The sequence below is a fragment of the Dioscorea cayenensis genome, chromosome 15 (genome assembly GCF_009730915.1).
Source record: "Dioscorea cayenensis subsp. rotundata cultivar TDr96_F1 chromosome 15, TDr96_F1_v2_PseudoChromosome.rev07_lg8_w22 25.fasta, whole genome shotgun sequence".
Taxonomy (NCBI): Eukaryota; Viridiplantae; Streptophyta; class Magnoliopsida; order Dioscoreales; family Dioscoreaceae; genus Dioscorea; species Dioscorea cayenensis.
Window position 1 is genome coordinate 1,799,757 of NC_052485.1, and position 138,036 is coordinate 1,937,792.

Consider the following 138,036-nt stretch of genomic DNA (forward strand, 5'->3'; position numbering starts at 1 on the left):
TACTGTATAAAAGCAATACTAAATAAAAAAACTCGATTGATACTCTTAGCCAACAACTTTCAAATCTATTTATATTCTCGCAAATTAACTGCGTAATGGGCCATGTGTTCATGCATTTTGACTAATGTTTTGGTTGGTTGATAAGGATTACCAAATTTAAAATAAAAAACCATACATAAAGTATTTAAGAGAAACTTTAAAATAGGGATGTAAATGGGAGGGGAATCCCCGTTCCTTGTCGGGACCAGCCCTGGCGAGGCGGGGCAGGAGCGGAGATACCCGATTTTTGATTATATATATATATATATATATTAAAAATAACTCATATAATTAATTATTTATTTATTTAAAAAATTTAATATGAATATAAGATTATAAGGACCAAATATTTGGGTTTAAAAAAAATACATTTTTGGTATTATTAATAATGTTTTAGACTTTTAGACTTTTAGTAAAACTAGTGTTACTCTAACTCTCGTGTGATGTATGAATATAATTATATGAAAGTTTTTTAAAAAAATTTAATGAAATTTTTTTATTTTCTATAAAAATTAAGATTAGGTAAAATAAACTATTTATCAACTTTAAAAATATATTATTATATATTATGAGATAAAATAATAAAAGTAGTTTAAAACAATATAATTTAGTGTTATGTTATAAATATTTTAATATAATTATTAAAATAATATTAGTAAAATTTTTATGAGAAATTGACAACGGTCAAATATGTCTTCTACTTTAATATATAAATATATATATATATAGATACATAGTATTTATTAGAATTTTATGTAATAAAAATAATGACGGGGCAGGGAGATTCCCTGACCCGTGGGGGAGTGAGTGGGGTGACTTTCTCCGTGGGGAATTTAGAGGCGTGGAATCTCCGCCCGATGGGAAGCGGGGATGGAGACGGGGATCCTACTCCGCCCCGCCCTACCCCGCCCTCACTTGCAACCCCTACTTGATATAAAAATATATATATATATATATATATATATATTTATATGCAATTTGGGTTTGACATATCAAGTCATAGTAAAGTTGATATATAATAGGTGAATTCCACGCTAGTAACACATAACATTTTAAGTACTAACAAAATATTTTATAATTAGATTATAGAAATCAACCAAGCTTCGTAGAAGGTGCCCAAACTCAACATCTATAGTCAATGCTGGTAACGAATAATTGATAAATAATAAGAATTTAATGTTGCATACACATGCACACCCAATAGAAGAACACCCATTATTATGCCCTCAAAAAGTTAATAACCACCAATAGACAATAATAACAAGATTTACACCGAAACTTATAGAAAGAAAACTCATAAGACACTCACAAACATACTGTTTAATAAAATAATTGAAAGATAACAACAAATACACAAACAAACAAACCTATGCCAACATTAATATTTAAAAAACTCAAGTCACATGAACAACTAGTGATAATATAGTAGTTATGGAATCTTCATCTCCCATTTTAAAATGATCGATTTTTGAAGAAAACTTTGATTGATTATGTGGTCGAAAGCATCTCTATTCTTCTTCCCTTTGATAAGTTTCACTTATAATTCTCTTTTAATGTTCTCAATCTATCATATCTCCTTTTTCTTTTTCTTTTTCTTTTTCTTTCTTCAAGAAGCTGACACTATATAGTCATACTAACTTTAATGTGAAAAATAATAATTAAAAGTAATTTTTGGTTATGATTAACTCTCAACAATTGTAAGAGTAGTGTTATAGTTAAAAATTAAATCATTCAGTTTTATTATCAATCAAGAATAAAGTTAAACATCTAAACTCCAAAACTCCATAGTCCTATGTCTATATAGTACAAGCAAGGGAATTACCAAAGAAAAAAAAAGTTATGGGGTTCTTAATTTATTTTCAACCTGTTTTTGTAGGGTTGATCAATCAAAAATAATAACTCATAAATTAAATTTTAATTATTTATGATTACAAAAGATCAGGGATTCATGTTTTCATTAGGGGCAAGCCCTAAAGTTAATTATCCCAGTCTCTAGAAACTCTAATTAAAAATAAATCAACAAAAAACATAGAATTGATTTTCTTGATTTCAAAAAGTGCATACATGAGTGCATGAATTGGATTGAGAGTACAAGGATAAGAAACTCTAGTTTACGCAATATTACTTTCTTAAGTTTTTTTCCATTTTCACATGATTTGAACCTATTCGACTTTGAGGATAGGGACCATGACGATTCGATTCCTCCCGACTCTTTGGCCGAGAAACATGCTAGACGTCTCTTTTGACTTTGCTAATTTTGATCATGTTTGTTATTTGGATCTTAAGTCACAATCTCTCCATTTTCATGAATCATGAACTTGAGTTGTTTGATTCAAACTTTTTAAAAGATTTGAAGTTTCATACTCATGAAGTTTCACAAGGAGAGCAGTCCACAACTGTTTTGTAGTTCACAACAGTAAGTGGTCTTCAAGTGGAGTTTCCACTCTATCAAGTGAGTCTCAAGAGGCAGTGGGGCCGGGGGCTCTCACAAGAAGAATTGTCTACCATTGCTTTGTACTCTACAAGAATTGGTGGTCTTTAAGTGGAGTGTGAGTCTTAGAGGTAGTGGGATAGCTCTCACAGTGAGAGCAGGCTATCACTAATTTGGACTCCATAAAAATTGGTAGCTTTCAAGTAGAGTTTTTACTCTCTCAAGTGAGCCTCAAGAGGTAGTGAGGAGGTTCTCACAAAAAGAGTAGTCTACCATTGCTTTGGACTTCATAAGAGATGTTTTTCTCCAAGAGTCGATTTTCACTCTATCAAGTGAGTCTTAAGAGTCAATGGGGAGGCTCTCACAAAAAGAACAGTGCTCCACAAAAGTTGATGGTCTTCAAGAGAAGCTTCCATTCTCTCAAGTGAATTTTAAGGGGTGCAGTTGGAGGCTCTCACAAGGAGAGTGGTCTACCACTAACTGCAAAAGAGTTAGTAATCTTCGAATGGAGCTTCCATTCTCTCAAATGAGTCTCAATAGAAAAATTCTCACAAGAAAAATAATCTATCCTTGCCCTCACAAAAAGAACAATACTCCAGAGGAGTTCATGGTATTCAACAGAATTTTTACATTTTTTTGATACTTTCCTCTAAATTTTTGTAAATGTTTGCAGATAAATCCTTGAATATTTAATTTTCACATTTTACACAATTTTGTGAGTAAACCCTACCTTTCTTTTTCCCCCTATTTTGTGAATAAGTCCAAAGATTTAGCCTTTTCATATTTTTCCCTCACATTTATAAATAAAAACTTTCACATATATCTTTTCCCCCTTTTTTAATCAAATTTCTAGATCAATTTCTATCATGTTTCATCTATGCGTAACCAAGCAATAATTCTAAATAATCAACGGTTTGAAAATTTTCTAATAAAATTTAATAGAATCTCATAATCTCATATATTAGCTTTCCATCTAAATAAAATTTCTCAAAGCTTAAAATAAATCAAGGGATTCATGATATCCAAATTTCTCAAATCACAATCACAAAATAGTAGGCATTGCAAATTTATTATGGTTCTAAAATTTAGAGGATCTATCTTAAAAGCAAACACATTTTCATTCTAAACCTCAGATTTATCGGTAGATGAAAATCTATGATGATAAGATGTTTAATTCTTGCGTGTTCAGCAATCTCTCTTCTCAAACCGTCAACCTTCTCATCTCTAGCTTTGGATTTTTTTTATTTTTTCTTCGATGTCTTTCTCTCGTTTTTTTTTAATAAAATGAATGAATCACAATATTATTAAAAGAAAAGAAAAAAGAGGTAGAAAGATATAAAAAGAAAACACCAAAAAAAGAGGAAAAAACGGAGGGAGCAAAATAGAAAAGGACAGTTGGACTAGCGAAGACTACCATTTGGAATAATTAACCTGAGCTGCTTGGGGAGAGTAGACTACTCCAGAGCTATATTATGATCTGCATAGTTGAGAGTCTTTATCTATGAAAAAAAAAGTATATTAGCAATGTCTTTCTCTCAAGTTTTTTCCATCATTTTTATCATTGTTTTTACTGTTGATTATTATTTCTTTATTTGTGTTGTTTTTTTTATTGCCCAAGATTGGAACAACCAATAAAAATTAGCAATTATTCTTTTATTTTTTTTTTATAAACCGGAATTTTCTTGTATCTTCTTTATTATCAGGATTGTTTTTAATTTCTTTTTTAATTTTCTTTTAAATTTGACTCTTCTTTTTTTAATACTTTTATATAAACAAAGGTATACGGAAAGCAAAGGTCTCTTATTTATCATAAACCAGAAACGCAGATACATAGTTAAAGGATCACTCCTCAGTGCAACATTACAAGATTACAAGCGCTAGCTACATCAAGAGATCAAAGTCCTTCAGTAAAAGCCACTCCAGTGTCTTTGAGCCAAGTTCCTCCCTGGATAAGCCCAGCCACAGTAAACGACTTAGCAACATTAGCATCAGTAATCACATGATAACCAGGCCAATTAACCCTGCCACCAGTACCAGCCCCAGGCCCCTTATTCATATACTCCCCATAAAACAGAGTCTTTAGTGCAAACTGTCCATCCCACTCCAACCACCCTTTAGGATCAATATGTGAATCTATATATGACTGCATGAACACAGTCCTAGAATACTCCTTCCATGGCCGACCAAGATATGATTTTATAGCACCTGCTGCAAGCTTTAAGTCAGAACTGGGAACTATTTGGCAGTTCTGTATGGAAGTGCCAGTGTTCTGGTTGGGGTCTATCCTCCCTTGAGCTGTCACAAGGTTTTGCTGGTTGTCCAGGGGACGCCGTGCAACGAGTTTGCAATTCTGGAAAACGACTGCGGCGTCACCGAAGATGAAGTCGACTGTGCCGGATATAGTGCTGTCACGGTAGAATTGACGCAGTGAGTGCGTATAAAGCGTGTCTTGATAGCCCTCGATGTTGCACCTGTTGATCACTGATCGGTCGGCTCCAACCCGGAGAGCCACCGCCTGGTGCTTTATAGCTCCGGCAGTGTTCTCTATCTTTAGATCCTGGAGAATCAGTCCATCACCAACCGCAGCTGCATTTCGTTGACGCACAGAAAAAGTTTTATTAAATTATTATTTTTAAAAAGAAAAAGATATATATATATATATATATAGATAAATTAAATCTCACCCAACGTGGCACTGTTGAAGGTGGTGGTTCCGTCAACGAAGTTGAGACTACCGGTGATGACAGTGGCGTCCATACCATCACCAACGATCATGACGTTCTTCTTCTTCTTCTCAAGCCTAACAGTCTCCTTATAAATACCTTTCTTCACATAAATAACATACCTTGTGTTGCCATTATCAGGGACAGAATTCAACGCGTCTTGCACCGTCTTGAACTTCCCACTCCCGTCTTTGGCCACAACAACATTCGCTTTGCACATCCATCGCCGTGCCAGCTTCGAGTAGCTTTCGATCACGCTTTGAGATCCAGGACGGGAACTCGACCACTTGAGTGATAACATCGTCGTCATCGTCGTCACTGGTCGCCAACAAGGCCAGTGACGCGCTCGTGGATTTCATCAAGGACTTGAGTTGAGTTTCCATGGAGAGTTTCACGTAACCATTTAGCCCATCAAGGCAAGTGTCATAATTAGTCAGAACAGCACTGAGCCATGTGCGCGCATCTGTGTGCTCGCTTTTAGTGATAGCTCGGACCGAGCTGAGCACACGGTCACGAGAGAGGTCGAGGAGTTGCAAGCAATCCTCGAGCTCTGCCTGCTGTTTTGGCTCGTTGATGCGGCGGTGTAAGTTTGTGGCAGTGCTGATGGTGGTGCTGAGCTGTGTTAAGGATGTGTGAAGGATTTTAAGCAAGGGATCATCACTTAGAGTGGTGGGAAAGGATGTTGAGATAGAGGTGATGGTAAGTAAGGAGAGCACTGTGATTATAAGATGGCTGCATGGGTTGGTTGGTGCCATGAAGCTTGAGTTTCTGTGTTTGTGGTTGTGGTTTCTTGGTTTGAGACTTATTTATAGATGAAAAAAATTGGAAGATGATGATTCTCGTTGACGGTGGATTTGAATATAAAATATTTGAGTGTTTATATGAAATTTGGATGACAGTGGCTTTGGGGGGAGTGAAGGGGTTGGTGATGGACCTTTTGCTTCGGCTTTCTTTAATTTTTTCCTGGGCTTGCACATGTTTTTCCGGGTGCCGCCATGGCCATGGCCATGGCTTTGTTTTTTATTACATGACAAATGATATTTTATAGGGTATTGACATTATCTTAAATGGCAAAGTAGATCTCAACTTAGGGGCATAATTATCATCAATTGCTTCCAACTACCACTTGTTTTTTTTTCTATTTTTTTAGAAAAATGGATAAAATTAAGTTTATTGAACAAAACCACTTATTTTTTTTTTGATCTTGTCGAAGGTTTATGGTTTATTGACTTTTTTTTTTAATTTTTTTAACAAAATGGATTGTGAAATTTGCTTATGATAATGTGATTATGTAAAGAACTTTCTTCGTTTTTGCTTGTTGATCTAATTATACTCACTAAAATTTAATTATTAAATTTGTGAATATAATAACTACGGTATAGAATCAAAACTAAATAAGAAAAGACTCATATTTAGAACGACCTACTCTCAACTCTATTTATATTTTTACGAGCTGACTGACTAACAGATCTTGTATTAATGTATTTTAGTTGGTTAACAATGATTAACAAATATGAAATCAAAACCATAAATAGGATATCTAAAAAAACTTAAAATGTACTAATTATTAGTAACATATATATACAATTTTGTGTTTAACAAGTCAATTAGTAGTAAAGTTGATATCTAATTGGTGAAATCCTCTAATAACAAGCATAGCATTGTAAGTACTAACAAAGTATTTTATAATCAGATTATAAATTTATAATAATCAACTAAGCCTCACCAATGCTTATATATAACTGATGATTGATAATTAATAAGAACTAAATAACTATGTTGCATGCATAAATGCATGTGCACACTCCCAAAGAGAAGAACACCTAGACTATTGTGCTTTCATTAGTGCATGGTAGGGTTTTGAATGAAAATTGGGCTTTTAAAATAATCCTCTTTTAAATGCAATACCAAATGAAGTTCTAATTAAAGACAGTAAAAGCTCATACATCCGATCTGGATATAGCTAGATCAAACTGAAAACAAGGTGAACGAGTGACTTAGCTCATCTCTAATCATATCCTAAATCTTAAATTTGGGGTCACGGTTGGCTCCAACCTACCTCTTTTTCTACCTCAAATTTAGGAGTGGGAAGGTGGGTCAAATTTGGGATCCAACTATTGTGACCCTAAAATTGAGGTCCCATATATTTTATAATTTTTTATTTAATATTTTTTTATTATTATTGTAACTAATAAAAATTATAAGTTATTAATTTATATAATTAATACTTTAATATAATTATAAATTTTATGTGCAATTAATTATTTAATAATAAAATTTTTTTAATTAAATTGTAATCAACTGTGTGTTTATAAATTATTTATCAAACTAATTAAAAATTTATAATTAAATTTCTAAATAAATTAAATCATAAATTAAATAATATTTTAAATAATTTTTATTAGTAATATATTATATTATAAATAATATTTAATTAAATCATTGTTAAAAATAATTAATTTCAAGTATTTTGTAATTAAATAGTAATAATAATATTCAAGTATAATTAATGCATGTGATTTATCCATTTTTTTTAAAAAAAATGAGATGTGTAAAAAAATAAATTTTTTTTGGAACTTGTGGTTGGAGTATAATTTATTGTAGCAAAATCAAATTTGAGATTTGGGATAAAAATTTGAGATTGTGGGTTAGAGATGGCCTTAGACCTCCAATATTTTTATGTTTACTAAATATCTTTCAAAATATATTTTCTTAAAATTTACAATCACAATACATAATAAGGCTTCGAAAAATCATTAATATAATGTGCATGCAAATAAGCTGAAAACATTAAGCAAAAATTAAAAAAACTAGTTTAAGTTTGTGCAAGGTTAGTTTAATTGGAGCAAATATTAATTTATAGTTAAAAATATATTAAAATTATTAACGGAACACTGATGAAAACATACATTTAAATAATATAAAATTTTTGAAGAATCAACCCATAGTCCCATACCGACTCACTTCAAATTTTTTTAACAAAAAGCCACAAACTAGCATTGCACCACAATAGGGTGTCAAAAGACAGATATGTATGAAGGTGCACTAGTTATAGTGGCTTAACGACCCCCTAGGAATTTATTAACTTAGCCAAACATCACATGAGCAATTAGATTTTTACTATATACACGTCCACAAGATATTTCAGGAACCAAACCAAGTTAATAAATCTCCCATACCTTACAATTCTGGAGAGGAGAAAAACGACATTGTCACACCCACCCCTTCTACCGAGGTAAATGTGGCACCCATCAGTTAAAATTCCCTTTTAACTGAAACCCGATAACTCGCTTTTAAACAAAAAGCGGACTCTACAAATCACAATTTATAATTTTTCACCAAGTACAGGTTCAAATACATAAATACAATAAATATAATTATTCTAATTTTGCAGTACAACCGCTACTGAGGTCATGACACCAATAACAAGAAAGAAAGAAATGAGGGACCCACTGCAGCTCCCTGGGATCGAACCCTCGACTCGCTCTAAAACCCGATCGTGTAATCTAGGTTCCTCGCTCTCTGCAGTCTACAGAGACATTCAATGGCTTCGTGAGTGGCTTAATAATTCCAAATACTTAAATATAGTGTATATAAAGTATATAAATACCAACTCGCTTAAATAATTTTTCCAACTTTTCCAAAAATACTGGAATTCTAGCAAAAATACATTTTTAAAGAACTTTTGAAACATAAATTCATCATAAATCAATCGTCAAAAATAATCGATAATATAAAAACCATTCTCAAATCCATAGCCCCGAAAACTCTCCCCGACTTAGCCAGTCAGCGACTCAGGTTGGGAGCCGTCAGGTCTTCGTACCCTTGAGCGTTGTCCCATCGGTCCCGCATGTGGTGACCCCGGGATCCCGATGTATCATCCAATCAGGGCTCTACGCTCCCACCTGATCTGGACCAATCAACACTCAAGTCCACCACGCCACCTCTAAAGGCTAGCCCGTGGGGACCCACTCATCGCAGAGTCGGGCCTTAGCCCGTCGTCACCATCCAAAACAACATGTAGATGCAAAGAATAATACAAACTGTATAAATCATATCACATGGTCCTTATCCAGGACATTCACGGTACGATACATGCATAATATCAGTAAAATCCAAATACAAAAATACCATTCCTATGCCGAGAATGAAAAACCGATCCCACAAATATTGTCGGTAAAACATTTTAATACACGCACATGATTTCACAAATCATTCCAAGTCAAAAGCATATATAACCATCCAAAAAATAAATTCATGAACCGAATAATTAAATCACATATACATGTATTTTTATACTATTTATAAATACGTATAATTATACGAAATTGATGTATCAATACGATTGTCGGGGAACATCAACGGCAAATAAATATACGTGATACCTCAACATTATACGACAATTAAACATGATAAAAAAGAAATACTTAAACAATTATTTTTCAAAATACTAGCCATTAAATAATTATTTCAAAAATAATAATAATTAATCAATTATTTAAAAATAATAGCCACTACCAACTCACTCGGTGTCCTTGGGTTCCTTGCTAGACTCGAACTCCCTCCCAAGACCGAACAACACCTAATGAATAATATAATAAAAATAAATAATATATTTAAACTCAAAAAGAAAAATATAAAAAAATAATAATCAACTCTCTATTGGGCCCACTCACTCCAATCGGTTAAAAATCCGACCTCGCATAATCCAACTGGCTTTCAATTGCACTTAAACCAACTCAATTTAGACTAAACACAGTTAAACCAATCTGAACCAATCTCAATTCCATTGAACCAAGCTCAATTGCACTGAACCAAGCTTAATTGCACTGAACCAAACTCAATCAAACTGAACCAGCTTGAACCAACTCAATTCTTATTCAAAATCCATTGAACCAACTTGGTTCAGTCCAAAACCCTTAACCCAAATCAACTGAACCAAACCCAAACCATCTCAACTTGATTTGATCAAGCCCAACTCAACCAAATCAATTCAACCAATTCAATTCCAACTTGGTTTGATCCAACCAAATCAACTTGGCTAACTCAACCCATTTCAATCTAACCATCATCATTAATACCTTAATCATCATCATCACCAATTTAATTAACCAAACCAAACCCTAATCTCGATGCATCAAGAATTCCTAGAATCTCATCTCCATTTTCAAGTAATTTCATCACTCAATCATGAGGGTTTTTCTAGCACAAATTTCATCTCAAAACAACACCCTCATCATTCTCATTAATATTTCTTCAAATTCATCAACATTTTCATCAAATCCAACCATAAATACATATATATATCATACATGCATACACTGCTAAAAACAATACAGAGAAGCTTCTTACCAAGCTCAAAGTCATCCCTCCCAGACCTCCCTCCGACGATCTCCAAGTCCCTCTCCTTAAAACCTCAAATTTCTTCCCATTTCTTCATTTTTAACCCCTCGGGTTCATCAGCAAAGAAACGGTGGAGAAGAAGATGTAACAACACTCAAGCTCTAGATTTTTCTCCAAATTTAACTTTCAGCCGAAATTTACATTTAGTCCCTCAAAAACATAATTCCTTACAAAAACAGTCACTGAAAAAAACTCATGAATGGTCCCTGAATTACAAAAATAGTATTCTCAAAAGATCCTTTTAAATTATCCAATGGTCCTTGGATTATAATACAACATTTCAAAAAGATCCCTTCCATCTTACCTTTCAGTCCTTGGTTTTCAGAAACATTTCATATCAATCCTTTTTCTATTACTCTTTAACCCAAAATCTTTTATAAACTTTTACACTTAAGTCCTCGTTACGCTACATTGGGGTTTCTCAACAATATTACTCTGTAGAAAAATCTTACTGCAACTATAGTAATACCCTGAATATATTTTCCAACAGTTAATCACATATTCAGGGTATTACAGACATCCTCTTGAATAGTATCACTACAGTATCTATAATATATGCACAGTAATGTAATAATATTACTAACCCAAAAATTCAACTCTAGGTCATTTTTTTTTGGTTTTTCTCATGATGGCCTCTCGTCGTTTTTCGTTTGCCCTTCCCCACGGATAAAATAAAAAATATACATAAATATTAAAAAATAAAACACATGACATAGGCATTTGTGTCTTCAACCTAGTTTTTTAAGCAAAGTTTAGAACACATGTTATTAGCCTAGCTAGTCTAAGACGGCCATATATATATTATTCATGCAAACACCATTATTTTAATCTCCATGAAACAATCATGAATCCAATAAAGTTATCCACATGATACAGAAGAGCTTTAGTTGCTTAGCACATGGTTAAGAAATAAATAAGAGTTTTTCTTAAGGGAAAATGAACTACATGCTAGATATTTTATTAAAAGAAATAAATAGGAGTCAAGAACACATCATATGAACACATGGTTTCAAAATAACTAAGTTAAAGCAATTTGATGCCTTTGAGAGGCTTGAACTCTAATTCCTTTATAGCTTAAGCTTTGAAGCTTGGCTACAAACTTGGCCTGCAGTTAAGACTGAAAAACCGAACTCCAACCCGCACCCTTAGTATAGGAGAAGATATATATATATATATAAACATTATAAAGTGTAGAGGAAATTGAAGGGTTTACCAGCCTTAATTTCTGAGCTTGGTGCTATAAATATTCCTTCAGGTGGTTGCATTAATATAAAAACACATGAAGAACTTCTAAAGCTTTCAGCAATTAGAAACAAGATGCACTCACTGGTGTGAATGGTGAATTAATAAGAAAACAAAAGCATGATGATAGTGTTTAGGCCCTGCTTAAGCCTTAATGGTGCTTGGTTTATAATGCCACCGAGCAAGTGGGAATTAAGTAGCAACTTGCGTAATTGCCTACATCCACATGCTGCTCAAGGTTTTTTCTTCTTTAAAAAAATTCATTTCCAGCCCTTCACATGACAATTGTTTTTTATAAAAAAATTTGAATGAACCATGGAATGTATTAAAATAACAACCTTACGGCTATAAAAGAAGTTATATTCCATCTCTCCAAAGACTATGACAGTAAAAATTTATTAGTTTAGTATGATTTTTTGTAAATTTTATGAGCATGCACATAATGAGTTTTTATTGTATGATGTGATGTTTGGCCGTGTTAATAAATCTTTCGAGAGTCGATAAATCATTATAATTTGTGTATTTTTATATTTATTTATTTTTTGATAAACTCTTGGTTTATTAAAAAAAATTATAAAATAATAAATATGATTAATACAAAATAAAAAAAACATTAGAAAAGCTGGTCCGCGAACCAAAACCAAAACAAATAAAAAAACAATTAAAAAAAACCACAAACAAAGCCCAAACAAGGTGGAAACAGATAGATATCTAACATCTAAACATTCGTACATGAGTAAATCATAATTTATTTAAAAAAATAAATCCAGAACATGAGAATAGAAGCACCGCCACCAATAGTGATGACAAGTGGATACTAGTACGTAAGAGAACAGATAAAATAAATATAGGGAAAGAGAAAAATTTAAAGAACAAAGTACACATAAATAATAAAACGATGTCAACTCCCCTAAAATGAGCATGGGAAAATCATCCATTTTTAGTAGTGAATCAGAGTCTACCTTTATTTATTGGATTAATGTATATGTTATTTGATATTTTTCTTTGCTATTAAATATCAATAATTTTTTATTTTGAATGAAATATAAATAAATCATGCATCTAAAATATATATAACACCGGAGGTGAAAAATAACGAACAAACAACAAACAGACAGCGACGATGTTTCTTCATGCTCACTGTAATAAATTATTAAAAAACACATTACCACAATGTCCAGACATTTCTCTGACTCCGGCAGACAGTGGCTAAACTTAATTTAGTCATGACATGTGCCATAATTTGTCATGGCATGTGTCATAATTTTCATTGTTCCGATTAGATTCCATCTGCTCCCTCTGAAATTGAGATTTCAATATTGGCAAATAATGGCACTATTAGCTATTTCCTATTTTAAGAATAGTGATGTTGAAAGTGTGATGTTAATTTGAGGAAGTGGAGTTGCGTGTCAAAAGACTCAAAACCACTACTTTTGTCTCAGTACTCCACCAAAATAGGAACATCGTCTGTAATTAAACAGGAATAAGTATACCTTGATGATAAGGCATTATAATTCATACATCCAGCAAACCATGTTGCCATTTCATTAATTTCTTTTTATAAATTGAGTGATCACTCTCCTTGATATTTTTGTTATATCATACAGTGCACATGTTGCTTTCTTTGTTCAAATTGGAACATATTGTGTTCAGAAGTACATGCTGTGATTCACGGGACATGATATGAGTTCTTGTTTTAAGAATTTTTCACATGCGAGAAAGGACAGTCCGGATGCTAGTTTTAAAACCATACTAGATAAACATGAATAGATTAAAAGAAAAACCAAATCATGTACAAAAATACTAAATTTAATCACCAAAAGGTGGCTAAAACAACTTGCGTGATGTGTTGTTATTCATAGATCGAATCTGTCAGTCATCTTTTCATTCATTGCCCATTCATTCGAGAAGTGTGGGATTATTTTAGTAGGCTTCTCAATCTGCCAGAGCCACCTCTGTTTATAAGCCACATCTAGTGCTCTTGGAGACTGCTTTTGAAGCATTCTAGTAGAGATATGATTGGCTTAGTTGTGAAGACTTTGGTGTGAAATATTTGTCTTATTAAAAATGATTGTATTTTTAACGCCAATATCTTGCCTGCACATACTATTATATTGAAAATTGATTTTCATACTTTTATCGTGGTGCTATATATGCACTTGCAGACGATGTAAGAGGGAAGCTAGAAGATCCCATTTCTATCGTCCGACGCAGCCTAAAGTTTTTAAGACAGTGGATGAAATTGTCCAAGGGGACCTAGCGGGCTAAAAAAGCTCAGGAGCTGACCACGGGCTAGTTTTCCTAGATATATTGGGCTTTGAGGAAACTCGTTGTTCCTCTTGTTTATCTGTTTTTATTTTGGGCAGTTGCCGTATCACATCTAGTGGTGTTGTAGGTGTGTTGTATTTCTTATTTATTATTTTCACTATTTTGTTTTTGTTTATTTTTAGTTTAAATTGAAGTAGTTTATCCACATTCATAAAAAATATAAAAAACAAAAAGTGGTTAAAAAAATAATCACGAAAACAAAGGAAAAAAAAATAATACATGTTTGTTTTCTCTCTATTTTGGGCAATATGTTCTTTTACTTCAAGGGTAAACCGAACTTTGTACCTCAATTATATTTGTGCTTTTTGTTTCTTTTAATGAAATATAATTTATATATTAAAAAAAAACAAAACAAAATACACAAGGTACCACTCAACAAAAAAGAGATAAAGACCACAACAAATTCTAATAGTATGTTCATAACTGTTATGAATTAGAAAAATAATTAATAATTTCAAGACTTTATTTAATGGTAGATACAGAGCTTTCCAATTTTCTTCTTTTTACGTCTAAATCATCTAATAACTAAGAAAAACATATGTGATTAATTTTAATTAAAATTAATAAAAATAAATTAGAATAATTGTCGAAGATGTGTTGTTTGACTCCAATCAAATATTCTAGAAGATAAGTATCTTTCACATGGGGAGTTCAGAATTAGAATAGTTCTCTAAAATGACTAAAGATTGGCTCTAAAAGTGAGAGTCTAATATACAGCAAGCCCTATGACCATAATAATTTAATATCTTGGAGGTGAAAGAGCACTGCAAAGGTTGAAGGTCACATGTTTTCTCGGCAGACAAAACGGACAAATTGCCATAAATAAACCACTGCAACCATATCTAGTAAATTTGTATAATGTTATGATTTTACAAACCAGTAACTTAAAATAATGACTTTCCGGTAACAGAGAGAGCATCACAGGGAATTGACGATACACGTGCCATTCCATGGTTTTTTTATATATATAAAAAACCAATCTATTGACGATACAAGTGGTATATAGGTCACTCACAGTAGTGATCATGAAAGTAATTGGTTGTTGTGCCCAAGGGATGAAGAAAGAAGGGCTCACAAATAAGCCTTCAATAATTAAGGCATGGGCATAATGTTTCACGTGGTGCCGGACAATAAGATGAGATAAAACTGTCATTTTGCCATTTGGTCTCACACTCACCTTCATTATGAGATGCTCACGAGTGGGTGCATGCATTTACACAGTTGAAATGCATTTATTTATTTATTTTTTTTAAAAGATGAATAAATTACTTTAATTAAAAAAAATACAACAATCATCAACAAACACAGAGTGGAACAAACATAAAAGATTAGTGGTATCAAATGCTTAGAGACCCAAGACATAGAACCTACGAGACATTGAATGTAATAAAAGTACATTAGATACAGAAAAGAGCAAAAAAAAGGACATAAAACTAAAGAACAGAGTGAGAAAGAAAAATTATCTTCAAAACCACCAAAAGAGTCCTAACTTGTGCTCTGATCATGAACCTCCTCTGCCAGTAGAGTCACACCAATTTTCTCCACCGAGAGTTTAAGAACTCCAGACTTCTTATGATAGTAGAGATATCATCTCCACACTTTTCTCTAGGGCTTTTAATTTTTTTTAATAAATAAATCATTAATTCATTGTAAAATGAAACAATCCAAAATAAATTAAAAAAAATAAATAGCAGAGGAAAAAACTCAGTTCACCACAAGTGAAGCATAAAATAAAAAAAACAAAAAAGAACGAAACAACCAAACAGGGAACAAAGGGTGCATCCAATCACCAACAGAGAATGCTCAACGGGGCTTTGATTTCTTTTCTGATTTCTTTTCATTTTAGCATAATCACATAGCATGTTTCATGTCAGATCCTGTGAACATATAATAAATAAAAACATAGACATACCAAATCAGAGGAAATGGAGGCATGTCTTCCACCAACTCTGCTATATCTAATATGACAACTAAAAACGTGGCTACAACCATCTGAGTTTCCCTGATTATCAAAACAGAGTTTGGTGTATCTCACATAGTTGAGAAGATTGTATTTAGACATAAGAAAGTGGATTCCATTATTAATGCTTTCTCTTAAACTCTTGATCTTCTTGAATACAGTGCTATTATAGAATTGTTCGTTTGACTTTGTTCTTGAGGTTTTTTTCAATGGTTTGACTCATAAAACACAGGACAGACAACTAACTTTTTTAGTTGGTGGTCTCTTGCTTTCCTCTTGTCAACATCTAAGAACATCTAAGAAGGATGATTGAGGATGGACTTGGAATGGAGGAGGTTCTCTCTTGAAGCCCAAAGACAATCCAAACATCTCCATAAAGGTATGGTTTCTATGCACAAAGGAATTTTATATTTTTTTTGTTGTCATTGATGATCATTTTACTCTTGTTCTGAAGCATTTGTTGGTTTGAAGAGAGATCACTCCCATGGCAAAAATAAAGGGGTTCTTTAAAGGGATTAAGTATTTTTCCCAAATCTTTGGTAATGTTCTTCAAAGGATTCTTATGTTGGAGAGTTACAGAACATTTGTCACATTTCAATCATTTTTATCCTCTGTTTTCTTGCAGTTGCTAAAGAACATGAGATGGAGATTGGGCACCCAACAAATGTTAGACATGTTGCTCATGTGGGTTGGGACAATGCATCAGTGCATGCTCCAAGCTGGGTATGGTTTTCATTCAGTAAAAAGAAAGAAAAATAAAAAGAAATCTCTCTTTGATGTTCATCTTCTTCATTTTGACAATCTTTTTGTCTTTGTATATTTTATCACAGATGAATGAGTTCAAGCCATCATCTGATTTCTCTTCAACAACTGTTGGGAAACTTTGCTGGTGCTTCTAGAGAATCCTCATGGGCTTCTGAAGGTATGATCATTTCTATATCAAAATATAATCTTGAAATATTGCTAAACTGCAAACAGAGCTTCACTTTAGTTTTCTGCATTTTGGAATGTTTCAGATTTTGATCAACCAAGAGGACTTCAACAACTTTCATTGATGTTCAAGGGTGATAATTCTAAGCCAGAAATCCCAAGACCTCCTAAGATGAGAAAGAGGAAGAAGACCAAATTCTCATTTCCTTCATCATCAACAAGATCCTCATCAAAGCCATGAACAAAAAGTTCAGTTTTCATTTTGAGAGAAACTGTTTCTAGTTTAAATTCCCCCAAGTAAACTCTCTTTTGTTCATTTATTATTCATTCATTCATTCAATGAATCAACAAATGTATTTCAATGTCTTCATAGCCTCAATTTGTCCATTTAAGCACTAGTTCATAGTTTATACTGAAGTTAGTTACAAGACCAGGAGGTCACTTGTCCTGCACGTGCTAAGATGAAAAAGTGGTTACTGACCGTTGCTTCCCAACCACCAAAACGGTTGGGATCCGTTGGAGGAGAATTCAGGAGACCAAGTCTCCTCCCATTCAAATGCAACACCATTCATCATCCCAAATGAAACCATGAAAGTATTAAAACCAAAAACATTCACCAATTCCCACTGGAATTCCTGAATTCCCAAAAACAACCATATGTATCAGAAGCCATTAATCTTTCTCCTAAACACCACCATCACCACTTAAATAAAACAGAACATAAAGCTAGAGAAGAAGCTCAATAACAATGCAACTTAACAGAGTTCTTCTCTTCACCCTCCTGTTAATCTCCGATGCCTTCGCACAAGACTACGACGATGATGCAGCATCGCCACCACTTCCGGCCCTCGACAACTGTGACGGTATCTTCTTGACATACACATTCATCTCAAGAGCCAAAGAGTTCCCACATGTCAAGAATGCATCAGCTCAGGCTTACGCATTCAAGTCCATGGCCAAAATTATGAACACAATGAACACTGACCTTAAGGCATGGAAGATGTTCATAGGCTTTCAGCACGATGAGATTTTGGTTTCGGTTGACGGTGCAGTGTTGACAGAGGGCAGTGACTTCCCGGCAAAGGTCGGGAATGGGACTTCCTTGTCGGGGTTCCCTCAAACTGATCTCCTTAACTCCATTGATACTGCCGGTGATATCAATCAGATTCAGGTGAAGATTGATCTAACAGGGACTCAGTTTGGGGTTAAACCACCAGGTGTGCCATTGCCCAAGACTATCAAGCTCCAAAACGATGGATTCAAGTGCCCCAATCCCACCCAGAAAGGTTAGCTCAATCTTGATATACATATTGTTTGTAATAAAGTTAAGTGATGATATATAAAATAGGAATCTGTTTAATTAATTGATTTACAGGGAGCAACATGTATGTGTGTTGTGTGAAGGATCCAAAATTCAAGAAGAAGAAGAAGGAAGAGAAAAACAAGTTCCTACCCAGGCAATACGGTGATCTAAACATAGTCTACGATGTGCTCCAAGCGTACGAGAACAACTACTTAGCTCAAGTGACAATAGACAATGATAATCCTCTTGGTCGTCTTGACAACTGGAACATAACATGGGAATGGATGCGCAACGAGTTCATCAACACCATGAGAGGTGCATACACCTTCAAAAAAGACTCTTCAGACTGCATCTACGGTGTCCAAGGTCAGTACTACAAAAACCTCGACTTCACTCCAGTCATGAACTGCGAAAAAAAGCCGGTAATCACCGACCTCCCACCGGAGATGGAAAACGATGACAAACTCGGCAAACTACCATTTTGCTGCAAAAACGGCACACTTTTACCACCAACCATGAATGAAACCAAATCACACGCCATATTCCAACTCCAAGTCTTCAAAATGCCTCCAGACTTAAACAGAACAGCACTATTCCCACCTCAACACTGGAAAATCAACGGCTTTCTTAATCCACAGTACACATGCGGACCTCCAAAGAGAGTCAGCCCTTCAACATTCCCTGACCCAAGTGGCCTCATGGCGAGCACATACGCAGTAGCAAGTTGGCAGGTGGTTTGCAACATAACTAGACCCAAACTCAAAAGCTCACGTTGCTGCGTCTCTTTCTCAGCATTCTACAACGACTCCATCGTGCCATGCAACACATGCGCGTGTGGTTGTGACGAGGACGCAACATGCGACACAAACGCTCCGCCATTGCTCCTCCCTTCCGAAGCTCTCCTCGTCCCGTTCCAGAACCGCACAGCCAAAGCCAAAGCTTGGGCTAAGCTCAAGCACAGAGACATACCCAAACGTCTACCATGCGGTGACAACTGCGGCGTTAGCATTAACTGGCATGTGTCCTCTGATTACCGCAAAGGTTGGACAGCAAGGATCACAATATTCAACTGGGCTGATTACACGTTCAAAGATTGGTTTACTTCTGTGAGAATGGACAAGGCTTTTGATGGATTTGAGAAAGTTTACTCTTTTAATGGCACTAAGTTACCGAAGCTTAAGAATACTGTGTTTTTTCAAGGATTGATTGGGTTGAACTATTTGATGCCAATATCTGATGGGAAGAATCCGGATGTTGATCCCAGAGTGCCTGGAAAAGTTCAGTCAGTGATGTCTTTCTCTAAGAAGCATACACCGGATATTGATGTCATTCATGGGGATGGGTTTCCAACAAGGGTGTATTTTAATGGTGAGGAGTGTTCTCTTCCCACTGAGATGCCTTCTGGAGATGGACGGAGATATATGGTTAGTGTTTTGTGTCTGGTTTTGATTGCAGTGATGGTGGTGTTTGTTTTGATAGGAATGTGAAAAGGACAACTAGTGTTTTTAATATGTAATTGGTAGGGGAATTTTGTTTGTTGTGAGTATTCGTAGTGCAATGTTAGTTGTTAAATTTGCAGATCAGGATACCCACTTTTGAGTTTGGGGGAAGGGAAAAAAAAAAGGTACAGAACTTGGAAGATTGCAGTGACAGAATGGATGGATGGGCTGGTTTGTAATTTTTTGAGTTTTAGAGGGTGTACAAAGGTGTATTCTTCCCCCAAAAAATAAAATAAAAAAAATAAACAAAAAATAACATTTTTTTTTAACAAATATGTCTGCACAATGGAGAGTCGAACTCATGATTTCACCCATGCTCAAGATTTCACTCATGCGCAAAGGACTTACTGCAAATAGGCCGTTAATAGTACTGCATTTTTCATAGCGCATGGCCCATGCTTTTATGTTCTACCAAAAAAAAAAAGAAAAGAAAGGGTCTGCTTTCATCTCCCAGATAATGATCAGGATTTGCTGATTAATTTCTATTAATAATTGACAAGGAGTACAGGAAATGCATATTCACAAAGAGACCACTCATAATAAAAGAAAATAAACATTTTGAACATTGGCCCAATTGTAAATATTGCAAGCATGTGTAAATCCCTCTGCATGTTGAATAGTGTTAAATGTTACAAAATACAAATGATCAATACAACAACAATTGTCAAACAGAAATTATGTCTCAAGGCTTCAGTTTATGAAAATCCCTCCATTGCCAGATAGTAGAGGCAACAATCCGGTTTGGTCCCAAGGACTAAATAAACTCACCGGCTGTTCTTTGCCTGTTTATCAAAACAGGAGGATTAATGATATGCATCAATGTTTCAAACAATCACATTGGAGTAGGATGAACATCTGAAACTACAAGAGAAGCATACATACAAAAGAACACACCCAAAGCTTACTAAAACAAAGTGAACGAGCACATTACCTTTCTTAAATATTTCCTGTGGAGTTTCAATGCACCGCTGCAAGCTTTCTTTGCATCCAAATTTCCATTTACATCATTCAAAATCTGAGAAGCAAAATTTTTTTTATAAGATTGAAACTATTAAAGCATGATAACATCATTAATCAATGAGAAAGATAACTATTATAATGGTGATGGTGATACAAGAAATGAAGCAGCATAGTTCACAAATAACTGGTGATCATATACGAACAGTTTCATTCATATGGAAAAACAAGAATGCAGATAAATCAAAAGCAGAAAACAACAATTTCAGGACATATCTGTGTTGGTCGTAAAAAAATCATATATTGTGAATGTAATAGTTCTTCTCGACAGTCAATATTCTCAGATAGACTTCTAACAGTGTCAGAAACATAATCCAAACATAAAGAAATAAGGCTTATACTATGCAAATTTTGATGATATCATGTAAGTAGCTCACTTAGAATTTCTTTTTTTTCCCCCTTAAAAAAAAAAAGTTTGTCAGTGAATGCATCTGTTGACTCAATTACTGTTTAGATTAATTAATCAACAGCCTTGGAAATCATACTATTTTGGTTATTACCTTTACAACATCATCCAGGCCCCGTGCTTCTTGCAACAGTTTCGCACTTTGTTCTTTAAGCACACTGGCAACAAGGAAAACAGTAATTGGGAGTGGGCCTTGGGAGTGTTTGGCCCCATTCTTCAAATTTTCTCTCTCATACTTCCCAAATTGACGTATCGATTTTGCTTTTCCTTTCGAACCATCATTCCTTTCACCAGTAAAACCTGGTTCTTCATATATGGAGAAGATGTCAGGATCATACTCGAGAGCCCACATCATCTGTAGTTTGAAAATACAAGTTCAGGTTTACATAGAATGGAAGCCCAGACAATAAAAACCATAAGGACCAGGTGACTCAGCGCAATTTCAGGACAATCTACTAAAATTTGCAAGACAGCAGAATGGCTTTTTTTTTTTTTTCATGATCTTAAACTTTTATGTATTTCTGATACAATCCTGGTCTTCCAATCATTTCTACAATGCATTCAACAATCTTTAAGAACATAAATCCAATTCTTGTGACTTTGTCAGCAAAGATTAAGACATGTAATAATATATTCAAATTTCACTTCGAGCAATAATGATGGTCTGTATTAAACTATAAGCAACCATAGAGACGACATGACATCCTATTCTAACTTGGCTTGGTTATCCTGTTGTGAACCTGTTAGCAAAGGCATAATAACAGCTACGGATAGAATATATAGCTTAGAATTAGGTAGATGTATTACCTCCCACAAGTACAAGGAATCTCCAAAAGAAAGCTCCCTCCGGAAAAGCACCATAAACATACGGAACGCAAAGAGATAATCACCTCCTCCTAACGTTTCTATGTCAATTTAAAAAAAAAAAATCAGTAATTTCTTCAGAATAAAAAGTTATAGGTAGGCAGAACAAAATATCCAAAATCTTATCCAATGAATGAATATTCTGAAATCTTAAAATTTATGCATAGTAGTAATCTCGGTTCATGGCTTGTCTACATTTATTCAAAAAAAGTAATCTGTGGACCAATGCATTATTAGTTTAGAAAGGAGAAAGAAAAATAATAGAATGTTGGTTGATTTAGTTTGGCTTCTATTACAAATCCCTTCTGGACTGCAGAGGGGCATATCCACCATTTTAGTAGTTGAATAACCTGGCAGTTAATACATTATACTTGAGGCAGTCTGAATGTTTTATCTGATTAACATAAAAGACCAAAAACTAAACTTTTAAAACATACCCAAATGTTGATGAAGCTTTGGATCAAGGACTTGGGTTATTGATGCTAGACTTTGAAGCTGATTCTCCACCCCAACAGAACTCTCTGTGCATCTGAAATTTCCTCGCTTTAAAATTTCAAATAACAATATGTATTAAGGTCAAGTGAAGTATAACAAATAAATCAATCAAGCAATTACATGGAGAGAATCAGAAATGACAGAAATACCATCCATCTTAGCAGAACCTAAATGATAGATGTACACTCAAAATTCAAGTGAATGACGATAGACAAGACATAGGATCCCATTGTTCCTTTAAAACATATCAACCTTTAAAAGATAATGGATGCAGATTGTTTACTGTCATTAAGTGAAAATAATCACTACACACTACCTAATACCTTGCAGATTCTTCATAATTACAAGATTTCTACACGTCAATATTCTTAAGAAATCTCCATGCAAGTAATAGTGGAAAAAAACCAGATTGTGTTATACTACTGGAACAAGACATCATCATCACCAATCTCACTTACAGAGGGCAGCCTGCTAGGGTATTGATAATAATATGCGGTATGAAAACCAATACTTTATCATATGCACTAACATGTTGAGTCAAATAACTAACACAAGGCTGGATGGCAAGCTAGCACTATACAAATATCAAGCAACTTCATACATGGCCTTACCAGTCTACGCATCAGGCGCTCAAAACACCAAAATGCATCAGCTTCATCTTCAAGAAGTATTATCATTGGGGAGCAAAGGTCACTCATTCCTAATCGCAACACCATAAGATATGTATCTCAGAAAATTTTGCAACAATTTCACAAAGCAGCACCCAGAATCACTAATGATGACCAGAAGAAAGAGATTCTGCTAAAACCTATAAACAACTATTTTCTCTCAAAATTAACATATGAAATCTCCACATACCTTGGCAATAACCAACATCTTTGTCAATCCAAGCATATACGGCCAAAATATCCCAAAGCTTTGACAAATTTTCTTGCTTCTCATAAAATACCAGTGTCCTGTCAGTTCTAAGCACATCAAGACCTAGCAAGCAAAATTTATCGTCAGATGTCCATATATTAGGGTATATAAGCATGGCAGAAAGTAGACATCACTACCAAAATATAATCCTTGGTTCAGCACCTTTAAGGGAAATTTGTTACAAGACAAAGCAAATCACAAGATTGAATTATTAGAATTATTATGATCGCAAATGGGTAAAGTAGTTAATAAACAAGAACCATTATGATTGCCAAAGTGTTGAGCAGTCTATAGTTAAAAGAAGGAATACGCTAGATTTCAAGGAAGGAGCAGTAGATAATATAAAGGGAAAAGGCTGGAAGCATCATTATTGGATGTTACGCATTATGGAGATTCAATTGTTACTAATCTAGGCTTGAAGTTTCTTTACCAGGCAAGAGACTGGGATAACTTTTTGAGATGTGGCATCCGAAGGTGATGAAACTCGACAGATATAAGGATGGTTATCCAATATAATAAAAATAAAATAAGGTCTAGTATGAGATTCTACTGGAATAGTTGAGAGAAAGGGAAAGTAGATATATCAAATTCCTACCAATTTGATGTAGAGTGAGCTTCCACTGGATTATTTTCTTGTCCAAAATAACATTATTTCTTGCTTCTTCCCTGAACATGGCAGTAGTTTCTTGAGCTTTACCCTGATCGGCTTCAAGAAGCACTAGAGGATCATTAATAGGTTCTCCGTCTTCAGTGATTATTGGAGCTGTTATAATTCTACCACTTCCAACAAGGGAATCCATTTCACGGCACTCTTCTTTGCATCTGGCATATTGTACTCTGCAGATGCACATTTGTCGAGCACGAAAACATATAAACAGAAAATTTGACCAAAACCATGGCGTAAAATATAAGTTCACGATAATCCAAGCATAACTTCAACATAAAAATGAATCAGCAATTAGAAACAAATGCCATCTGAGAGTGTAGATTCGTGAAGTTTTTTTAGAGAACTTGAATGGTAAGGATGACCACAGGCAGATCAATGAAGAAAACATACCTCCTTTGTTGTCTAAGTTGGTCTCGCTCATCAAAAGTGCTTCTCGGATCAAAACATCCAAGTAAAAACTCCCAGACTTCACCTCTAATTGAAGGATGGACACCCTGACAAAATAGATTGAAAATAAACTTACAAGAAGCAAAGAGTGTAGGAACTTCCATTAGTCATATCATCACAAACAGAAACTTAAAATCATCAATTTTACTGGTTTGGCAAACTAATAAAGTTTCTTTTTACGCATGTCCAACTCTGTCTATCAATGTAAGGTCCATCCTTTAAATCGTTTTAGGGAAAGGTAATGACTTAATATAGTTTTGAATCATGGCTCAAGGGTTCCCCAAGATAGAAGCTACTTTTCAACATTAAGCTACAAGTTTCATCACCAGATTGAACATTCATCCTCTTGATCACATAAATATCTCATACAATCACACGTAAAAATAGCACATAAAAAAAGTTTCTTAAAAGTATGCCAATTGTGTATCTCAGTCTAAGCCTATCAATCACCAAACAATGCAGCATTATCAACAATTAATGCCAAATAATCCATTTATGACATCAGGGATTCAAATTTTACTAATTGAAGAAATTATTTACTCACCCCACGCTGAATTCTGCTGAGCGTCTGGCTAATGTCCAAGCAGCCATCAGGACTAAAAGCAGCATGCCACCTGCGTGGGCTGAGAGTTTTTCCAGCCTGCACATAACAAGCAAGTTGACAAACTCAATCAACAAGCAAATTAACACACGCGCGCGCGCGCACACACACACATATATAATCAGTATATAAAACAAAACTTACTAAAGATACAGATTACGTAAGAAAAGGACCTCAAGTCAGGCAAACAGAAACAAATCATACGATATTTCCAAACTTCCACAAAAAGGCATCAAAAATATGAATTTTATTGAAGTTCAGACATTTCAATAACCAACAAATCCCATAAATTTTTTTTTTTTTTTTAAAAAGGAACTTTGCAGCTCTTTCTTCATTTTCATCTTCTGTTAACATAGTTTTTTCGCAAATGAAGACATATAAATTTTCCTTCTAATTTGACTATATATCCATGCAATTATCAACCTTATATGAAGCCAATAGCACAAATAAAGATTAAACTACAGTTTCCACAAACACAGCTCAAATCCATTAGAATCAAATACTTCAAGATCATAGCTAAGAAACCAAAAGATAGAACCTTGATCTTGAACCGGGTCTTAGTGACATCGCTGCAATCTGGACGAACAGCGTAGAAAGAGTCGGCCGGCTCCCCGGAATCCCTCCACATCCCAAACTCAAGCACAAAATTCCCCAATATATATAAAAAAAATCACAAAAAAATGGAGAAAAAAAACTCCCCCACTGCACCGATCAGGATCTCTCCATCTCCACGAAACAATAAAAAAAAAATTCTTCAATTAATTCGAGGAAAAATGGATGGAATCCATCTCGCGGCGGGGAGGGAAAGGAGGGATTTTGAGGGCGGGGAAGGGTATTTTAGTAACAATGACAGGTTGGAACTGTTCTTTGCCTTTCGTTGTTATGATAATAAATTAATAATTAAAGTTAATAACTAAAAAATTAAGTGTTCTTTAATTAGAGGTTTGGACAACAAGACCAGTTCTTGTTGTCCTCAGCGACCTTAATAAAGTCTCCTCTTTTACTTTTCAAAGAATAGAAAAACTTTTTGAAAAAAAGTGGATAAACCACAATCATTCCATTAAAAAATCATGACAAACAAAGTACAATAGAAGTCCATTAGCTGTGGAATCCAACAAAAAGGAGGAACAACGGGCAACGGGCCTCCTCCTGACTCGCAAAGAAACAAATAGAACTACCCCACTACATCATCTAGAGCCTCCTGCCGATCATGTGGCACCACCGCCTCGGGATCGAGGTCCCGTGAAAATCTAAAACTCGCACTGAATGGAGGAAATAGAATCATCAAGGGTCGACCTCAACCCGTCCGGAGCTGCAGAGAACCAAGATAATATGAAATGATCAGTTTTTACTAAAACAGCATGCATGCTCACACATTTATCTGAAAAAATAACATCATTTCTTGTAAGCCAAATAGCCCACACAAAAGCTTTAACAACCCCGTCCCCCACCACGCAAACTGCGGGCCGCAGAGCAGCCCGCCAAACCCCCCACTAGAGGTGGGCACGGGCCGGGCCGATTTTGCCCGGCCCGTGCTCGCCCGCCGGTTCAATGACTCCCGTTACTGGGGTTTTTCCCAACCCGTGACTGCTGGGCAGGTCAAACCCCGTAATGTTATTGTTTTTTTTAATACTAAGTACTTGTTGGTCATGGGATTTGAACCCATGATCTTGAACTGGATAAGAAAAACCCAACCACTGAAATCAATTTGTTTCTAATATTTATTAGAAAGAATTATATATAGATAGATGTAGGGATATGGATCAAAAATATTTTTATATATTTAATTTATAAAAAAATTAAGAAACCATATAATAAATTAAAAAAATTATACAAATCAATTAGTAAAAATATCAAAGTATCAAACAATAAATTTTTCATAAATATTTTTTTAAAAAAATAATTATTTTTGTTAATTGTCTTTTCTACTCATAAAGACTAAATCTCTACATACTGCACACTTTTTAAATTCTCTTAAATAAGCAGACTCTTTATTTTGTCACATATATATTAAATTATTTTGTTTCAATTTATAAAATAAAAAAATAAAAATTACAAAAAAATTGTTTTTTTAAATTATGTAAATCAATTTATAAAAAAATATATTAGTAAAAAAAGAATATCTTTGAATAATGGTTCACACCATATTATTTTGATTTGTAACTTTTTTTCAATGACCACATGATAAGCACAATAATAACCCTATTGTTAAAGACCAAAGTAAAATCTAGAGCCAACCCTAATTATAATAAATAAATAAGTTGATGATAACTTCAATTTAAAAATAATAATACTACTTGATATATACATTTTTGTTGCACTTAAAAAGATGTGCTAATAATTTAATTTGATAGATAAATAAATTAAAAAAATATAGCTTTTTTTATCCTTTTTTTAAAAATTATTTTGATATGTCTTAAAAATTTTTTTAAGTTATTATAAATTATTTTTAAATTTTTTTGTTGTTTGGGATTAAATTTAAAAAAATATTTTTGTAACTTCTTTTATATTTATTTATGTTTTAAACTATAACAAGAAAAATTTATAGGCCAATTGGGTAATGTTATTTTCCCATGTGAGAGGTCCTAGGTTCAAACCCCATGCATGACACATTTTTTGGTTATTTACAAAAAGACCCGCCGGGCCAAACGGGTTCTGTGATAAGCCGGGCCGGGTCCGGTTCATTCACAGAATGAACCGGACCCGGCGGGCCTTCCGGGTCAACCCGGCCCGGCGGGTCTCCCCTGTAGCACGGACCGGGTCCGGTTTCCGGTGAACCGGACCCGGCGGGCCCGGTTAACCAGCCCGGGCCCCCACAGTAACAACATCAAACTCGGAAGAGCCGGTAACTGGACTACTCTACTAAGCTGTGCCCACACTTCTAAGGAGAAACGACATCGTAAAAACAAATGATCCACAGATTCCACCTCTTCGTGACACAGCACACATGTGTCAGTCGGAAGCTTGTTACATCTCCGTTTAGCCAGATTTTCGAGAGTCAGGATTTTATCCTTCCAAGCTAACCAGTTGAAGATATTGACCTTCTGCGGGCAAGGTCCTTTCCAAAAAAACTTAGCAATTGGGCACCGAAGACCCCCGTCATTCAGGCGGTCGTCAAAGGATTTGACAGAGAAGGAACCATTGGCGTTCAAACTCCAAAGCCTCACATCCTTATCAAGCCCCGCAGGGGAGATCCGGTTGACAAGGAGCATCTCCGAGTCAATGTGCTCTTCCGAAAACGGTTGTTGAACAAGAAGATGCCTCAAATCGAACACAGAAGCATTCTGCATTGGAGAGGCCAAAAACTCATTTGGCCAAAGATGCATAGGTGCGCGGCCATTGAGTCATCTGTCCTTCCAAAATAGCGCCTCCGTCCCAGAGCGGACTCTAACCATACCACACCCATTAAAAGCCGACATGCCTTTCAAGACCCCGACCAGAAGAAAGAAACCCTGCCCCTCGGCTGGCCAAACAAATTCCAAGATGTCAAATTGTAATTATTATTATTATTATTATTATTATTATTATTATTATTATTATTTGTTATGATTGGTGTTATTTATTTAGTTATTTTAAAAAAAATATATAAAAGTTGTAACTTATAATCATTTAGTCGGCTCTATGGCCAAACTCATGCCATCTCATGGCTGGCTTCTGAAATGAGAATGGTGTTAGCCGGTGCTAAAGGTCACTCCCCTGAGTCATTTATGATAATTTTAATGCAATTTTTAAGATCCAAGACAGAGGAATCCAAACTTTGAAGGCATCATTTATCCTTGGTTGTTGTTAGTTTAGGACCTCAACTGAATTGGACTTTTTTTTTTTGTCGCTTTCACTTAAGTTAATGGTTAATCTGACCCTACTTAAGTGTAGTTGGACCCTTTTTTTATATCTCATAAATAAGTCTTTTTTTTTATCTTAATAGTTATCAATCTTGTTTTTTTAGGACTGATTAAGACAACGTTATTATTTACCTAAGTTTGATTTTCATAATTTTCAACCCTGATCTTTTCGTTTTAAAAAGTGTTCATATTTGACTTAGGGATTTGGAGAACTAATTAGAGACCGGTAAGATGAGCTATTTTTGGAGGGGTGTGATGCTTAAACCATTTATAAAAAATTATCATTTCTCGAGACCAGATCATGATAATGGGCAAAAACTGAGTTTAACTCTGTGGAATATTAAAAAAAATAAATAAATAAACCCATCATGTTTGAACTTGAGGCCCTATACATAATCTAGGAAATTGGGAGTCTCATGATAAATGAGCTTGCTAAAGACTCTATTGTTAACTTGAGCTTTGGTTCAATCCTATATTAAAAAGAGTTGCATTGGAAGCAAAGCTTCCATATCATCTAGCTCAAGGAGGGTGATTCTAACACTAACTTCTTTTACTTAGGCTGTGTTTGATTGCCAACATGAAAAATGGCTGGAAAAGAAAATTTTTCCATGGAATATTTTTCCATGGAAAATAAAAAAATAGTCGTTTGATTGCCGTTATTTTCTAGCTAGAAAATCAAAAATTTTCCATAGAATATTCAGATTTTGTTGTTTGATTGATCTTATTTTTCACGGAAAATGAAACATTTTTCATTCAAAAAACCTCATTTGTTGTTTGATTGCATCAATTTTCCTTGGAAAAAGTCACATTTTCCATGGAATTTTTTTTAAAAATTATTAATATTATAAACAGCGCTACGTGGAATTGAATCTTACCATCAAAATACCGCGGGATTTGTTCACTGATCTAGATAAATTTATTTAAAATATTATCAAGTTTTATAATTTATCTTTTTTTTTAAAAAAAAATTAAAAGAAAAGAAAAAACTTTTTTTTTAAATTTTTAAAAGAAAAGTTATTTTAAGTAGAATTGAATCTTACCATCAAAACATCGCGGGATCTGTTCACTAATCTAGATAAATTTATTTAAAATATTATCAAATTATATAATTTATCTATTTTTTAAAAAAATTTGAAAGAAAAGAAAAAAAATTTCTTTTATTTTTTTTTAAAAAAAGTTATTTTAAATATTTCAATCACACGTTATTTTTCACATAGCCCCTTACGTTATTTTTTCACATAGGCCCTTATGTTTTCCATGGAAAACTTTTTCCGTAGTGGAGGCAGAAAAAATTTTCCACTAATTTGAGAGAAAATAAGGTCACGTGACATGGTTTGTGGAAAATTTTTCCATGGAAAATTTTGGCAAACAAACGGCTTAAATTGATGGAAAATGACCCGTGAAAAATTTTTCCAGGAAAAAAAGGGCAATCAAACACAACCTTAGTGTCTAATGGTCACCATAATCACAAACCTCGTCACTCATTTATCTTAATAATACCCTGTTTGAGAGAAATGATAACATCCGTAAGGTCTTTATCGCTCACCACTTGAGTATTAAATTAAAAAAAAAAGTTTATACATTCTATTCAAGGAAATATTGGGACACATAAAGAAAAAAAAAATTATTTACTTGTTTATAATTTTTTTTAAATATAAATAAACCATATGCATTAGAGAAGAAAAACAAAACAACAGAAATAGTCCACTAGAAATAGAAGACTAAATATATTAATGACAAAGGCCTGAACAACATAAATAGACTACAACACAATAAAAAAACAAAAACAAAAACTAGAAAGTGCACCTCCTGAAAAAAAATAATAATAATACAACTGTGAGCAAATAACAGGGGTCGCTCCCACCACCTCCTCTACTCACTCATCACTTGAACCCCGGTGCTGTATGAAGAAATCTAAACTGCGTTTAGCTGTAGCAGCTGGGGTTTTCAGTCGCGCTTTTTTCACATATGTGCCTGCACCAATCCACAGCTTGTAGCATCATACAATAGTTTTTTTTATAGAATATTATAAAACTGCTATTAATAAAGCTGGAAATTTTCAATATTATTCATCTTTTAATACAAAATTTGTTAGGCCCAACGAGCCTTTAAAAAAAAATTAAAAAAAAAAGGTGAAAAATGCTCAGCAAATACAGCAGACTAATCCATCGTGTTACCGCACCGCATCGATCACTCTCCTCCTTCTCCGCCTCGCCGGACGACCTCCTCCGAGCTCAGGTCTCCGGCGGGGACCTCGATGCCGCCGCTGCCACTCTCCTCAACCTCTCCACCACCCGCCCACCACCAATCTCATCCCTCCATCTCGTCTTCTCCTCCCTGTCCAATGGCGACCATTTCCACTCCGCCATCTCCCTCTACGACTCCCTCTCCAAGTTCCCATCTTTCTCGCCAGATCTCATCACCTTCAACATCCTCCTCAAATGCTACTCTCTCGCCCGCCGATCAGACCTCGCCCGCCGCCTGTTCGACGAAATGCGCCTTCGGAGCATCAGACCCGATACGGTCTCCTTCAACACCTTAATCAAATGTTTCTGCAATGAAAACAACATCGCTGCTTCTCTAGAAGTCCTTCAAACAATGAAAGATAACGGCTTGCGGCCGAATGGCTTCACCTACTCAATGCTCATCGGCCTTGTGTCGCGTGGGTGTTCAAATTCCGAGCTCGGACTTGGGTTAATTCATGAGATGCTGGCTCTGGGGTTGATGCCGAGCACAGTGAATTGGAATTGTGTTCTGGCGGCGCTTTGCAAAGATGGGAAGGTTGGCACCGCGCGCTCCGTTTATGCAATGATGGGTAAAGCGGGCGCTTTGGTGGATGTTACTGCGTATACTTGTTTCCTGCAATTGTTGTGCAGGGAGAGGATGGTGGGTGATGCAAAGAAGGTGTTTGATGAAATGTCTGAGAAGGGAGTGCACCCGAGTGTTGTTACTTACAATACATTGTTGCAGGGACTTTGTGTGAATAAGCATTTAAAAGATGCTATAAAGATGTTGAATCAGATGATTGTTAATGGTCCAAGACCAAGTGTTGTGACGTATACTACTGTAATGGGATGCCTCTGTGGAGAAGGGAGGTTAGAGGAAGCATTGGGGTTTTTGGATCAAATGATGCGGCAAGGTTTGAAACCTGATAAGTCCATGTACAGCATTTTACTTGGTGGGTTATGTGATGGAGGGAGAATGGAAGATGCTGTTAAGCTCTTTCGCCTAATGGAAGTTTGCGGATTCAATGACATAATTGCTTATAATATTCTGATCCATAGTTTCTGTAAGAGTGGGAATATGAACAAGGCTAAGGATGTTTTTGATGAATTTGTCAGCAAAGGATTTAAGCCTGATGTGATCATGCATACTAGTTTGATGGATGGGTTTTGCAGAACTGAAGAAATGGAGGCTGCTAAGGAACTATTTGATGATATGCAGAGGAAGGGGTTGAAACCAGATATAATCGCATATTCAACCATGATGGAAGGTTTTTGTAGGCTTGGGAGACTTGAAGAGGCACAAGGGCTACTATTTGACATGGAAAGCCGAAATCTTCAGCCAAATAAAGTTATCTATACTCTACTGGTCATTGCCTTTTGCAGAGCTGGGAATCTTGATCAGGCTGCATATTATCTAGGGGAGATGGTTGATCAGGGACTGCTGCTCAATGACAAAACTTGTAGATTAGTTATAGACAAAATATGTAGTGGCAGTGTGCCCCAAGGTGCAGGTTGTCTACTGAATTATGTCAATGAGAAAGAACTGGGAGCAGATCAAATGATAATCACAGATATACTCAACCACTATTGCAAGAATATGCGGATGAATGAAGCCGCAGACTTTATAAGAAGGATGCCCGAGAAAGGAAGCCATTCTGGTATTGTAAGTTCTAATGCAAGAATGCATGAGCATTGCATCAAGGGTGAGATTCAAGACGCTGTAAATGTGCTTCATGGTATTGTCATGAATGACATAGTTCCATCCACTTTTGGTGTTTCTCTGTTTCTTGATCATGTTTGTAGTTCTGGACAGCTTGATAGGTTTCTGGAGGTGCTGCCAATTCAATTTGGAGAATCTGGAAATTCTTCAAGTGAAATTTGTGAAGTGTTATAGCACTATTTAATACAAACCTACAGTTGTGACCGTTTTCCACAGGATAACTTGGTTTTCAATTGTCTGTTATTGTACCTTGTATAATTTAAGTTTTGATTCCGAGGTGCAAATTCTAAAAAAATTGGAGGCTGTATTTTTTGTTGTTTTACTGCCTCTGTTTCTTCAATACCATTAGAGCAGTTATATTGACAATTACATTCTAATGTTTTAGCTTTGCATTATTTTTAATGCATTCTATATCTTTTGTGTCTTGTTTGTACATTCCTCGTCTTAAGAAGGGCTGGCCTAAAAAGTGGAAGCTTGTCATAAAAAATTATGTCTGGGGATGCATCTTCTTTGAAATTGAGATTACTTGTCTGACCTTGTTCAGGAATTTTATTACTATATGACACTTGAAGTGCTTGCACAAAATAGCAATAAAACTTATCTTGAATCTACAACTATAAACAAAAGCATACAAATAGGAAACCTTCAACCTTGAATTTAACAAAGTTTCACTCAAATCAAACTCTACATTACAAACAAGAACCTTCCTTGAACTGTTCTCATTTAACACAACCTTGTTTTCATCTCCTCAACACCATCAAACCAAAAAACAAACATCTTAAGGCTATTTTAAACATGATCATAAGCTCATCATCATTAATAGTTTAGCATCCATGAATACAAGCAGATGCTTGAAGATATGCTGCTTAGCCACAGTCATAATCATTCTCATCCTCATAGTCACTCTTGTGGTCTTATACTTCACCATATTCAAACCAAAACAACCAAAAATAGTGGCAACACCAGTGAATCTCCAAAGCATAGACTTTGTAATCCTTCCTGTTCTGAAGCTAGATGTGACCATTGGCATGGAGATTCATATCAAGAACCCAAATTACGCTGGCTTTAGCTATGACAACTCGACCACGTTGGTGTACTACCGTGGCAGCCTCATCGCAGATGCTCCGGTTGGAGCTGGTACAATCGGAGCTCTGTCGACAGATAAGCTGAACACATCAGTGACTATATTGTTTGATAATTTTGTGACAAATTCTTTCTTCTTGACTGATGTGTTCTCTGGGCACTTGAATTTAACTTCCTCTTCTAAAGTGGAAGGGAAGGTGTTATTACTGGGGATTTTCAAATTGCATGCCGAGACGTTTGTTTCATGTGATATAACTGTATTTCTGAGAACAATGAACAGTACATTCAGTTGTGACTCTAAAATCAAGATTTAAGAAAAAATGTTTCAACTTCATATCATTGTTGATTGATTGAGATTGAATTTACATGTAAATTATAACTTAAAATAAACGCGCTATACGTATAATTAGATAATTCCTTTTCTTTTTTCAAGCAAGGCACAATGCCATATGCTTGAAATTCTTGCAAAGCATAACCTCAATCTACAAGACATGAATATTCTCCACTAGGATGAAAGCAAAGGATAACTTTGAGGAGGTGCAAAAGAGAACATAAACAACACTATCTAATCATAAAGCTCTCTTTCATGATCATCTTATTCTTCTCTTCAATGGGCAAGATATCCCTGGCCATGCACACTTATAAATATCCTTAAAAATGGCATCCTCTTCTCCAATAAACACATTATAACAATATTATCTAATTGTCTGGTTTTCTACACCATGGCAAAGTTTCATAGCTTGCAGTTCTTGTGTTTAGCTCTGCTGGTTTCCATGGCTGCTGCAACTCAGTTCAGAGTTGGAGGTTCAAAGGGTTGGACTGTGCCAACAGAACCGAATGCAACATCATACAATCACTGGGCTCAAAGTCATCGGTTCCAAATCGGCGATTCTCTATGTAAGCTAAGTTATTAAATTAAAAAAAAAAATCATCCAATGATCAATTTAATCATGTTCATTGACTTCATTGGTTCTGTTTCAGTGTTTGTCTATCCACCAGATCAAGACTCTGTGCTTCTAGTTGATGAAGCTGCCTACAAAACATGCAACACTTCGTCGCACATCGATATTTTCGACGACGGAAACACTGTGTTCACCTTGACTCGTTCCAGTACGTTCTACTTCATCAGTGGAAACCATGAGAACTGCCTGAAAAATGAATCTCTTATAGTGGTGGTAATGGCGAGTAGGAGCAATGCTACAATTGCCATTGCACCAAGTCCACCACCTTCTCCTTCTCTTGCTCCTCCTCCACCTCCAGAGACCTTGGTGCACACACCAGCAAGTTCTCCAGCAGTTCAACCTACTTCACCTCCCTCACCAAGTGGAGTCTCTTCTTCTAAGGTGGTGAGTTTCATGAGCTCATTTGGAGCTTTTCTTGGAGTGTTTATTTCCTTTGTTTTGTAATTTGAGTGAGGAGCACTAATTAAGTAATTATGGTGTTGTGTTGTTTGGTTTGAGTGATTGATGGAGTTGTATTGTTTGATTTGAGTGATTGATTATTTCTAATTATTGTCTTTGAAAGGATTTTACCATAATAAAACTTAAAATTCTTTAGAGAAAAAAACGGGTAGTAAACTACCTCGAGAAAAAAAAAAATCCATTTATTCTTCTTTTTTGTGAGTTTTGTTCTTTGTATTTCACTTCTGGTGATTGTTCTCTGTTTTTCTTTTTTTTACTGTTTAGTTTGTGTTTAGTTTGTGTTTGTTATATATATATATATATTTTCAATAAAACAGTGATTTATCTTTTTTTTCAATATATATATATATATTGAAATAGAAGGTGATTTATCTAATTTTTAAAAAAAGTATATATATTGAAAAAATAGATTAATTATGATATAAATCGAATTACAAACAATAACAAAACATAAAAAGTGACAATAAACATCGTTCAAATAGATATATGTATAAATCAAAATAAAAAAAAATAAAATGAACAACACACAAACATCCACTACGATTGGAACAAAATTAATAGAAAAAAACATTATTGACAACAACAACTTCTGAAACAACAATTGTTTTAATTTATTTATATTCAGACCTTGGTTTGGGGAAAAAGCACCAAACTTATTTTTATTAACATAAAAAATAAATATATTGAAAAAAATGTGCATTCAGTAAACTGTAATTTTTCTATTTCTGTAAAAAAAAAATTACATTCTTGATTTTTTTTTTTTAACCGTGAATCCTTTATCTTGGTAGAAGAAAGTCAAACCTTCAACATTCTTTATATCAAATATATATATATATATATATATATATATATATATATATATCCATTTTTCCAATGGAGTTAAAATTTGTGCATATGATTAATAACACCATTAATTATAGCAATAATAAAAAAATGAATAAACCACTGAATTATTAAAAGGGGAACAAAAGTACAAAGTGCTAAATCCTCTCACCAGAAGTGAGGGGAACAAAGTACAGAGGAGAAAGCAAAGAGACAGAAAGGAGAGGGAAGTCTAATCAGGCGGAAGACGCCGTCTGACATCTTAGGCCTCAATAGAGGTGTAGTAGAAGTAACTATACCGGAGCAGTGTTGTGGTCGTGATAGCAATTTTTTCTCTGTTACATATTAGCACTTTTTTCACCTTCATGTACACGAGTTAAATTTGTTAGCTATTAATATCATTGGGTTTCTAATTTACTGTATATTAAGGGGACGTTTGGTTCATGTTAATGACATATTACCACATAACGAGATTACCATGGTAATATGAGTGGGAATATTATATGGGTGGGAATATTGCGGTAATTTAATATAACCATGTTTGGTTGGGAACTTTTATTACTTTGGTTTTCATGGTAATCAATTTGTTAAAATATAAAAAGTTATAAGATTACCACGGTAATCCAAGATAGACACTAAATTTGGTGGTAATAGGATTACCACTTTCTTGGTAATATTTATAAGTTGGTAATATGATATTACCATACAGATTACCACTAATACAATGTCAAACGTGGTAATATTTTCATATTACCACGTAACACATGGTAATCCTTCTACATTACCGCGAACCAAACGGCCCCTAAGGGTAATTCTTTATCTTATGTTATAATGAAATTTTCCTTACGCTGCTAGTGGATGTAAACCAATAATCATCTTAAAGTTTACATGAGTTAACTTTGTATCATCAAGGCAGAGAACTCCCCCGTTGGATCATGAAGAATTTCTTAAAGATTGGAGTTTCTCTTTAACTTTCTTGTGTTTAGTTTTCAGCTTGTTTGCTTATTTTGTGTTTAGTTTCTGTTAGAATTTATAAAGTTTGTCTTTTGTTCTTCTTTCTTTTAGCTTAGTCTTTGTATTTTCAGTTCCAGTTTTCTTTCTAATAAAAGCTTTTGAGCTCCTCTTCTTCCAAACTCATGTTCAACTATTGTTATTTTTAATAATTTGTATTCTATAACTAATTCAGATAAAGAACAGACCATCACAACATCATCAAACAAGATTTCTGCAACTTCTTAGATTTGGCATATTGATTCAGCTTTGCATCAGTACTGTGTTTGCTCAGAAAAGGGGTGGACATGAATTATCATTTTATGAACATCATGACACATTAACCAATTCTCATGAACTTTACTTGCTAGATAAGGTCATGCATGGCAGCATGGTGTTCCAAATTTATCAGAACAAACAATATCAAAATCAATAGAAAAACAAAAACATCAAATTAAATCTCCAATCTTAAGATTCCATAGTATCTCTTTCAGCAGCTTCCATCAATGCTACCTTGAAAAAAAAAGAAAAAAAGAATACAAAATCATTAAACATGTGAAGATGTTAGTAGCTGAGTAGGAGCCCTCAAACAACAAATTTTCAATGGTTTTGGACCCACATTAAGTTCATGTCAACAGCTACCATTATACATTTACATGAACCTTAATTGCAGAAAAAGCTCAAAGCAATATTTTTCAAGATTCTATATATATAATCTCTGTCTGCTAATGTTGACTACTTACCGATTTCTTCTTTTTTTAATCAACCAAAACTAATAATACATGATTTGGAATGATATTCAATTAGAATACTCAGCTACCAGAGATATCATTCTGTTTATTTTTCTTTGGAATGCTTGATATTCTTTCTAAGTCCATTAATAAAAAAGAGTATATAGGCTCTTATCAATGTGATTACTAGTAATAAAATAAGGCAGCATGTCTGCCATTAGTTGCAATTCATGATGAACCAAAGTTACTGAAATACATGGTAGGTAGCTCTCACTTTATAAATTTTATATTAAAGTCACATATTCAATACTAAATAAGTTCAATAAAAAAGAGAGAATCATATTGATGTGGCACACAAATACGATTAGAAAGTAACAATCATTGAAATAGAGCCATTCCATGTCTCCTTCCTACCTTCCATCATATATTTATTATATGTATAATTGATCCTCTCCTTGCATCACTCCATACTTCATCAATCATTTTGAAGTATAGAACTATTTAAGTATTTATACTCTTTTTTCTTTTTTTTGAAAAAGTGGATAAACCACTCCAATTAAAAAATAAAAAGAACAGGAACACCACAACCCCGGTTCATAAAAGAACACAGGGAACAAAGGACCCACAAGCAGTGGAACAAAAACTAAACAAAAGTCAAACAAAACGAGGCAAAACAGTTGCCTCCACCACCCAAGAAAAGTAACTCCCTAGCACGAGTGCTGCTCAGGACCAATATCCGGGGTCGGCGCCTTGCCCAGCTCCTCCACCGAAGTACCAAGGAACTCCAAACTACGCCTGATAGTTTAAGTATGTTCCTCCATCTTTGCTTGTCGCCCTTCAGCAGCGGCAACAACCCAGTATAATAACATTCGATCAATCTTCAAAATAAGAGCATGTGCAGAAATATAATTAGCATTAAATATGCAATCAATTCTCGCAAGCCAAATGTTCTACACAATCACCTTCACCACTAACTCTCCAAAAACTCTAGAGTTCGGTCTAACGTCAGATCTCCACACAGCCCACACCAAACGCAGCGAACTAGGCGGGTCCGGAAGATCCAGCAGCCTACCGAAATACCTCCACACCTGCCTCGCCAGAGAGCAATGTAAAAAAAGATGGTCCACTGTCTCCGTCGCCGCATGACACAAGACACAGACAACAGTTGGGTGCCGATTACATCTTCGAACTTCTAAATTCTCCAAAGTGAGAATCTTATCTTTCCAGGCTAACCAATTGAAGATGTTAATCTTCTTCTAGTACGTACTCCTTCACAAGATCTTCGACAATGGACATCTGAGCCCACCATCGTTCAGGAAGGTATAAAAGGATTTAACGGAGAAAAGTAAGTAAAAGTAATTGAATATCTTTCCAAATCATGGAGTAGATAAAGGATTTATACTTTTATCTACTCCATTCTTTCACTCTTATTCATATTATATATATATATATATATATATGAAGAAAAGTAAGTAAAAGATGACTAGGCATGATAAACAACATGCAATCTAATAGAAACAGACCCACATAAAAAATCAAAAAACCAAAAGGGAAGTTGGTACGGTGGATAGCATCCCACATGCAAGCCCTTGTGAGAGCCCTTACCTTCATTTCTCTCTCTCTCTTATCTTCAAAATCTACTCTACTGCTACTCTGTTTTCTTAGAGGGATTTATTTTTATTTTTATTTTTATTTTTATTTTGGACAAATTGACATGAGTCTTGGACTCGTGGGTAGTGAATATATCATACGCATTTACCATGTACATGTAGAACCTCACACTATCCATGTACAGGGGATCCTACGTACAATGCATTGGAAGAGAATTGACCCTCCAATCTTTAACATAGAAACAAATACCATAACTGTTGGGTTTATCCAGTGTTGGTGAGGAATTGAAAGTTTTTCAAATTGTTAATTTTTTTATTTGTCTATAAATTATATTTTGATTAATATTTTTTAAATATAAAAATAAATTATTTAAATAAGAATCGGCTAGTATAATCATATGTGATATTGACTTCTTAACTCATAACTTAGTAATTTTCGCCTCATTGCCCAACATTGATTTAGATGTAACAACTTATCTTAGAAAAGATTTTTGGGATTTTCATAGATGAAACATCTCTTCATGTCATTGTTTACTTCAAATTTTGTTTGTCATGTTCTTTCGGTTGATTTGTACTTTTATTCCTTTCTTCTTTCTTTCATCAATTTTCCTAACACCAACTTATGGGTCCATAATATCCATGCTTATCATATTTCAATTTCAATGCAGTATAATTTATTCATTTTTATTAAAAACGTGTAAATGTATGATTAATCTCGGTAAGTTTGACCATGTATTGATAAGAATAGAAAATTACATAATTGAATTGAAATGAATTGATCAACTTATTTTAATGAATTCAAGTTATGATTTTCTAGATAAACTACACTTATTAAAATAAATGAAATCAATACATTGATCCGCAAAGGATAAAATACAAAGAAAAACTTTTAATTCAACTAAAAAGCTTATTGATACTTTTTAAATAATTACTCCATTAATTTTTTTTATAAATATGATAAATACATATATAATGATAGATATATGCACATAAGTAGAAAATTTAATCATCAAACAGGTGCCCTCTTATCCATAGATACGGATAGATACGGATTTAGAGCTGCAAATCTGCAACCATAACCTATTATTTGTTATTACCATTGCATCCAGTCGGACCAATACCAATGGGTTATTAACTTTTGGTCTAACAAATTACATATCTATATATATAGAGGACCATTCTTTTATAAACGTTCATAAATAAAAAATCTATGGACATCCAATATTATTAGCGGTTGGATCTCGATCCACAGCCAACATTGATGAGCAATAGTTAATACCGATAGTAATTATTGTTTGAAATAGTGCATCACACAGTATTATTATTCATCAATGTTATTTATTCGATCGTGATCCAATGACTGATAATTGGACGTACATAAAAGATATTTTACTATATATATATATATATATATATATATATATATATTATATTACGCATTGCAAGAGGCCAAAGTGAGTCTATGGCCAACGGAAGTCCTTAGAGCCCATGCTAATCCAGCAAGTCGTGTCCCACAACTCACAGCTTATTGAAAAGATCCGACAGTGTTGGCACTGCCAGGATATTAACAAAATACATCCTTTCATTGATTCAATTGACACATATAATGAGAAGGAGAGAGTGTGGACACTTGGAACATTCACTAACCTGAAAATGAACACCTTTATATTACCTAAACCAGAACCATGGATATAATAATAATACAATTTAATTAAGACCATATATAAAAAGAGTGTGAATTCTTTTGTTCTCACCTGCCTCCCTCATTGCCTCTTTGCACATGGAGGGGTCTTTCTCTTTCCCCAAAATTCTAATGCACAACTGTATATTCCAATGTCTTCAAGTGGATGACTTCTTTATCTATTTTGTCACTCTCTTTTTATCTCTTTCTCTCTCTTTGCATTTAATTAGTATTTGAGTTCAATGAAGTCTGCTGCTGTTGTTGTTGATGTTGTTTCAGTTATGGGCAGAGCTTGGTACTGAATGATATTCTGGGCATCTGCAGAGTCAGCTTGCATAAAATTCTCAAACTCCACTTGTTTATTTATTTGATCCTGAACAAATCAACCTTGGATTTTGTAAATAATGCCGTCTTAATTAAGTTCATTATCTGGAGCATGAATCATTGAAATATTGTTTATTGAATTCACTATGTTTTTTTTATTATTTGTTTTCTTTTTGTGGTAGTTAGATCGATGTTGGGAAAGATACATTGCTTCTTCTCTTGGTAAACTATATAGGTTCATTGATTGGAAAGAATATTTGAGTTTTATATTAATCAATTGGAGCACAGATGATTGCATCATGTTCAGAGGCAACAGTCAATTGTCTTGTAATTATCTATTGGTTTAATGATGGCTAAGTTTTACATATATTTATATATATATATATATATATAATAAAATCTAAGCTTGTATCTGAATTAATGAAGTCACTCTTTTCCATTGAAAGAAACAAAAACAGTTATGCCTACAGCTAGAAGAAGCCAATTTTCATTTAGTGGCACACAAATAAGTGGTTATTTATTTCATTTATTTGAATATATTCTATCAGTTTGTTGAATGAAATGCAACTTGACATTGAATAGTCTTTATAAATATAAATATTTATAATAGAAAAAGATATGGTTTGAGATTTAGACATGATTGTTAATATGTGGTTTTAGTTTTAATAAGGGGGTTAGGGACTATGAAAACACTAGGAAAATGCTTTTTAGTGAAGCAAAGCTTTCAATTCCTCTCTTTACATCAAAGGCAGTTGGTTTAACAACTTCTTGAAAGGCATGTTTGAACTGCTCCAATCATTGTCACTATTTTCAAGACATGGCTTTCTTTCTTTCATGCTTCGTGGCATCTCTTTCCAATATATTGAATATGAAAGAGAGAAAGAAAGAAAGAGAGATACAAGCATTAAACATTTACATTTTTATTTATCAAGGTAGTCTACAAACATGGACAATGGAACCAAACAAAGCCCTCTCTTCTTCAACTCTGTGCAATTGTTTGTCCTCACATCAAAGGCAGCAAATTCATTTGTATCATGCTCTCCATTTCCAACTTCCTTCTTCTATATCAACAAACAAATCGATTGAAATAACTCAAAAAACATAAAAGAATCAAAACAAGCAAGCAACACAACACATGCAACATACCTCAGGCTCAGGTATATCTTTATATTCCAATGGCTTCCTTTGAACCATAACCCTGTGATTCAAATCACTAACCTATATATACATGCAAATATTACAAAAATTATAAAGGAAATCAGCACCAAAGTATTTGAGAATAAGAGTTGTTTCAACCTTTGGACTATTAGCAGGAGAACTGGCTGTGTCTTCTAAAGAATCATCATCCAAAACTCCTCTAGCCTTCCTCTTCTTGAAACTTAGTTTCTTGCAGCTTCTTGATGGCTTCCATGCAGCATATGAAGCTGCATCAGAGACCATAGAAGATCCATAAACAAAGTTTGAATAGTTATCATCTTCATCATGATCAAGATGATCATGATCATCATCTTCTTGTTCCTGTGGTTTTCCTCTCTTTTCTGATGCCAAGAAGTCTTCAAAATACCATGTCCACCCACTTTCCTCAGAGATGGCCGTACCTTCTTGCCTGGAGAAAACAGTCTTGCTTATTGATCTCTCCATCTAAATGGCATGCAAAGATGATGAAGAGCTGTGGGATGGTAGTTATAGAGCCAATATAATGGAGAGAAGCTATGTGGGGTGGGGTCATGGAGGTTAAAACCTTATAATCAAGAGAGTTGCAAAAACAATAAACAGGAAAGCAACGTGCAGGAAGAGAAGCTAACATTTGATTCTTTGACCTTTGGAGCCAATTTAGAAACTTTCAAACAACCCCACATGAATGCTTTTTAATTGATTCTTTTCAGCAAGGACATCTCAATAACCTCTAAGACCATTGTTTGTCAAAATGGCAGTTATTACAGTTAATGCAATGCTTAATTACTTCCATACTTCTCTTTTCCTTATCTCCATTAATTAATATAAACAACTACAAATGCTTTTAGACATAAGATGTGGACTCTTTCCATCCACAACCTGTTCATGAATAGATATATATATATATATAAATAATAAGTTACAGTTAGAAATAGAGATTATAAGTGACATGATGATTGTGGCTTCACATGATGCTGTTACTAGATCTCTGACACGCATGGGCAAATTTTCTCATGGGTTCGTTGACAAAGTTCCATGCAAATGTGTGACTTTCACACTTACGTTTGATTGCTGCTGTCTTTTCAGTATCCTCACTGAAAAGTTTTCAGACATAAACTTGGCATTCAATGTCAGTGAATCCGGTTTATAAACTTGCACACAAAAGTTGTTATGGTTTGTATGAGGAATGAAACGCATTAATTCAATGGAAATGGGAAAACATTGTTAAAATGAAGAAAAGGTTTCTGACAAAGCATTTCATTTGGTGTTGGTTGTGGACCACTTTAAGCCTTTGTCACAGTGAAGTGATTGACCCGGAGTTTTGCAAAGAGTGACTTTGACTTTATTTTATTATTACTTTGCATTTGGATCATCAAAGCTTAATCTCAGTTTAATCTCTCTCTTTCTCTCTCTGTTTAATTAGTGCGAGTAATTAATTTCTATCCTATGAATCCATGACCCATGGAAGATTTTAATCCATTTTTGTAATTTTTTTAATTGGAAAGTGTTGGAAATTGGCATAAATGAAGACGAGTAATGGGTTGAGTGAGGCGTGCCAATGCACTGACCTTGACCTTAAGAACAAATTCGTCTCCTTTTTAGTGCAAGGAGAGGAATAATAGTGTTGCAGGTTCTGAGATTAATTTTTCATAGGAGACGAAGGGGCACAAAAGGAAAAGCTACGCCCTGCGCATGAGAACTAGAGCTAAACCACGAAACCAAAGTTGAAGATTAATGAATAGTAATATATGTAAAGTGGGTGAATTTTTTGTAAATAGACAATATGGTATTAAATAATGTAGGAATGTTTTGAAAATTAAAATGGGCCTAATATGCATGGGCCTCAACAAAAAGTTATGAGTATTTTTTTGTTTTTGCTATTTTATCATATATTTTGTACAAAAACTTAAAGAAAGATATGTTATGGAATTACAATGTAGATTTTTTAATAAAAAATAATAATAAACCATGAGTCTTATTTTTTATTGTAAAAGGATTTTTAAAGAAAAATTAAATAAGTAAAGAGTGATTTAGGACTTGAAAAAAAATAAATATAATGAGTTACAACATACAAAATATAAGGACTTTCATAAAATGAGCTTTTATAGTGCTCATCCATTCAGTTTTATAAAAATAAATGATTTTGTATAGATACTACTGATAATTTTTTCCCTAATACTTCTTTTATTTTCACCGTGGTTTTAATTATTGATTATTATTATTTAAAATAGAGAATTTCACAAAAGAAAAAAAAGAAGAAAATAGATAACTCCTGAATCATATCAGAAGGGTTGATGACTACAATTTTTGTTTTGTCCTTTTTTTTATGAGAAAACAGGTAAAGAAAACTATATCTTAAGTTTTATCTCTTTTTCATTTATGGGTCAGCAATTGATTATAATTAATTAATTATAGGGTCGCTATCATTGAGGGAATATATGTCAATGTTTTCTTTATTAACTTATGAATGATAATTATTTTGAATATTTAAATTATTATTTTTATAATAAAAATAAAACTATAAAATATTCTTAAAATATTGTTTATTGTTGATAGTTATGAATTAATAAAAAATAATTCAATTTTAAAAAAAATTGACCAGCCGATTATTAGTGAGATTATTTGCATCATTCCACATATTGTATTGTTATTAATCAAATTACCTTTATTTGCAAAAAGAAAGATAATATGGTGTTTAATTTAATAAATAATGATAAAATATGAGTTAATAATGATATATATACATGTTTATAACTTATAAAAATTTGTGCATATAGGCCCTAATCTTTTTGATTAATTAATTTCATTTTTATCTCTCTTCCATTGCAAATGAAGGTGGTTGCCACCACTTGGATTATCAACTCAAGAATGGAAAAAAGTATAGATATCCAACATCCTAATATCAACTTTATATTTTTATGATAAAAATAAATTAAGTTTTTTGTTTAAATAAAAATAGATAAATCATTGCTTTGATGAAGAAAAAGTACAATATAAACAAAAAAGGTTATACCAGATTATCTCACTTATTATAGTTAATTTAACCTATTTTTTTCAATTTAAAAATAGATAATCTTTGATTTTGAGTTTGGCTCACTTGCAATCTAAACCAATAGTAAATGTCTTTGATACATCTACAATCTATACATGTAGTAGATTTTTCTAAATAGATTTATGCATATAGCAAACGTCTCTGGTCTAGCAACTTCCTACTCTTCTAAGCTTTTGAACAAACAGTAGACAATTTTAAAGAATTAGATTTGTTTAGAATATTTTTTTTAAATAGTTTAATATGCGATTTAAGAATATAGCAAACATCTCTGGTCTAGCAAACCCCATCTACTACGTACTCTTCCTAGCTTTGGAACAAATGGTGCACAATTTTAAAAAATTAGATTTATTTAAAAGATTTTTCTATATAGATCTATATGAGATTTAAGTACATAGCAAATGTCTCTAGTCTAGCAAACTCTACTTACTCTTCCTAGCTTTGGAACAAATGGTGCACAATTTTAAAAAAGATTTTTCTATATAGATCTATATGAGATTTAAGTATATAGCAAATCTCTCTAGTCTAGCAAACTCTACTTACTCTTCCTAGCTTTGGAACAAATGGTGCACATTTTTAAAAAATTAGATTTATTTAAAAGATTTTTCTATATAGATCTATATGAGATTTAAGTATATAGCAAATGTCTCTAGTTTAGCAAACTCTACCTACTCTTTGAGCAAGTATCATATTTCTTCAACAACATTTTAACCACTTAAGGTAATTTGTGCTATTCTAATTAAGATTAATTATAAAAATAGAGACTAGTCAATCTTTATCCACTTTTATAAAAAAAAAAAAAAAATTAATCATTGTAAACATTATGTACACTATCATACGAGGTTAGACCTGTCCATGGGTTCGGCCAAACTGGATTTGGGCCAAGCTGAGTCTATAATTACTAAAATTCAAGTATGCCCAAGTTCGACATGGTCGAATAATACGGGTCTTAACTTTTGTCAGAACTCGTCTGAATTTGATAACTTTTAACCAAGGTCTGCCCAAGCCTGCCAAAATTGATTTTTTATTAAATAATAAACAAATTATAAAAAATTAACAATAATATTAATATGTGAGTATGACCAAATATTATTATACAAAACACATTAAAATTAAAATACCAAATGATTCTCTTCTTCTTGTTAATGAATGTAGTTTATCCATTTTTTTTTAAAAAAATACCAAATACACATTTTTATCTATTCAGAAAAACTAAAAATCAAATTATTATAATCAAAGACAATCAACAATAAATATATATATATTACTCTCCCTTCCTTTTTATCTGTCATAAACTCATGTTTCTTTTTATCTGTCATTTTTGAACATCAAGAAGCATTTATTATTATTTTTTTCAAAGTTACCATAACACTCTATTCAATTCTCTTCTTGAAATTTAATATGAGAGAGATATGTGAACATATAAATTAAAGGTAATTTTGGAAAGATAACTAATTTTTTATTAAATTATGTGAAATAACCAACTTTCTTAATACGTGAGATTCGGTTATTCACGACAGATAAAAAGGAACGGAGAGAATATATAATTGAAGATGGGCGGAGACGTGCGTCTCACTTTCGACCCAGATGGCCGGCCGGTTTTCGTGTCTTTGTGTCTCTCCCCGGCCCATTTTGTGGAGGATGGCGTGGAGGATGAAGAGGATGAGCTCGCTTCATCGTTGGACGCTACTGCTTTGGGGAAGAGCGAGGCTTCATCGGTGCTCGGGCTTGGATGCTCTTCATAAGGTTGAAGATGGCGGAGGGAAGGACATCTTGGAGTCGGGTCGTGGTTGTAGATGGTTTAGCTTTCTCTCATGGGAAGCGTGCGGGCGGTGGAGCTTGGCTCCCACGAGGTGGGTTTGGAAGTGGGTCTAGTGGTGGATGTGGTGGAGCTTGGGCTCCGAGATGGCGGGACCGAGTACGGGACTTTTTAAAGGCGGTGGTGGAGTGGGGCTCCCACATCTTGGACCTGAGGCTCGGAGACACAGTGGAGATACTGGCCACGGTTGAGCTTGGCGTCTGCCCTGGTGGTTTGAGTGAACTTGGGATGATGGAGCTTGGCTATCATAATAGTGGTTCACCGGTGATGGGGCAAGAGGAGAATGCGACTCGTGCGGTGAAGGTTGAGATGTGCTTCCACACCGATGTGAGGATGGCAGGGGTGGAGCTTAGCTCCCCCGCCGGTGGTTACAGGCTAAATCGACAGAAGGAGGTTGAGAATTCGGTAGCGATGGTGGAGTTGCGCTCCCTCACCGGCAAGAAGAAGACAGGGGTGGAGATTAGCCGGATGGACAGCGTGGCGTTGGCTCAGGTGGCGTTGGTTGAATTGCATTCCCACGCAGCCATGAGGAAGACTGGGGTAGAGCTTGGCTCTCCCATTGTTGGAAAACAGGGTGCGGCTGAGCGTGGCTCCACTACTGCCGGGAAGTTCTCCACTACCGCCGGGACAATGACGGTGCTCCAGTCATCGAGGTCATCACAGGTTTCCGGTGGCCGGATGGTCTTGAGGGGAAGAACCGTCGGGCGGGAGGCTTCTCGGACCGTTGAACTTCTGCGGATATGGACGGGAGGCTCGAGTAGACGACGTGTCGAGCATGGGATGGTTCGTGCGTTGGCCGAGGCATGTTGCAGATCTGCTGGCGCGTTTGGAGAGGGAATTCGGGCTGTGATGGCCGAGGTTTCAGGATGTGTGGACGTAGGTATTTTCCCCTCGGGAGTGGCGAGCAATCCCTCTTCGGTGTCACCATCTCATTGGTCTAAATACTTGGCTATTGGGCTCTCATTGGTTGGGGATCCTTTCGGGTTTAAACTGTTTTCAATATGGACCATGTTATTAATGCTATGTGGGTGGGCGGTAATCCGATCGACTAGTTGGAGGGAATTCATATTGGATTTGGGCCGAATGGGCCCTACGTTGGTGTTTGCACTGGTTGGGGCCTTATTTTCATCTTTTGGTAGGTCCAAAAACAAGATTGTGTATTTGGAAATCTTTGACACTAGCGTTTGTTGCTCTCTGGAGATGATAGAGCCTCATGTCGACATCCCCGGTGGTCGACAATTCAGTGTGAGAGGTCCCGAGCTTTTGGGGGAATAGGCTGATGCTCATCCACTTCTGCGGGAGTGATTTTCGTCGTCATCTTATCTTTTCTTATCTTATCTTTTCCTCTACCTCGTTGTTACCGTGTTTGTGTTTTCCACATCTAGTGGATATTTTGTACTCTTTATCTTCTTTTTAATTTTAGTGGTTTATCCACCTTTTCAAAAAAATATATATATATATATATAATTACTCCATACGGAAACTAATTAATAAATAATAAATGAAAATTTAAACAATTATATATAAGTATACACAAAACTAATTAATAAATATATTTAATAACTCGGGCCGGACCCGGACCTGGGCTTTAAACAATAGAACTAAACCTGTAATATCATCGGGTGTTTATATATTTGTCTAAGTCCTCTCAACTTTCGGGCTGATTTTCGGGTTTGGATGGGTTTACCATAAAGACTGGTTGACTAAACCCAGCCTGACTAACTCCGGCTCGGGCTACTCGAGCCTGTTTTCTAGTTGATCCGAGTCCGATCCGTTCCTCTTATTTGATTCTACTGTGAGTACTAAACTTTGTTTTTGAGTTCATTTCTTCTGGTCTTCTGTTTTGATTGCTCGCAAGGTGTTTGATTAAATGTTTCAGAGAAGCAAACTTGGTTTTTCGCTACAATTCTTTCGAAGAAAATTAACCGATTGCTTTTAGTTTTTGATTGTATTACTACAAGTGCTATTTTTCATATGAGTTTTCATCTTATCTTTGATTATGTTTGATTGCAGGGAAGGTGTTCGATTAATTGTCTCTGAGAAGAAAAGTTAGCAATTTGCTAGCTGTGATTCTTGTGGAGAAAACCAATTTCGTTTTTGAGTTTGGTTGCATTGTATAGATGCCGATTAAACCTCCTCATCCTCGCATACTGTTGAACAACGTGTCCTGCATGCGAAATGCCCAGGCAGTGCTTCGCAACATCAATGTCTCAGTGCATGATGGCTCTGCTCTTGTTTTGACTGGCGCCAATGGCTCTGGAAAGACCACATTCCTGCGTATGCTTGCAGGCTTCTCCCGGCCTTCGGCCGGTGAAATACTCTGGAATGGCCATGACATCACTTCTGCTGGAGTTTTCCAGCAGTACAGGCTTCAACTGAATTGGCTTTCATTGAAAGATGCTATAAAAGATAAGCTTACAGTCTTGGACAATGTCCAGTTTTTTGAAGTTCTTGAAGGGAAAAGCGGGAAAGCCAAGGGAGCTCTTGAACTCATGGGACTTGGTAGGCTTGTGAATGAGAAAGCTAGAATGCTTTCTATGGGTCAAAGGAAAAGGCTTCAGTTGGCTAGATTGCTGGCTATTGACAGGCCAATATGGTTGCTTGATGAGCCTTCTGTTGCTCTGGATGATGAGGGGGTTCAGTTGTTAGAGTATATAATTGCAGAACATAGGAAACAAGGAGGGATTGTGTTCGTGGCCACGCATTTGCCCATTCATATTGAAGATGCAATGTCACTTCGGCTCCCGCAGAGGTTTCCAAGAAGGAAGACCATGGTTGATCTGCTCGACTGATCATATAGACATCCTTGGATCCTGCTCACTTTGAATCCTAATTGTTCTTGGTAAGTCTTTCTTGTTTGCTTTGTTTAGTGGTCATTTCCTTTTCAATTAATTTAGACAACGATGAGCATTAATGCTAGTTTATCATCGTAATAGCGCTTGCTAGAGAGTAGCAAACTTTTTACATGTATTGAATAACAATGTGGTGAATTCCATAATGCTATCATGATCATGACATGTATTTACTGTAAATTCCAGATTTTTTATGCAAGAGTTTCTTGCTTGTCTTTGTTTGTAGCTGCTGCCTTTGACAATCAATTCAGATGAGGATGAACACATATGTTCATATCCTTCAATTGTGTAGTTTTTTGTGTATTAATGGAACTGTATGACTTGCAGGTTTGTTGAACTAGTAATGCATAACATTCAAAAGTGTATTAAAAGTCATGTAGCACAGAGCACAATCTTACCTGTGAATTGGAGTCTGAATGTTATCTTCTGTCAGAACTCTTTGTCTAGAATTTAATTGGGACTGCTAGTGGCTCATATCCACAACTTCAAGTTTCCCGCCCTCTCTTTTTCAAAGGACCTCAACCAGATGTTCCTTCTCGTGAAGAACTGGTATGAATCATAAATGCATTTTCAACTTCTTAGGACACACTCATTAGTATGACTTCAATGCACATTGTCTTGTGAGACAGGACCCTGATCTCTGTCCCAGTTAACCATCTCTTTGAAAAAGCATTGATTGTTCCAATCTTTGTGATACCAAAATGCAAATTAGATTCCACTTCACTAGCTTCTTTAGGACTGCCTTCAAATTTATGACACAAGGATCATCACTCATGATTGGCTTAACCAACTCCATCTGATTCAATTCAAACCATTCATTCAGTTTATAAAGAGGACTTGAAGAAGCTCTCTCAGTTGATTGTCATTGCATACAATCTTGTGTATGTTTGTCATGAATGAACAGTTTGACACTACAGGCTTCCATTCATGACTTAGATTCTCCATTAAACTTCACTGGTCTTCCAGCCTATCCACATGCATTAATTGATTAATTCATGGATTGATGTTTGGTTATGCTTGGCAACCTGTTACGTGACACTGGCATTAGGCGGAGTTAAGTGGTTGTGTTTGAGGTAATTATGTTTTATGTTGTAATCACAATAATATTCATGCCGTGATTGTGTCAACCCACTCAATCTATTTATGGCTTGCTTAACCTATTTAATACTTATATTGTAATTGTGTCAACCTATATGTATAATCGGTTTATTAGCCATTTAAGGCTCAGGAGTTAAAAGGATTGATAGCACAACGGTATTGGTCATTTGTGAAAAGTGTTAGTGTGGGGACATTTAAAAGGTCTCGAGTTTAAATCCCATTAGATGAAGCGATGATAAAGAATTTTTGATTGTGGGTTTGGACTTGCAACCCGAATCTCGTGTTAACAGGTGAAGAGACACAGATTAGATGCTCAATTCTCGAATCGTTTGCATATTTTTACAGTGGTTGTTACATTTGTAAAAATAATAAAAAAAAAAACTATTTGAAACTTTCTCAATATACTATATTTAATATTAATTATTTAATAATAAATAAGTAAGATATGTATTTTTAATTTTTAATTAAAAAGATCAAAGCACCTGAAACTTTCTCAATAAATAAGTAAGATATGTCTATTTGATTGACAAGAAATGATTACATTTTCTCTGATATATGTGCGCATCCTCACTGTGTTATGGTGAAGACTGATTTTATGATTTTATCTTGGTTCTCTGCAGCTCCTGAGGGCTTGAGAGCGAAGTTGGACGATTCTATTTCCTCGATCAGGCGCAGCTTATAGTTCTCTAGACCTCGTCCTGGTGGGGTGGAGGAGGAGTCCGCGATTGAGGTGGCTCAGGGTTTTAGTCGGGAGTAGTTGTTGTTGGCTTGGGTCAGGAGAAGACCCTTTGTTCCTCTTTTAGTTTGTATTTTGTTTCCACAGCTAGTGGAAATGTTGTTGTATCTTTTGATGTTTTTTTAATGCATGTGGTTTATCCACTTTATCAAAAAGCACCCTGACACTGCGGGAGCTTCGTGGGTTGTTTTTTTAAGGGGTGCCATGTTTTTCAATTGTCTAAGTGCTTTATGTTAAGCATAAGTCTCTAATTTTGTAATCTGTCCTTGTAGCCTCTTTTTTTTTATTTTTAATCTAAATGGTTTATTTTTTTTCCAAAATAGAAAAATAAAAATCAAGAAATTATATCTTTTATAATTTTTAAATATTTTTTAAAAAATTATAAGAGTGTTTGTGTCGTGGTACTCCTGTTTAACTGTATTTGTATTTATATTTCTAACTACTTAATTAATTATGTTGTGTTTGTGTCATATGGGTTCAGAGCAAACTTGAGCTATGAACTTTAACCGCCGTCAGCGGAAGATCAGAAGCACATGAAGCACAGCAACCCTTAAATAAGCCTTGTATGTATGAGGGTAGCTGTCAAACAGTGCAAGTTTAGGAACCTGTTTTTACTTTATTGAAGATTTTTTTTTTTAATAAAGTGGATAAATCATAAATGCATTAAACAAAAAAATCAAGTACAAGGCACAAAAGGCTTATTGGGTATTTTTTATTTTATTTAATCACCCTCATGTTTGGGTGTCTTTTGTACGAGGGCCATTTTTTTTTAATTATTTTTTTAGGTTTGTTGCAATAATACTCAAACCCTGTGTTAATTTGTTTACTTGCAATCTAATTATTTTTTTTTTTTTTGTGGACCATACTTTCAGTTTTATTTGTTTAATGAATGATTTTAATCATCCAATTTCTATTTGATCCTTATTACGTCTATCATGCTCCGTGCAAACGTTATTTACGTATTTCCATTTCCGGTCATGCATGCAAATGTATTTTATTTTTCAGAAAATCAGCAGCTCTGTTATGCATAACATTGCAAAAGTTAAATGAAAAAAAAGTTTATTTAATCTAATGATTATTCAAATAATAAACACTTCATGGTGATTTCTCAAAATTTACTGGGAAGGGGGAAAAAAGATGAAGCAGTATATTATTCAAAATCATGCTCAAGTCCAATGCAATTTGTTTAAAACAAAAATGTGAAGAAAATCATATATATGTATATGAGACTTATGGTATATATAAAAAAAAATTTATTTGGGTTAATTAAATTTAAATGGTTGCCTAGCAAAATAACTCTCTTTTGTTGGCTCACTTGTGATAATAAGATTATAACTCTCAACAACCAAGCTAAAAAATTAAAGGATGTAATATTCGTTGCGCAATGGATACTTGTGTACAGTGTCACAGAAACTCAAAATCAATGGATCAACTCTTGCTAATTAAGTGCAATTTTTTTTTACTACATTTGGCATTACTTCAAACAAAATTTAGGACTTTATTCCCACTCATGGACCATTTCTGAGGTCTAGCCGTCTATACTTCATGAATCCCATCCTTACATGAACAACATCGATTTTTCTGGGATCTCCTTTCTCGAGTCATCTTTTGGAATTTATGACTTAAAAGAAACAATCGTATCTTTAATTCGCATGCTCTTACCTCTCACTTAGTTATTTCCAAAATTATTCATATACAATTGCTTGGATTTCTACAATTAAAAACCCGAGTCAGTGCTATTCACGTATTCCATTCGAAACCTTAACTGCTCCCTTAATTTCTTGAACGCTAGATCAAACGACCAGACCGGTGCTTTGACCCTACCTGCTGCTCAAGAGTGATCAACTCCCTCCACCAGCTTGAGGAGGTCTCGGATATCAGAAGATGGACTTCGCCTTCTCAGTCATTTGTTTGATAATTCCTACCTATTGCTTCTTTTCTGTTTGATAATTGCTTCCCTTTTATTTGCTTTTATTTATGTTTGTATTTATTTTGACTTTTAAATAAATAAGCGGTTTATTCATCCAAAAAAAATTAAAATAAATAAATAAATGGATGAATGGCATGGAGTTGGTGGCCATATTAAATTCATGGAATAAGGTAAATAGTGACAGAAAGAAAGAAACAGTGCAGACTTACAATGACCAAAAGCAATGACTCTTTCAGATAGATAAATAAATAAATGAAATAAAAATAAAAAATATATATGCAATGACTCCCACCCTCCACCCATAAATGCAATTTCACCATCCAGTGACTATTTGCAATTACTCCTTCCCATATATTCTTTCTTTTTACCTTCCTTTTACCCTCATTCTTCCCCCCATTTTTTTTTTCAAGCCTTCTCATGGTCTCTATATATTAGAGGCTTTGTCCATCTCCATATTCTCATAGTTGTTTTTTTTTTTTCCCTATTTCTTTGATCAAGTTAGACAAAGATATTGTGAGATTTCTTCTTCTTCTTTTTCTTCTTCTTCTTCTTCTTCTTCTTCTTCTTCTTCTTCTTTTCATCATTGTTTACGTATGAGTTTGTTTTTTGTATTTATGTTTGATGAGAAAAGCATGCAGGGATGATGATGCCTGAAAGCCACGTGGCAGAGGTGGCCGGTGGAGAGTATGAGATGCAGCCGGAGTTGAACCCCGGCCAGGTCAGTGAGTCAGAGACTTTTGGAAATCATTCCTATTGGTTGACTTTTCATTTGATGATAATATGTGTTTGATGCCATGTTGGTCTGACCTTGACCCTGAGGATGATATCTAGATCAATATATCTTCAAAGTAAACCACCCTTGTCATTTGTTCTCTATTTTGGGAAGCCACTTGGACTTATATATAAAGCACAAGAAAGTCATAGACTTTGGGAACTGTGCCTTTTTTTTGTGTTTGTCTTCTTGCTGTTTTTCTTTTCACTTCTTTTTGAGTGTTTTGTTGTGTCTTTGGAATGAAGAGTAGGAGGAAGAAGGTTACCTTTGTTTTCTTCTTTAATTTACGTAGATCTGTTTTTCTGTTTTACTTTTAATCTCAAAAAAGTTAAACTCTGTGTTTTTTTTTTCTTGCAGGACGTTGGATCAAACTTTTACCCAGAAATGGAAGATATTGATATCATGGACACTGATGAGGATGAACTCCAGAGACTTTTAGAAGTTGAGTTTGAAGACAGGACTGGCAGTGACAATGGTGAGTTTGTGCCTGATGATGAACAAAACACCAGGAGGCTTATCAAGAAGAGGAAGTACCATCGCCACACTCAAAGCCAAATCCAAGAGATGGAAGCGTGAGTCTTCATTTTATTTTATTCTTTTTTTCTTTAAAGAACTTGTTTGTTTAATAATTGAGTGTGTGTGTGTGTGACTGTGTGTTCTATATTTATTTTTTATTTTCAGGTTCTTCAGAGAGTGTCCTCATCCTGATGACAAGCAGAGGAAAGAGTTAAGCAGGGCAATAGGTTTAGACCCACTCCAAATCAAGTTCTGGTTTCAGAACAAAAGAACACAAGTAAAGGTAATAATGATAATAATAATAATAATAATTAGTCATTAAAAGTCAAAGCCATTTACTATCCATTCCGGTCAGCGCTGACCACGTTTAATGCTCTCATTCTTTACAGACTCAGAATGAACGTAATGAGAACTCACACTTGAGAGCAGAGAATATGAGGCTTTCTACTGAGAATACAATAATGAAAGAAGTCCTTAGCCATGGACTGTGCACCAACTGTGGTAACTCAATGGAGCTTGGACAGTTAGCTTTTGAAGGGAATGACCTTCGTGTTGAGAATGCCAAGCTAAGAGATGAGGTGATCATTCAATGGATTGACTTTGTTATCATGCAAATAAACTAACTTCATTGATGTTTTTTCAATGCATAGATTGAGAGGATATCTTCGATTGCCACCAAGTATGCGGAGAAGCAACCGATGATTTCTCATCAACATTCATCTCTGGCTATAGATGGAGGAGTTGGTATAGAAAAACCAGTTATTATTGAGCTTGCAGTGGCTGCAATGGAGGAAATTGTTGGCATGGCACAGCTCTGTGAGCCTCTATGGATGTCTCGGTTTGATCAGCCATTGGAGATTCTAAATGAAGGAATCTATATCCAGAATTTTTCTAAAGGACTTGGAGAGAAGCTCACTGGTTTCAAAACTGAGGCTACTAGGGAAACTGCTGTTGTTCCTCTGAATGCTGTGAACATAATTGAGATGCTAATGGATGCGGTAAATGTGTATAAGCTATAAGTTGTGATAACTAATCTTGTGATAGTAGCTAAAGGTTTGCTAATTAGTTTGTTTGTTTTAATTTCAGAATCAATGGATGGCTTTCTTTCCTAGCATTGTCTCTAGAGCTGCCACCTTGGATGTGCTCTCCAATGGAGCTGCTGAAACCTTCAACGGTGCTCTACAAGTGGTATATACATTTACGTATACATATACATATACATATACATATATATATATATATATATGTTGATATGAATTGTCATAATATATATAGTTAAGATGATAATGTCTTGTGGTAGATGTCTGCAATGTTTCAAATGGCAACTCAATTAGTTCCAAGCAGAGAGGGGTTGTTTATCAGATACTGCAAGCAGCATGCAGAGAAAACATGGGCAGTTGTTGATGTTTCAATTGATTGTTTGAGACCAAACTCTTCCATGACTTGGAGGAGAAGGCCATCTGGTTGTTTGATTGAGGAGATGGCTGAAGGTTTCTCAAAGGTGAAGTAGTAGAGTAATAATCTAAGAGTTCCAAACTAGCTTGATCATGTATATATGTAATTCATTAAAATTTTAATCTGATCACAGGTAACTTGGGTTGAACACATGGAGGTTGATGATGGTAACGTTGCAGAGATATACAAACCGCTGGTTAACTCTGGTCTTGCCTTTGGCGCACAGAGATGGGTTTTGGCTCTGAAACGCCAGTGCCACTGTCTTGCAAGTGTGCACAATGATGAAGTTGTGGATCAAATTGGCGGTAATAATATTATTTGAATCTTAGTTTCTAAAGTTTGACAATCAGTCAAAAGTTTTAATATGAATTATAATTTTCAGCATTGACATCGATGCTGATGAGAAAGAACTGGATGAAGCTAAGTGAAAGGATGGTCAGAATCTTTACAAACGGAGTGTCTTCAGCAGCCTCCGACCAGTGGTCACTTGTGGCAGGGACTGGAGCAAATTATGATGTCAAGGCCACGACTCGGAAGAGCATGAACGAGCCGGGTAGTCCTCCGGGCATCATTCTGAATGCAACTACTTCGGTGTGGCTTCAAGCACCTGCAAGAAGTGTTTTCAATTTCCTGCATAGTGAGAACTCACGTCGTCAGGTGAACTCAAACTCTATATTATTATAAAACAAGTAAATTTCTTCTTGCTTTGTTATGTTCACTGACTGGTTCTTGAATTCACACAGTGGGACATTCTTACAAATAATGGAGTGATTGAGCAAGTGTGTCAGATTGCCAATGGTGGAAGTCATGGAAATTGTATCTCTCTATTGAGGGTGAAGGTGAGCTCCGATCCCAATTATCATCTATCTAGATATTCACTTGATTTCTAATTAACAAAGTGAATGTGTTTGATCATTAGAACGAATCACTGCCAAGCAGTATGATGATACTGCAAGAAAGCAGCTATGATGCATCAGGAGCATATGTGATTTATGCTCCATTGGATGAAACTGCAATGGGTTTGGTTTTGAAAAACGATGAGCCGGACTTTGTTGCGCTCTTGCCTTCTGGCTTTGCTGTTTCCCCTGACGGACCTGCCGGACTGCTGAATGGAGGGAATGCGGCCGGCTCTCTCCTGACAGTATCATTCCAAATATTACTGAATGCTGCCCCGGCCGAGAGAATCTCTTTGGCATCCATATCCACAATCAACAGCTTGATTGCTTTCACCATTGAAAGGATTAAGTCTGCTGTTTCTTGTGATGATACTTAATCCTGTTGATCAGTAAGTCCTTTGATATATATGATCAACAAATTATTAAGTTTTCTGCCTGACATGTTACTAATGTATTTTGTTTGCTATACAGGATATATAGGGAGGACTTTGGATTGAAACACATATATAATTTAAGTCGGAAGTCAAGAGCGCACCTTGAATTCTCCTCACCAAAATATTGGAAGAGTGTTGGTTCGGGCATTGACTTCCTCTCAGTTATTACAATTTGTTCTTGATTCCAGACCTCTCTGAATGTTGTTTCTTTCTTTATAACCTTATCAATAATAATAATAAATATGCATGTTATGAGTACTCATTGGTTCATAAAACATTGAATCAGTTTAGTATTTCCATATTTAAAAGTTTTACATCATTATTCATTTGGGAGATGCACACAAATACATACAAATATATTAAATTAAACACACATTTCACTTTTTCTTCCACAAGCCATCAACATCCAAGAACTCTTTGAAATTTTCTTCAAGCTTGGAACATTCGTAGACTTCCAGATATTTAAGACTTGGAAATTTCTCATGTAATGTCTTCCATTCAACTGAAAGATCCTTTAAAAATCTAAGCCTCAAGACCTGAACAGTCTGACTGCTCATATGTTCACCAAAACTCACTAGCTTCCCTCCCCTGATGTACAATCTCTCCAACTTCTTCAAGTCTGGGCTCAACAGCCATTGAGGAGTCTCTTTTTTTGGGAAGGCTCTGATATCAAGCTTCTCAAGTTGGACAGGAATAGTCATGTCAGCAAAACCTTGTTCTTTATCAGCTGGACTTGACTCTTTTTTCTGATTATCAGAACCATCATCTTTGGACTGATCATCCTCCACTGCCCATGTTATGGTTAGTGATCTCAGTGCTGTGAACTCTTTTAATTTTTCAAACTCCGACTTCATATGCTCTTGCCCTGCAGACACAGTAAAGCTCAGCTTCCTCATCTTCGTCAGCTTCGCTGGCAGATCCCTGAGCTTGCATGGATCTTTACTTCTTGAGTTACCCATCACGAACCCCTTAAGCACCTGCCACAATTTCAATAAAATTAATAAAAGACTTAGAAGTCACTATATATATATATATATATATATATATATATATCAAAAGCTTAACAACCTGCAGACTGGGAAGTGAGGCAATAGATTTCGGTAGCTGATCCAACAAGTAGCAGTTGGATACGTCCAAGTGTGTCAGCTTCTTCAAAGAAGCCATATCTTTAGGCAACCTCTCCAAGTTATGACACGCCCTGAGATCTAATATAATCAAACTACCCAACTTGCCTATAGTATCAGGAAGCTCTGTTATCCTAGAAATACCATGCAAGCTTAGATACCCCAGCATGTTCTGTTTCTTTAAGAAATGTGAACTCACTGAACTTATATACCCTGACTTGTTCTCATCCCCCAAGTTCCTCAAGAACTCAATGCTCTCCATTTCAGTATGTGGTGGCTTCTCCCCCTCACTCTCCCACCTCCCCAGTTGCAGCACGGCAAAGTTGTCCATCTTTGTAGCTTCATCCTCGCTGTTGGTTTGATCTTCTACATTAATTTTGAATTGCAGGTATTGCTCATTGATGTTCACTAGTGCTAGTGAATCTTTCTTGCTGTATCTCACCACTCTCAATGATCCTTGTGTCAACAGCGTAGGTTCAGAGATGATATCTTTTAAGATTTTATCTGTTACACTTTCTGATAAAAAGAAGCGACGTTTCTCAGCTTCAGAAATCATCACTTGTCTTATATTTGAGTTTATTCTGCAGCTGTCCACAACCTGTCTGTGTTTCTTATAGATTGGTTGGACTAAATCTTTGATCACAAGCTCATTGAAACATCTTTCTGAAACCTCCTCAGCTGTGATACTCTTAACAGGAGCTACTATCCCCCAACCTATCCACAAGTATATCAAGAGCCTTTTCTTGATAACAGAGTTCTCTGGAAACACACCCAAACAGAAGAAGCAATGCTGGATTTGGAGATCAAGTTCATCAATGGTCATTCTCAGCCTTGCCAATACTTCCTTCTTCTCATAATACTTGCTAGATTCTCCCCTTTGTTCTTCATTACCCAACTTAGCATTTGAGGATGATGGCTTTTCATTATTAATGCTGCTTCCAGTTGGTGGTGCACTCTCTGTGGCTTTTATTGGCTCTTGCTCAGATTCAAAGGCTACTTTCATTTTCTTCTTCATGTTGTCAAGATTGCTATCTGCTTGATCTGCAATTTCCTTTAATTGTTTTTCAAGGTTTGTTTCTATAGTTACGCTAATGTTTTGCAGCATGGTGTCAATTTGCCTGGCAATATTCTGCAAGAATTCTTCTACATCTTTTTCCAATTTCTTTGTTGGATCTAAGACATCCACCAAACTTTTGAGACTCTGTTCTATATGCTCGAACAACTTCTTCACCTTACTGTCACTTAAAGCCTCACTTTGTCTCTGGTCATTACTGTCACTTTGTCTCTGGGCGTTACTGTCACTTAAAGCCTCACTTTGTCTTTGGGCATTACTGCAACTTAAAGCCTCCTCACTTTGTCTTTGGGCATTACTGCAACTTAAAGCCTCACTTTGTCTTCGGGCGTTTGATAGTTGGCTTATTATTGGGTAGAGGGATTCTTTGATTCCTCTTACTTCCCCTGCCATTGCTGCCTAAACAATCACAAAAGATTAAGTAAAACAAAAATTGTTCCTCTGCTTTTCTCTCTCTTTTCTTTTGATCCCTTTACTCAGAAATGTATCCCACTAATCCCTCTACTTTTGAAAATAGCCCAAATTAGTACCTTTACCCTTAATCTCTTCCCATGTAGTCCATCGACTTTTGAAAATAAAAAATGTAAAGGAACCAATTTCGAATTTTATATCTTTTTTTCATTGAAAGAATGGATAAATTATATTCATTAATTGAAAAGAAAAATTAAAAAGATGAGGGGAAGAGTAAAAATAGAACCATTAACAATGGACGAACACAAACAAGCTAATCCATGATCATGGGAAAAAGATATAATTGAAAAAGTACTACAATAATCCTCAAAAGGAAAGTAACAAAGTCCTCTCCTAAGGTGGCACCGCCTAAAAAACTATTTGCAAAGAAGTTCACTCATGATATAACATTACCCGAAAAATTATTTTCAAGACTATTTATTTTGATTTTTTAAAGCAAAGTTTGTAAGATGCAATAGAAAAAAAGGATAAAAAATAAATCATGGAAATGAGAATTTTCTTAGATCACAAATAGAAATAAATCAACAAATTTTATTTGAAATATATATATATATATATATATATATATATATATATATATATATATATATATATATATGCACAATAGAAGAAACCAATGTAGACGCTCATGATTATAACATATACAGATATATCAAGCAAGACTTGCAATAAAAAGCAGAGAATGAAATAATAAAGTTAAGAAATGATGGAACTCTGACCTCTCTTAATATCTTGTCATCATTGAATGGATGAATAAGCCTTTGGGTAAGACTGATTTAAGGGGCTACAATGTCTAAATAAGGGGAAGCTAGAGAACATGCCCAAGAATTGTACTTGACTTGTTGAGAAGGATCCTCATTCACAAATTTCAAGCATTGTATATTCTTTGCTTGTTCTATTATAGTATTATGTCATTATCTTATCAAAAGCAAAAGAATACGTATGCCATCTCAAATTGCCAAAAGCAGCAAGCAGTGTAGCAAGGCATTATCATCAGCAAGGGTCATGCATATGCTCTCCTTTATTATGAATTGATGATCGTCATGTGTTTACTGTTTTTTACTTGTTTAATCAGGGAGAACTGATTAAGTAAACTAATCAACAAATTCCTCCCAAACCTTAATTTGAGTGTAGTTATTTTTCTGTTTATTTTATTTTTGCTTATCCATAGTTAATAGACTCTATGTTTGTCGCTTTTTATTGTATTTTTGAAAATTTTTATTTTGATGCATCAGTGTTTATTCATTTTAGTAAAAATAATAATAATAACAATTATATAAGATAAAATTTATTTTTTTTATTTTTTTTTTATTTTAAAAAAAATAAAATACTAACTCTTATGCAAAGGCAATATAATTCTCCATGAAAGTCCTCTCTTGAAACGTTTGAGGCTTGAGAAGGCCAGAAAAGTGATTAATGTCTAAAAACACTTAGGAATCACCTCACTTTGAATTTTGTTGCCTTCAGGAAACAAAATTATCAGCTATTTCCCCATCCTGTTGGAGGTCGATCGGAGGGAAACTTCTGGATAATTTTGCATACTTACAGAAGAGTTATCAAGGACATCAGAGGCCCAGTCCCAGCTCGACACGGTTTTGAGGCAGGAAAAGATCTTTTGGCGCTAGAGATCTCGATTCATTTGGCTGAGAGAAGGGGACGCCAACACTAAATTCTTTCATTCGGTGGCCAATGCCACAACCACAATCTCATTACCTGTATTCACTTGAAGGATGAATGGATAGAGCAGGATAAGGATATTGGTCCAGCTTTCACGAACCACTTTCGTCTGCAATTTGAAGCTAAAAGGGACTTTCGCTTTTTAGTTGATTGGTCTCACCACTTCAATTATAATACCCAAATCGACCTTATTGATTTAGAAGCCACATTTTCTTTGGAAGAAATTAAAAGAGCAACATTCGATTTGGATGCATATAAAGCTCCGAGCCCTAATGGCTTTCCACTGGCATTCTTTCAAAAACATAGGGACACTATCCAACCATATTTGATCCGTCTTTGCCTCGATTTTTTTGAAGGCAACGCAAACTTGGAACACGTCAATCGGGCTAATATCGTCCTCATCCCCAAAAATATCAGTGTTGCCGAGATCGGGGACGTCTGCCCAATTAGCCTAATCAACACCCCCCCTGAAAATCATTTGTAAGATTCTGGCTACCCGGCTAAGTCATGTGATTAATTCCTTGGTAGACAATGTTCAATCTGCCTTCATTAAAGGTCGAAGCATCATTAATAACATCGTTGTTGCAGGGGAATTGATCTTTAACACCCAAAAGTACAACTTGAATGACCACATCTTTAAGGTGGGCTTTTCTAAAACCTTTGATATAGTGGTCAAACTGGTGGTTTCTCTTTGACATACTTGCCACTACGGGATTTGGCACAAAATGGATTTCATGGATACGTTCCATCCTATAAACTTCCAAGGCTAATATTCTCACCAACTGTTCACCATCAGGCTACGTCCGTTATCAGTGAAGACTCCGTCAAGGTGACCCTCTCTCCCCCTTACTTTTTGTCCCAGTAGTAGACATTCTCAGTGTGATGTGTTTTCACGCTCTCTCTTATAGAGTTCTTTCTGGGGTTCGCTTGGTGCTCATAGCAATATATGCCACCTTTAGTATGTTTATGATCTTCTGCTACTCATGATCGTGTAAATTCTCAAATTAATCCTGCTCTTCTTTGAAGGGTTGGCGGGGATTGCGATCAACTTTCAGAAAAGCTATTTATATTCAACATCCCTGGGGTATTCCCCCTACAGAGAGTGATGCCTTAACGTTGAACTACTCGATGAACCAATTTCCGGTTATCTATCTTGGTGTCTCACTCTAAGGCAGACGACCCTAAAAGCATGATTCGCATAAGCTTACTCTTTCTATTAGCAATCGACTTGCGGCTTGGAAAAATAGTTATCTCTTGCTCGGGGGACATATCATTTTGATCAACTCAGTTCTTTCTGCTTTGCCCATTTACTGGATATCAGTATTTGAGCTACCCAAATGGGCGCGTCAGAATATCAAAAGGGTCCGGCACAACTTCTTTTAGAGTGGATGGGATTTCTCCAGACCCAAATGCCGATTAGTGTCATGGACTCAAGTTTGCAAGTCTAAAGACCAAGGTGGATGGGGCATTCTTGATCTAGTTGATTTTAATTAAGCTCTCTTGGGTAAATGGTGGTGGAAATTCTCCGCATATAATAGTCCTTGCTAGTCTAATATCATTACCTTCAATTATGCGCCGAATGGAGGATTGATTTCTCTTTTTCATGCTACTCCAAGGATTAGATCCTTCTTTTGAAAAGGCCTCCTTAATTGTAGAGCAATATGTCTTCATATCTAGCATTGAAGTTTCAATCAAAGACGGGAGAGACTCCTTGTTTGGATAGATTATTGGTCTGAGGGATCCAAGCTAAAAAACCGATGGCCTGAAGTTTCACACCGTGGAGGGATCCCCTCAGCTCAGTAGCAAACTTCATTCATTAAGAGCCGGATCCAAATTTGGTAGAGCTCCTCCCTTTGAGACTGTCTTTGATTTATGGCTTATCCCAAGGAAGAGACTTCAAAATTTGGAGATGGAGTGACAAGGGCTTCTCGGTTAAATCTTTCTACTCTTTCCTTAACAATGGCAGTACTCGTTGTGCCTTCAATAAGACCCTCTGAAAGGTCCGCTGCTCACTCAAAGTTAGAACTTTTTTTTTTTTTGGGTTGGCCCTGAACAACAAAATCTTAATGCAGGAAAATTTAGCACGACGAGGTTGCAATAGAATCTCCACTAGCACCCTCTGCAATGTTGGGGAGGAAAAGGCAGACCATCTCTTGATTAATTGTTTGTACTCAGCTACAATCTAGGCACACTTCACTACGCTTTTCCATGCAGTGATTCCCACCACCCTATCTAAGGCTTGGACCTCTTAGGTAATGCAAGGGACGCCTGACTCTAAACCTTTGGGACTTCTACTTATTAGGGCCATCTGTTGGGTCATTTGAGATGAGCGCAATAATCACATCTTTATATTTGTAGTAGTAGATGTGCATGCCATTATCTGTAAGATTGACTATTTACTCATTGCTTGGATCAATACAGCCTCAGATTTGGCCAGACCTCACCTTGAGGACTCTCTCCCCACTATCAAGCGCAGTCTTGTATTTGCGGGAGCCAGGATTCCTGAACTACTTATTCCAGCAAGCGAGCCAGATGTGTCCTGATCGATGGCGCCTCCATCGACTTGCTTCGTCTACCTCTTGGATGATTTCCTTATCCTTCTCATTTTATTCGTTTTATCTGTTTCGTTCATGTCCCAAGTTTTACCTCTGGTAATCAAGTCTCTTTTGCGTTGTTATTGTGTCTGTCTTTGTCCTTTTGTATTTTATTTCCCGTTTTACAAGGTATTCGTGGTTTATCCAATTATTTTCAAATATATATATAATTCTCATAAACCATATATATATATTAAAATTTATATCAGATTATTTGCCAATTACATTAACATGAAACAAATCCCCAAGGATTAGACACTGTAGACATGAGACGGAATAGAACAAAAACCCAACAAATAAAAATAAAAACTGTCAAGCGCTGAAGGAAAGCATGGAACAACAGGGTACACACACCGCTAATCATTTAGCAACAAATAACTTGGCTCTTGCATGGCCAGCCTCAATCCGGTATTGCTCGCCAATGCCCATGTGCGCCATGAGAATCCAGACATGTGTGAGCAACTCACCTCCATTACTCAACTGTTTAGCATGGAAGTTGCCTCTGCACTTGGTCGCAGCAAAGCACAACATCTCCACCAACACCAGACTGATCACCTCCCACCTCGTCTTCTTTTCCTTGATCTTCATCAGATCTTTGGCTAGCCTGCACGCATCGAAAAGCACTGATTTGCTTCGATCTCCTTTCACATCTATTGGCAGGTACTCTGTGTTAACTTTAAGAAGCATCTTGCAAACACCTTCAATACTCTTCTCCTTCCCCCATCTCTGGAAGAAGTGCTTCACTTCCGCACAAGTGTCACCGTACCTTATTTGCCCAATGCCGGCGGTGAGCATGAATGGTCGCTCAAGGAGAAGGTATAATAAGTAATCAGACACAACTCGGCTGATATTGTCTTTCTCCTCTTCAGCTTCTTCAAAGAAGCATAGATCAGTGGCAATGTGCCAAAGAAGGACGCACTCATCAAACTCGACTTCCACACTCCAACCCAACTCTTTGTAGTAGCCTTTCTGCCGGAGTGCCCATTCGCCACGGCAGGCATTGAATCGCTTGTAACTCGCTGTGTCAGTGATGCTGCCGGTCTTTAGCTTCAACTCCCTGAAGATCACCTTCTTGAGTTTCTCAGGAACTGGTTTGTGTTTTGTATACCAGAACTGGTCACATGTGTCTTTCAAACCGATGAAGCACAATATCTTGCCGACTTTCACCCAGAATTGGTCTTTGTAGCAGAAAGAGAGGAGGTTGTAGCCAGCCATGGAATCAGACCAGCTTGGTTTGCTATACATACAAAAAAAATTTGAAAGCCGGAACACAAATGAAGACAGACTAGTATATTTGCTGAAATATAACCAATTGTATGTCCAAAAAGATACGATAGCGTAAAACATGGCGTAAATCTCCAGCACCAGAGCTCCAATGGCAAGTGTGTAAGTGACTCTGACATCCATTGGGTCGTATTTACGCTTGTCGATGAGGAAGAATAGCAAGAGGGCGATGATGGTGTAGATGAAGGTGGTGAGACGGATGAGACGTCCGATGGTGGTATGGATCACGGCGGACTTAGTATGAAGCACGTCGTAGATGAAAGACAGCTCGATTTCAACCACTTTGAAGGCTTCAATGGCGGAGAGGCCTATCAAGAAGAAGGCTTGACTGTTGATTCGGTCCTCGAAGGTGAGAATGAGATCGACGATGAGACGCCGGAAAGTAAGAAATAAACAGTAGGCCCATTGCACGATCTCTTCGTGAGACTTTGGATCATGTTTCTGAGTGTCGTCTGGAGTGACGGACTTAGGGTGGCGCTCTTGCTCGACGGTGATCTCGGCGTGGAGGCCGGCACTCTTGCTGGATGCATACTCCTCCATGAACTTGGCGTAGTTGGGGCCGGGGTCAGGAGCAGTGAGCAAGGAGCTGCGGAAACGGTCCATGCTGGCGGAGAAGAGAGACCAAGTTCGCTCACCGTACTTGAGCAAGCCGGTGGCGAACATGAAGAGGCTTGGTAACAGCCATGTTGTGCTGAGAAAGAGTGATTTGTAGAAGACGTAGAAGGCAGTGGTGACTTGGAAGAGAAGGTTGAGCAGGTGACGACGCCAAAGCTCATTGTCTTCGAGGGAGAAAGCGGTGATTGTGTCTGGCCCGCCAAGGTGGAGAAGAAGGAAAGGAGACCAGAATGCCTGGAGAGAAAACTCATTAATGCTGTTTGCAGCGGCGGCAGAGGGAGAGGGAGAGGGAGAGGGAGAGGACTCATCATCTTGAGAGTGGGTGAGGACACCGAGGGCGAAGATGGCTACCGAATCAGCGAGGAGGTAGGCCAACCAGAGCACGACATTGAGTAGCCGATTGACGTTGTGCTTGCGGTGGTCGGCGGAGAAGATGAGGACGATCTGGAGGAAGAGGCTGAGTAAAACCAGGAATCGAATCTCCCACGCGTCAAATAAATTCCACAGTTGCGTAGTGAGACGGAGGAGGTTCATTGATTTATTTATTTATTTATTTATGGTTGTCCTCTGAACAATTAGATCAATAGCAGCAGCAGCAGCAGCAGCGGCAGCAACTCAGAACTCATGAAGTTTAAATATTTGAAGTCTTATTACATTCGGTGCTTTACTTGCCTTGGACCTTGGTGCATGAAATATGCAAATGCTTTTATTCTTGCCTCATCTGCAAGGCCATGCAGTGTGTGCGCTTTGTTCTTAATTTGTCATATATATATATATCAATCATGGAATATTATTATTATTATTATTATTAAAGTCTGATCACCTTCGACTCCACTCCACCAATATTTGTGATATTCTTCTTGGTAAACATACACATATATATACAACTCTCGCATATTATTAATTAAAGTAATGACATGTGGTGAGAGCCAAGGACTCGGATTTAAGAACAGTTAAAGAGTTGCAAGTCTCCTGGTTACACATACAGTACTAGTTGCTAATGTTTTATCTACAATATAATATCTCCATCCTCCAAACATTGTGAAATCTTCTCTTTTCCATTATATACATACAGTATTAGTCAGTCGCTAATGTTTTATGATTATCTACATTTGAAAATGATGGGGAAGATATCAAGTCTAACAAGGGATAAACAAGCCTATGGAGTATTCTCTTTTACTGCCATTGCTATTCTTCCACACATTCCTCAAGGCAATATAAAAGCAATAATAACACAGAGTAATGGAGAAACAGAACAAGCAGAAAGCAAACTAATATATATCTAGTGAATGCCAAGAATATGGCAAACATGGCATTAACAGCCCGTTATTAGAAGAAGGTATCCCTTCAAACTCAAACCTAAGTGCATCAATCTATCCTGAAATTTATTCATCATCATAGTTGTAGTAGTAGTAGCCCTTTTGAGGACATTCAGGGCCTTGTATGAAATCATATAGATACTGCAACCACTGCAAAATCTAATTAATTTTGTTCTTCGGCAAATGATATCTACAAAAACAAACCGCTACAAAGGCTGCTTGAGATTAGCTCTGCCAACATCACCAACAACCCCAGCAACTCATAGAAGACAATTCATTGGAGGACTGACACTGTGACAAGATGCACTAGGCCTTTTGGAATACTCACTGTTTAGCCTGCACATAAATCTTAATTGTCAAAAAAGAAAGAAAAATATTTTGGTTCCTTAAACATATGACCTATTCGCCAAATTTGTAGAATGTAACAAATACAACACGAGGTAACTAACAAAGAAAACTATGTAACCATTGATTGTTTAGAAAAGTAAAAGGTAGACGGAATAGAAGGAATAGCAGATCTTTGGCTGAGACTACAGACACAACTGATAAACTAAAACAACATGGGCCACTTTGAAATAAAATCACTGGTGTACCAAACTCACCTGATAATAATAAAACTCTTTCTTGGAATTAGAAAAAATATTAGCTCTATGTGAAAACTACGCATGTAAATCCTCCAATTAATAGCACTACAATAGATTAGGTGTTTCTCGATACAAGAAGCTTGATTTCTATATCAACAAATATTGGACTAGTTTTACTTGATGGACTATGTAAGAGCAGAGTAAATGATAAAGTAGAAACTATGAGATCTGTGTCAGCAAATTTTACATTGCTCTAAATCTATAAAAATTGGTGGCAGAAAATTAACAACCAAAAAAAAAAAAATAAGGGAATCCCCTCCTATTACTATTACTGGGATGGAGTCGAAGCTTGATGCATAATACCTTGAACAAAATTTGTAACTTGCATATCATATAGTATATCCCATAAAACAAACTAAAAAATGGACAGTGCTCTTTAAACTTTACTTGATAAGCATATCTTTGGAGTGTTGTTACAGTGCAAAAGATATGAAAAAGCTTGATAAGAGCAAGACCATCTGTGCCCACAAATTATTGGGCCAAAGAGTTTTGCTAATATTGCAAGAGTAACAATAACATATATAAAATAACACATATCATGTTCTATAAAGGTAGAATTTGAGGGAAGAATCACCTGAGAGTAGAGGAAAGTTCCAAGGATGGCAATGGCTGCTCCAAGGGCGTTGATGGGCTGGACAGGCGTATGGAAGATAATGATAGACGAGACAATTACCGAAATCCTCTTCATGGTGTTTCCAATGCTAAATGTCAAAGGAGAAATTTGATCCAGTGACATGTAGGACACTTGGTTGTACAAGTGGTAGAACACACTCTGAGCAACAACCCACCTGCTCGTGGTGCCCCACGACCAAATGTTCAATTCATTAGTCATGTTAACAAATAACAATATGTGCGGCATGCAAATATTAACAACAGAATGAGAGTTCTACTTTGCATTTAAATAAATAAAAACCAAATTAATATGCAAGCTCGTAAACAGCCGATAGCCCAGGTAATGTAAGAAGTTGTTTTAAGTTCGCATGTGACTTGATTTAGGGACTATTCTATAGCCTTGACCATGTCCTGAAGACTGTCTGCGAGCACATAAACAAAAAGAGCTACAATTACAATAGACCAGGACAGGACCAGAACTTTTTTCCTCTGAAGTCTTAATTAAACTCCAGAGAGGGCTTTTTGTGCAGTATAACATAAGGGAGTAAAAACCAAATTAACCTTCCATGCCTTAAGGAATTATGTGAAAATTAACCAGCAATGCACAGGCTCCAGACAAAATTTCCAAAATCACAGCATGTAATAAAAATAATTTGATTTTATTATATATTAATTTATTTTGGGTTTTTTGTTACAGTTATCTAAACAGTACAAGACAAGGGTAACAAGAGGCAGCTAGTTGCTTACCAGACAAAATTGGGACCAATTTCTGAGAGCGCCTTCTGCCAACCGGCTGCCCACATCTGGGGGCCCTCCACGGCAATGGCGAAAGGTGTGAGTATTAGGAGAGACAGCATTGACAGGCAGGCATAGTAGTTCATCCCGCTAACTGACTTGCCCTTCATGCCTTTTTTTGAGAAAATGTTCCGGAAGACAAATGCAAGGTTTGAAATCATTGCACCCATAAATCCTGGCATCAGGACAAAAGCAATGGATGCCATCAGGCAATTCAATGTAAAGTGCACCAAAATCCAAACTGCAATAGCACTATCAAGAATTCTAATGTTCATCCTTAGATTTTTTTAATGCTCAAGATTTCTATTGTGACAAATTCAAGGATAGATGACACCTGTGATAGAGAAGGGTTTCAGTTATTGAGCTCCACATACTACTTTCTCTCAATTTACAAACAAAATAAAGAAGTCATAACCACAGCTTATTCCTAATTGTGCTAAAAAATGCAGCAGAAGATAACACCAAAGTTTCTTGATTTTACTGTCTCTTGGACAGTAATTTTTGTAAGTTTAAATGGTAAAGTTAAATGAAAAAGCTCAGTAATTACTGAATGGTAAGACCGCGAGTGCTGTTTTATTCATGAAGTTTATAGTTAGTTGGCACACTTCTATGATCAACGAATCTCCTTACCAATCATGTTGAAGTTCAGCTCGGTCACCGCAGCAAGAGCACAACCCCCAATAATTGGCACCAGTGACAGATACACAGAAGCAGGAAACGTCTCCCCCAGCAAAAACCTTGACACCAGAACACTAAATGCTGGCTCCCCACTCTTAATAATGTGGGTGAATGACACTGCCACCTTTGACATGCTCACTGTTGCCGCCACATGCCCAATTGTGTGTGCCACCGCCACCTAAATCAAAGAGGACACCATGAAAACCTTTCATAATCAACTCTAAACAAAGCCGGAAAGACACTTGCTGTACACGGAGAAACTAAGTTTCGATTAGAATACAGTGGCAAAATAAATGAATCAATAAATAAATAAAGTCCATTAACATTCTTAAAATAAGAAAATCCCGGACATCTACCACAATATAGTACATAATCATACAAAACAACCTTGTCCAAGCATCAAAGATCTAAAACCCACCAAGAACCAGAGTTCTCCTTCCCCTGCTAATGCACAGAACTAAGTGACAAGTACAAGCACATAACCCACAACACCTAGTTCTCGTCACTAGAGCAAAACTAACAACAGTCTGGTAAGGTTTTGTCTTAGTAACGGAAAAGGAGCTGCACCAACACTGTCAACTCCTAGCATTGCACCAAATCACATACCAAAAAATAAAAAAATAAAATTTTGCAGAAACTTTAAGAAAGAAACCCAAAAAAGACCAAAAACAAGAAAAGAATGAAATCACAGCACAAAGTAACAAAAATAAGTCAACTAAATCCCACGAAGCACCAAACGAGATCAGTTTTGGGCAAAATCAGTAGATCACTTGGGTAAAACAAAAGAAAACAGAAAAAAAAAATGAATTTTTATTTGGATTAAAGCACCAAACAATACAAGGAAAAAAAAAAGTTGTTTCCGCCTTCCGGAACCAAAAGGACAACAATAAAAATACCATCTTTTACTCACCGGGAAAAGAGCCTTCCAAAAGTCGGGATCAGTCTTCGGCGGCTCAGCGATCCTGATAGCCCAAGAGGTAAGCATCATCAGGGATCCCATCGCCAGCGACAGCGTAGACGTGAGCCACGGATACGGGTACGCGTTCAACACCTTCTTGTTATATATATTGAACACCACGTTCAACGCCCACCACGTCGCGAAGTAGATCCCAATCTTCACCTTCTGTGCCGCCTCCGACTTTACCTCCTCCGTCGCCGGAACCGGCACCGGAACCCCTTCACTTCGATCAGCCTCATAAGCACGGCTCCTCAGAGAGAAGCCTCGCTGCTTATCGGATCCAGATCCGAAGGCAGGTAGGGAAGTCAAGTAGAGGGGCTTGAGAGACAAAGAACCAGGATTTTTCATAGAAAGAGCGGAAGGGAGTGCAGACAAGAGTCGGCGGGCATCGGAGGCGGCAACCGGCGCCGGCGGCGAAGGGCGGGCGGCGCTGCGGATCATGGCTGCGGGCTGCGGATCCTTGATGAGTATCGGATCGAGTTTGGCGGCGATGAATCCAACTCCACGGCGGAGAAAAAGGGCGGAAAGATTGAGATCCCTTTTAAAGAAGAGCAACGAAGGAGAGAGAGAGAGAGAGAGAGAGAGAGGGTTGTTGAATTTGGGAGAGGAGAGAGAAGAGTTACGATTGGTGAGAGAAATTCCCAAACAGGGCCTGTCCTTTATGGGAAATACGAAATTTACGTGGGAAAGTGCACCCATGTAATGGTCCAGCTTTTGCTGACCAGTGACGGCATGGCCCACTCATTCTCTTTCTTTCTCATGTTCAAGTTTTTATTTGCTTCTAATTATTAATTAATTAAAGGTGGCAGCTTGAGAGATTTTTAAGAAAAAAACTGCAAGCATGTCAAAAATAAATAGAAATAAAAATACACCAAATATGATGACTTAATGATCTTATGAGATGCACTATAAATGATTTAAAAAAATTTCTGTTATTAAAGAAGAGAGATATATTACCTCTTATAGGAGATCTATCTAAATCTAATAAACAGAATTTAGTCCTAAAATAATACCATTATAGTATTATTATAATACAAGAATTTGACAATGCATCTCGCTTGATTTGTAACAACCATTGTACTGCTATCCAGGGGCTTAGCTTGAGTGATTGTTAACAGAAGTTGGGTGTAAATATTTATTAAAATTAAATAATTAATAATTAATGTGTAACGATTTGGTAGGAAAACACGTGAATGATATATATATATATATATATATAGGCGATATTATTAGACTAAAGTTTGTAGGGCATGGTGCATGAGAGAAGCCGGACACGTGTACGATGGGTTAGACCCAAATGTTTGGTGGGTTTGTCCGTTTGTTAGTTGTTTTGGTGGAACCCGGTCGGCACCCACGAGCCACACTTAATCTCCGTGTGCGTCGCTGTCTTGGCTAAGAGCCAAAACCGCTAATGGACATCACGTGAACTCATTGGTTCTCTGACTACCTAATGAAATTGTGAGCCCTGAAATACATCAAATCTGATGACCTTATTTGCAACTTGCAAGCCAAATTAATGTGATGAAGAACCTTACTTGCAAGGCAGATTATTTATGTGATGAAGAAGAACCATTGCCATTGGTTAAGCACTTTATTGAAATAGTATTTCATATAATTTGAAGATGAATCTTTTGTTTTTAAGTCATCATATGATTTAAGACTAAGAATAAAAAAATTAATTTCTTCTGGGCATCAAACAATAGTGCAACAGAAAATGTTTTGTAATATCTTACCTGTAGAGTTGTTGTGTGAATTCAAACACAGACCTAGCATTCCAAATTGTCAAAGGAAAAGTAAAAATGAGAAACAAAATCATCAATACAAGTCTAATGTATAGAGTTTAACAGAAATCAAGATTAAATTGATGACATTCATAAGGTTCATATTCACTTCCCAGTGAAAGATGGCGACTAGAAGAGGGATGTACCCTTTCCCTTCTTATCTCCACCAATTTCAAAATGCTTGCATCTCTGCATCACCAATATTAACCACAGTAAGTAATGCATCCAATTTAAGTGGGGAATTGCATAAAATTACATTAACCTTTATAGGATGCTGCGAAATATGCTTGCAGCTTTGGCATTGCAACTTCAACACAATTTTCTTTGTTGTTTTAGCCTGAAATATAGGATTTGTATGAGTGAATATGATAATTCCAGCAAGGACAATCATTACATAAATCAAATTGAGTGCTTGTGATAATGTGCTTATAGAAGAACAAATCCTGGATCCATTTGAGGGACAGACAACAGTCAAATATATACCTTCTTGTGGAAAACAGGCTTTGTCTGTCCACCGTAGCCGGACTGCTTACGATCATACCGGCGTTTTCCTTGTACAGAAAGGCTATCCTTGCCCTTCTTGTACTGGGTAACCTTATGCAGCGTGTGCTTCCTGCATTCCTTGTTCTTGCAATAAGTTTTCTTTGTCTTCGGGACGTTCACCTGCGTGATAAAGCACATGTAATTAATATTAAAACACCCTTGGAGATCAATGAAAATATCTCACAAAATGTTTTGACATCTAGGAGTTTTGTGTTGCTCCAAATATCAGAAGATTGTATTCAAATATTCACCAAATATCATTACTTATAAAACCTGAATTATAAATAACAGAAAGGATTAATAAAATAAAAACTGAAATTCACAGCAAGACTCCATGATAGGAAGAAGGAACAAAACAGCTCACTACTTGAGAAAGTAGAAAAGAAAAGTGGTGAAATGTGAATTAAATGCCAAAACGCAAGTATTAGCATGCATTTGCTAGTAGAATTTTTTTTTGTTTTTCAATGAAAGTGGACAAACTAATAATCTATTATAAAGGGAAAGAAAATACAAGACTAACAGCAGCTGAAAAACAAAGAAGATAACAGCTAACGACGGCCCCATGACACACCAGGAGTGGCGAAGGATCCAAAGCTCCAATTTAGTTACCTTCTATAATTACCTAGAAAATTTCTAGTAAACTTATACTTAAAAAAGAAAAAATTTGTACACGACAAATATGAGTGAGCCAGAAACCCATAGAAGTCTCACTGTTGTTTTCTTATATAACTCATTAAATGTTCCACCTGATATATAAAACAATGCATTTCACTTTCATGTATAACCTAAACTATTTATCCAGCTTTAATATGCACTCCAATCTTCAGGTTATGCTTATGTTCTGACCCAGAGGACTTACTACTCACTAGCAATCCCTTGTATGATATTTTTATTTTGCAAAACGTTCAAATCAACCAGAAGAGTTCATTATACTAGCCTACATCAATTTGGCCTTTAACAGACATCTCTTTAGCAGGATCAACTAAAGTTCCCAAAATCCAGAAAACTGAACAGCAGTTTTGCATGCATGAAAACAATAACACTACTCAGATAAATTTCAATTAATGTCAAATGAAGAACACAAAGGATATTTATTCATGTTTTGAATCATCACTACAACCACTCACTTATCCTTTGCAAACTGATGAATCAAACACCATTAGATAATAATCCAGTTAAAAAAGTAATCTTTATATCCTAACAACTAAACTCTTTTCACAAAAGTAAGAAAAATGCATCCAAAATTCACCCAATGCATCTGCCCTAGTCGTTGAAAAATTTAACAATCAACACCATCCCAAATAGCACAAATAAACTGAAAGATCAAAACAATCCAATATAATCAACAGAAAAATAGAAAAAAAAATTAACTAATAATGCACATTATGTCATACAACATCGAATTCCATAGCTAAGAAACACAAAAGAAATCTCAACATCATTAAATGGTTCAAAACCTTTCGTATGATCCCATTAACAAAAATAATTAGAGAAAATCAACAAAAACTAGAGAATCACGATCAGATAATCCCATACCATTGTGCCTGTGATCTCTCTCTCTCTCTCTCTCTCTCTCTCAGCGAGCGATGAATGGAAGAGCCGCGGCGGCAACGGTGCTTCTTTTGTAGGGTTTCGATTTGAAGCGGTGAAATTACGGATGTACCACTGTGATGATCCCAATGAACGATAGGTGATCATAGCCGTTCAAAATTATAGTCTCGTGTTTTAAGTTTGAACTTGTAAACGGGCCAAGCTTAAACAGACTTGATCCAGTTCAGGCTTGGTGTATTAGAAATTAATTTCATTTGATTTAATCATTTTCTTATATAACATAATGTGAATATATGCATTGGTGAATAAAAGCAAAGGTTCCATCCATAATTTGTACATATTTTAACATAAATAATAATAATAATTGTTATTATTATTATTACTTTTATTATATTTTATTGCTATGTATTATTTATTTTAATATAAATAAGTAATTTGACGATATTTTTCATATTAAAATAAAAATGGCTATTATTCTCTATATTTTTATGTTATATTTATAATGAATTTAATTTAATTATTTTAATTAAAGATCCGTCTTATTTCTATTTTGGTTATTTTCCAGTTGTTTCTGTTCAGTCATTTAGACGATACATTTATGATTTATCCATTTTTATAAAAATATTTTAATTAAAAAATTAATGTGAAACCACATGCATATGTATTTGGTTGGACAAACAACAAGCAACTGATCAATTGGTATATGACTTGTACTTTAGTACAAGCATGATCATATTTGAAATAAATTTAAAAATTATTAAACATGATCCATAGTGTAAAAGAGTTGGCATTTCTCTCTTAAATCAAAATTTAAGGGCTGCAGTGACACTGATGGCTAACTCCGGTTCATGCTCTATGCCATTCATACATGATCCCTGAAAACAAGAACTGAGTTGATGGTACTGCAGTAAACCAAGATCCAATGAGCATGGCTGCAAGCAGTCACCTAGACGATGAAAAGAAGCTTCGGAAAACTGCAAGCCAGAGCTCTAACCGGAGCTGAGACATCCTGAAGACATACAATTGAATGTTTTTTTTTTAGGGAAGAGGAGCGGGGCGAACCCACTAGAGACCCCAGGGATGTACACAAGGCTCGGTGGAACAAGTAGGGACGAGGCCGCGCTCACGTGGGCACTGGAACCACTCGTACATAACTACTATTCACAACTCCCAGAAATGTGCCCTCAGCCGAGAATCGAACTTTCACCACTTGGTGAGAGCTCTATCGGTGACCTGTGTACCAATAGACCCTCAGGTCGTTGGCGACGTACAATTAAATGTTGTTCTTCTTCTTGGTTTGCAATTGCCACCAATAGCATTACTTAATTTATGTTTTGCTGCTGTTGCTGTTTATTTGTGCAAGTGAACAAAAGGTCATTGTATTCTACATTTTTTCACTGAATTTTCATCATCTTAAATAATTAATAAGTATTGTATTAAAAGATACTTAAATCAAGAGAACCTCAAGTAATATCTTGAATAGATAATAAAGTAAAACAAGCAGATCTTGAAGACCCTAAAAACCTATAACAAGTACAACCACAATATGTCAATATGTCAATATGTCATAGTGAAAAACATAGACACATGTAATATATAGTTTCACTTGAAACACTTGGCATCTAAAAGGGCTTCTCCATTAAAAGGCTCTGAATCTTCTATCATTGAATTGATACTTTGCTTCTTGGCTTCTTTCTTTGGTTCTTTCAGTTTGGATTGAGTACTTATTTGAGACTGCAATGGATGCACAGACTCTGTCTGCTCTACTTTCCCCATCACCTTGCAGAAATTCGGTTGGTTAACCATAGTCCAGAAGTATCGTTCGACATGAGGAAATTCAGACGTGAAACTCTTCGTCATTAGTCGAATGAAACCCAAATATAAGTTGCATATCATGATAATGTCAGCAAGAGTAATGCCATGTCCAACCAGGTATGTGTTTGTCTCAAGATGTATGTTCAAAGCACCAAGTGCTCTTTTCAAAAGTTTAATAGCATCTTCCTCAGCCTAAACAGAGTGCTATCATGAATACAAAGAAATGAAAACTTCAAGCAATATTGCAGCAAAATTAAAAAGGATTTAAAGAAACCTGAGGATTGTAGAGACTGTAACCAGCTCTTGGATAAAACCACCGACAAATATTCGGATCTATCTCTATTGTTGCAAAGTCAATCCACTGCTCAATATGAGCCTGAAATCACCAAATTAAGCAAATAAACATAACTAACATCATGCATGAAAATAACTGAAATTACATTCTAAACAGAAACCTTACATATTCAATTAGTGAAGTCCCATAAATTGGATTATCAGCATTCAATCTGGCAACTGAAAATCAGAAAAGAAACATACCAAAAAATCAATACATGTCTACATTAATTAATAAAAGAAATATTAGTGTATGGTGATACCATATCTTGCTATAGCATTGCTTTCAAATATAGGACCATCAGGGGTCTCCAACACAGGAACCTGCATAAATTGCAAACTGTATTATTGAAATATATACTTGATTAAAAAAGAGAAAACAAGGAGTGCATACACTACCTTCCCTAAAGGATTCATCTTAAGAAACTCTGGAGTTTTATTTGAAACACCCATTTGAAAATTCTTCGCAAGTTCGATATCGACCCCACAGTACTCAGCAACTAGAAGTACCTTTAAAGCATTCTTGTTGGTTCTTCCGGCATGCAACACCTATAATCAAGAAACATTAAGACTGTAAACAATAAATACACTTGAAAATTTCCTGGTAAATGAATCATATCTTTAGCTGATCAAATTAAACAAAATTGGTATATGCATAACATTAAGTATAGAACAAGAAGGAACATGTAATAGTACTAATTCACCAGAGCCATTGGTGATTTGCCTCTGCTTAATGTTCTAAGATCTGCAATGAAAAACAGAGATATCATTAGAATAAAGATACCAGAATGAATCAAGGAAAGGTTCAGTAATGCAAGAAGAGAAGATTCGGAGTGGATCACAGATTCAGAGTGTGATGAGACCCTAGTGTTGTATCATGTATGGACTATGGGGGATGCCAAAGATGCCGCCAAGCACTTGAATTTATAGGACGTTCTCATGGTGGCGCACCAGGTGAATAGCTTTATTTACCACAATGCCATCATGTGGACTAGCAATCTATATTTATTTATTATTATTTTTTTTTTCACTTTTATTGTAGGTCAAATTGACAGGAGTAATTATCAAGGGTGTCTATTTTTTTATAAATCACAGAAAACCAGTGAGTTAAAAAAAAACAAATAAAAAAATATTGAAAACATAGGATCTTTGAGGTAAAAATAGTAGGAGTTTGTGAATATTAACAACAATAATTCTCAAAAAATTAAATATAATTTTTTATTTTTAATAAAATAGATAAATTATTTAGGTGATCCTTAAACCTTTTATTTGGGATAAATAAAAGAGAAGATAAACTTTTGATATTATTAATTAAAATATTTTTTTTTTCTAAAAATATTTTTGTTTTTTTGTTTGTTTTAGTTTCAGTGATTTTGTTTTTTTTTTCAGTGATGGGCTGCGTCACTGTTGACGAAGTTTTGTAGACTCTTTCGTTTGTTTTAATATCTATAATTTATCCACTTTATAAAAAAAAAATTCTTTTTTAAATATCTGCCATTTACTACTACAGTATTCCTAAGCAAATTGGACTTGGGTTTTGAAGCTAGGAATATCATTTCAATTTTTTTATAAAGATGGATAAACAACGTAGCATTGTTTCACCGTCAACTTTTGCCTTTTTCTTTTTCTTTTCTTTTTTTTAACTATAATTACATTATTTATTTATTTATTCAATTTTTATTTAGAGGGTAATGCAAACTATACCTATGACAAGGCAAGACTATCATAGCTAGACAATTGCAACACATAATATTGCAACACATAAACAGATGAAATTCAAATATACTCAGTGTATTTTGGTTACATTTATGGAATAGTCCTCAGAAATCATCAAATACCAAGATGACAAATCCAAGCTCATGAAGAGACAAATTCTATCAAGCAAAACTCATAATGTTGGCAAGGTTAGAAGACAAGAAACCACCCTTTCATTGGCCTTTATGCACTGTTATCTCTTTAGCTATTCCTTCAGCTAGAGCATCTGCGTCGTAGTTCTTGCCAAAAAATTTCACAAACTCCATGTTTGGGCTCATCAAGTACCTGACAATGGATTAACATTTATCAGTAAATACAAACTCTACAAATATTGAATAATTTCAGTCTAATCATACGAGCACTACAACCTATTACTCGGTGTTCACTCTGATTTTCTGATGCTTTTTAGAATATGTGCCATCTAGTTTCTATGTAATTTATTTGCACACTAACTTCACTTATCAGTTCAAACTTCAAACATATACAAGAAAATGCACCAAGCTGACAACTAACAGATAATAGTCAGAGATTACTAGCAGTAGCAGAGATATCAACAGCTACACTGACATTATTTGTGTTAAGGGGAGAAGTAGACATATAATCTCTCACACAGGCTTTCCAGTCATGATTATCATCGAGAAATAAGAAGAAAAAACATATGAGAAAAAAAAAAACTAGCAAGAATGCAAATATAGACTATGCCGAGAAGCTAGAAAGATGAGTATATTACATGACAATTGAGTGATCAACAAGATAATCAGAACCCTCCTCCTCAGTCTTCATATAGTAGACTCGATAAGCACGAGCAGCTTGTCTAACAGCATCAGGTGTACCAGTTAAACCAACTAAGTTTGGATGAAATTCTGCAAATTGAAATAAACGACAGTGAATTATTAGAAGCATGCAAAATAGGGGATAATATACTAGTGGACATGGTTAATATACTGTTTCATGACAAATAAACAGACAATCCTAGTTATCAGTAAACAAAAAGTTATGATTGAATGTTAGAAAAACACCTTTTACATACTCGTGTACTTGCTCAACTGTGTCTCTCTCAGGATCCACTGAAATGAATACAGGCACAATATCCATCCCAGATTTTTCTTCTGAATAGAATACACAAAAGGAGCATATTAGTCTTCTAGTCATAACCAAAAAAATACATCTTAGTAAAAGTAGCTAATTTTCCTTTGGATTGAAGAGAGAATATCTATTAATTATTAAAAAAAAATTCCAAAATGGATACCCTGAAAACTACTAAAAGCCCAAAACATGTGTCCAACACAAGAAATATATCTTTTACAATAAAAATAATGAAGCTCAGTTACAACATGTTATCAAAGAATAGGTAAATCAGTTTGTACCAAAAATACTCATAGAGTAGCACACACATATATCTTATGCATCACAATATGGCTGGATCAGAATATCATGTAAAAGCATTCTAACATATAAGCAATATTCTACACATGAGGATGTTTCTAACTTACTCAATTTGTCAACAGCAATAGCTAGTTTTTGAAGTTCATCAGGACAAATATCAGGGCAATGAGTGAACCCAAAGTAGATCAATGTCCACTTCCCCAGAAAGTCTTTCTCAGTTACTGATTTTCCATCTTGGTTCACAAGGTTGAATGGACCACCAATGGCAGCGACTCCTGCTGATGGTCCCTGCTTTGGTTCAGTTGAACCCTTCTTCAGATCTGCAACAAAAGCCCAAGCATGAAGAAACAAATCAACGAATTAATAGCACAACAGAATCAGAATAAATGGCAGAGGACACCAACATGATTCAGTAGGTTGATAATTAAATCATGTATTAGAATCACAAATGTTTGAACCAATATAGGAGAAAGAAACACGTCGAGAATATAATCTTTTCCCTAGATCAGACTTCCATATGCGAATTAGTAGTAAAGATATCACAATTAATACCAAAACTGTATTATAATTTCCAGAATTCAGAGTTCAAATTCAATTACATAGCATAAACATGCACTAGCACACACTACCCTCATGTTAAGTTTCAAAATTTTTTTTTTCTGATAAATGATTAGCTTGATAGAAATATAACACCAACACCATCAAGATAAAATCAAACAATAAAGATTTTTTTTCCCCTACCGATCAATTTACCTACACCTACTCACCAGAGTGAAGTACCTTCAATATGCCGCTTCTTCTCATTATCATAGTAAACAATTATCCCTCCTCCAGTCACCATAAGCAACAGAAGACTCAACCAAGAAACAGGCTGTATCATCAATTCATCAAAACAAATTAGAACTTATCACAATCATTTTCAGAAACAAGCAAATGAAAAACTTTACTGACCCCTCCTCGGACAGGCTTCCCTCCTTCGTTTGAAGATGAAGAAGAAGATGAAGAAGAACCTTCTGATGATTTACCCTCATTAGTTTGCCCTGAAACTGTAGCATCAGTAGAGAGCAATCTATAAGGAAAAACCGTAGCACATCTTGAGTTCCACGAAGAGATGATCTGCAATGAAAAAAAACTTATTTTTTAATCAAAAAATCAAATTTTCTAAGAAAATAAAGACTCCAATTGATGGAAGGAAGAACAACCTGAGGGTTCCGAATCAGAGGCGTAGCAATGGCCCTAGAACTTCGAAGCCTATTCATGGCTTCCCAAAAGAGACTAAACAAAACGAGAGAAAAGATCAGTACTCAAAAATCCATCAAGAATGAGAAAGAATACACCATTTCTCTGAGATTTGGGGGAAAAAGATGGCACCTTGGCCGCCTTCGCTCTCTCCGTTCGCGGCTCCGATGGCAGTGAAACCAAAAACAGAAACTTTAGGGCGCTAACCCTCCCAAAGAAGTTCAAAATTACATAATAATCCCTGTTTTTTTTTTTTTATATATAAAATGGATAAACCGCAAAATCGATTAAACAAGAAATCAAGACTAAAAGACGAAAAAGACAAACAGAGTTGAAAAATACTGAGTTATTTTTTTAGCAGTCACATTTACCAAAAAACACTCTAGCAATTAAAAGACATATGAAAGTGGTAGAGGGCTAGCTTTCGCATGATGCAGACACCAAAAAGTGCGAGCGGGGATAAAGGGAATACGTGGGAAGAAAAAAAGACGAGCAAGGCGGTCCCAGATATTTCTCGCCATAGGGCACCTAAAAAACAGATGATCGATCGACTCAGTATCCGTGCAACAAAGGACGCAGATTGCAGTGGGCACCACGTATTTTAATACATTTTCATGAGATTTATTTTATTTTATAATTTTATATATATATATATATATATATATATATATATATATATATATATATCTTGGTCCCTCGGTTTGGGTAAGACACCAATTGGGCTCCCCGCTCTCAGAAAGAGTGAGGATGTGCGGTGGTGGTTTTTGGGGAAGAGGGCGGGCGAAACCACTGAGGACCCGGGGGACGTGCATGAGCCTCGGTGGAACAAGTGGGGGACGGGGCCATGCTCGCGTTGGCGTTGGAACCACCTGCATGACAAATACTATTCACGACTCCCGAAATGTGCCTCGAAAGAAATCGAACTCTCACCACTCGGTGAGAGCTCTATCGGTAACCCGTGTACCAATAGACCCGAAGGTCGTTGGCGATGTGCGGTGGTGGTTGAGTGTGCTCTTTTTTTAAGTAAAGACAGGTTCTCTATAAAAGCTCCTCTAATGCAAGCTTTGATTACAAGTTTAATCAAATCCAATGTCTTTAATATATAATTATATAATTATATATAATTATATATAATTACACATACCTATGTGTGACATACAAACATTACTGTTACCTCAATTCTTTAATTTTTTCCCAAGTGAAATAACATAACGAAGTGGAAAATTTTATATTGTATTTTAAAAAATATATGTGATTCTAAGGGGTTTTGAGGATGGAGTTGAGATAGGGCTAATCTTTTCTTGTAATTTGAAACTGGAAACTGAAAGAGCATTGTCCCCCCTACTGTGATCTTAATATGATGAAATGTTATATACTCTCTCTAAATTTTTAAATATGGTTGTACCACCACACACACACACATATATATATATAATATCTATTTACTTACTCCTCCGTTTCACTTGTTCATTTTCTCTAATTTTTTTGACTTTGGAAGTTTGAAACTATTAATAAGAACATATATATATTGTTTGTATGATTATATATAGATTTATGCTTGTTTAAAGAAGGGCCTTATTAAAACAGTTTAGATCTAAAAAAATATTAATATTTAATTTAACTTAATTTTAATTAAAATCATTAATTAATATTTTTTGCTACTATTAATTACGGGTATGGAACAAGTCAAAATGTCAACATGTCTTGACAAGACAAAGATTTGGGAGTCAAGATAGGGCATCTCTGTCCTTGGTGGCCATTCTTACCCCACTACCATCCATAAATAAAAATAAATACCAAAAAATTTATATGGACAAAATTGATGTATTCCCTAAAGTCCAATATTCAATGGCCTAAACTCAAAAGTTAGCTTGGCTACAAAACCTAGACTTTTCAAGGGAGTAATAAGTAAAAAAATACCTTAATTAAACTATTTTTTTTAAATATGAATAAACCATAAAATTAATTATAGAAGAGCATAGTATAAACTAAAACATAGAAATAAAAAAAACATGCCACTAGCAGTGATGGCGGAGGAGAACCATCAACAAAAGAGAAGAGAGAAACACAAAGCTACAATAATAACAAGAGCTACAACTCAAAAATATAAAATAAAGTAAAATAAACCCGGAACACTCAAGGGCGACAGATGTGCTCTAATTGTCCTATTTTTCTGATCACTTAGTTTTAAATATGATCTTAGAAACCCCAAATTGTGCTTTGCTGTAGCAGTTGGATCCTTCAATCATGTTTTCTTTACCTCAGGTGTTGCTATAAAACAATGACAAGAACATATGAATAATTTTAATAAAAATTAAAGAACAATCAGAATTTGCATTTTCATGGAACATGAAAGCATTTTTTCTATCCAAATATTCTAAGTATTGCCATTGTAAAAAGATCACCAACTTCTTTGTGAGATTGAGGAAACTTGGATCTCTTGTAGAGAGATTGGTGGGGTAGAAATTAAGGTGAAAGATTATTATGAAAAAGTGCCAAATTCAAGTCACGAATGGACATAAAAAGGAGCAAATGGTCAACTATTTCTACAGCCACTTAACAGAATTCACAAGTGGTTGTTAGGAACTTATTACATTTTCTAGCGACCAAATTTTCTAGAGCGAGTATTCTGTTGCTCCTAGGAGTTTATGGACAATTTCTTGAAATTCTATCTATTATTGCTAAATCAACATGTGTTAGAGGCTAATACAATAAGTTCGCCAAGTCCTGTATGGCTTTTAAAAGCTGTTGAGTGTCCCTAAAGTGCATAATTATTGACCCATTTGTCAAACCAAAAAAGGAGTAGTTGAACCACCTTGAATTTGTGAGGAGATGCAAGACTTGAATGGTTGCAAGCATTCAAATATTCCATTCCAGAAGAAGGCAGTATTAAACTCTTTGAGATTCACTGTACCTATCCCTGCTTTTTGGATTTATAGAATCACTTAAGGCCTGGGGTTAGCTAATTATAGGCCCAACAAAAAGAAGTCCCTCCTGATTTGATCCTTTCCAAGTGAATAGTTTTGATCTTATCTTCACAATCAGTAGTTATCTATATTAAATAGTTTAATTATCTATATTAAACAAACATCAGTTATGTACTTATCTATATTAAACACTTAATTATCTTGCTCACATGTGTATCTGTGGGCTATGAAAACAACCTTATTATAGCTTATACAATTCTTCATTGAGTGAACATGAGGTCTAACTAATCAGATCCTCCTCTTGTCCAATATCTGAGAATAATAACAAATCCAAAGATCTGCTCTCTTTATCATTTGACAAACATCAAGATACACTTTGAATATTCGTGCAATAATTCCCTTAAAAAACACATCAGCTCTCCATTTCACAGACCTCTAATCCAATCACTTCTTTCCAGTCCTCTAATCACTGCATTGACTAAAGCAACACCTTTCTGTTTCCCCATCCTTTGCTTTCTTTTGCTGCTCTCTCTTAGATTTTTCTCAGAGCTTCTTTTGCTAACCACTGTTAAATACTGCCTTTTCATTGTGTGTGAATGTTAATACAAAAGATGAGATTAATATGAAATGCTCTCTTGTCAGGGGAGAGTGCAATTCTGTGAGATCAACAGGAATAGTCAGACCTTGTGAACTAATTTAATGGAATTATAATCATTGCAGAAAACTCATGTGTGCAAGGCTTCGACGAATGACAGAGTGCTCAAGAACAACAGTGTTCAGCTGCAGTAATTGTGATTGCAGTTCACTGAAATATGGTGGTCCTTGATTTGATCCTGATACTGTGATATCCCCTGCCTCTGTGGCTATGAACATTTACTATAAAAGCTAGAGCATGAATGAATGGGACTGCAACTCTAGTGCCTCTGTCTCGATGACTATTACTGATCCATGTAAATTTGCAATTATGGCTGAATGAAAATGAAACTGAAGCATGAATTTCATACAGTCAGAGCAGTGATGATGAATAAAGGATCATAACAAGGTATTACTGTTACTATTACAGTCATACATTCATGATTTAATGGAGTCTGACAAACTATCAATATACAAACATGTTTCTTAAGTTTGATCACGTTAATTGAACCTTAATCATGATGATTGTTCAGAATTCAATGAAGGCATGATAAAAAGCAAAACATAATCGAAGAAAGGGAAAAACTGATGTAAAAGGCCACAGATATGTGAATTGAGGGGAAAACACCACCTCTATATTTGACAAAACACCATCTCCATCACATTTCCATTTTCTAACAGACATATCTTTGATAATTTGATCACATAATCTATATTTGAATCCTTCGTAAATGGAAACGTGGAGTTTGAAGGTATGCCATAATTTATTGTGGGTCTGATAAAGAATGTAACCATTTATTTTAGTTGCTAACTTGCTATTGAAGCAGTCTTTGTCAATCTACTGGAAAACACTGCCCATTTGCATAAGAGAGGGCCCTTCATAACGTGTTGCCAAGAACTTCAATTATATGGTCCCTTAATTAAAATAACTCAAGAGTACAGATGCAAAACTCTGATAAGTTGTAAAAAAAATTATTACATTTTAAGTGTTCATTTCATCAGCTTTTAAGAACAGATAAATATTTCAATTCTTGCCAACCACCTCAATGGCCTTCAAGCTAAAGGTCTTATGACCTTTTCAGATACTAAGTTGAATGCCAACTACCTCACTGATGAAATTATGCATGTCCATAGAGGAGTTTGGTCAAATGAAGGAATCATTTGACTTTTCCACTTAAAAAAAAAACACACGAAACTTGGAAAAGTTTGATGTCTCTTTGCCATCTCAACCACCACATATATACAACCTCCATTAGTCCACAAGTCAAATGTTCTTAAATGAAGTTTTAGGAAGCTTTCTACTTTTCTTATTGAAACTTTCTTCAAGTACTCACATGATTAAATTAGACTATGAGTTTATGAACTATTGGAGTTTGAAAGTTCAGTTCAAGTGCATATTATATAGAGCATTATACTCACTAGTCCAATTGTGCTTGGTTTTTAAAAGAAGCACTTAACATGGGATCCAACTCATATGCTCTCCTTTATTAGGAACTCCAACATTAACTTGAGAATGACAGTCACTTGTTGTGGAGTAATTAGAAAGAAAAGAAATGGAAAAAAAAAAAAAAAAATCTCGACTTTTTCGATATCATCTTATTCTTTTCTCTTAAGAGTTTCTGATTAATAAAAAGAATGCTAACTTTTTGTATATGATTTCATAGTTCATCAGAGAGAAACAGTGAATAAAGTACTGACTTCCCACCATTGAGATTTCAAATTTTAGGCTTTCTAACGGCATTGTAAATAGAAAGAACCATGAGGGTATTATGGACATTTCCAGATAGAAGAAACAGGCCTATATGAAGAGGTCTCTCAGCCTCTTGCCCTCTTCCCTCTTTGTTCTTCAGAGTTGGATATTTATCTCTCTTTCTCTCCTTCAGTGAGGTAAAGGATCCTGCTTTATTGCCCAAACGAGGGAGAAGAAGCTGAGGGAGAGATGGAGATGGAAGAGCTGTGCAGGGAGCTGCCAAAAATTGAGCTTCACGCCCACCTCAATGGCTCTGTCAGGGACTCCACTCTTCTGTGAGCCTTTTCCTCTTCTTCTGGTTTTATCTCTGCATTCCTTGTGAATGATTGCTGGTTTTGTTAGATGGTCTAGTTTTCTTATCATTCTCTTGTGTTTTAATCTCTTTCTAGTTTAAGTTCATCTATTGTTTCGTTTCTCTTGTCTTTTTTTCCTTAAAAGGCAATGGCTTTGTTCTTTCTTTTTGGTGTTATGTGTTTCCAAGCTATAAAGTTGAGACCTTTAAGGGTCTTATTCCAATTGGGGTGAGTTTGATTGCTCCTAGTGCATTATAATAACAGCATTTGGCCCATGTTATTGGTGTTGTTCATGAAGTCTTTGATGTTGAATGAAAGGGAATTGGTTTTGAGCTATTAATTATTTTGAAATTTTTCCTACTTGTGAGTGGAAAAGTTTGCACATTTGCTTGTCATGGAGGATAATAACAACAATAATAAAAACACTTCCGTAATGATTCTTTTGTTCTATTTTTAATGGTTTTCCAATTTCAATTTACAGAGAGCTTGCGAAAGTTCTGGGCGAGCAAGGTGCTATTGATTTCTCTGAGGTGGAGGGTCTGATAAAAAGGAGTACGTAGACTAAATCTAGTTCATGCCCACAGATTACATATGATCTTTTGAGGAAAAGGAGCTCTCAAGCTATTTATTAAGGAGATTAAAATTACAAAGTAAAACAGAAGTAAAGAAACAACAATAACTGAAAGAGAAATCAACTTGAGAAAAGCAAAAAAAACTACTAGTGCATCCCATAATTACATATGATCTTTGAAGAAAGCCTGGGTTTGATTTGAAAATACTTTTATGATTGCCTCTATACATTATTGCTTGTACTTTTTTGATCTGATGTTTTTAATTCTGTATGGCTTTATTTGGTTGTTATTATGTCAAGGTCCATACCATCCGTATTGATCTTCATGGCCAAATTAATTTTATTGCCATTGAATTATAACCATTCCAAGACAGCTCACCGTTTGTCATTCACTGAGCTGTAGAAACTTATTTACAGATGCATACCCAAAACTTCTACTTCCTAAACTTTGTATTATTCTACAAAGATAAGCAAATTAAAATTCCTAGAATTATCACTTTCATTAACCTTGTTGCATGGTGAACAATCTGCAACTACTAGTTAAATTTTACCTTGCTACTATGCAGGAGGCCGGTCTTTAAAAGAGTGTTTCCGACTTTTCGATATATATCACAAAATTACAACTGATCATGCAACTGTGACAAGAATCACACAGGAAGTATGTCTGATAATGCACTCTTAAATAGTTCTCATACTTTGCGTTTTTTTAATCATGCTTTTGCACAGGTTGTTGAAGATTTTGCAGCTGAGAATGTTGTTTATTTGGAGCTAAGAACAACACCAAAGGTATTGTATGTCTGGCAAATCCTATTAACAATTCAGCATATCATGTTTTTCATAAAACAATTTCTAGCAGCAAAACAAGGCGAAGGAAATGACCAAGCGTTCCTACGTGGAAGCAGTTATTGATGGTTTAACAGCCGTCGACAGTGTTGAAGTTGCTTTTCTTCCTTCCACCGTGAATGCTAGAAATTTAACAAATTTTCTACCAAATGAAGTTACATATAATCAAACTCAAAGAAAGAAAATATTTGTTCGCCTTCTACTGAGTATTGACCGTCGTGAGACAACTGCAGCAGCAATGGAAACAGTATGCTGGCTTTTATTTTTATTTTTTCCTGAATTTGTCACATTCTCTGAAAGCTGCTTGGTTTCACTTCACTCCGCATGATTTAATCTTTTCAGTATTCTGAATTCAACTAATACGCCTTGGCTTTTCATTTGACAGGTCAATCTAGCATTGGAAATGAAAGACAAGGGAGTAATTGGAATCGATCTTTCTGGTAACCCGGAAGTTGGAGAATGGTAAACACATTAAGCATGCCATCGATAATTTGAATTAGTATTGCATCTAGAAAAGATAATGCTTGTTCTGTATTTGCATGTTAGGCAAACTTTCCTACCAGCTCTGCAATATGCTAAGCAAAAGGGGCTTCAAGTTACTCTTCACTGCGGAGAGGTGTGAAAATATTGAGATTCTGTGTTAGTTTGTAAATCTATTTCGTATTCTTAATTAGCAACTTTGTGATTCCAGGTACGTAACAACAGAGAAATACATTCAATGCTGGACTTCTATCCTCAGAGGATTGGGCATGCTTGCTACCTGGAAGAGGAACACTGGGAAAAGTTAAAAGTCTCAAAAATTCCAGTTATAGTTTCACTAACTCATATTATTTTGATTTAATACTCATGAGCAAGACACTGCAAGAACCATTCCTCGTTTACAGCGTTATATTTTGGTAATGGTTATTTACTCCTTCAGGTTGAGATATGTTTGACATCCAATCTCCGAACTGAACGCATCACTTCATTCAAAGAGCATCATTTTGGTTAGTCCTATAATGTCAAGCTAACTATCCCAAATTGAATTATTTGAAACAGGATTGATACATTTGGTATTGATTTCCATGTAGCTGATCTTTACAAAGCAAAGCACCCGGTATCGCTATGCACTGATGATGTCGGATTGTTTTCAACCACTCTGTCAAATGAGTATTATCTTGCTGCTTCCACATTCGGTAAGTCAAAGAACGTAAATTAAGTTACTAACTGAACTTCAACTGATAATGTTCCTTCTCTTTGCCGAGAAAATTTCAAAGAGTTCAACAAGGAACAAGTGTACCAGCTATCTCGAAATGTCATTGAATTCGTGTTTGCTGATGATGAAGTGAAGAGAACTCTTGCAGAGATTTATGATGCAGCTGAGAGGAGATTCATACTGTGAGTCATTACTAGGCAATGAAAATAAGAAAGAAAAAGTCAGGTTTGCTAATGATATTTTTTGTGGGTCCTATATTGCTTCACAAATAGAAGAGAGTTATTAGCTAATAGCAGCCTAGCAGGGCTCAATATGTTTTAATTGGCTGATCTGAAAAATTAAGGATGTTCTGATTCCTTTTGGACTTATCTCATTGAAGAATATTATTATAAAGCAAACTATAGTTTGCTTGCACTTTATGCTTATGAAAGCACACCATTATGTTTGCCCCTGTGTGATGTGATGGCGCATGCAAAAAGCTTGAAAATTGACCAGCTGGGCCAGTAGAATATTTGCCATTTAGGTTCTGCAGAGCTTTACAAGAAAGAAATAAAATTGCAATTTCTTCTTGTGTAAATAGGAAAGATTCCAATGATATTGTCATGATTACAGCCAGATTGATATCAAATTATTGAGCGGAAGAAAAAATTGATTGCCGTGTAAAACCTAGATTTTAAGATTTTATTAAAAGAGATGAAGTGAATTGTCTCTCACATCAAATAACCCTGTTTAGATGAGATTTACCACTGTAATTAGATTTAAGATTTTGTTAAAAAAAGGGTGAAGTGAAAAGTCTCACATTAAATAAGAGAGAAAAAATTGTGTATTAAGTCTTTACAAGTAAACATAGGATCTTTCTCCCGGCAACTCCACATGTTGACCTACTAGTGTAACAACAGTACTTCATTCACATCAAGAAGTTGAAGAAACTAGTGTTTGGCACACATCTTGATTTCACATGAAATTTGAAACATAACTGTCAATAGGAATTGTAAATGTTGCAACAAGAAGCAACATTCTACACAAGTCCAAAAAACATAGTCCAGTGAAAGTGGGAAAAGGAATTGCTTGCAGAGATGATGATTCATATTGTTCTATAAGTTCCAGGGATTGGACAGGCTATTTTTTCTCTGCATAGCTCTCTAGCTCCCTCCTCAACTGCAGGGAGAAGTCGTCATTCACATCATCATCATCCCAATCGTCCTCCCATTGCTGCAATCCTTCTTTGCCCTCCTCCTTGTCATCCCACTCTGTGAAAAAAAACAGGATGCCAAATCAGAGGTCTAATTCACCCATGGAATATGTTATATATGAGAATAAAATTAACAAAATATTAACAACAGGAGAAAGCCAGTTCATATAAAATGTAGTCCAACCAACAGGATTGAAGGAGTCCCTTTGTCTATTCATTCTAATAATATCCTAGAGAAAAATATAGAGATGATCATAAGCCTGCGTCTGAATGTAACTAGGCTGACAGATTCATATAGTTAAGCAATGTTTTTAAAATTGAGTGAATTCAATGTCCTCTAAACACATTTGCCTTAAGTAGTTTGCAAGTTGAAAACCAGATGATGGCACGTGAATGAGTGATATGTGCAGGAAGGGCTACAATCCTGGTTTGCTACAATTACAGAATTGTGCCAAAGGTGGATTGTGGGCAGGACCATGATGAATGGCTCTTCCATCACTTAAGACAGTATAATTCCTACCAATTTTGCTTTACTTGTTTAATTCTCACTCTTGACACTGGGCTGTCTATCTTTTGCAACAGAGGATTGACTGGAAAACTAAAGTGTCAGAAGAACAAATACTTCTTAAGGGTTATAACTAGATCATAGTTGATATATTACTAGGAGAACAGCACAAATCAGAACAATTGCAAAGTTTTGAATTTTATTAATGTAGACTGATCCGGAGTACTCCAAAACCCATCCATAAATCAAAAATCTGCTGGAGTACAAATCAAAAATCACTAGCATTAAGGTAAAAAAATTGGCGCAAATTAAAGTTATCAGTCCACGCTAATCAAGCATATGTTCCATAATGTACTCCCGCTAACCTTCCAAAAGAATAATTTACCACTTGCTTATAAATTTAAGTGGTAAACACACTATACTTAGATGAGAATTAGATAAGAAAAATCATTCACATATAACCCAAGATGATATCTATACAAGAAAGTTTTCCATTCTTTCAACAAGGATTTAAAGCATAATTCAACATTGCAACAGATCAAGCAGTTAAACTTCGTTCAAAGTCAACAGAAATCCATCCAGAAACCTAACCACACATCAAATCCTACAAATTTCATTCTAACTCGATCCGAATCAATCAATAAAACTATGAATTAAAAAGAAAAAAACAATGTTACCTTCATCGAAATCAAACTCCTCAAACTCATCATCATCCTCAAAAAGATCCATCTTTGCCTCCTCCACCGCCGCGGGCTTGTTCTCAGTAGCCATCTAAGACAAAGATCAAAAGAAAACCTACTAAAATCGATAGAAAAACCACCTAATTCCAAAGAAAAACACGCAAATCCCATTCAAACCAAGATCTAGGGTTTCGCTGCCCTACCTCACCGAACAGTGACGAAGCCCTCCGCACGCCAACGCTCATCGACGAGTGAGACACGAAATGTTATAAAGCGCTCAGTATGGCGGATATCGGATCCGGGTTAAACCCGAAATCATCACCTCTTATCGGATTCGGTTAAAACCCGATTAGAATCATTCTATTAGATCCGAATCCGAGAAATGAGGCACCGTTTTGTAAATGCTTTGAATATCAAGGGCAATATCGGAATAACGTGGAAAGGACGAAATTATCAAAATAATATAACTGAAATCTCACACTTTCTCTGTTCTTTCTTATCGGCGTCTTTCGCCGGTCATCTCTTCGTCTCCCGCCATTTCCGACCATCTGAAACCCTAGACCTCGAGATCCGGCATCAATGGCGATTTCCTGGGGTCTTGGATGGAAGCGACCCTCTGAGGTCTTCCACCTTCTCCTTGACTATGGCGAGCTTGACGACGACCCGTCCTTGAGCCGTGAGCTACCCCTCTCGCCCCACTCTTCGCCGCCGCATCCCCGCATCTCATCCGCTGGAGAACTTGGTTTCCGGATCGATCTTGATTGGCTTGCTGGTGATGACGAGGACCAGATCGCGCTTAGGCTTCAGTCGCAGCTCATGGTCGCCTTACCCCCTCCGCAGGACTCCGTTGTACTCGATCTTCATCATAATGCCAATGCCGATGCTGATGGTGATCTTGATGATGGTGTCACGGTGGACATGAAGATCGTGACTCGGAGGGAGCCGCTGAGGTCGATCAGGATGTATAGGACTGCTGGATCGGGCCAGCAGAGCGATGGGGTTGGGGTTCTGACGAGGTTGCTGAGGTCTGACCTGGCGCCGGCTGGGTCTGGGGAGAGTGTCTTGGAATTGGCGGAGCATTGGAAGGGCGTCACCGTGCTAGATTTATCTGGTTGTGGTTTGTCGGTGAGTTTGAGGTTGTTTGGCCTTCTAAGTTTAAATTTTTAGATCTTTGATATGGTCACTGCTCTTAGTTCTATATGCACTAATCTTGAATGGAATGATAGTGATTTCTTCCTGGTTTAGCCATTGCTTTGTAACGAGGTTTTCACTGGGTGTTTCATTCGCTTTGTTCAGTGGGTGCAGCATGTGTAAATTTTGCTGATTATAATCTGACAGTCCTTGTTTGCTGTTAATAGAGTAGTAGTATCAGTATGATTTTGTTTTACTGTATTCTGGGTTTCTATTGCAGCCTCAGGGAAGGATTCATACTACATGACAGTGGGTATGATTGTTTTCCGAGCTCAAAGCTTTTGAAATTAGTCCAAATGTGTCCCTTCTTCATATTGATTTTTTCTTATCTTTTGGGATCTTGGATAATACACAATGGTCTAGTACTTTTATAAGTTGCTGATTGTAAGAAAGATCATGGATGAGAGTGGCATTCTCTAATGAATTTTCATATGGAAATTTAGTGGGCTGTTACCAGGAACTGACAAGCTTCTTTGCAATATCAACCTTTTTTAGATTAATGGTTGACAAAGAGTGTAATCTCTAATTGGCATTTAATCATGGAAATTTTGATAGGTACTTCCAGTAGAGTTGACAAAACTGCCACAGCTTGAGAGGTTATATCTTGATAACAATAAGTTGTCACTTTTGCCACCTGAGCTTGGTCAGTTGAAAAGATTAAAAATCCTAAGTGTTGACAATAACATGTTGGTTTCAGTCCCTGGTAAGCTCGAACCCTTGGTGATGGCAACTTATTTGATTCCTTTTTTATTTTTTATCTGAACATATCTCCTTATTGTTTAATGAAATGCAGCTGAACTGAGGCAATGTGTTGCCCTGGTAGAATTATCTTTGGAACATAACAAACTTGTACGCCCGCTCCTTGATTTCAGGTTAGTTAGTTATCTTTGGAAAATTTTGGGCCTTCGCATATGTAATGCTTCTGTGTGCTACCAAATTCATCATTCCTTTTTATGTTTTATGGCAGAGCTATGCCCGAACTTTGTGTTCTAAGGCTGTTTGGTAATCCTCTTGAGTTCCTTCCAGAGATATTACCACTTCACAATCTCCGTCATCTTTCGCTTGCGAATATCAGGATAGAGGCTACCGAAAATATAAAAACCATTAATATTCAGATAGAGGTGACTTTTAATCTATTGCCGCTCTTATATAACTAAATTAAGGATTTTGTCATGACTAAAGTCTCCTTTTGTTTTACCAGACTGATACTAGCAGCTCATATTTTATTGCCTCAAGACATAAACTGAGTGCTTTCTTCACTCTTGTCTTCCGTTTTTCTTCTTGTCATCACCCTTTGCTAGCATCTGCTCTTGCTAAGCTCATGGAAGATCCTAGCAATCGAGTAGCAATCAGCAAAGAAGAAAATGCTGTGAGGCAACTTATAAGTATGATAAGCAGTGATGACCATCATGTGGTATGCAGTGAATCATCCTTTTATGATTTGAATTAGTGTATAACTCTTGCACCAATTTCCAAGTGCAAACTATTTTGTAACTGATGTGCTTTTGCTCTCTTCCACATGTTGTAGGTTGAGCAAGCATGCTTTGCTCTTTCATCACTCGCAGCCGATACTTCTTTGGCTATGCAGCTGATTAAATCAGACATAATGCAACCTATTGAATCAGTTTTGAAATCAGTTGACACAGAAGAATTGATTTCAGTGCTGCGAGTTGTTGTCACCTTGGCATTTGCTTCTGATAGTGTAGCTCAAAAGATGCTGACTAGAGATGTACTAAAATCATTAAAAGCTCTTTGTGCGCACAGGAACACAGAGGTAAAGACCATCAGATGTAATTGCAGTCTAAGCATTCCTCTTCTTTGTCATTTTGCTATCATGAATTTGTATGCATGTAATTGTGTTTCTTTGATTAGGTGCAACGATTATCCCTATATGCTGTTGGTAATCTAGCTTTCTGTTTAGAGAATCGTCGCACCCTAGCTCAATCTGAAAGCTTGCGTGAACTATTACTACGCCTTATTATGGTACATGATCCCTGCGTGAGCAAGGCTGCTGCACGTGCTCTGGCAATTCTAGGTATTCTGTATATTGAATATTTTTGTGTTGAAGGTAATTTTCTCCCTGGTTCAAGATAATTATTTGTTGGTTTCAATTCAGGAGAAAATGAGAGTTTGCGTCGAGCAATAAAAGGAAGGCCAGTGGGGAGGCAAGGATTACGTATACTTTCAATGGATGGGGGTGGTATGAAGGGAATGGCTACTGTCCAGATTCTTAAGCAAATAGAACAAGGTACAGGAAAACGCATACATGAAATGTTTGACCTAATAGGCGGCACATCTACTGGTGGCATGCTTGCAGTTGCCCTTGGAATCAAGCAAATGACCTTGGATCAGTGTGAAGAAATTTACAAAAAATTGGGTAATGCAAAATGACCTCATTGATTTTTTCTTGTTTACATTTGTTTTCTCATACTTATTTCTTTCCAGGAAAGCTTGTGTTTACTGAACCCACCCCAAAAGATGAAGCTGCAACTTGGAGAGAGAAGTTGGATCAACTGTATAAAAGTTCATCTCAGAGCTTCCGTGTGGTTGTTCATGGTTCTAAAGTATGAAAACCTGGATCTTTTGGTTTTTGATCCATTTTTATGATGCAAGATGCCTTAGCTTGAAATAAATTGCAGCACAGCGCAGATCAATTTGAAAGGCTGCTCAAAGAGATGTGTGCTGATGAGGATGGGGACCTTTTGATAGAATCTGCTGTAAAGGCTGTTCCAAAAGTTTTTGTGGTCTCAACTTTGGTCAGTATTATGCCAGCTCAACCATTTATCTTCCGAAATTATCAGGTTTGTTCCCTTTTTTTTTTTTAAATAAGTTTAAGCGCTTGGGAACCCATTTTAAGACTAATTTACCTTTAACATCAGTTTAATGTGACAGAGGTTTTTATGTTTAGTTCAAATGATCAGTGTATTGTTGCAACTGCAATGGCTCGGCAATATCAGAATCATTGGTTTAGTAGATTTTGCTCATCTGAATCAACTGTTCTTTAAGATAAATCAAAGTTATAAGAACATTGCTCCAACATTTTGTCCACATTAAGAAACAAATGTACATCTTTAGCCACTTCTCATCCATATTGGTCCAACCTTAATTGAGAAATGAATTCCTGCATGCTTGAGTCTTCACAACATATGTTGTTGGTGTCTATCTGCAGTCTAGAGCTAGATCATTGTCAGGGCAAGATGGTGTTACTGCAGATACTAACAAGGACATAAATTTTCTATCTGATTTGAATAGGCTTCAATTTTATTTCTTCATTTCTCATAAAATACTGCTTAGTCTTCTGCTGTGAATGCCCCAACTCTTGTTGTCGCATCTATATCCCCAACTTTGAGTTCTTCCCAGTAACAATTTGAATATAATGATATGTGCTAAGGCTGACCAAACAGATCCTCATAATCTATAAAGATTTGTGGTTTGTCTGAGGGGAAGGATTGTTATGGCAAGCTTATGGTCATTGCATGTTTTAAGATATGGTGTGATCTCTTTAGGGGAATTGTTCTGATCTTGTATTACCCATACATGTCCTTTTCTTTATTTTGTGAGCTTCATTAATTGGAAATCCTTTTATCTACTTTGAATTTCCTCTGGATCTGCTAATATTAACTAATGCATATAATCTAGTATCCGGCTGGCACTGCTGAGCTTCCTTCTGGAATGGCAGAAAGTCCAGCAATAAGTGCAGTTGGATCTACTCCTCACAGTGCTCAAATTGGTCGTCGAACTGCTTCCATTGGAAGCTGCAAGCATCATATATGGCAAGCAATAAGAGCATCATCTGCTGCACCATACTATCTTGATGATTTCTCTGATGGTATACTTTCCTGCATATATATATATATATATATATATATATATATATATATATTTGTGTGTGTCTTCCTCTTGTTCCAATTTGTTGCTTACTTTGTGCCTATATGTGTAGAGTAAACTTTGATAGATGTTTAATTATTACATTCTTTTCAAACTGCAGATGTTAATCGCTGGCAAGATGGCGCTATTGTAGCCAATAATCCTACCATTTTCGCCATGAGAGAAGCACAGCTTTTATGGCCTGATGCTCGAATTGATTGTCTGGTTTCAATTGGATGTGGTTCAGTTCCCAATAAGGTAATATATTTCAGACCCTCTTCTCCTCAAGTCATTTCAGGTCCCTGTTGACAGTAAACCTTTGAGCATCTATGTTCTTTATGGTTGTGGCTGGAATGACTTGGGACAAGTTGGAATAAGGCCTTTGATCTTGAACTTGTATTACAGGAAAAAACTGTAATGCTAATATTTATTCAAAGATATAGTTTAAATTCAAATTGTTTTTTTCTTGATATAAAATATAAATTAAAAATAAATTCTGCCATCAGAATGGAAACTTGATATGTTCTAAGATATATATGTGTGTGCAGGTGTAAAACAGGACTCATAAACCAATAAATCAAATCAATAGCGCAACATAAAATCTCTACTATAAACAATATCCTAGAAACAATAAATTGGATTACCAATCACAACCCAAGCTTTGTTGAGAAGATCAATGGTACACTCCAATCTAACTGCAATGCATATGGTGCTAGGAGCAGAAATGATCAACTGGCGTAATGCAGAAACTACTTTCATAAGCGTATTTTGAATGCTGATCTGATCTCTTATCTGTTTCTTGATGGTCATGCTTAGGCCCGGAAAGGTGGTTGGCGTTACCTGGATACAGGACAAGTGTTGATTGAAAGTGCATGTTCAGTTGATCGTGTAGAGGAAGCACTAGATACTTTAATGCCATTGCTTCCTGAAATGCGTTATTTCCGGTTTAATCCAGGTGATTTGTCGATGTGAAGGTTATCATTTTAAGTATAAATTTAGGAATTCGTGCTTCTGCTTGTATGTCTTATTTTTTAGCAGAAAATTCTAATGGGTGATTGCCTCATTGGGTTTTTCGTCTTCATGTTAATTTCCACAAATCTTTTTTCTCCAGCTTCACCTTAATATCTTATCTAAAAAAAACCAGAACATGATTCATGCTTGTTTTTATACACAGTTGATGAAAGATGCGGTATGGAGCTAGATGAGACTGATCCTTCTGTCTGGCTCAAGTTGGAAGCGGCAACTGAGGAGTTTATTCAAAGGAACTCTCAATCTTTCAAGAATTTATGTGACATTTTGGCTCCAAGAGATCAAAATGAAGAAAAAATTCTAGAAAAGTTAAAATCTCTAAACTTGCCCAAGAAGCCCACTGCTGCAGGTTTATTTCTCGGCAACCTATCCTTCATTCTTTTATATCATGTTGTATTAAGATAAGTATAATACTGATCTTACCTTTCTGTCACAAGAGGAAACTTGATCTTAGTATTTGTTTCTGTTTGCAGACCTTGATGAGAATAGTCCTTCATTAGGTTGGAGACGGATGGTACTCCTTGTTGAGTCTCTGTATAGTCCGGATACTGGAAAGGCAATACACCATGCCCGTTCACTAGAAACATTTTGTGCTCGTAGTGGTATTAGATTGTCCCTCACAAGTAATTCATCGGGATTTTCCAAGCCTGTGACTGCAGTTCCTACACCATTTACATCACCATTGTTTACTGGAAGCTTTCCTTCAAGTCCACTCGTATATAGTCCTGAATTTGGTCCCCAGAGAATAAACCGAATTGATTTAGTCCCTCCACTTAGCTTGGATGGCCATCAATTTGGCAAGGCATCAGCATCTCCACCATCATCTCCATTGGCATCCAGGCAACCTTCTATACCTGTTCGATCACTACATGAGAAGCTGCAGAATCTGCCCCAGGTGGGCATCATACATTTGGCGCTTCAAAATGATTTGACAGGCGCAGTTTTAAGGTCAGAATTATTTCCTTAATTCTCGCAAATAAAATCAGAGGCAAATTTAAGTTTTTTATTGCAATGAGTGGAAATATGATAAAGAATTATGCAATCAGCTGGCAGAATGATGTGTTTGTGGTTGCTGAACCTGGAGAACTTGCAGAAAGATTTCTTCAGAGTGTCAAGATGAGCTTGTCATCAATGCTCCGTAGTCACAGCCGAAAGGATGTATGTTCCTTAGCTAAGGTTCAATCTGTGGCTGATTTGGTTGCACAATGGCGATATTTTCAAGTTGGAGGAATACTCCACCGGTATATAGGATGCCAAACACAAGTAAGTGTTTTTCAAGTCGGTTAATTCTATGTAGCTAAACATGTTATCTTTAGTTACTGAAAAGAATAACCAAAATTTATGAAGGTCATGGATGACAACCAAGAAATAGGTGCGTTTATGTTTCGAAGAACAGTTCCTGCCACACATTTAACTGCTGATGATGTCCGTTGGATGGTAAGATAAGATGAAGAATTTAAGTTTCTATAGCATGACTAGCTCTTATTCCAGCATTATGTAAATTTCACACTTATGCCTATCAAACTTGTTCTCTGCACATGAATTTCACAGGTTGGCGCATGGAGAGACAGAATTATAATCTCCACTGGTAAGTATGGTTTACCTCCGAGCATGGTGAAGGCTTTCCTAGATTCAGGTGCCAAAGCCATCATATCATCATCAGTTGAACCTCCTGACACGGAGGCAATATCCTTTCAAGGATCCGGCGAATATAATGGCCTTCAGAATGGCAAGTTCGTCATTGGAGATGATGAGGCCGAGGATGAAGAACCCCCAGAACCAACCAGTCCTATTAGTGACTGGGAAGACAGTGATCATGAGAAGGGTGGTGGTATTCTGTCCATGAATTGGATGGATGACGATGAAGAAGAACTATCCCGCTTTGTTTGCGTTTTTTATGATAGTTTGTTCAGGGAGGGGAACAGGATTGATGCCGCATTGCAACAAGCACTTCGCATGCACCCAAAGCTGAGATACTCATGCCATCTACCTTAGTATACTATATATATGAATTAAATACTTGCATATAGTAATACGCCATACATCATTTAGTATATATACTAAGGAATAAGAGAAATCAGTCCAATTTTGGATACAGAGCATGTCCTTGAATTGATGTGATAATTAAAAAGAAAAGAGAGCTGAGTGAATTGTTTGATGTGTATGATTGGTAAACAAAAAAGGAGATTGATATCATGTAAAGACATGCTTACAAGATAATAGAGTTGAAGAATAAGTTTAACGGCCAATTATAGTCTTTTCTTTTGGTTGTTTCCATTGATGTCAAACATGTGTATGTAATTGGTGTACATGTATGGCATGGTATTTGGCCCCATCTTATCAAGGTTCGTTTATTTGAATAAATGTGTTTAATAGTTAATTTAAAAATGTTTATATCATTTACTTTATATCATTGATTATTTTAAAGAATAAAATTTTAACAATGAAAATGCTCATTTTAATTGCTATTAAATAGTATTTCAAACCCTGATCTTTAGGGAACTCTAATGTCATGCTCACAGAGATCTAAAAGCAAAGAGAGTACCAGTCAAAGTCCAGTCAATCACTCCAATATGATCACAAGAAGAAGATGACCCATGTTCATTCATTCTCCCACCCCAAAAATTCAAAGAAGCATTCAAGTGCAAGGCAAGCACCAACTGCCCCCCTCCAACCAACCAAAACCAGTAATCCTACAACCACTGCCTAAGAATAACAACCTTTCCCTCCAAGCTAACTCCACATTGCACATTCTCTCATAAAAAAATTCAGAGAACCAGTTCAAACACTGCTTCACCAATGGCTGCATCACCATCTCCAGTGAAAATTGGCACTCGAGGCACCGTCGCATCCTTGGTCTCCAAAGAGATTGAATACTTTCAGAAACTCGACATCGTTCATCAAGAAAGATCACAAAATCTAAAGACAGTGATCACAAACATAGTAACAAGGAACAAGAAGAAGGTGGCTGGCAGGGGAGGATTCCTACCGAGCATTTGCTCTGCTGTGGAGATTAGTAACAGTACCATTAGAGCTGATAGAGTTGCAGAAATCAGCTACAAGAATCTGCGAAGTGAAAGCAAAAGGTTTATTTATAACTAGACAGTGCACTCTTCATGTTAGACATTGCCTTCTTTTCATCTCTGTTTTTGTAGTTCTGTAAGGGATACGACATGCAGAGATTAGAAGGAAACTGAAGTCATTCATATAGGTTTCCAGAGTATATACATATACATGTGAAATAATTTATTGCTTAGATTGAGAAAAATGTTTTATTTCTCCATCAAATGTATCTGAAACGAAAGATCAACCAAGATAGAACTAGAAGAGAATGCAGAATACCAAATTGTTTTTGGAGGAAAAGGAGCTGTAACAGCTATTTATTCAAATAAGAAAAAGCAGAACAAAGCCTGAGACAAAAGAAAAAACAAACAGAAACTAAACTACTAGCAAACCTAAACAAAGACCAAACAAAGAGAAACTGAAGAAGAAAGCAAATTACAAAATAATTGCAGAATGCCAAATAGTTCACTCGGTTGAGAACTCGAATAGCATGGAATGCTTGTATGTCTCACCAGGCTTCACTACCACAGACGGGAAGTTTTGTTGGTTTATGGCATTTGGAAATCCTTGAGTCTCCAAGCATAGCCCTGCATGTTTTTCATACTTTGCTCCATGTTTGCCTGTGATTCCATCCAAGTAATTCCCAGTATAGAACTGCACTCCTGGTGCGTCGGCCCATAGATTCAGGACTCTTGAGCTCTTAGGATCCTTCACCTTTGCCACATGCTTCAATCCCAATTTCTCTTCTCCGCAGTCTAGCACATAGTTGTGGTCATATCCACCACGAACTTCATTGATTCTGCTACCTACCTTGTTCTCTTTTAAGAAATCGAATGGAGTGCCGGTTACTGCCTTTATTTCACCAGTGGGGATTTCAGTCTCATCAACAGGGGTAAATTGAGTAGCCCATATTTGAATGGAGTGGTCGAGAATATCACCGGAGCTGTGACCAGCTAGGTTCCAGTATGTGTGTTGGGCTAAGCTAATTGGTGTAGCTTTGTTGTGAGGCACTGCTTCCATGTCTACTTTCAGTGAGGAGCTTGAAGGAAGAGAGTAAGTTGCGGTAACGGCAACATCTCCGGGATAACCTGCTCTCAAGAAATAGTAAGAAAAGGCAAGATTAACTTTTGAACAATTTTTTTTTTTTTCGCATTTTTTTTTCAAGGAAAAGATCCTACTATAGATATACCTTCTTCACCATCCTTGCTGTCATACTTAAAGGTGATAGATGGGTTTTCGCCAGTTTTATGCTCAGTAACATCCCATAATACCCTGTTAAAGCCTTTATTCCCACCTGAGTAATGATTGGATTTTGATGTGAATCAAGTAACATAAGCATTAAACAGAACCATCGACATGCATAGTATCCCAAGAACACTAATTAATCATACAAATTCAAGTCTCTCATCCATCCAACATCTTATATATATGGCTATCTCCTTCAAACTCAAAAAAATAAACAGAAAAACATGTCACAATTTACAAGGCCTTCATATGAACATTAAGAGTGATGATGAACACAAGCCATAAACCCTAATAAACCCTAATCCTGATCAGAATTAATTTTATGCCACCCATCAATTCATCAGTTCATTAAAAGATCAATAAGAAAACAACCAATCATGTTCTGAATTCATTGGCTACTTCATTCATTTGTCTAAATCCATACCAACTCAAAATGGAATAGTAGAAAAATTTCCATTTCAGATAAATGATATATGCCTATGAGCATCATATGCCACCATCAGGCATCAACAAACAAGATTTTTCTTTGAAAATAAAAAATAAAAAATAAGAACAACGTAGTTATACTCTTGCAATGCTGTTGCAATTCATACCATGAAGACTGTGAATGTTGGGTGGGTTGTTGATGGCCAAGGAGTACTCAACTCCATTGAGCTTGAACTTCCCTTTTTTAATTCGATTTGCCACCCTCCCAACAATGCATCCCAAGTATACAGGATTCTCATCCTGATGATGAATTCACAATAAAAAACTTAGATTTCAAAACAGAAATTTTGAAATATCTATTTCAGATGCACAACCCTAATCAGAGATTGGCACTATTTTCAAAGAAGAGATGCATGAGAAGCTCACCAGATAAGTATCAACGGAGTCGAATCCCAGCGCCACGTCGGCGAGATCCCCTAAACACAATGAAGTAAAACAGATAAAAATCAAAGCTTGATAAATCAAAGTAAGGAATCAAAAGTGGGAAAAAGGAAGAGAAAGGAAGAACCTTTAGCATCGGGAATGAGAAGGGAGGTGATGGTGGCGCCAACGTTGGTCAATTTGGCAGTGATTTTGCCATTGCTGAGCTCGAAGAGCTCCGGTTTCTTCGATTCCGCCATTCCTCTTCTCCAATCCAAAACCTCTCTAGGATCAAGAGAGAAGAATGATAACTATTTATAAAGAGAGAAAATCTAGAGAAATAAAAAAAAAAAAAAAATTCCTTTTTGGATAAAATTATTGATAACTATTAATCTTTAGCAGTTGCCAGTTATACGAGTATCCAAGAAGAAGCTAGCAAAAAGCGTTTTTACTTGTTTATCTTCTTTATTAGTTAAATGTGAGAAGTTTAAAAAATCTCTAATTCAAAATTTATTAAAAATAATGGTAATAATAGTTGTTTAATATGGGTTTGAGTTTGTCACTCAATCTCTACATTTTTGTGTGAGGGTGTATAAGTCGGATTATTGATTCCCGGTCTATATATTTATAATTTTTTTTAAAAAAAATAGATAAACCACATGCATTAATTGAAAAAAAATCCAACAACATCCACTAGTACAAGATAACAGAAAAATAAACTACAAAATAACAAACACACGAAGATTCGGGTCGAAATTGAATAATATTTAATAATATTTATTAAATTTTATTATGATTTATTGCAAAATTGAATTTTCTAGATAATTCGGATTATTGATTCCCGGCCTATATATTTATTAAATTTTTTTTAAAAAATAGATAAATCACATGCATTAACTGAAAATAAGTCTCAACAACATCCACTGTTACAAGAAAACAGTAAAACAAACTACAAAATAACAAACTCACACGAAGATTAGGGTCAAAATTGAATAATATTTAATAATATTTATTAAATTTTATTATGATTTATTGTAAATTTGAATTTTTAGATAATTTTTTTATTTAATATATTTTTTTAAAAAAATAGATAAATTATGAATTCATTGGAAAAAAAGTTTTTATTTAATATATTAATATTTATATATTCTATTAAAAATTATTTAGTAAATTATTTTTTTAAGATAAATCACAGTTTATTAATAAAAACTCGTAACTAACTTAAAGCAAATACGACAAGAAAGAGAAGTAAAAAGTAGATAAAAACTATATCCATTAAGAGTGGAAAAGCATAATAACAAAAATTGTATAATTATAATCTAATTTTATTATCAACTTTATGAGAGAGGAAACTTTAATTAGTAAAATAAAATAATATATATATATTTAATTTATTTTGAGCTTTTCATTTTAATAAACATTCCTTTGATTTCGGACTTACCAAACAAAATGAAAATATCACTTTTCTATTCCAAAGATTGTATATATATATATATATGTATATTTAAAATACAGTTGTAAGACAATTGTTAAAAATATAACTTCACAGCGTTCACTGCTTTACAGTTGTAACAGTAAAATAACTTTTTTTTTTAATAAATAACAGAAAATAAAAAACAGAAAGGCCATTATTGGGCCAAGACCCAAAATTAATTTCTCTTGGGCCAGGTTGAATTCATCATAGGAAATGACTAAGCTACCCTTCTTATTAGAAGCAAAGCCCATGGTCAAACAAACACCAACGGTCAAAACCAAGAAGCAGATAGATCCCTGTCTTTTGGCGCCAAACGTGGACTCACTCTCCAGGAATTCAGCAACTGAAAACTCCCCCACCACAAACCCATGAGAAAAAACAGTGCAAACTTGGACATCATTAGCTACAAGAGACAACCGCTTCCCACACACCAACCATTACCAATCTCAGAGACAAACACAAGCAATGGCACAAGAGAAGAAAGCAGAGGAGATCATCATCACTGCTTCCACTTCCCACAAAGAACCCACCACTAATCCTTCTTTTAAGTTCAATGCCCATGCTCCAGAGTTTGTCCCAAGATCACTACCCCAGATGCCAGTCTCTGGTTATTTTTATCCTTATCTCCAGTTCCTTGGCAATGGCGTCGGTGATTGGATTTATTTCGCCGAGCAAGATCCCTCTAGTTTTGTTGCTGGTTCTCATGCTAGAACTGCTGTCAGTACTAAGAGTAACAATGATGTTGTTCAGAAGATTGTCAAACAGGTTGAGTATCAGTTTAGTGATACTAATTTGATTGCTAGTGATTTCTTAATGAAGATCATGAATAAAGATCCTGAAGGTTATGGTATGGAATTATTTATAGTAAACATTTTTTTTATGGGGATTAGTTTTATCATTCTTGTTCTTACTCATTCTCTCATGGAACAGTTCCAATGTCTGTTATTGCATCTTGGAAGAAGATAAAGTCTCTTGGTATCAATCATCAAATGTTGATCAAAGCTCTTCGAACCTCGACAAAGCTTGTATGTCTCTTTTGTCATTAATGACTAATTTAGTCACAATCTAATCTTATTCATTGATGGTTTTATGTTGTTCTTCTATATTTCAGATTGTGAGTGATGATGGGAAGAAAGTTAGGCGCAAACAGCTATTCACAGAAAGAGACAAGGAAGAATTGCAGGTTAATACAAACATGTTAACAACAATATATGTTCTATAAACATTTCTTCATTCATGATTTTATATTCCTTTCTCTGTTTCTTGCAGTCACGCACTGTCATTGTAGAAAACTTACCTGATGATTATACACGCCAAAGTCTAGAAAAGATGTTCAATGTTGTTGGAAGGTCAATAATTTAACCAATTGACTTAATCTTTTATACTTGCCTGTGATAGCAATTAAGCTTTTTCTCTCTCTTGTTTTGTTATACATTGAACAGTGTAAAGAATGTTCGCATTTGCCATCCCCAAGATCCAAACACTGCTAGATCTTCAAAGAGTGATGTGTTAATCAGTAATAAGGTAATAAAGAAAAACAGAGATTAACATAAATTCAATTCTGAAAATGCTTAATTTTATGATGATATAACTGTATTCTTACTAACTTTTTTCTCTTTCAATCATATAAGTTGCATGCGTTAGTGGAGTTTGAATCTGCAGATCAAGCTGAAAAAGCAGTGAGTTGCATCTATTTTAGTTTCATGGTATCTTTTAACTAGTTTCTTTCAATCCATATGCTTGACAAACGGTTTATTCTCTGCAGGTTGAGAAGTTAAATGATGAAAGAAATTGGCGAAAAGGTCTCCGTGTTAGAGCCATGCTCCGACGCACTGTAATATATCTGTTCTTCACCTTCAACTGTATATTCTTTCCAAACAACTGAGTGTCATGAATTTCAAACTCTATCTACAGCCAAGATCAGTCATCAAAGGCCAAAGATTCGATTATGATCATTTTGATGTAAACACCGAAGATGAGCAGTCACCGCCTTCTCATCAGTCATTAAGCTCACCTCGACATATAGATCAACTACTGGAAGAGACTATTGTAAACCAAACACTCACCCAATCTTATGATCTTCTTCTTGTAGAGAACTTCAAATCGAATCTAACAGTGAATGTGTTTGATTGTTTGTTGTTAGGTTGAAGACAATCAGAATGGAATAAGAAGAAGTTGGGGCCGAGGCCGAGCGAAGACACTGTCTTCGGTTCAGAGCCACAATGGCCGTGGTATACTTTCCCAAGCTCCGCAATCTGGTGCAAGTCTTGGCATGCAATTGGAATCAATTGGCAAACAAACTCCACAAGGACCAAGAATGCCAGATGGTACAAGAGGATTCACAATGGGGCGTGGTAAGCCACTCAATACTCCAGTCTTAGCAGCAACTGATGCTCGTTCACTTCAGCTATGAATTTGCTGAAGTTTTTTTTTTCTCAAATGTGGAGATTGTAATCTAATCTGATGCTAGGAAAGAATAAATTTTGTTTGTGTGAGTGTAGTCATGAGTGCACCATGTATTATTACTTATTCTTTTTCTCATTTCCAGCAATAAAGTCCTCTTATATTCTCTATATATTTTTGCATTTCGTTTTTGTGAGTTCTTTAGGGACTTAAGCAAACAGAATCACAATGTCGTAATTACTTGTCTAATGCCTCGTGAACTCTTGATCCAATTGGAGTGTCGACCATTGATAATAAAAAAAAGAGGCAGAGGAAAGGCAAGAACGGATCCAAGTTATCCAAATATCAGGGAATCTCATCTTCCGGAGGGTAGCAATAATAGCCAGCCATTCAACATAAAAATTCTCATAAACGATGGGTTCTACTGGGAAACCTCCAACGCCCCCCTCGTGGGCTGAAATCGCTGCTAGAGTTAAACAACGAACTGGGCTCCCGATCCCGGTTGACGGAGCCACCTGGTCTAAGTTGAAAGCCTCGATCTCGGACACCGTTCACCTCGACGACGATATCCGCCGTAGGGCACATCGTAGATTCCAGTTTGCTCTCTACGGCAAGCTGTTTGGAAAGTCTCCTCCGTTTGAGACTATCAAGACTGTTCTTCTTGGTCTATGGAAGTCATTTGGTACGATTCACCTGTCTGATATGCCTAATGGTTTCTTTCTGATCAGATGTGAATCTGAGGAGGCGAAGAACCAGCTCCTCTTCGGAGGGCCTTGGTCTGTGAATGGTCTCACCCTGCAGTTGGTTCCTTGGCAGCCATTTTTTGAACCAGCTTTCACTAAGCTTACCAAAGCCATGGTGTGGTTACAGCTGCATAATTTACCGGTGGAGCTATGGGATGGAGAATCATTGGAGACCCTTACGGAGCCCATTGGCAGACTGCTTAAAGTGGACGACTTCACTACATCTTTGGCCAGGGCTAAATTTGCTCGGGTCTGCCTCGAAATTGATCTTGCGCTGCCCCTGAAGAGAGGTTTTTGGCTTGATGATGGGGGAACTAGGATTTTTGTGATGATCATTTATGAGCGTCTTCCTACATTTTGTTTTCACTGTGGTATGGTGGGTCATGGGTCCAGCAACTGTAACCTTCGTCGGGAGAAACCCCCTGTGGACGTTCCGATGGAGGATCCTCCGGATGAGAGGGCCTCAGTCAACGATGAAGGCACTAGCATTGGGCCTTCTTCGGTCAAGCTGGCTGATGGGGCTACCTCTGCTGCTGATAACCCTCTTGGTCTGAACGATGATCCACTGGACTCTGAATTTGGGCCGTGGATGGTGGCCACTCGCCGGCGGCGAGGAGGGTGGGGGCGCGGTGGTGCCGGCTCGTTGATGCCTAGGGCGGGTCACGTGTCACACGTGCCATCCGTCAGACGAGAGGACTTCAATCCGACCGTTGAACCTTTGGGTACTCAATTGAATATGACCGTTGGATCAGATCAGAGACACGCGGCAACTAATCATCGTTCTGGTGGTACGCGTGGGGGAAGAGGGGCTCATGTCTCGAGGCGTGGTGCTATTTCACATCATGTTCCAGATCGTGGCAACTCCTCCCTTCTGATTTCTGATCTCTCCACTGACCGTGATTCCTGTCATCAGGAATTAGGGTTCCACGCACTTCCTTCGTCCGCTGAACAGGAGCCTGTGGTGCTGCCCCAGATGAATAATAGTCTCGATTTGAGTGCAAGTGGAGATGGTCGTCACAGCAAAGGGAAAAAACAATTAATTGAAGCTTCAGGCTCTGTTACCGGGGTCAGGATGTCAGCTCCGTCATCCAGAAGGATGTCAGTTGCTAGAGTGGCCGAACCCCTGCTCAGGGACTCTGGGGCTCCGCCAAAGATGTTGGTTGGGGGTGTTTCCAAGGATTTGCAGTCCGGACCGGAGGAGGAGAGACATCAGATGGTGGTGGATCATATAAACGAGGTTGTTGCTGTAGAACGGGGATCCACTGATGAGGATGATGATAGCATGGAAGAGTCTGAGGATGGTGAAGGGGATTCGGACGGTGGAGAATCTGATTTCGAGATGAATGAGGAATCGGATGATTCCCTTACTCTTGGAAAGTTCCAAGAGGGCCTTCGAAAGGAAGCGCTTGTCCGGAAGAACTCTCAGCCTGTGGTGTCTCCTCAGAAGAAAGGAAGAATTGAGGATAGGGAAGACGGGGCATCCCGACGGAGTGCCTCCCCCCTATTTCGTCTTAGCGTTCTTCTTTTTCCTTAGCCTCTGTGCCTGTTTTGGTTGTTTTCCATTTAGTTTTTGTTTCCTATCTTCATTTGGTTATCTATGTGTGACAACCTAAAGTGTCTGGGCTGGAATTGCAGGGGTGTATCCGGATTTGATAAGCTCAACCGGATCAGACGTCTTATTGGTACTCTTCAGCTTGATTTGGTGGCTCTTGTTGAAACTCGGGCTGATGAGAACAGGGTTGCCCGTTTCTGTTCCAAATTTGCGAAGAATTGGAATTGGGCAGCGGTGGCTGCTGAGGGCTATTCGGGAGGGATTATTGTTCTTTGGCAAAAACGGATTGGTTTTGTCACTCCCCTAATTCATTCCCGCAGAGCCCTTCACTTGATTATCTCTTCTTCTTCTAATGTTCATTGGCTTTTGACAGTGGTTTATAATGCCCAGCGCCTTTCTCTTCAACGGGATCTTTGGAGGGAATTAGCTCAGTTTGCCAGGATTGATTGTCCTTGGATCATTCTTGGAGACTTCAACTCGATTACTTCTTCAACCGAGCACTTGGGGGGTAATTTTAATTACTATGCTAGGAAGGCTTACCTCTTCTCTAATTTTATCTCAGGCAATTCTCTGGTTGATGTCAATTATGTGGGCTCCAACTTCTCTTGGTGCAATGGTCAACATGGTCGAGCGAGGCGTTGGGCCCGGCTTGACCGATGCTTGGTCAATGCCTGCTGGTTTGATACTTTTAACTCTATCCATCTTAGCTACTTGCCCAAGATTTTCTCTGATCATTCGCCTATGATGATTACTATTGCTTTTACCTCTGCATCCCGGTGCAAACTTTTTAGGTTTGAAAATTTTTGGTTGGAGCATGGCAATTTTATCTTTGCCATTAGACAAGCCATCTCTTTTAAGCCTCATTCTAGCCCTATGCACGCTTTTTATCATATTTTGGCTAGAGTTAGGCATAATGTTAATTTGATTAAACATCAGGGTTTGGGTGCCCTTGATCAAGAGATTAAGTTCGTGGAGTCTCAGCTCCAGGCCTTGGATGTCGATGTTACTTCCAATCCTTTCTATGAGTCTGATCAGGTTAGAGCTCTTCAGCATAAGTACAGAGCCCTTTTGAGACAAAATCACTGCAGATGGGCCCAGAGGTCTAGATTGAATTGGATTATTGATGGGGATATGAATTCCACCTTTTTTCATAAGAGTGTGCGAATTCGTAGACACAATAATTTGATCTCTAGCCTCTTGGATTCTGAGGGTAATATTGTCTCTGATTTATCTCAAATCAATGAAACCTTCATTAATCACTTCACTTCTTTGTGGAATAATACTGGGTCTAGATCCTTTGATCAGATTCTGGATTCCATTCCCAATGACCTCCCTTGTCTTGATGACAATCATATCAGATCCTTAACTGCTGAGGTTACTAGAGATGAAATTTTCAATACTATTAAATCCCTTCCTTCTGGGAAGTCCCCGGGTCCTGATGGCATGAATGCTGAGTTTTATAAATTCTTCATGGATGACCTGAGCGATCTGTTATTGAATGCTATCAAATATTTTTTTAGTCATGCTGTGATGCCCAAGGCCTGGGGTAAGACTTTTATTGTCTTGATTCCTAAGAAAGAGCACCCTAAATTTGTTTCGGATTTTCGCCCCATTTCCCTGTGCAATGTTGCTTACAAAATTGTTACCAAAATTTTGGCTAATCGTCTTAAAGGGGTTATTGGCCATCTCATTGGCAGGGAGCAATGTGGATTTATTCCTGGTCGGTCCCCCCTTGACAATATCATTGCTGCTCAAGAAATTTTCCACTCTATCAACAGTGATAGGTCTTATCCCCCTAGGATGGTTATTAAAGTGGACATTGAAAAGGCGTATGACACTTTGAATTGGGATTCCATTCTCGCTACTATGACCAAGATGAATTTCCCAAACCTTTGGATTTCATATATCAAGGCCTGTCTCAATTCTACTTCTTTCTCTATTTTAGTTAATGGGAGGCCAACTGATTGGATTTCTCCTAAGAGAGGTGTCAGGCAAGGTGACCCTCTCTCTCCTTATCTTTTCATCCTGGTTGCTCAGAATTTAACCCTTATGCTCAATTTCGCCAATAGGCATGGTTTTATTCCTGGTTTTTCTAGTAGCCTGAGGTACAATTTCAATCACCTCATGTATGCGGATGATCTCATTCTCATTACAACTGCTTCTAGGAAATCGGCCAGGAATATCAAACTTTGTTTAGATTTCTATCACCATATTTCTGGTCAAAAGCCTAATCTGCAGAAATCTGAAATCCACTTTCCGGGCTGGTTTAATAAGAGAATCTCCTCCAGAATCAGTTCCATCCTCAACTTTAGCTTAGGCAACTCTCCTTTCAATTATTTGGGAGTTAGCATTTCCCATAGGAGGTTGTCTGTTGCTCATTTCAATTCTATGATTGAAAAGTTAAATTTGGCTGTTGCCAGATGGGGCAAATCTAATTTATCTAAGGCTGGCAAGGCTGTTCTCATTAATAGCGTTTTGATGGCCGCTCCTATCTATTACCTGTCAGTCTATCCTATTCCTGATTCGGTTTTAAATAGGTTGTCTAGCATAGCTAGAAAATTCTTATGGGCCAACAATGATAATTCTCGTGGGCTCCCTTTGGTGAATTGGTCTACTGTTACCTCTAGTAAGTTTGAGGGGGGAATGGGTATCAGGAACATTGCTATAGTCAAACACTCTCTGATGGCTAAGAACTTGTTTAATTACCTTAACAAGCAGGATTCCATCTGGGTGGACATTCTCTACTTGAAATATGGGGCCATTAATTTTTGGACTCATTCTGCTCCTACTGGTTGTTCTGCTTTTTTCAATGGCTTGAGTCACACTGCTTCCATTGTCAAACCTCATGTTTGGATCAATCGTGTCAATCCTATCACTACTTCGGTTCTGTTCCATCCTTGGTTGTTTGAGGTCCCCATTGCTTTTAAGCCTATGCCTCTTAACATGGATGTCAACTTTAAGAATAGCTTTATTTCTGACTTTATCATTAATTCCTCCTGGAATAAGCAGGCTCTTGACTTGTGTTTTGGGACTTGGTGGGAGTCTCCTCTGTTTAGTCATGGGACTATCACCCCAGGGGTTGACTGTCACTGGGTGTGGTTTCCCAAGACTAATAGCAACATAATCACGGCCTCCGTCTATAATTTTCTAAACAGCAGTCACTTGGGGTCTCAGATTTGGGAGGGGTGGACGATTTTGTGGAATTTATCTGTGAGCCCCAGGGTTAAATCGTTTATTTGGCTTTTACTTCAGGGCAAAATCAAGACTTATGATTTTCTTTATCGATTGAATTTGGGTCCTCTTGACAACTGTGTGTTCTGTGGCCTGGTCCCTGAGACCTCAGATCATCTCTTTAGGACTTGTAGGAAAAGTCTGGAAATTTGGAGGCTTGTGGAACATTTAACCAACCGTTCTCTTGATATCTCTGATCATTTTGAATTGGGGATTTGGTTAGACTTTTCTCTGTCTTCTCATTCCTGGACAACTGCTTCCTTAATTGCTGCCACTCTGTGGTATATTTGGAAGGCTCGGTGTGACTCCATCTTTCGGAATATCATTCTTGATCCTTCTCAGGTTGCTAGGACAGCTGCGGCTCATTCCCAGGATTTCAAGTTAAACAGGGCTGATTACAATTTGATTAAGTATCTTGTCCACAATGGACCTAGACCGGGTCACCTGGGGGTTTTCTCGGCTTCGGCTTGGAATGTGGCTACTGGTAAGTGTGGAGGCGGTTTTATCTTGGTTGACTCTGATTACAAAATTGTGTGTGCAGGTTTCGGCCCTGCTCGTTTGGATTCGAAGGTGGCAATGGAGGCTATGGCTCTCATGGCTGCTTTGCGCTTAATCAATGAGGATGGTGGGAGGTGTTCTCATATCTTTACCAGTTCTATGGAGCTATGGACTGCGCTGTTTTCTAATGAGGAAGTCAATCTTTGGCGCCATTCGAATTGCTTGGATGAGCTCTGTCATTTGTTGGGATGGCTCAACTGGCCGCGGATGGAGCTCATTCACCATGCTTGGAACAAAGCTGCTGCTGCGCTCGCTGGCAAAGGGATTAATGCTGTTGGTCTTTCCCTCTTTCACCAGGGAATGGAAAAACCCCACTGGCTTATGAAGATTTTAGAAGGATTGGGTTTTCATGCCTGACTTGCTGTTTGTATTAGTCTTGTTTGTTTTCTTTTGGTCTTTCTGTTTTTTAGCTTGTTTTAGCTTGGCTTGTTTCTGCTTTTGCCTCTTTTTTTTCAATAAATAGCTACATTTTGTGGCTCTTTCCCCCAAAAAAAAAAAACATAATCAAAAGCTATGGGCAATCTCCTCGACTGTGATTATATTGTCATAAGCGCCACTCCCGGGGGAGAAAGCTACATTGCTCGGGGCCAATGAGATTATCAATAACCGGTCTAAAACAGTTTGAGAGGATTTTGGTGATAACCTTATAGCAAACATTACAGAGGGAAATATGCCTGAAGTCATTGACAGTAACGGAGTTGGTCTTTTTAGAAATTAAAGCTACAAAAGTTTTACCCCAAGAGGTTGGGAGAATACCAATGCTGAAAAAATGAGTAATAGTTTTGAATAAATGATCACCAATTTGATTCCAGTAGAAGATAGAATTCAGAATTCAAACCGTCAGGACCTGGAGATTTGCTAGAAGGCATAGACTTAAGAGTTTTATAGACTTTACTCTTCGGGTCCTGATATTGGTGGGGTTCCGATATCGAAACTTACATAAGGCAAGAGTAAAGTATTGTTAAGCTTGCTGATTTTTTTATTTTAAGTTTCTGTTTGTTCTAATTTTGCTGCTTCTTGTGTTAAGTTGTAATTTTTTTTTTTTAACTTTGTTCTCTTTTTTTTTGGTTTTGTTCTCCCCACCAAAAACAAAACAGTGGGTTCTAGGTAAAATTAAACGCCTCTGGCCAAAAAAGATGCATTGAAGCGCTTTTATTGATCTATTAATCTCACTAGAATGGAATAGTTGTATAACTTGTATTATCCCTAATACGGGTTTAGTGTAGCCTGAAAAGTTGGAAGGCAACTCAAGATTTCATTTGAGAAGATAAATCTCTTTAAATGTTGTTTTTGGTACATGTTCTAAGATGTATGCATATGTATAAACTAACAAAAATAAAATAGTAATTTTTTTTTTTAATGATCTCAAGTACTTCTCACCAGTAAAAAAAAATTATTCCAAATTATTCCAAATTTTAGAAATTTCTACAAGCAGTTATATGAAAAACAAATGAAAGATTTTTTTTTTTAATTGGAAATATAAACTTTCCAAGGGCTTTCTCTTTCTCTTTCCTTAAATAAAAGTAAAAAACAAGCTTATCAGGTTATCGGATTGTTTCGGATCCACACGAGATCCGACCCGAATCCAAGACCATGATCAACATCACACTCTTCTCTCTCAAAGCTCCATCTCCAAAACCCTAACAACCCCTCAGACCCTCCGCCATGGCCACGCTTCACCACCTCGTCCGCCGCCGGCTGTCCACCTCTGCCGCTGCCATTCTCAACCCTTCCGATCCCTCTGCCATCCTAACCTCATACCAGAAATCGCGGGCAGCGCTCTCCCTTCTTCGCTCCTCTCCGGCGCTCTCCTCTGACCACATTCTCTCCATTTGCCGTGCCGCCGCCCTTTCTCCGACCACCCACCTCGATCGCCTGGCTCTCTCTGTCGCCGTCTCATCCCTCTCCAAGAAACCAGAATTCGCGCCCACCCTTCGCTCCCTTATCGATGGCCTCCCCAAATCCCCTCGCTCTCTAGCCCATGCTATCGTCCTCTACGGCCAAGGAAAACTCCTCGACGATGCCCTTCATGTGTTCACCTCCATCCCATCCCCCACTGTCCGCCACCTCAACTCCCTCCTCTTCGCCTGCATCCTCGCCGGCAACCACCCGGAAGCCGCCCGCATCTTCCGGGACTTCCCCGTTCAGTACAACATCACGCCCAATCTTGAAACCTATAACACCATTATCAAGTCGTTCTGTGAATCAGGCTACTCTCGCTCTGTCTTCTCACTGCTCGACGAAATGCTCCGGAAGAAGATCAAGCCCAATCTCACCACTTTCACCCACTGGCTCTCCGGCCTGTACAAAGACCAGCGCTTTGATGATGTTCCTAAGGTACTGCAGCTGATGAAGAAGAATGATTCCCATCCAGGAGTGCTGAGCATATACAATGTCAGGATTCATGGGCTTTGTAAGCTGGGGAAGGCGGCCGAGGCAAAGGAATTGTTTAAGCAGATGATTCGAAATGGGATGAAGCCAAATTGGGTGACTTTTGGACACATGATATATGGTTTTGCAAAGGAGGGGGATTTGGAGGAATCCAAGAAGCTCTACAAAGAAATGATAAGCCGGGGGTGCACCCCTGATAGCAGCTGTTATTTCACATTGATGCATTATCTTTGTTTGGGCGGGGATTTTGATGCGGCATTGGATGTGTGTAAGGAGAGTATGAAGAGGGATTGGATTCCATGCTTCAAGATGATGAAGATGCTTGTGGATGGGCTTGTGAGCAAATCTAAGGTGGAGGAGGCAAGGGAGATTATTGAGAAATTGAAGGAAAAGTTCTCCAGCAAAGCTGACATGTGGAAGGAGGTGGAAGAAGGTTTGTCACAGTAGTTTGTAGAGAACAACTTGTGCTACTGGATGTTTTTGCTGGAAGCATTGGAGCTGGTAAAATCCTTATATGAGTTGCCATACTTAACTTTGATCAGTTTTGCCTTTTAATATATAATTTGATTGCCGAAATCAAATGGTAGAAATGCTTGCCATTGTTTCTGGGAAAATGAATTTTGCTGAGTATCTATTTACTAATTTGGAATTTGCCCATCAAATACTCTACAAGATTTATGCTTTCCAGGCCTCATCCTGTCTTAGATTCGATAGTTTTCTCATTGCTATCCAAATCTCAGAAAGTATTCCTATTAATGTATTGCATTTGTTGTTTTGATTATGTGGTTTAATTGTAAATGCAGCATTAGTTCTTGAACATAGCATCTTGGAAACAACCAAAACAAGTTTTCACAAGAGTAGTCACTGAACTAAATGACCAAAGGTGTCTTAATAACTATATATTGGTCTCCTATGCTTTTACATTTTGTATCTTGAAGTGATGAAAGGGTTGGGTAATGTTGCCTCCTAGGTTTGAAAATTGACAATATCTCTAGCTAGAATGTTTGAATAGTAGCATATTGGGCTGGCAAAAATAAAATTGATTCTTATTCTTAAACAAGACAATGAATGGTGACCAAGTACATCAATAGATTTTCTTTATTAGTTCCATTGGAGTGTTTCCGACTTGATGGGATGCTTGTTGCTTAGCTGAAATGCAGGGTTTATTTGCTTCCTAGACTGCAAGATTTTTACTCTATCAATGAGTATAGCACGGAATGGCATTTGGGATTGCTGCATATCTTGCTTTCTTTTCATTAAGGCATTGTTGCAAAAACAAGGAGTGGTGTTTCTTGGCTCATCTGATGATTATCTTCTACATGAATGTGGAATACCATGCCAATGTTTTCTTGCACTCATGTCCCAAAAAAAAACAATGCTGTGTTCGAGGGCTGAATTCGATGTCATCTATGAACTAGTGTCCTCTAATTAGAGGGCGCTAGATCTAGAATGCTAAATGGTGTTTTATGGAAAGGAGTTTTGTGGAGTATTTTTCTCTGGTTGTTGTTTGATAGCTACTGAATCTTATTGTTAACTGGTTTTAAGATAAAATTACTTTTGTGTTCTTGGTTTGATTCTTTGATTTCTACTGCATTGCAACATATATCTTAACTAGCCTCATGTCTTATTTATTTTTTCTAAATTAGCAGAGTATTACAACCGTGGGCATAGGAATGTTTATTTTAGTATCTGTAGCTGCTGTAGCCCATCCAAGGCTAGAAGCATTAGAGCAAATGTCTATGGTTAGTATATCTAATTACCTTCTCCGATTTTAGTTTATAATGTATAAACTAATATAGTGTAACCTCAATACCGCAGCAATTTTAGTCAAATTCATTTTATTTCAACATTTTATTAATCCCAAACAATTTATAAAAGTCCACACAATACATTACAATAGAGTTTAATTCAAATCCCAAATAAATAGAAGCAATAACAACAACCTTTTTATCAAAAGCAGCAAAATACAAACAAACACAACAAATTCACCATCTGCAGCCAAACAACAGCGGAAATTTGAAACAATAAATAAACAGAACCAAACCAAACACAATCAGAAAGTCACTCATGAAGATCAAGACTGCCTCCATTTACAAGCAATCAAATTCTTTCAGATGTCAAGGGACCAAGCAGCGGAGTCTACATAATGTTAGCACATGACCTGAGATCAAGATATTCCAGAGACGGTTCAGGCAACCTTATTCAGTACAGGAAACAAGCATTCATCATCATCATCTTCTTCTTCTTCATAAATCACAATTCTCTCCAATGCATTGCAGTCTTCTACATGTATTTCTTCGAGTTGTTCCATTCCACCTGCTTGTTTCAACAAGAAGAGGTATGTTAGTTTTGGACAAGAAACAACATGCAGAGCTTGTACTCTGTTGAAGTTTCCAAGGCCTTGCAAATTTGATGATAATGATGACGTTATCGTTTCTCATTATCCTCCACAATTCCAGCAATGTATGGGAATAATTGCAGCATCTCAGGACACTATTTAACAATGAGCTTCTTCAAAATAACCAATGCTGTATTGGAGGGGCGAAAAAATAGAGTTTTATGATCAAATTTTCACTAATTATTAAAAGGAGGGCATTAGATCTAGATCGCTAAATGCTATTTTACAGAAAGGAGTTTTGTACAGTTATCTTTTTTCTGGTTTCTGTTTTGTGAGAAAGATCACTACTGAATTCTATTGGTAAAACCAATTTTGTTGTATTTGTTTGATTCTGTGATTTCTTCTGCACTGTAATAGATATCTAAATCAGCTGCATGTTTTAGTTACCAAGTGATTCTGACTATCCATGCATGTGCAAATGCAGATGTGGCTGACATCAACAAAATGATTATAAGCATCAACTCAAAATTGAGAAGTCATTGTGAATGTCAAAACTCAAGAAACATTGCAATTCAAAAGAGTTATGCTTATCTAACACACACTGTTATCTTTTAAATAGAATAGAGACACTTTGTTTACTTACCATTCATAGTGATAAGTGGCCTTTATCCTTCAAGATACCAATCAGGTTACAAATCATCTGAATCCTCTTCTTCTGAATCCTCTCCCTCTGAATCCTCTCCTTCATTCATCCTAGCCCTACGTGAACTAGAAGACATTCAATATCAAATTATTGCTTGATACAAATTTTATGATTAATAATTGTCTTATGTACTTCCCATTAAGTGTTGAATATGAAAGTATAAAATGAAAGATACATTAGAAAAAAAAAAAACAACATTAGCAATTACTGTACATCAAAGTGCACATCAGAACATAATGAAAGCAACACAGGATTTCATGAATCAAGATCCAAAATGGTTAGAACTAGGATAATTTTCACACAAATTTGTATCTAATTACGATCTAAATGCAGGAGGAAATCAGATGAATAATAATATATGGAATTTTAGCAAAGATTGAGATGAGAAGGGGTGATGATGCTCTTACCGTAGTGCTCGAATTTGTTCCTTCAAAGGCTCCTGTAGTTTTGGGCATTCACGTATGACGTATCTTTCAAGGTGTAACCACTCCACGGGCGGTGCTGTGGGGTGATGGAAGGCAGTCAGTTGAGGCAAATTACGTAGCATGAGTCTTCTCAAATTAGGGAAAGGGCTATTATAAGATTCATGATCAGCAACATGTGTGCTTGAAGATGCTTCCTCTTTATTTTCGGTGGAAATCACCACAGCCTCCAATGCAGCACATTTGCTTATAGAAAGATCACTCAAATGTTGCATGCTTATTGCTTGCTCGTAGGAGAAAAGATGCGTCAGTCTTGGACATGAATTGACCGTGAGATTTATAAGTCGCTGGAAGAAGCACGGGACTTGCAAAGAAGCAAGGGGAGAGATCATCCCAATCATCTTTTGGCAATTTATGATCTCAAGATTCTCTGTGGGGTGATGGAAGGCAGTGAGTTGAGGCAAATGATCTAAGACAAGATTTATCAAATTAGGGAAAAGGCTATTAGATTCATGATCAGCAACATGTGCGCTTGAAGATGCTTCCTCCTTATTTTCCGTGGAAATCACCACAGCTTCCAATGCAGCACAATCTTCTATAAAAAGATCACTCAAATGTTGCATGCTTATTGCTTGCTTGTAGGAGAAAAGATGCGTAAGTCTTGGACATGAATTGATCAAGAGAAATTCAAGTCGCTGTAAGAAGCACGGGGTTTGCAAAGAAGCAGAGGGAGAGATCATCCCAATCATCTTTTGGCAATTTCTGATATGAAGATTCTCTAGTGCTGGAGAAGGATCTGCCAATATTGCCACTGTGTCCATCTCAGATGAAACTACATATCTCACTCCACAATTATCGATATGCAATTTCTTCAAGTTTGGTGGGCACTCGAATGGAAACAGTTCCAGCATCATAGGGCAGGCCTTAACCCTTACATACTCTAGTTTCTGCATACTCCCCCAAAGGCTTGATGGTATTAAACTGATTAACCTGGGACAATTGTCTATTCTCATTTGTTTGAGTTGGCTGAGGTTCATTTGTTCATGCAATAATCGCTCATCACCCAACAACTTGATCAAATTTGGCCAGTTGACAATTGTAAGATACTCCAAACTTGAGAGCAAGAGGCAGTCGATGGAACTCAGTTCAGTTTCCTGAAATTCTGCTAATGCCAAATTTTGAGTTTTTTCAAGTAATTTCTTGACCCAAACAGCCAAGGGATTGGTTCCCATCAGTCCCAAACGTCTTCTACCCAAGAGATGAAGATGATACCAGTACTGTACATGTTCTGGGAGAAAATTAATGCTGAAGTCTTGAAGTCGATCAGGCCAAGAACCTGGTGAGACTAGTTCATGTGATAAGGAATCATCTAAGTCCACCACTTGGTCGATGAATAGGTGAGTTAGATGCCTCAAACTTAAGATCAACTCTCTAAAGCTACCTGCAAACTTGCTCATGAACAATTGTTCTAGCCTGTGAAATCTTGGAAATTCCTTGGAAAAATAATCATTCATCACTGAAATACCCAAATCAACAAATCTCACATTCTGCGCCCATTTTACACCTTCTGGAGCAATGGACACCGGACAATCTTCCAGAATAAGTATTTCAAGCATCTTCAACCCATTAATGTGAGAAATATCTTCTAGAGCACGACAACCTCTCAGGTTCAATGCTCTGAGATTAGTGAGACAAGACAGTGAATTTGGCAGCGATTTAATATCTGTATAACTCAAGTCAAGAACCATCAGAGATCCCATATGTTGGAAGAACATTTCTGGGATGCTTGATAACCTTCTGTTGTCTCTCAGGATCAACATCTCAAGTTTTGGATACTGCATTGGATCAGGACGAAGATCTTTAATATCATTGCCCATCAGTGAAAGCCGTCGGCAATTTCGCATCTCACTTTCAACAGGCCACTCTTTCAAGCCTTGCCCAGCTCTGCAATAGAACGCATGATCTGCCACAGCACCGATCTGTATCGTCACATCCCTAACAACATCATGCATTTTTACAAAGCGTTCATCCTTACCTTGAAGAAGCAAACTACGAGCTTTTAGCTGGTCGAGCAGTAGATTCACTCTATCCTGTGCATCGTTCAGAGTTTCAACACCAATTAAGATGTCCCCTCCGACCATCAAATGCATCAGTTCTTCTTTAGGAATATCATAATCTTCAGGGTAGAGACAACAGTGCAGAAAGCAAGACTTGGCTGTCTCATTCTTCAAAATATCGAAACTAAGTTTGATGGATTGAAAAACTTCTTTACTCACATCAAGGAGATCCACGTCCATCGACTTTTTTAGCTGCTTCAACACTGTATTCCAATGCTCTGGTTTCTCACCTTTTAGCGCTGCGCCAAGAACCACCAATGCCAGAGGCAGACCATCACACTCTCTGGCCACATTCCATGCCAATTCCCTCATTGTGGGAGACTCCACGGCATCCCCTGCTCTACTCCTGAATAGACTCCAAGATTCTTCATCTGATAATTTATTCAACTCAACTATCTCTTTGCAGCTCATTCTTTTGCAGACATCTTTGTTTCTTGTTGTGATCACCACTTTGCAAGTGGTAGCCATCTCTGGAAATCGAATCCCAACCTTTGACAGATGCAACTGCTCCCATAAATCATCTAATATCACCAACACTTTGTTTTTTTTCGTTGTCAGTCTTTCAGCAAGCTTGGCAGCTCTTACTACTACATTTTCTTCATTGAGTGGGAAACCCAAACACTCTGCCATCTCTTTTTGAATTTTCTTCAGATCTATGTTTTGTGATGCGGTCACCATCACCACCTCACCAAAGAAGCTCTGCTCTTTGGCTTGCTTCGCGACGTCTTTAACTAACATCGTCTTTCCCACTCCCCCCATGCCGCAAAGCCCAATTGAGTGCACAGCTTCATTCTTCAGTGCTTCAAGTATTTTCTTCGCACGTGACTTCCTTGAATCGAAAATCACGAAACCTTCATTATACAACAGTGAATCGGTAGTGCTTGGGGGTGGCTGCTTGTGAGACACGCTAGCAAACTTGCCTTCTCTTATAAGATCATCAGTGGTTTTTATAAGATCAGCAGCCTCTTTGCCAAGCTTATAGTGCAAGCCTATGTGTAGAAAGTGCTTGTTGGCGGAAGCATTTTCTTTGATTTTCTTTACCTCCTTTTCCTTTCTGTCCACGTTCATCAACCAATTTTGAACTACATTGTCGACCACTTCAAGTCTTTCACGTCTCGTTGCATCAACCCTTTCTTGGACATCCTTCCGAAGAGCATCAAGTTCATCAAATTTTCTCTCCAACTTGTTGATATTGCGTTTGTAGGAAAGAAGGTAACCAATGTGGCGCCCAACGTGGTCCCATGCATGATCGAAAATCACACCAGTGATTGTGCTAACGAAGTCCATTCTCTGGTCACCATGCATGCATAAAGTAAAACACTACTAATTTCAAAATAAATAGTTATATCATATGCATATATATATATATATATATATAATCAAATAAACTATTGTTTTATTGAAAAGAAGAAACATACTTTATTCAAAACGTACAAGGATTCTCATATCCTTTATTTTATTTTATTTTTTCTAATACATATGGTTTGCTCACTTTTCTAAAAATATTGAAGAAACAGATCACAAGGAAATCATATGCATATTTTTAAACTTGAGACTAAACAACATTTATAGTACTGACCGTAAAGTGACTAGGGCATCCCAAGAAATAATTACTGTTTAGCTTCTACTTAATCATTTTTTAAATTCTATTAGCTTTTTAAATATCTTTATTATGTGTTGATATAAATATGTACATAATTATATTTTTAATGTATAAATTTATTATAAATTAATTAAAACCAAAAAAAATAAAATTAGTATTTATATGTTTTAAAAGAGTGGATAACCATAATTTATTTTAAAATCATTAAAAATAAATAGTTATATCATATGTTTTTTTTAAATTGAACTATTAAGTGGATATTTGATATACATAATTTTATATTACTCAATGAATACCGTTTATTCACCTTTTTCACAAATATATATATCTTACCCCAGAGAATACTATTACGAAGAATGTGATTCTCAAGTCATGTTGATATCAGAATGTGTAATTTTTATTTATTTGATAACTCAAAATGAGATTGGAATATAATATTATCCTGTTTGGTCAGCTACTAAATTTATACTACCAATTGCTATTTTACTAAAATACTCTTATCAAGCATATGTAAAATATATCAAAGTTTAACATTTTGACATAAATATGCAAGTTCTTTATCATATTATATATGAAGAACAGTAATCTAGGGACGGCCACTGTAACCTTCAGATGTTAATTAGACGGTTATGATCATTATATACAGTACCAAAACACGTTCTACAGTGTCATACAGTAGCATGAATAGTAAAATATGTACAATACTTATATAAACAAACAACCGTTGAATAATTAATTATCCAACAGCTATAATTAAAACGTTTCTAGAGAACAATAATCTAGAGGCATCACTAAATTACTATTTCCCATTATATATATAGAGGACCAGTATAATCTTGGGATGCCCCTATATTAATCTAGGGATGTCCACAGTTGCTGTTAGATGGTAAATTCGACTACTGATCATCATAAACAGTATCAAAACACAATCTTCAATATCGTATGGTAATCATAAACAGTAAAAGATGTGCAATACTTATATAAACAAACAACAATACCTAGATTACCATTGCCCATATATATATATATATATGCAAACTTACATTCAATGATTTTTTTTAATATATCTTAGCTACCCACTTTTTAATTTAAACTAAGTTAATTAGAATCAAATTAAAGATAATGGTGTATTATATTTTGAATTTGAAATTAAAACATAAAAATGTCTCATTTGTTAAAATTGAATGAATTTCGTTTTAGTCCAAATGTGTACAATAAATGGGGTACAGTCGAAAAAAAAAAAATTACATTACACTGAGAATATTAGATTACTACCTATTGCGTTCATAATCACATTACTAGTATTACGAAAGTTGTTAAATTTTAAAAATGTAATATTTCCACCTTAAACAACTAAACAAGGTAATCCTATATTATTTGATCCAAATTCTTGAGGTAATATCATACCTTTAACCAAAAGCTACTTAATTGTTATAATTTATGTAGGTATAAATGCTTATAAATATAATATGCACATGAGTTTTGATAATAAAATCATAGACACCAAACGTAAACAAGGGTAAAATCCAACCTATACTTGCTCGAGGCGTAAGGACATTTTGCATTGTCTCTTGGCTTTTGCCAAGAGGGCAATGTGGGTATTCTCAAAAGATGTAAACTCTAGCCCACTTCAGAGACACAAGGATATTTTGCACTGTTGTTTGGCTTTGGCTAAAAAGTGAAATTTCAAAAATAAAAATTAAAATTAAGCAAAAAAATATCAAAAGCTAAAGGGGATGAATACAAATTTTTAAAGACTTTTTATAAAGTTGGTTGAACCACAATTTTTTTATAAAGGTTTAAATTATATAAATTAAAAAAATAAAAAAGAATAACTAAAAATTGAAATTTATTGGAGTGGAAAACTTTGAATGATTTGAAAAGAATAATATCTATATATATATATATATAATAATAATAATAATGCAGATACATAGTCCACATTTAATTAGAAAAAATATATACTTGGCAGTAAATTGCCATATTTTATTTTATAATTTTTTAATTAAATAAAATTTATAGATCATATGCCCGTTATGATTTAAATTCTATCTTAGCTATCCTTGTAATTAAATCAAATACTCACTATGGAAAACTTGACCCCTAGAAAATTCAATTAGTTGCAGATTAGTACATGTGTACTTTATCAGGGGGCAACTGGGTCAATAGACCACTTGCTCTTCCTATGCCCCGTAGTTGATCGCATTTGACAACTTTTCACTAAAACATTCAAGTTCTTTAGCCCCTCAAACACTTTGCATGGGTTGTGGTGCTTGTGGAGACCCAGACACTTCCCTCTTCTTAGGGATGCTGGGGATTTACTTGCTTAGGCTAAAAATTGGAATACATGGTTAGAACGGAATGCTGGTATTTTCCATGATAAATAGTCTTTGTACTTATTTGTTATCTACAAAATTATTCCTAAAACCAAGACGGTAAAACTGGAAGACTTGTAGCTTAGAGTTCCTAGGGTACCACACGTATTTAAGTTATTTAACAAAAGGGATAATCAAGTAAGGAGCTAACACTGTCGGTAAGCCCTTAATTAGCTACCTCTGCTTTGTTTTGTTCATTTCAATTTTGTTTTAATGTTTGCTAGTTGGTTTAGTTGTCTTTCCTTTTTGTTGTTTTTTAGTTATTTTAATTGTACTTTCCTTTCTTTGTTTGTCAATTTTCACTCATAGGGGAATATTGTTGTTATGTTTTGTCTGTGTTATTGCTGCTATTGTTATCAGTTTGTATTTCTCGATTTTTGTTGAATTAACGTGGCTTCAATTTTTTTTTTAAAAGCACTTTGCATTAGTAGAGTTATTTATGTAGATTTTCTTTTAAAATTTGAGTTAACTCTATAATTCTAATTTATAGCAGATTCTAGTATTATTTTAAAAAATGAACATTCAAATTATATTTTGATTCGTATAAAAAATTAAAATAAATGATAAAAAAATAAAATCAAGGACATTTTGAATTTTGAAAAAAAAAATGATTAGGAAAAATTGAACCAATTAAAGAACATAAGGAAAGGGAAAAAAAAAAGCTTAGTGTTGAAGAAAGATGAAGATAAAGAAAAAAAAAAGTTCACAACTTAGAGGGAAAATTTTTTTAAAGCAAGATGAATGCATGTGGTTTAGTTGCGGGTCCTATGTTACACTTTGGATAACTAATAAGTGCAAGCACCCTTTATATAAGAGATGTCAGAGAGACATATAGGTACAAAAATGCACTAATTACGGTAATTTATTGAGATTTATTCATTTTAAAAAAAAATATTAAAACAAAACTTAAAAAAAAAAAGTGAAAAGTTACCCAAAGGAAAAGAAAACACTCATTTAAAGGTATCTATTTATTTTCCCCGACTCTAAGCATATGTGAAGACTATTCTCCATTAACATATATGCATGTACATAATGAAAATTAAAAAGACAAAAAGAACTAAAGAAGATGGAGGAAACTTGCCTCTGGATTCCACCTTTTCAAAAAAAAAAAAAAAACTTGCCTCTGGATCAAAATCAAGTACAGATCTCCATAAACTGAATGTCCTCTCTCCATGTAACCAGTTGTTCAAATCCCAAAAAGCAGAAGAGGTTCATAAAACTAGGAAATCTTTCATGGCTTTCTTAGCCTGCCTGGTTATATAACTTATTTCTAGCCACTCCACCACTATTACTTTCTAAAAACATACATCCCAAAAAATTTATAGACCCAGGTGTTCAAATCCCATAGACGGCTTGGAATCCTATTAAAACTATGATAATATCATGTTGAATATATATATATATATATATTAAATTTTTATAATAAAGTGGATAAACCAAAACAAGAGTCCATTGAAGATGGACACATATAAAAACAAAACAGAAATATGAAGACCCCAAATGTAGAGAGACTCTTCTAAAAATAACTGGCATGACTGAACAGTAAATATAGGAGGATACAATCCAATCTCATAAACCCAAAATCGAGTTAATTAAATGGCCGACTATAAAAGAAATTAACTAGAAAAAATATAAGCTACTTAAAATCCATTGGTTTCACATGTTAATTATCATAAATAATTTGAAATTACTTAAATAAACAAATAAGCAAAATAAGCAAAATCATAATTAATTGAACTAATAATTATTGGGTTCTTGAGAATACCTGGTTAATTGTGCAAGTGCCTGCTGCTGTTGATCACTATTATCTGGTAATCGTCAGCGTAGAGAGAATTGAAGACATTGAAAGGTATTTAAATAGAGATGGCTGAACATCTCTTTTAGATTTCTTTCTTCATTCAAACTTCAAGAATAAAACAAAATAATTTAAAGTCTCTTTCTTTCTTAACTTCTTCTCTTATTTTTAATTGTTTAAGTTTAGAATGTAAACTAGGAATGCAAAAGAAACAAGGAGGAGAATCAGATGCTGACCTTTGCTTTAGGAATGGACAAGAAAAGCAATGGTCATTGCCTTTCTGAAAGTCCCTCATAGATTGCCTCTGTGATCAAGATTGCCTCCATCTACAAGCAATCCAATTCTTTCAGAGGCCTGGCCAAGGGACCAATCAGCTAGCGTAGTCTGCATAATCTTTGGGTATGATTTCAGTTCAAGATATTCCAGGGATGGTTACTCCCATGCCACCACTTTTTGCCCCTACTGCAGTGAGTTCCGGCAAGCTAATTAACTAAAGCTTCTTCAACAGAGAAAACAAGCATTCATTAACTTTGTCTTCAGAAACCACGACATCTTAAATTAATGCAGCTTGGTCTTCTGCATGTAGCTCTTTTGAATGTTGCATTGCATTCCATCAGCTTGTTTCAACAAGAAGATATATGCCAGCAGTTTTGGACAAGATCGAAAGGACTGCAGAACTCTAAGCAGTTGAAGATAGATATATGTCAGAGCACATTGATATGTTTTGTTGATTAGTTCCATTGACGTGTTCCATGTCCTGGCTTTTTTCATCAAAGCAATGTTGCAAAGCAAGGAGTGGTGTTTTTCTGGAAGGTTGTCTCTTGGGTTCATCTGACGATTGTCTTCTTCATGAATGTAGAGAGTACCATGCCAATCTTTTCTTGCATTCATGCCCCAAATTAACCAATGCTATATATATTCAAGGGGTGAATGCGATGCTATCTATGAACAAGTGTTCACTAATTAAAGGAAGGCACTAGATCTCACTAGATCTAGAATGCTAAACGGTGTTTTGTGGAGTATATTTTTCTGCTTCTTGTTTCTTGAGAAAGCTTGCTACGTACTGAATCCTATTGTTACCTTGTTTTGTGGTAATAATAATTTTCTGTTATTTAATTGATTCTGTGACTTCTACTTCACTATGACAGATATGTCAACTGGCTGCATCTTTTAGCTTTCTCTTTTTATCTTTTGCCCTTCTGTAAATTAGCTGCGCATTTACCTTAGCTGCTGAAGTCTTCACTACTAAAATAGAATTAAACTCTATTTTAATGTATTGTTTGGAATTTTATAATTGTTTGGGATGAATAAGATGTTGTAATAAAAACAATTTTGCCTTATGTTTGATTCTATGATTTCTACTGCACTGTAATATATATCTAATTAATCAGCTGCCTGTTTTAGTTACTAACAAATGATTTCCAACTTTGTGCAGGTGCACAGCTACCTAGACATCAAGGAATGGTTATAAGCATCAACTTGAAATTGAGAAGTCACTGAGACTGTCAAAACTAAAAACCATGCAACTTGAAAGAGTTATGCTTATCAATCACATACTGTTATCTTATAAATTGAACAGTGACACTGTTTTTACCATTCATAGCAGAAGTGGCCTTTATCCTTCAAGCTACGGATCAAGTTCCCAATCACCTCCCTTTTCTTCTTCTCCTTCTGCATCATTTGTCTCTTCTTCCTCTCCAGAGGCATTCAATATGAAATTATTGCTTAACACTTACAACTAGCAAATATTTTAAATATTTTACGATTAATAATTCCTATTTCATTTCCACATAAGTGTTCAATATGAAAGTATAAAATGAAACATCAAACAAACAAAACAAAAGAAAAGAAAATACAACATCAGTAATTAATGTACACTATAGTACATGCCAGAAAATGATAAAAGCAACTGGCATGACCTTTCATCATCAATGAGGTCCAAAATGGTTAAAACTAACATTTTTTCTTCTTTTTTTAACACAAATTTGTCACTTATGATATAAATGCAGAAGGAAATCAGATGAAGACAAGAAATTTTAGCAAACATTGATATGAGAGGGGATCTTGATGCTCTTACCTTTGGCATCTTGTACATGGTCCGAACAAAGGATGCTGTAGTTTTGGGCATTTCTTTATGTGTGAATTTACAAGATATAACCAGTCAATGGGCAGCGCTGCGGGGTGATGGAAGGCAGTGATCTAGTTGAGGCAAATTTTCTAGGTTGAGGTGTCTCAAATTAGGAGAAAGGTTGTTGTAAGATTCACGATCAACAACTTGTGTGGATGTGCTTGCAGATGCTTCCTCTTTATTTTCCGTGGAAACCACCACAGCCTCCAATTTAGCACACTCTTGTATAGAAAGGCTGCTCAGATGTTGCATGCTTATTGCTTGCTTGTAGGAGAAAAGATGCGTTAGTCTTGGACATGATGCGATACTTAAATAGTTTAGTCCATGGAAGAAGCACGGGGCTTGCAAAGAAGCAGGGGGAGAGATTACTTCACTCATTTCTTGGCAATTTCTGATATGAAGATTCTCTAGTGCTGGAAAAGGATCTGCCAATATTGCCACTGTCTCCATCTCAGATGAAACTACATATCTCACTCCACAAGCATAGATTTCCAAGCAGTTCAAGTTTGGCAGGCATTGGAATGGTTGCAATACATCTGTAGCTGCTGTAGGCATCTTAAATCAAGAGACCTTAGTCCTGGTAGCAATTCAATTCAATTATGTCGTGGGCTCGTTGATCACATGGGAACAGTTCCAGCATCATAGGGCAATCCTGAACTTGTAGGCTCCGTAGTTCCTGCAGATTCCGCTAACAAAGTCTAGATGGTATTAATCTGGTTAACCTGGGACAATTCTTTATAATCATATTTTTGAGTTGGCTGAGGGGGATTTGTTCATGCAACAATAACTCATCGCCCAACAACTTGGTCAAATTTGGCCAGTTGTCAACTTCAAGATACTCCAAACTTTAGAGCGAGAGCCAGTCGATGGAAATCAGTTCAATTTCCTGGAATTCTACTAATGCTAACTGTATTGTTATTTCAAGTAATCTCATGACCCAAACAGTCAAGGGCTTAATTCCCATCAGTTTCAAACTTCTTCTATCACTGGAACCATACAAATACCATTGATGGCCTTGGACAAAAGAAAGGCTGAAATTTTCAAGTCGATCAGGCCAGGAACATGGTGAGACTAGTTCATGTGATAACGGATCATCTAAGTCCACCACTTCTGCAATGAATAGGTGAGTTAGATGCCTCAAAGTTATGATCAACTCTAGAAAGCTACCTGCAAACTTGTTCATGAACAATTGTTCTAGTCTGCGAAATCTTGGAAATTCCTTGGAAAAATAATCATCAAGGCAATGTAGACCCATTGAAGAACTCATATCAACAAATCTCACATTCTGTGCCCATCCTACACCTTTTGGAGCAATGGACACCTGACAATCTCTCAGAATAAGTATTTCAAGCATCTTCCGAGTTTATAGTGCAAGTTTATGTGTAGAAAGCAATTGTTGGAGGTCAAAGTACTACTAGCTTCATGTTTGATTTTCTCGACGTCTACTTTCATTTTGTCCACATTCCCCAACCAAGTTTGAACTACACTGCTGACCTCTTCAAGTCTTTCAAGCCTCGCTGCATCAACCTTTCCCTGGACATCCTTCCGAAGATCATCTAGTTCATTAAATTTGCTCTCCAACTTCTCAATGTTGCTTTTGTAGCAAATAAGGTAACCAAAGTGGCGGCTAATGGGGACCCATGCATGCTCCACAATCACACCAGCCACTGTATTCAAGAAATTCATTGTCTGGCAACCACAGAGAGTAAATCCTAAGTTTTTGAACTTTTTCTGATTTGGAAAATAATTTCTTATGTAATGTATTATTTCAAACTGAGCTCATAAGGATTGTGTTTTCAAGGTAACATGCAATATTTTGCACTGCTACTTGGTTTAGCCAATGGGTAAATACATAAACCGTATATATTAATAATTGACGAGTAAATTTTCAACAATAAAAAAAAAAGTAAGAAAGACCAAAAAAGTTTTAAAAAAAAACTAAATCAGAAGAATATAAATTATTAAGAATTTTTAAATAATTTAATTTATAAAAATAAAAAATGACAAGGCAAAAATGTTTACTATTGTTATTAATTGAAGTGGTTTATCCACCTTTTAAAAAAAAAATGTTTACTATTGATTAATCCACATTCTAGCAAACAATATTTTCAACACTCAAGAAGTGAACTGACCTCATATTTGAGTTACAAGTCAGTTGGTTTGACCAAGCATATATATATATATATATATTTGAACAATAACATAAATTATAATTTGTAACAATAGAATAAATGTATATAAAACTAGCAATCATTCTAAATAGTGTTTGTTCCCTCCATCCAAACACATCTTTACAGTGAAAAATAAGTAAATGGAAAGAAAAAAGCCTTAAAACATTTTGAAATAGTTTAATTCAAAATATAAAAAATGATAAGTCAAACATGTTAAGTATTGACATAATCTAAAACTCCTTCAATTGATGTGGTTTATCCACCTTTTCAAATAATAATAATAATAATCTAAAACCCGATGATCTCTAATTGCAAAGATTGTAACTTGAGTACGTTATATAATCAACTTGAGCTATTGTATGGAAAAACAAGATTGGTGATGGGCCTTAACTTTCCCTCTTCGATAAGAGGATGATTGCAGACTATAATATGACTATAATCAAAGTAGCTATAGCATAATATTTATAGAATAAAAGATTAAATTAAAGTAAGGATGGCAGTTCAAGAACCAAAAACAAAAAAAATGCGGGGAAAAATTCGTATGGCCTATTACACTCTATTTAAAAAAACTCAGTTCTAATGTTAAAAGATTAAATTACAGTAAGGACAGCAGTTCAAGAAAAAAAAATTTCTAGGGGAAAAATTCGTATGGCCTATTACACCCTATTTTAAACAAAACAAAAACCTCAGTTCTAATATTTCAGACACAAACATAAACTGTGAAAATAGGATTCCAATTTGTAGGTCTAACGGCTTGGATATATGAATCTTAGTTTCAATAAGTGCTTATAAATCAAAACATCAAAAAGATAAAAGAACGTAGACACCGAAATGAAACTCATATGTAAGTTCAATAAAACACAAACCGCATACCTGCAATATCCTTAATTGAAGAAGTGAGTTGCCGGCGAGGAGATTTGGGAAGTTCTTGGGCAGGTTTGCTGATATTTGGGAAAGTTCCTGGGGAGGTCTGCGGAGGAAAAGAAATACAAAATAAATATATATATATATATATATATAGGTATATATTTTTTTGTTAAGCATGGCAATTACAGCCTCTGCATAAAACATGCTTATGTGATGGGTATTCCAGTGTCAGGTGTTTGAGTATGTGTTATATGTCCTAGATTTTACATGTTTTGGGACTGTGAGCTTTTGGTATTAGAATATTTTAGTACAAATTTTAATAGTGGTGTTGAGAGATTTTTTATTTTTTTGAAATTTACTTTCAATTATAAAATATCATTAAGAATTTGATTAGGTGGAATTTAGAGTTTATGGGTATAAATCAGGTAATTAAACCACTTATAAAACTGTATATATATATATATATATATGAAATTTCTCACAATTATTTACATAATTATTTAATTATTTTAGTTTTTAAATTTAAAATTTATTCATTAAAACATTTTTTAATTGCTTTGGGATTTTGAATTCAGTGTCTATTTTTGTTTATTATTTTTCTAAAATTATTAATTTTATTTATTTATTTATTTGATTACCCATAATTTAGTTATTTAATTAATTATTTATTAACTTGTTAGTTAGTATTTATTTAGTTATTTATTTGTTTATTTTAGTTTTACATATTAAATTATTAAACATTTGTGAATTAATCATTCAATTGTTAAGCTTATTACTTATTTTGGGAAAAACAAAAAAAACAAAAACTCAATTATTTAATATAGAAAATGGGATCATGCGAATGGCCACATAAAAATCTTGCTCTCTTTGACAAATCCAGATTGCTACATCTGTCACAACATCATGCATTTTCACATGCCTTTCTTTTTAGCTCTCAGGAAGCAAAAAAACACTAGAACCATTCAGAATATTGGTTAAAAGCCTCGGACTCCGCTTTGTGCGAAATCCGTAGTATCTAACACCATTCGATCAGTAGCCCTTCTCCCACCATGAACCTCATCATCAATGTCATGAACCTCTATCCTATCCCCCCACTGTCCACCACCTCAACTCCCTCCTTTTCGCCTGCATCCTCGACGGCAACCACCTGGAAGCCACGCGCATCTTCCTGGACTTCCCCGTTCAATACAACATCATGACCAATCTGGAAATCTAAAACACCATTATCAAGTGGTTCTGTGAAGCAGGCTACTCTCTCTCTCTCTCTCTCTGTCTTCTCAGTGCTCGACGAAATGCTCCGTAAGAACATCAAGCCCAATCTAACCACTTTCACCCACTGGCTCTCCGGCCTGTATAAAGACCAGCGCTTTGATGATGTTCCTTATAAGGTACTGCAAACTGATGAAGCAGAGATGATTCCCATCCAGGAGCGCTGAGCATATACAATGTCAGTATTCAAAATGGGATGAAGCCAAATTGGGTGACTTATGGACACATGATATATGGTTTTGCAAAGGAGGGGAATTTGGAGGAATCCAAGAAGCTCTACAAAGAAATGATAAGCAGGTGGTGCACCACTGATAGCAGCTGTTATATATTTCACATTGATGCATTATCTTTGTCTGGGAGGGGATTTTGATGCTGCGTTAGAGGTGTGTAAGGAGAGTATGAAGAGGGATTGGATTCCATGCTTAACTTCAGTGTGTCATAAAATAAAAAGACAACTCAACTTGAGCTATTGCAGGGAAAAACAAGCTTGGTGATGGGCCATTAATTTTCCCTCTTCAAGAAGAGGAAGATTGCAGACTAATCTCACCAAAATGTATCAAATCAACTGGAATTAAATGCCAGGAATTAGAAAACCAAGAGAACACAAGAAAGAAAACCAATCCCTGCTCCCAAACACTGTGAGAGAAACCAGGGCCTTTGCTCCACCACAATCAAGACGCCTTTTTCTTCTTCGTAGCCTTTTTTTTTATTCAGTTTCTCTGCAGGTATAATAATGTATCCGCGGAGTCTTGAAATAATCGTGCTCACACGCCTGCTTTGTGGACATGATGCAATTTGCCAATATTGTACACACTAAAAGTAGGACCAGTAGTTTTGATTTGCTCGAGAACCCGAAAAGACGTTTGAGGAGAGACTTCCACCCCGTCCTCCCACATGATGTGAACAGAGGCATCAGCTTCAACGGTCTGAAGGTGCTGAGACACGTGCTGCTCACGTGAGATCTGTGTAAGCCACCACGGCGTCGGCCCGAGCGACGCCGGGAAGCCACCAGCCATGATGAACCAAAATCTAAATCTGGAGATATGGATTCTGAATTAGTGGACTTCTCCAGCCCAGGCTGCTTAGCTGCCTCCTTTTGACTACCTGCGAGGGATTCATCTGCCGTCCAACCCTTAAACCAGAACCAAGCTCAGAGTTTGAGGATGGTTGCAGAGAATTCGCCGGTAGTCGGTTACAACTGGCCTCGCCCCATGGCCTATCATCCCACAGCGGTAACAAAACGTTGGGAGTCTTTCATAATGAACATCAATGAAGACCTTATCTTCATCTTCATCTCCAATCCAAAAACCCCTCATAGATAAAAAAAATTCACCGTGCGTATCTAGCCCGATTTAGAGATGAAGTTTGCTCATCTACCTTAAGAACACGGCCAATCTTGCTAGCAATGTCTTCTAGGATCTCATCTTCCCACCATTCAATTGGTAAATGATGGATTTGCACCCAAATAGCTGCATTAGATAACTTCGCAGTAACGGGTTGAAAATTTGGCTGCCAGGGGAAAAGCTGAAGTACGAGTCCGTTCACAGTCCAGGACCATCGAACAGAATCAACTGCATTGCTTCATGGGAGCTGCAACGAAAGAGAAAAAACCCATTTGGAAAATCCATGATCTGAACTTCTCCCCATTGTTTCCATTGGTTCGATAAAACCAACTTGATATTTTCCAAAAAATTTCGTAATCAATCTATTGATGATCACTGAAACCGAAGCTTTCAATTTATCCAAGGCGGGACCTTGGATAAGGGGAGATGTTTCAGGTTGAAGTCTATCATCTCGAGCAACAGAGAGCCAGTTACGACCAGATTGCGGAGTTTTGGGATGAGCAGTTATCTTCACAGGCACAATTGAAGAAAGTTTAGCCCAAACCCATTTCAATAGTAACTTTTTTCATCAGAAGCAGCAAAACACAAATAAACAAAACTAAGTAACCATCAGTAGCCGAACACCAGTAGAAATTTGAAACAAGGCACAACCAAACCAAACGACCACACAAGTAAACACAACAAGAATCTGAATTGCCACTGTGATCAAAATTGCCTCCATTTACATTACAAGCAATCCAATTACTTCTGAGGTCAAGGGACCAAGCTGCCGAGTCTGCATAATCTCAGTACTTCCAGTTGTTGCATTCCACCTGCTTGTTTCAACAAGAAGATTTATTATGTCAGTTTTGGATGGAAACGCTGTTGACGTTTCCAAGGCCTTGCAAATTTGATGTTGATGATGATGGTTTCTCTTTATCCTCCACAATCGCACAATTTATGAGAATAATTACAGTATCTAAGGATATTTTTTGAGAGTGAGCTTCTTCAACATAACCAATGCTATACTGGAGGAGAGAAAAAGAAGAGCTCTATGAACAAATTTTCACTAATTATGAAAAGGAGGGGATCAGGTCTAGAATGCTAAATGTTGTTTTATGAGCATCTGTTTCTAGTTATATTGTGTTGTGGGAAAATTTGCTAATGAATCCTCATTGTTAACTAGTTTGATAGTAAAAGCAATTTTAAGTTATTTTTTTAATTCTGTATTTCCTGTTGCACTGTAATCGATATCTAAATCAGTTGCATGTTTTACTTATTAATAAGTGATTTCTTACTTTGTGTAGGTGCACAACTACCTGACATCAAGGAATGGTTGTAAGCATCAACTCGAAATTGAGAAGTCATTGAGACCGTGAAAACTCAAAACTATGCAACTTGAAAGAGTTATGCTTATCAATCACATAATGTCATTTTATAAATTGAATAGAGACACTGTTTTTACCATTCATAGCAGTTAAGTGTCCTTTATCCTTCAAGCTGCCGATCAGATTCCGAATCACCTTCCTCTTTTTCTTCTTCTTCATCTGTCTCTTCTAATTCCTCTTCTGTCTCGTCTTCCTCTCCTCGTTATCATCTATCTCTACTTCCGAATCACCTCCCTCTTTTTATTCTTCTTCTGCATTATCTGTCTCTTCTTCTTCTCCTTCTGCATCATCTGTCTCTCCTTCCTCTCCTTCACTGAGGCATTCAATATGAAATTATTGTTTGATGCTTACAACTAACAAATATTTAAAATATCTTATGATTAATAATTGCTTATTTCATTTCCATGTAAGTATTCAGGACGAAAGTATAAAATGAAACATTAAAAAAGAAAAAAAATACAACATTGGTATTTAATCTAAGTATAGGTTAGAAGATAATAAAAGCAATTAGCACTTCACATAGATCAAATCTGACCTTTCATCATCAATGAGGTCCAACATGGCTGCATCATCTGTCTCTCCTTCCTCTTCTTCACTGAGGCATTCAATATGAAATTATTGCTTGATGCTTACAACTAACAAATATTTAAAATAT

General features: G+C 36.1%; 24 protein-coding genes and 1 pseudogene across 35 annotated transcripts in view; 12 read left to right on the plus strand and 13 right to left on the minus strand.

The window, feature by feature from the left end:
* Nucleotides 1–4,259: 4,259 nt before the first annotated feature.
* On the minus strand, nt 4,260–5,958 carry LOC120277036 (annotated as a pseudogene).
* Nucleotides 5,959–16,392: 10,434 nt separating this feature from the next.
* LOC120277241 (CRIB domain-containing protein RIC10-like) lies at nt 16,393–17,377 on the plus strand. Its single transcript, XM_039283997.1, has 5 exons — nt 16,393–16,505; nt 16,581–16,665; nt 16,752–16,849; nt 16,964–17,048; nt 17,143–17,377. The coding sequence occupies exons 2-5, from the start codon at nt 16,611–16,613 to the stop codon at nt 17,295–17,297; spliced, it is 393 nt and encodes a 130-aa protein (XP_039139931.1). The 5' UTR covers nt 16,393–16,505; nt 16,581–16,610; the 3' UTR covers nt 17,298–17,377.
* A 108-nt stretch (nt 17,378–17,485) lies between these two features.
* LOC120277875 (COBRA-like protein 10) lies at nt 17,486–19,846 on the plus strand. Its single transcript, XM_039284723.1, has 2 exons — nt 17,486–18,342; nt 18,432–19,846. The coding sequence occupies exons 1-2, from the start codon at nt 17,805–17,807 to the stop codon at nt 19,844–19,846; spliced, it is 1,953 nt and encodes a 650-aa protein (XP_039140657.1). The 5' UTR covers nt 17,486–17,804.
* A 549-nt stretch (nt 19,847–20,395) lies between these two features.
* On the minus strand, nt 20,396–26,116 carry LOC120278036 (TBC1 domain family member 15-like). The gene is made up of 11 exons (XM_039284930.1): nt 25,812–26,116; nt 25,217–25,312; nt 24,616–24,719; nt 24,154–24,395; nt 23,499–23,621; nt 23,252–23,340; nt 22,583–22,688; nt 22,089–22,186; nt 21,376–21,636; nt 20,790–20,873; nt 20,396–20,640 (listed from the first exon to the last, which is right to left on the minus strand). The coding sequence occupies exons 1-11, from the start codon at nt 25,899–25,901 to the stop codon at nt 20,623–20,625; spliced, it is 1,311 nt and encodes a 436-aa protein (XP_039140864.1). The 5' UTR covers nt 25,902–26,116; the 3' UTR covers nt 20,396–20,622.
* A 5,130-nt stretch (nt 26,117–31,246) lies between these two features.
* LOC120276828 (pentatricopeptide repeat-containing protein At4g11690-like) lies at nt 31,247–33,408 on the plus strand. Its single transcript, XM_039283545.1, has one exon. It carries the CDS (start codon nt 31,255–31,257, stop codon nt 33,232–33,234), a length of 1,980 nt encoding a protein of 659 aa, XP_039139479.1. The 5' UTR covers nt 31,247–31,254; the 3' UTR covers nt 33,235–33,408.
* Nucleotides 33,409–33,893: 485 nt separating this feature from the next.
* On the plus strand, nt 33,894–34,457 carry LOC120277242. The gene has a single exon (XM_039284000.1). The coding sequence runs from the start codon at nt 33,894–33,896 to the stop codon at nt 34,455–34,457; it is 564 nt and encodes a 187-aa protein (XP_039139934.1).
* Nucleotides 34,458–34,807: 350 nt separating this feature from the next.
* LOC120277897 (early nodulin-like protein 3) lies at nt 34,808–35,700 on the plus strand. Its single transcript, XM_039284755.1, has 2 exons — nt 34,808–35,040; nt 35,125–35,700. The coding sequence occupies exons 1-2, from the start codon at nt 34,866–34,868 to the stop codon at nt 35,547–35,549; spliced, it is 600 nt and encodes a 199-aa protein (XP_039140689.1). The 5' UTR covers nt 34,808–34,865; the 3' UTR covers nt 35,550–35,700.
* A 6,756-nt stretch (nt 35,701–42,456) lies between these two features.
* On the minus strand, nt 42,457–43,489 carry LOC120277948 (vascular-related unknown protein 1-like). Its single transcript, XM_039284828.1, has 3 exons — nt 43,019–43,489; nt 42,869–42,940; nt 42,457–42,783 (listed from the first exon to the last, which is right to left on the minus strand). The coding sequence occupies exons 1-3, from the start codon at nt 43,361–43,363 to the stop codon at nt 42,643–42,645; spliced, it is 558 nt and encodes a 185-aa protein (XP_039140762.1). The 5' UTR covers nt 43,364–43,489; the 3' UTR covers nt 42,457–42,642.
* Nucleotides 43,490–49,390: 5,901 nt separating this feature from the next.
* LOC120278168 (ABC transporter I family member 1) lies at nt 49,391–52,607 on the plus strand. 3 transcript variants are annotated; one of them, XM_039285094.1, is made up of 4 exons: nt 49,391–49,561; nt 49,780–50,608; nt 50,946–51,167; nt 52,337–52,607. In XM_039285094.1, the coding sequence occupies exon 2, from the start codon at nt 49,887–49,889 to the stop codon at nt 50,556–50,558; it is 672 nt and encodes a 223-aa protein (XP_039141028.1). In that variant the 5' UTR covers nt 49,391–49,561; nt 49,780–49,886; the 3' UTR covers nt 50,559–50,608; nt 50,946–51,167; nt 52,337–52,607. The 3 variants fall into 3 exon arrangements, with proteins under 3 accessions (XP_039141028.1, XP_039141026.1, XP_039141027.1); XM_039285092.1 differs by lacking the exon at nt 50,946–51,167; XM_039285093.1 differs by lacking the exons at nt 49,391–49,561; nt 50,946–51,167 and adding an exon at nt 49,602–49,624.
* Nucleotides 52,608–54,811: 2,204 nt separating this feature from the next.
* On the plus strand, nt 54,812–58,704 carry LOC120278167 (homeobox-leucine zipper protein ROC2-like). Of its 2 annotated transcripts, none has more exons than XM_039285090.1 (13): nt 54,812–54,895; nt 55,021–55,100; nt 55,512–55,726; nt 55,836–55,953; nt 56,060–56,248; nt 56,321–56,668; nt 56,757–56,858; nt 56,971–57,171; nt 57,259–57,430; nt 57,508–57,782; nt 57,869–57,964; nt 58,045–58,410; nt 58,493–58,704. In XM_039285090.1, exons 2-12 carry the CDS (start codon nt 55,023–55,025, stop codon nt 58,396–58,398), a joined length of 2,148 nt encoding a protein of 715 aa, XP_039141024.1. In that variant the 5' UTR covers nt 54,812–54,895; nt 55,021–55,022; the 3' UTR covers nt 58,399–58,410; nt 58,493–58,704. The 2 variants fall into 2 exon arrangements, with proteins under 2 accessions (XP_039141024.1, XP_039141025.1); XM_039285091.1 differs by having other exon boundaries at nt 54,879–54,895; nt 55,014–55,100.
* A 52-nt stretch (nt 58,705–58,756) lies between these two features.
* On the minus strand, nt 58,757–61,897 carry LOC120277006 (disease resistance RPP13-like protein 4). The gene is made up of 3 exons (XM_039283745.1): nt 61,842–61,897; nt 59,524–61,050; nt 58,757–59,432 (listed from the first exon to the last, which is right to left on the minus strand). Exons 2-3 carry the CDS (start codon nt 61,042–61,044, stop codon nt 58,833–58,835), a joined length of 2,121 nt encoding a protein of 706 aa, XP_039139679.1. The 5' UTR covers nt 61,045–61,050; nt 61,842–61,897; the 3' UTR covers nt 58,757–58,832.
* A 3,758-nt stretch (nt 61,898–65,655) lies between these two features.
* Nucleotides 65,656–68,422, minus strand: LOC120276987. The gene has a single exon (XM_039283726.1). It carries the CDS (start codon nt 67,824–67,826, stop codon nt 65,754–65,756), a length of 2,073 nt encoding a protein of 690 aa, XP_039139660.1. The 5' UTR covers nt 67,827–68,422; the 3' UTR covers nt 65,656–65,753.
* A 128-nt stretch (nt 68,423–68,550) lies between these two features.
* Nucleotides 68,551–73,012, minus strand: LOC120276988 (glucose-6-phosphate/phosphate translocator 1, chloroplastic-like). Its single transcript, XM_039283727.1, has 5 exons — nt 72,251–73,012; nt 71,293–71,518; nt 70,615–70,837; nt 69,830–70,043; nt 68,551–68,947 (listed from the first exon to the last, which is right to left on the minus strand). The coding sequence occupies exons 1-5, from the start codon at nt 72,995–72,997 to the stop codon at nt 68,936–68,938; spliced, it is 1,422 nt and encodes a 473-aa protein (XP_039139661.1). The 5' UTR covers nt 72,998–73,012; the 3' UTR covers nt 68,551–68,935.
* A 1,086-nt stretch (nt 73,013–74,098) lies between these two features.
* LOC120277935 (60S ribosomal protein L44-like) lies at nt 74,099–76,218 on the minus strand. The gene is made up of 4 exons (XM_039284811.1): nt 76,159–76,218; nt 74,563–74,742; nt 74,342–74,416; nt 74,099–74,268 (listed from the first exon to the last, which is right to left on the minus strand). The coding sequence occupies exons 1-4, from the start codon at nt 76,159–76,161 to the stop codon at nt 74,209–74,211; spliced, it is 318 nt and encodes a 105-aa protein (XP_039140745.1). The 5' UTR covers nt 76,162–76,218; the 3' UTR covers nt 74,099–74,208.
* A 1,435-nt stretch (nt 76,219–77,653) lies between these two features.
* Nucleotides 77,654–79,200, minus strand: LOC120276800 (elongation factor 1-gamma-like). The gene is made up of 7 exons (XM_039283510.1): nt 79,164–79,200; nt 79,026–79,066; nt 78,721–78,870; nt 78,585–78,645; nt 78,449–78,501; nt 78,263–78,364; nt 77,654–78,180 (listed from the first exon to the last, which is right to left on the minus strand). The coding sequence occupies exons 2-7, from the start codon at nt 79,032–79,034 to the stop codon at nt 77,776–77,778; spliced, it is 780 nt and encodes a 259-aa protein (XP_039139444.1). The 5' UTR covers nt 79,035–79,066; nt 79,164–79,200; the 3' UTR covers nt 77,654–77,775.
* An 861-nt stretch (nt 79,201–80,061) lies between these two features.
* LOC120276799 (protein SCO1 homolog 1, mitochondrial) lies at nt 80,062–82,920 on the minus strand. Its single transcript, XM_039283509.1, has 8 exons — nt 82,834–82,920; nt 82,665–82,737; nt 82,414–82,578; nt 82,243–82,333; nt 81,570–81,782; nt 81,096–81,185; nt 80,807–80,939; nt 80,062–80,361 (listed from the first exon to the last, which is right to left on the minus strand). Exons 2-8 carry the CDS (start codon nt 82,719–82,721, stop codon nt 80,250–80,252), a joined length of 861 nt encoding a protein of 286 aa, XP_039139443.1. The 5' UTR covers nt 82,722–82,737; nt 82,834–82,920; the 3' UTR covers nt 80,062–80,249.
* A 5,175-nt stretch (nt 82,921–88,095) lies between these two features.
* On the plus strand, nt 88,096–91,351 carry LOC120276892 (N6-mAMP deaminase). Its single transcript, XM_039283627.1, has 11 exons — nt 88,096–88,286; nt 88,786–88,856; nt 89,442–89,533; nt 89,602–89,661; nt 89,732–89,965; nt 90,104–90,180; nt 90,265–90,334; nt 90,410–90,523; nt 90,638–90,704; nt 90,789–90,893; nt 90,975–91,351. The coding sequence occupies exons 1-11, from the start codon at nt 88,201–88,203 to the stop codon at nt 91,097–91,099; spliced, it is 1,101 nt and encodes a 366-aa protein (XP_039139561.1). The 5' UTR covers nt 88,096–88,200; the 3' UTR covers nt 91,100–91,351.
* A 447-nt stretch (nt 91,352–91,798) lies between these two features.
* Nucleotides 91,799–93,580, minus strand: LOC120276930 (protein DELETION OF SUV3 SUPPRESSOR 1(I)-like). Its single transcript, XM_039283672.1, has 3 exons — nt 93,494–93,580; nt 93,288–93,381; nt 91,799–92,163 (listed from the first exon to the last, which is right to left on the minus strand). The coding sequence occupies exons 1-3, from the start codon at nt 93,533–93,535 to the stop codon at nt 92,033–92,035; spliced, it is 267 nt and encodes an 88-aa protein (XP_039139606.1). The 5' UTR covers nt 93,536–93,580; the 3' UTR covers nt 91,799–92,032.
* A 187-nt stretch (nt 93,581–93,767) lies between these two features.
* Nucleotides 93,768–101,717, plus strand: LOC120277104 (phospholipase A I). The gene is made up of 18 exons (XM_039283851.1): nt 93,768–94,415; nt 95,037–95,184; nt 95,275–95,353; nt 95,449–95,602; nt 95,683–95,895; nt 96,010–96,255; nt 96,354–96,516; nt 96,598–96,858; nt 96,927–97,045; nt 97,121–97,282; nt 98,121–98,310; nt 98,470–98,606; nt 99,165–99,303; nt 99,523–99,726; nt 99,851–100,325; nt 100,424–100,640; nt 100,725–100,814; nt 100,929–101,717. Exons 1-18 carry the CDS (start codon nt 93,870–93,872, stop codon nt 101,370–101,372), a joined length of 3,987 nt encoding a protein of 1,328 aa, XP_039139785.1. The 5' UTR covers nt 93,768–93,869; the 3' UTR covers nt 101,373–101,717.
* Nucleotides 101,718–102,176: 459 nt separating this feature from the next.
* LOC120277244 lies at nt 102,177–102,479 on the plus strand. The gene has a single exon (XM_039284002.1). It carries the CDS (start codon nt 102,177–102,179, stop codon nt 102,477–102,479), a length of 303 nt encoding a protein of 100 aa, XP_039139936.1.
* A 62-nt stretch (nt 102,480–102,541) lies between these two features.
* LOC120276658 (galactose mutarotase-like) lies at nt 102,542–104,863 on the minus strand. The gene is made up of 5 exons (XM_039283325.1): nt 104,680–104,863; nt 104,538–104,587; nt 104,279–104,411; nt 103,630–103,734; nt 102,542–103,528 (listed from the first exon to the last, which is right to left on the minus strand). The coding sequence occupies exons 1-5, from the start codon at nt 104,789–104,791 to the stop codon at nt 102,906–102,908; spliced, it is 1,023 nt and encodes a 340-aa protein (XP_039139259.1). The 5' UTR covers nt 104,792–104,863; the 3' UTR covers nt 102,542–102,905.
* A 1,607-nt stretch (nt 104,864–106,470) lies between these two features.
* LOC120277245 (la-related protein 6C) lies at nt 106,471–108,507 on the plus strand. Its single transcript, XM_039284003.1, has 9 exons — nt 106,471–106,852; nt 106,936–107,030; nt 107,117–107,188; nt 107,275–107,354; nt 107,448–107,529; nt 107,637–107,684; nt 107,771–107,839; nt 107,920–108,054; nt 108,149–108,507. The coding sequence occupies exons 1-9, from the start codon at nt 106,471–106,473 to the stop codon at nt 108,416–108,418; spliced, it is 1,233 nt and encodes a 410-aa protein (XP_039139937.1). The 3' UTR covers nt 108,419–108,507.
* Nucleotides 108,508–116,059: 7,552 nt separating this feature from the next.
* LOC120278077 (pentatricopeptide repeat-containing protein At1g61870, mitochondrial-like) lies at nt 116,060–118,447 on the plus strand. Of its 3 annotated transcripts, none has more exons than XM_039284982.1 (2): nt 116,060–117,384; nt 118,033–118,447. In XM_039284982.1, exon 1 carries the CDS (start codon nt 116,158–116,160, stop codon nt 117,328–117,330), a length of 1,173 nt encoding a protein of 390 aa, XP_039140916.1. In that variant the 5' UTR covers nt 116,060–116,157; the 3' UTR covers nt 117,331–117,384; nt 118,033–118,447. The 3 variants fall into 3 exon arrangements, with proteins under 3 accessions (XP_039140916.1, XP_039140917.1, XP_039140918.1); XM_039284983.1 differs by having other exon boundaries at nt 118,044–118,447; XM_039284984.1 differs by having other exon boundaries at nt 118,062–118,447.
* Nucleotides 118,448–118,725: 278 nt separating this feature from the next.
* Nucleotides 118,726–138,036, minus strand: part of LOC120278033 (probable disease resistance protein At4g27220) — a 73,538-nt gene continuing 54,227 nt past the window's right edge. The window contains exons 1-4 of one of the 3 annotated variants that reach the window (XM_039284927.1): nt 128,207–128,325; nt 120,332–123,753; nt 119,865–119,980; nt 118,726–119,199 (exon numbers count right to left, since the gene is read on the minus strand). In XM_039284927.1, the coding sequence (XP_039140861.1) occupies nt 119,911–119,980; nt 120,332–123,750 (3,489 nt within the window). In that variant the 5' untranslated portion in view covers nt 123,751–123,753; nt 128,207–128,325 and the 3' untranslated portion in view covers nt 118,726–119,199; nt 119,865–119,910. Of the gene's footprint in view, nt 119,203–119,864; nt 119,990–120,331; nt 123,754–128,206 lie in introns of those variants that run through there. The other 2 variants (XM_039284925.1, XM_039284926.1) reach the window with 2 other exon arrangements.
* Nucleotides 135,638–138,036, minus strand: part of LOC120278034 (probable disease resistance protein At4g27220) — a 14,020-nt gene continuing 11,621 nt past the window's right edge. For 2 of the 5 annotated variants that reach the window (XR_005541543.1, XR_005541545.1), the window contains exons 4-6: nt 137,917–137,976; nt 137,459–137,694; nt 135,638–136,826 (exon numbers count right to left, since the gene is read on the minus strand). Coding sequence is in view for 1 of the 5 variants with exons in the window: in XM_039284928.1 (XP_039140862.1) it covers nt 137,622–137,694; nt 137,917–137,976 (133 nt within the window). In the remaining 4 variants the exon portion in view is untranslated. The other 3 variants (XR_005541544.1, XR_005541546.1, XM_039284928.1) reach the window with 3 other exon arrangements.

Coding starts and splice junctions, on each gene's coding strand:
- LOC120277241 (XM_039283997.1), top strand. CDS start 16,611: ATGGCAAAAATAAAGGGGTTCTTTAAAGGGATTAAGTATTTTTCCCAA. Junction 16,666..16,751: donor GTATTTTTCCCAAATCTTTG/GTAATGTTCTTC, acceptor GTTTTCTTGCAG/TTGCTAAAGAACATGAGATG. Junction 17,049..17,142: donor ATCCTCATGGGCTTCTGAAG/GTATGATCATTT, acceptor GGAATGTTTCAG/ATTTTGATCAACCAAGAGGA.
- LOC120277875 (XM_039284723.1), top strand. CDS start 17,805: ATGCAACTTAACAGAGTTCTTCTCTTCACCCTCCTGTTAATCTCCGAT. Junction 18,343..18,431: donor CCCCAATCCCACCCAGAAAG/GTTAGCTCAATC, acceptor ATTGATTTACAG/GGAGCAACATGTATGTGTGT.
- LOC120278036 (XM_039284930.1), bottom strand. CDS start 25,901: ATGTGGAGGGATTCCGGGGAGCCGGCCGACTCTTTCTACGCTGTTCGT. Junction 25,313..25,811: donor AGACCCGGTTCAAGATCAAG/GTTCTATCTTTT, acceptor TGTTATGTGCAG/GCTGGAAAAACTCTCAGCCC. Junction 23,622..24,153: donor GCTCACTCTACATCAAATTG/GTAGGAATTTGA, acceptor TTTGCTTGCTAG/GTCTTGATGTGCTTAGAACT.
- LOC120276828 (XM_039283545.1), top strand. CDS start 31,255: ATGCTCAGCAAATACAGCAGACTAATCCATCGTGTTACCGCACCGCAT.
- LOC120277242 (XM_039284000.1), top strand. CDS start 33,894: ATGAATACAAGCAGATGCTTGAAGATATGCTGCTTAGCCACAGTCATA.
- LOC120277897 (XM_039284755.1), top strand. CDS start 34,866: ATGGCAAAGTTTCATAGCTTGCAGTTCTTGTGTTTAGCTCTGCTGGTT. Junction 35,041..35,124: donor CCAAATCGGCGATTCTCTAT/GTAAGCTAAGTT, acceptor GTTCTGTTTCAG/TGTTTGTCTATCCACCAGAT.
- LOC120277948 (XM_039284828.1), bottom strand. CDS start 43,363: ATGGAGAGATCAATAAGCAAGACTGTTTTCTCCAGGCAAGAAGGTACG. Junction 42,941..43,018: donor CTCCTGCTAATAGTCCAAAG/GTTGAAACAACT, acceptor ATGTATATATAG/GTTAGTGATTTGAATCACAG. Junction 42,784..42,868: donor AAGATATACCTGAGCCTGAG/GTATGTTGCATG, acceptor TTGTTGATATAG/AAGAAGGAAGTTGGAAATGG.
- LOC120278168 (XM_039285094.1), top strand. CDS start 49,887: ATGCCGATTAAACCTCCTCATCCTCGCATACTGTTGAACAACGTGTCC.
- LOC120278167 (XM_039285090.1), top strand. CDS start 55,023: ATGATGATGCCTGAAAGCCACGTGGCAGAGGTGGCCGGTGGAGAGTAT. Junction 55,954..56,059: donor ACAAAAGAACACAAGTAAAG/GTAATAATGATA, acceptor CATTCTTTACAG/ACTCAGAATGAACGTAATGA. Junction 56,859..56,970: donor TCAACGGTGCTCTACAAGTG/GTATATACATTT, acceptor GTCTTGTGGTAG/ATGTCTGCAATGTTTCAAAT.
- LOC120277006 (XM_039283745.1), bottom strand. CDS start 61,044: ATGGCAGGGGAAGTAAGAGGAATCAAAGAATCCCTCTACCCAATAATA. Junction 59,433..59,523: donor CCTCACTTCCCAGTCTGCAG/GTTGTTAAGCTT, acceptor AAATTGTGGCAG/GTGCTTAAGGGGTTCGTGAT.
- LOC120276987 (XM_039283726.1), bottom strand. CDS start 67,826: ATGAACCTCCTCCGTCTCACTACGCAACTGTGGAATTTATTTGACGCG.
- LOC120276988 (XM_039283727.1), bottom strand. CDS start 72,997: ATGGGTGCACTTTCCCACGTAAATTTCGTATTTCCCATAAAGGACAGG. Junction 70,838..71,292: donor GCTGAACTTCAACATGATTG/GTAAGGAGATTC, acceptor TCCTGATGCCAG/GATTTATGGGTGCAATGATT. Junction 70,044..70,614: donor ATTGGTCCCAATTTTGTCTG/GTAAGCAACTAG, acceptor CACCACGAGCAG/GTGGGTTGTTGCTCAGAGTG.
- LOC120277935 (XM_039284811.1), bottom strand. Junction 74,417..74,562: donor AGCCTGTTTTCCACAAGAAG/GTATATATTTGA, acceptor CCTATATTTCAG/GCTAAAACAACAAAGAAAAT. Junction 74,269..74,341: donor TTTCGCAGCATCCTATAAAG/GTTAATGTAATT, acceptor TTGGTGATGCAG/AGATGCAAGCATTTTGAAAT.
- LOC120276800 (XM_039283510.1), bottom strand. Junction 78,646..78,720: donor AGATGAATCCTTTAGGGAAG/GTAGTGTATGCA, acceptor CAATTTATGCAG/GTTCCTGTGTTGGAGACCCC. Junction 78,502..78,584: donor CAATGCTATAGCAAGATATG/GTATCACCATAC, acceptor TCTGATTTTCAG/TTGCCAGATTGAATGCTGAT.
- LOC120276799 (XM_039283509.1), bottom strand. CDS start 82,721: ATGAATAGGCTTCGAAGTTCTAGGGCCATTGCTACGCCTCTGATTCGG. Junction 81,783..82,242: donor GAAGAAGCGGCATATTGAAG/GTACTTCACTCT, acceptor CTTTTGTTGCAG/ATCTGAAGAAGGGTTCAACT. Junction 80,362..80,806: donor GTTGATCACTCAATTGTCAT/GTAATATACTCA, acceptor ATCCATTGTCAG/GTACTTGATGAGCCCAAACA.
- LOC120276892 (XM_039283627.1), top strand. CDS start 88,201: ATGGAGATGGAAGAGCTGTGCAGGGAGCTGCCAAAAATTGAGCTTCAC. Junction 90,524..90,637: donor TAAAAGTCTCAAAAATTCCA/GTTATAGTTTCA, acceptor TTACTCCTTCAG/GTTGAGATATGTTTGACATC. Junction 90,894..90,974: donor TCTTGCTGCTTCCACATTCG/GTAAGTCAAAGA, acceptor AAAATTTCAAAG/AGTTCAACAAGGAACAAGTG.
- LOC120276930 (XM_039283672.1), bottom strand. CDS start 93,535: ATGAGCGTTGGCGTGCGGAGGGCTTCGTCACTGTTCGGTGAG. Junction 93,382..93,493: donor CTTCGTCACTGTTCGGTGAG/GTAGGGCAGCGA, acceptor TCTTTGTCTTAG/ATGGCTACTGAGAACAAGCC. Junction 92,164..93,287: donor GGAGTTTGATTTCGATGAAG/GTAACATTGTTT, acceptor TTTTTTTCACAG/AGTGGGATGACAAGGAGGAG.
- LOC120277104 (XM_039283851.1), top strand. CDS start 93,870: ATGGCGATTTCCTGGGGTCTTGGATGGAAGCGACCCTCTGAGGTCTTC. Junction 95,603..95,682: donor CCATTAATATTCAGATAGAG/GTGACTTTTAAT, acceptor TTGTTTTACCAG/ACTGATACTAGCAGCTCATA. Junction 100,641..100,724: donor ATATAGGATGCCAAACACAA/GTAAGTGTTTTT, acceptor AAATTTATGAAG/GTCATGGATGACAACCAAGA.
- LOC120277244 (XM_039284002.1), top strand. CDS start 102,177: ATGGCTGCATCACCATCTCCAGTGAAAATTGGCACTCGAGGCACCGTC.
- LOC120276658 (XM_039283325.1), bottom strand. CDS start 104,791: ATGGCGGAATCGAAGAAACCGGAGCTCTTCGAGCTCAGCAATGGCAAA. Junction 104,588..104,679: donor TCTCATTCCCGATGCTAAAG/GTTCTTCCTTTC, acceptor CATTGTGTTTAG/GGGATCTCGCCGACGTGGCG. Junction 103,529..103,629: donor CAGCAAGGATGGTGAAGAAG/GTATATCTATAG, acceptor TCTTGAGAGCAG/GTTATCCCGGAGATGTTGCC.
- LOC120277245 (XM_039284003.1), top strand. CDS start 106,471: ATGGCACAAGAGAAGAAAGCAGAGGAGATCATCATCACTGCTTCCACT. Junction 107,530..107,636: donor ATGTGTTAATCAGTAATAAG/GTAATAAAGAAA, acceptor CAATCATATAAG/TTGCATGCGTTAGTGGAGTT. Junction 107,840..107,919: donor GAGCCATGCTCCGACGCACT/GTAATATATCTG, acceptor CTCTATCTACAG/CCAAGATCAGTCATCAAAGG.
- LOC120278077 (XM_039284982.1), top strand. CDS start 116,158: ATGGCCACGCTTCACCACCTCGTCCGCCGCCGGCTGTCCACCTCTGCC.